This window comes from Hyperoodon ampullatus (assembly GCF_949752795.1).
Source record: "Hyperoodon ampullatus genome assembly, chromosome: 15".
NCBI classification, from domain to species: domain Eukaryota; kingdom Metazoa; phylum Chordata; class Mammalia; order Artiodactyla; family Ziphiidae; genus Hyperoodon; species Hyperoodon ampullatus.
Window position 1 is genome coordinate 24,314,656 of NC_136928.1, and position 121,146 is coordinate 24,435,801.

At 48.0% G+C, this 121,146-nt stretch overlaps 1 protein-coding gene across 5 annotated transcripts; it reads left to right on the forward strand.

Moving 5' to 3' along the window:
- Window positions 1–13,238: 13,238 nt before the first annotated feature.
- LIMS1 (LIM zinc finger domain containing 1) lies at window positions 13,239–111,639 on the forward strand (the record flags this gene model as incomplete). 5 transcript variants are annotated; one of them, XM_079721177.1, is made up of 10 exons in its annotated part: window positions 13,239–13,270; window positions 96,916–97,075; window positions 103,831–103,897; window positions 104,549–104,669; window positions 105,028–105,177; window positions 106,441–106,591; window positions 107,028–107,120; window positions 107,922–107,970; window positions 109,070–109,145; window positions 111,525–111,639. In XM_079721177.1, the coding sequence occupies 10 exons, from the start codon at window positions 13,239–13,241 to the stop codon at window positions 111,637–111,639; spliced, it is 1,014 nt and encodes a 337-aa protein (XP_079577303.1). The 5 variants fall into 5 exon arrangements, with proteins under 5 accessions (XP_079577303.1, XP_079577302.1, XP_079577301.1 ...); XM_079721176.1 differs by lacking the exon at window positions 111,525–111,639 and adding an exon at window positions 109,326–109,473; XM_079721175.1 differs by lacking the exon at window positions 13,239–13,270 and adding an exon at window positions 69,630–69,736.
- Between the last annotated feature and the right edge of the window lie 9,507 nt (window positions 111,640–121,146).

The following is a 121,146-nucleotide window of genomic DNA, read 5'->3' on the forward strand; positions in this document are numbered from 1 at the left end:
GTACCAGCTGGGATTCAGGCTTTTAAAATAATGTTTGAAGACCATTTATCGCAAGGTCAGACTTGCAGATAGATTGTTATTAGTGACAAATGATGAGAGAAAATTTGTGAGTTAGAGAGTGAAGGAAAACGCTTTATCAGTAACGCTGACGTCTTTATTATGGGAATGTAAAGTGAATGTGCTGACATTCGTTACGAGACTAAGTTAAAATGTGATTCATTTCGTTACTTCCTTTCAAATGAGCTGTTCTTTTTTCTCTGAAGTGTATTACCTCAAAACCTGTTCCGGGGTCAGATCATAAGCCCTTGGTTGCCACGTTCCCGCGGGGGTTGGGGTGGGGCCGGGGCCCTGCCCAGGCTCCTGCTGTGCTTCAGCTGCTTCCACGCCAGGAGTCTGGCGGGACCCGGGCCGCCTCCCCAGATGACCGTTCACCGGGGCGCCGGCTTGCGGCTCCGCGTGCTCCCGGCCCCAGCGAACAGGTTGCTGCGTGCTGCATGGGGCCCTGGGAGGTCGCACAGCCCCGAGAGAAGCTCTAGGTGCGGGTCACCTGCCTGGGTGCCTCTGAATATTCCATGGAGCCCATCAAACACGTGTCCTTAAATCATAAACGTGAGAATGCTAGTTGCAGTATTTCTTTGTGGAAAAATCGCCTCACAGTAGCTCTGGGGAGCTCTCTTAGCTTCCAGTTCATACGCCGATCTTCAGTCTCAGCTGGTGAACGGACTTTGTACTTTGGTGACTGGGAACTTTGGTTTCCAATTGAATTTAACTGAAATTTGCTGCTGACATGTTGAGTTTGTTCTTTAAACAAAAATCTCAATGTCTGTCTTTCCTCCTGTTTTAGAAGAACAGACCTACTAGTGAATGTATTAATGAAATGCATCTATTTCAGAGCTGGCTTTAAAAGTTTAAGTTTAGTTTTTTCCTTTATAAGCTGTGAATATGAGTATGCCAGCAGTATGCGCTATAACTGTCACAGTATTTAAATAAATTTCACTGTCTCTGCAAGTCCAGGCCTCTTTGAAGTTTATAAAAACTTGTTTTGAAATATATTCTCTACCTATGGACATAATAACAAAAATGCCTTTTAGCAAGATAAAAAATGTATTACTTTGATTACAAAAGGGGTATCCTTCCCTGGTTTCAGCAATGAGAGGAAATGTAATGATTATTTTAATATTTCTATTAAACGTGTTGCATTGTTACGCCTGCTCATCTTCAATTAACCGAGGTCTCCTGGGCATTTTGAGTTGCTTTATGAAATGAACCTTGGGTTCCTTCTCTGCTGTCTTTACCAGTTGGGACCTCGGACCCTGGGTGCTTGGAGGAATGCAGGTCGCCCTTTGGGTCCGTGGTGCCTGCCGCATCTGACACCCAGCTGAAACTCAGGCCACCTTGGCCTTTCCGTGGGCACCTCTCAAGTTCTGGCCTCTGTGGTGTGAGGGTTTCTTGTACAGCTAACTCTGCTTATGCTGCAGTCAGCGTAAGTGGAGAATTACATTCCTTTAGGCAGAAGTGGACTACTCACTAGCAGTGCCGTGTCCTTTACCCCCATCAGCCAATGATGAATCTAGTAGTTCCCATGAAGATACAGCAACGTTGCTGTTTGGTAAACAGAGCACACGAACGCTCACGTTTGATTAAATAGGAACGTGGTGGTGGCACTTGGTGCAAGACTGTTGTGGTTTGTTTTTTGGTTTTTGTTTTTTTTTTTTTTGCAGTACATGGGCCTCTCACTGTTGTGGCCTCTCCCGTTGCGGAGCACAGGCTCCGGACGCACAGGCCCAGCGGCCATGGCTCACGGGCCCAGCCACTCCGCGGCACGTGGGATCTTCCCGGACCGGGGCACGAACCCGTGTCCCCTGCATCGGCAGGCGGACTCTCAACCACTGTGCCACCAGGGAAGCCCGACTGTTGTGTTTTGATTTGGTGTCTGAAAATCAACTGTGGCTTCGGCATAAGCCCAGGAGGACAACCTGTTACAACTTTGTGGTGTCTTTGGGCTGATTTTCACCCATGAGTGTTAAAAAGCGTTTGGTTGTTTATGTATTTGGTTATATAGAGAAGGGAAATGTTTTTCACCTGCATTCAAAATATGATTACGTGGGAAAAGAATCAAGTTCTGACATTCAAGTTGTTACCGTTTAAAAAAATAGAAAGGCTCCTGTGAGTTGAATGCTGAATATGGTGAGGAAATGTGATTTCAGGTTCAGTAATGCAGGTGACCACCTGGTTTCCTTGGAGGATGGGCCCACTCCCACCCACCTCTCCAGAGTCTGCCCTCACCCCTGCTCTCTGAGGACGGTCACTGCCCCTTCCCCACACACACCATACAGATGCAGGGAGGCCCAGCCATAGTCACCTGGACCAGGTGCAGGGCCCTACCCGAGCCAGACCACCTAGATTCTCTCAGGGTGAGGACTTGGGACGGAGAGTCAAGTCAGCATGTCTGTGCGCCCGGAATCGAGACGTGTAAACGCAGGGGCTCCGGATGCCCAGAAGGAGTGGGGAAAGCCCAGCGCAAAGAAGTCCAAGCTGATGCTCAGGGATCACGGAAACCTGGGGCAAGAGTTCCAGGGCCTTCAACTAACAATATGGAATGAGCTCGTGATATTAAAGTTCAAACAGAAAAAAAAAAAATTGAACAAAAAGAAGCAGACATTCTAATCTAGGAAGCTCAGAATTTAATGGTCTCTGGTCTCTGAAAATAAAAGAAATAGAAAATTTCAAAGAAATATTGCAAGAAAGCTTTGCGCAACTAAAAGAGAAGTTCAAAATAAAGGGCTGATCAAAGATCCAGTAGAGACAGTCCTGACTTCCGACAGGTCGACTTAAGATTTTTTGACTTTTTGATGGTGTGAAAGCGATACCTATTCAGTAGAAACCGTACTTGGAATTTTGAATTTGGCTCTTTTCCCCCAGGCTGGCGATACGTGGTCCGGCCCCTGCCGTGCTGCTGGGCAGTGGAGCCGTGACTCCGAGTCACCCCGCGACCAGAGGGTGAACAGTCGGTACACTGACAACCATTCTGCTTTCACTTTCAGTAGAGAATTCAACAAGTTACATGAGATAGTAAACACTCTGTTATAAAACAGGCTTCGTGTTAGATGATTTTGCCCAACTGCAGGCTATCGTAAGTGTTCTGAGCACGTTTAAGGCGGGCTGGGCTACAACACTTATGGAGTCAGGTGTACTAGATGCATTTTCCACTTTCAGTGGGTTTAGTGGAACATAGCCCCATGGTAAGTGGAGAAAGATCTGTACATGACTGAAACAGGAATATCGATGTAAATTTTAGGAGAAAAAGAGGCTCCTAAAAGGTTTCCAAAGAGAAAAAAAACAAGTCACATACGCAGGACACAGGAGGGAAATGGGAGCCGCATCAGACCTCTCGACAGCAGCACTGCGCACCTCAAGGCACTGGAGAAATTCCTTCAAAATTCTGAGGAAACATGATTTCCAGCCTGGAATTCTGTAAACACAAGCTCTCAGTTAAATGGAAAGAGAAAGACATTTTCAGATCCTTAAGCACTGAAAAAAAAAAAAAAATTACTTCCCATGTCCTTTCTAAGGAACCTTTAAGAGAACCTGCTCCAGAGGGAGAAGAACACGTAAAACAGCAGCCACCGAGCAGAGACTCGACATGGGAGAGCACTGAGCCGGGTCCCTGGATGGTGGCTGGGCAGCGGCCAAGAGGCTGAGGATGAATAAACAAGGTTCCAAATGCGGGTTCTCTTAGGAAAAAAAAAAGTGGAACTAATAGATTATTTGATGTAGCTAATGTGTAAAGTTTTTTTGAAAGATGTTGGAACTAATAAGGACCTATCGTATAGCGCAGGGAACTCTTACTCAATACTCTGTAATGGCCTGTATGGGAAAAGAATCTAAAAAAGAGTAGATATATGTGTATGTATAACTGAGTCACTTTGCTGTACAGCAGAAACTAACGCAACATTGTAAATCAGCTATGCTCCAATTTAAAAAAAAAAACAGTTTGGGCTTCCCTGGTGGCGCAGTGGTGGAGAGTCCGCCTGCCGATGCAGGGGACACGGGTTCGTGCCCCGGTCTGGGAGGATCCCACATGCCGCAGAGCGGCTGGGCCTGTGAGCCATGGCCGCTGAGCCTGCGCGTCTGGAGCCTGTGCTCCACAATGGGAGAGGCCACAACAGTGAGAGGCCCGCGTACCGAAAAAAAAACCAAAAACACACAAACAAAAAACAGTTTTACTGAAAAAAAAAAAAAGGTGTTAGAAATGGAAACGTGAACACTGACAACATATTTGATATTAAGGAAATATTTTTAGCTTTTTTAGTTTTGATACTGTTTAGGTTTAAAAAGAATTCTTTTAAAAACATGCTGAAATATTTATTGAAGTCACATTTGATCTAAATTAATATGGGACGAGGGAAAAGTGGGTGAGAGTGTAAATGAAAGAGGATCAACAATAAATTCATGGTTTTCTCATGACAAACATGTTCATTTTATGCATTCTTTTCCCACCTGAAGCACACAGTTTTCTCTTTTTTACATAATTTGTACATTGTGTTTTTTAAAAATATTGAGATATAATTTACCTACCATAAAACTCACTGTGTAGAGTGTACAGCTGAATGGCTTCAGTGTAGTCACAGGATTGTGAAACCATCCCCAATTTTCATCATTCCAGAAAGAAACTCCCTACCCGTTGTTAGCCTCTCCCCCACTAACCCATCCCACCCTTGGCAACCACAAATCTGCCTTCTGTCTGTAGATTTGCCAATTTGTATAATTCCTGTTGCATTGCAACTAACTCATTCCTAATTGCCCAATAAAAGTAATAACCTCATGAGATTAAATGAAATGATGCAATCAGAGGCTGACTCAGCACAGTGTCTGGGACATAGGACACACACAATAAATGTTAGATGTTTTTATTTTCCACTTTCAATGTAGAATTACAGACTAGTTTCAGCACACTCTTGTCACTGTCATTACCAAGAAGATTAGCATTAATGTTATCCAGAGAAACCATTGTTTGTGGCTATAAATCTTTTCTGAGGGATGTACTAAATTCTAAATACAAAAATTAAATATTTTTAAAATTAGTATCAATGACATTTAGGTCATTTCTGTTACTGCTTTCCTAATTAGCAAAAGCAATTTAAAATGTAGTTTATCCAAGATATTGCGATTTCTGCTAGCTGTGTTTCTTGTATCTTTTTTGGTAACTTAGAAGAAAGCAGGTGTTTGGGTTTTGTTTGGCTTTTGATCAACTTTAAATGTTATGCTGTTTCTTAACTTGTTGCTGGCTAGACACAGGGTACGCTTTCCTAGGGGGGGCCCTTGAGGACTGGCCATGCCTTCTTGCTCCTTTTCTTACCCCAGTAGATTACCAGAAGGCCACACTCCCTGGAGAACACTTCTGTTTTAACTTCAGTCTTTACTCTTAGTAACTTCCCCAAGGAAATGGAACTGTGCGTGAAGCCTGGTCTGCCTGGCTTCAGAGTACCTACATTATCCCGTGATGTATTTTCCAGTTGCTTTGTCTGAGCATAGGTATAAATGTGACTCACTGCACGGGGTGGGAGGGGTAGTGGTGCATTAAGTCTAGTGGCGCAAAGATGGAAGAAAACCGAGGACACCACAGACTTTCAGTGAAAGGGATTCTTTTTAAAATTAAGAAAATTTATAAACATGAAAAACAATCAGTAAACAGACCTTGTGCCCATACTGTACCAGGTTCCAAAAAGAGTCACCCTTTGCTAAGAGCACTGCTTGTTATTCACAATTGATTTCTTTCGATATCTTGTTTGTGCACAAAAGCATGATTTTTATTACTTATAACCAAAGTAGAGGCTAGAATTCAGACCTGTTCTGAGCAATGTAACAGATAGTTTATATTATTTATTTTAGTGCAGTTTAAGATGATTAGATACAGTTCCCAAAGAGTGAAATGCCATTTTTCACAAAGTATGGATCTGAAGCGTCTAGAACAGCGTATCAGTATACCTGTTACACTAAGCATGATTAGGAACTCTACATTTTATGGTATAGAGTGATCTCATTGTAAGCTGAAAACTCCTGTTAACCACCGGACGTTGTCCAGTGTTTAATTCTTATGATTCATTCTGAGTTTCTGACTGAGATCAGTCTCTCTGGCCTTGTGCGTTTCTCCTGGGACCCATAAAATATGCAGCTAACTTAATTTCATGACTGCACTATTTCTGCCTCCTTTCCTGGAAAAGGAGGAACCATTCAGATCAGCTTTCAAACTGCCTTATGTATGACAACTTTGAAATATTTTAGAATGAACTCCTTTGTTCTAGAACTTCTGTGTCTAATACAGTAGCCACTATTCACATGTGGATATTGAAAGACGGAAATGTAGTTATTCCAGACTGAGATATACTGTAAGTATAAAATACACATGAGATTTTAAAGGCATATGAAAAATAACTTGGTTCTTTGAGAAAAGTAGTAAAATAGACACAACTCTGGCAGGATTGACCAAGAGAAGCAGAGAGATGACACAAGTAACTTTATTAATAAACAGGGGACACATAATAGATAAAGTCGAATTTTAAAAGATATGAGAATAATATAAATAACTGTTAACATTGTGAAACTTTAGAAATGAAATAAAACAATTTCTTTAAAATTTAAATTTACTCTGTATTACTGTGTATGATGATTGTGTAGAATTTAAAAGCTTGAAAAACCCTATACCTACAATAGAAATTGAAATGGTGTTTAAAATCTTCTCAAGAAGAAAACACAAAGTCCAAGTGGATTTGCAGTCATGTCCCACCAAATTTTCAATTAACATCTGACCCAATTTCATACAGATTTATTAAGACAATAAAAAGGAAATATTCTCCAACTTACTCTATAAGGCCAGCATAAACCCTGATACCACAGATAAGATATAATTGGAAAGGAACATTGCAAACCATTTCATAGTGAATATAGCTACAAAACTTCTAAACAAAATTTGATTAACAAATCGAATCCAACTATGTGTAAAAGAAGATAATACCTCATGACTAAGTTGGGTGGATCCTCAGTATCCTCAGCCCGTGAGCCACAACTACTGAGCCTGCGCGTCTGGAGCCTGTGCTCCGCAACAAGAGAGGCCACGATAGTGAGAGGCCCGCGCACCGCGATGAAGAGTGCCACAACTGGAGAAAGCCCTCACGCAGAAATGACCCAACACAGCCAAAAAATAAATAAATAATAATTAAAAATGAATTATCTGCTTATTAAAAAAAAAAGAAAAATGCAAATTGTTTAAAAAAAGTTCTAATAGATCTTATATAGTGTATTCTCTGTATAAAGTTAAACCAAACTAAAATTTTAGTTGCTTGTTTGCAGATATGTGAGTGTATGTTCAAGAATTCATATAGATTCAATAAAACTATATAAAAAGAAAAGGAGACGGTAAACAAGGAATTCAGGATGAGAGCCACCTTGGATGGAGCGAGGGAAGAGGATGGTTCCAGTGGGTAACCATGTATTTATGTAAATTATTATGAAGGACCTAGCTTTTCTTTAAGTGGTATTTTCATGGGTTCTTACTACATTATTAAAAATAATCAACTGTGTAACAAAACGATGAACTGAAAGTGAGCCATTAATGGACCAAGGATGAAAGTGTGTCAGGAACAAAGTGTTATGATCAACCAGTTCCATGTCCCTAAAGTTTAAAACTTGAAAAATACAAGCAGTGTAAAGATCACCCCGAGGAAGCCGTTATTAACATTGTGGTTCATTCTTTGCCGTGTTTTCCTCCATGAGTGATCACACACACACACACCCATCGCCCTCCTGACCAGCCCCTCCCCGGCCGTGACACTGTGGGACGTACGTCACCAGGCGACACACGAAGCCAGACTAGCTTCTGCTGTGACTGCACTGACCTCGTGGCGGCGGATAACGCCGAGGGGGAGGGTAAGGGGCTGGTCCCTGTGTAGCTCAAGGGAGCAGAGTTTTAGGAACCTGTATGAAAGCTGAGCCTCCTTCACCTTTCAGCATCCTGTGCAATGTCCCCTGGCCCCGGGCTCTTTCTTATCCACGTGAAGTGGGGCGTTTTCAGGAGGCCGTAGGCTCAAGCCCGGGAGTCTTCGTCTAAGCATCCACCCTGGTAGCAGGGAGTGGGGAGGCAAACTGGTGTCCACCTGTAGGCGGCGTGGAGGTGGATCTGCAGAGCTACAGTAGCGCCTGAAATAGAGGCTCGTGTGCAGGTGGTGCTTCAACACAGGGCAGAGCAAGAGACAGCGATACCCACAGCCAAACACCCCTCACATAATGTAACGTGGACATTTACAAACCACCATACATATTCTCCAACAACATAAGCAAAAGAAAGGACGTATACCAAAACTGTGAGAATCCTTCCTTAGAGTTGGGAGCAGTGGGGAGGGAGGGCATGAGTGTGAAGGGAAAAAATAGGAGAAAGAAATTATGAAAGAAAATTTAAGTTAAATTGAAAAACAAGAATGGAAAGGATGTGAGAAGGGCCTTGCATTAATTACTAACAATAGTGGAATGATTAACAAGTCTTTCCTCCCTGGGGTTAAAACCAATTAGGGCTCTATTTTTTCATGTGCCTGTTCTTGCTTGCAGATCTGATCATTTCATTCCCTTTGCTCAGTGGTTCTCAAGGTGTGCTCCCCAGACGGCAGCCACAGCATCTCCAGGGAGCTGGTTAGAAATGCAAGTCTCAGCCCCACCCAGACCCTCTGCATCAGAACCACAGGCCAGAGGCCCAGCAGGCAGGGTTTAACATGCATGCTGTGTGGTTCTAGTCCACACTCAAGTTTGGGAACCACCGGTCCGTGGGACTTAGCAACAAGGATCCACTGGAGCCTGCAGAGAGCTGAGGTCAGATTAGAAAAGAAATTGGTGTGAGGACAGGGAGAGGAAACAAGTTACATGTATATATATATTTTTTTTCGATTCTTTTCTATTATAGGTTATTACAAGATACTGAATGTAGTTCCCTGTGCTATACGGTAAATCCTTGCTGTTTATCTACTTTATATACGGTAGCATGTGTCTGTTAATCCCAGGGGCATTGGCAGTTTTTAAAAACTTCTCAGGTAATTCTAACAGCCAGGGTCGAGATCCATTGATCTATAAATAAATGGAATATACAGTGCAGCTGTTAAAAAGAATGAACTAGAGATATCCGTATTGAAGTAGAAGACTATCCAGGATATATATTTTTAAAATATTAAGATGCAGGGCCTCCCTGGTGGCGCAGTGGTTGGGAGTCCGCCTGCCGATGCAGGGGATGCGGGTTCGTGCCCCGGTCTGGGAGGATCCCATATGCCGCGGAGCGGCTCGGCCCGTGAGCCATGGCTGCTGAGCCTGCGCGTCCGGAGCCTGTGCTCCGCAACGGGAGAGGCCGCAGCGGTGAGAGGCCCGCGTACCACAAAAAAAAAAAAAAAAAAAAAAAAAATATTAAGATGCAAAATAGTATATATAGTGCCATTTAAGAAAACATACACAGTTGCTAAACATATAGAAAACATCTGGGAAAACAGACACCAAACTGTTTTCAATTACTATCTCTGCAACATGAGATCACAGGTATTACAATATGCTGTCTCTTGATAAGTTACATGTTTATGTAATGTTTGAATTCCTGAATAGTAAAGAGTATTGACAATTGTTATGCTTCTATGTAACTGGCATTGTTCTCAGTGCTTCTATTGTGTCTTTTTTTCCCCTACTGATTCCCCAGTGCCTGGCACCAATATTTGTTGAAAGGTGAATCTTATTTAATCCTCTAACTAACTTTTGAAGTAGGCCCCGTTATTATTTCCTTTTTGAGGAGGAGTCTGAAGCAGGGAGAAGGTAAACCACTCAGCAGGTGGCTGGGAGGGTTTGAACCGGAATGTGCCTGAGCCCCACACCCTTCCCTCTCAACCAGGACACATCAGGTATAAGCAGAGCTTTTCTGCTATGGAGCCAGAAGAGAGATCAGTATATATCGCCTGAGGATGCAGGAAAAAGCTGTCTAACTAACCCACCATTTCTGGACAGATAAACGCTGTTTTCCCTGTCCTCCTAGTATGTACTTGTCTATTGGAGATTCATGGAGGATGAAAAGAAGAAAAGCCACATTAAATAAGTGTTTATTCTGAATACAACCTCTAAACTATTTCCAATCAGATGCCTTTTGTGTGTAAATGTGTATCCACATACGTATAACACATAAACTTACAAATACCAAATTTCATTTTTAAAAGCTGAGTAATGAGAGTCAAAACAAAAATGAATGAAGCAGTCTTGGAGACATTGTGGTTTCATCCTGAGAGACTCCAAGGAAATATGAAAAATAAGAAATACACTTTAACATTTAAGACCAAGAGACAATATTTTTTTCCGTCTTTGTGACAGACATTGGTCAACCACAGAAGCAGCTCACCCAGATAACCATCCACAGACAGGATAACTATAATGAAATGCACTACTGCTTTAAAACCACCATTAGAGACCCAGAGGTAGCCAGTTTTTAGCCAAGTGTCCTGACGTGACAACAAGATTAATAGATCACAAACTACAGCATGTTGGAAGCAAGCTACCATGAAAAGAAACCTGCTTTATAAAATATAACCACAACAACAATTAAGCAAAACAATTGATATGAAATTAATCTCTTACTTTTGGGAACATTTGGAATATATATGCAAAACAACCCCAACTCTTTATTCGAAAAGAAGTGGGAGATGAAATTTGTTGGGAGATGAGATATCAAGACAAGTACAAGTCTCTAAATATTTTGATTTTTTCTTTAAAAATTAATACATATTCTTTTCTAGAAAACAAAGAAATATAGGAAAACATCACATAGATTGTTCTCCAAACAAATCAGAACTACTGTTGATATTTAAGCATTTTTAACCAGTTGTAAATCACACACTGTATATAAAAATTTTAACTTATCCCATACAATTAACCACACTGCATATTTTCTCAAATTACTACTCTTATAACTAGAATTTTTAATGAATTTATAATACTCCATTAAGGAAATGTATTTTGTGTGCATGTTCTAATCCTTTCTAATCCCTAGACCCTCTACAGATTCAACTGTTACTAGTTTCTTGCATATCTTATATTTCCAGATATTTCTTAATATACAAGTGGTGAGTGTGTGTGTGTGTGTGTGTGTGCGCGCGCGCCTGTGGGTGGTGTCTCCCTTTTCTCTTCCCTCGAACGGCAGCATACTAAACAAACTTTTCTCCTTTTCATTATTTCCTTACTTAAAATATATTGCAGAGGTCATTCTTTATTACTACAAATCATCTGCCTTATTTTTTTTAAACTGTTGTAAAATATACATAACATAAAATTGACCTTAAACATTTTTAAGTGTGCAGTTCAGTAGCGTCAAGTATATTCACATTGTTGTACAACCAACCTCCAGAGCTTTTTCATCTTTTTTTTTTTTAATTAATTTATTTGTTTTTGGCTGCGTTGGGTCTTTGTTGCTGCGCTCTGGCTTTCTCTAGTTGTGGCAAGCGAGGGCTACTCTTGGTTGCAGTGCGCGGGCTTCTCATTGCAGTGGCTTCTCTTCGTTGTGGAGCATGGGCTCTAGGGGTGCAGGCTTCAGTAGTTGCAGCGTGTGGGCTCAGTAGTTGTGGCGCACCGGCTTAGTTGCTCCACGGCAGGCGGGATCTTCCAGGACCAGGGCTCTAACCCGTGTCCCCTGCATTGGCAGGTGGATCCTTAACCACTGCACCACCAGGGAAGTCCCAGAGCTTTTTCATCTTGCAAAACTGAAAATGTACCTGTTAATCAAAACTCCTTACTTCCACCTCCCCCAGCCTCTGGCCGCCACCATCTACTTTCTGTCTCTATGAGTGTGACTCCTCTGGGGACCTCATATAAGTGGAATCAGATAGTATTTGTCCTTTTTTGTCTGACTTATTTCACTCAGCACAATGTCCTCAAGTTTCATCCGTGTTGTAGCGTACGTCAGAATTTCCTTCCTTTTTAAGGCTGAATAATATTACATTGTATGGATGGACCACATTTTGTTTATCCATTTCTCCATCCATGGACCTGTTTCCACCTTTGGCATTTGTGAATAATGCTGGTAATGAACTTGGGTGTACAAATATCTCCTCTAGCCCCTGCTTTCAACTCTTTTGGATGAATACCCAGAAGTGGGATTGCTGGATCATGTGGCAACTCTCTTTTTAGTTTTCTGAGGACCCTCGGTACTGTTCTCCACACTGGCTGCACCAGTGTACATTTCCACCCGCAATGCACCAGGGCCCCAGTTTCTCAACCAACACAACACCCTGCGTGTGAGGTCGGTTCGATTTGCGTTTTCCTGATGACAAGTGATGTTGAGCATCTTTTCATGTGCTTGTTGGTTATTCTTATTTTTTTAACATCTGTGTAGTATTATGTGTAGAAACCGTGATTTATTTCATTAATGTCCTGGTTAAACAAACCTCCTCAGTTACTCTTAAAAACAAACTGCATTGGCCCTGCCTGTACAGGCGTGTGACCAGTTCTGTTCCGCTGCCGCACGCCGTCCACCCCCACTGCAGTCCTCCGTAAGGGGCAGCCGCCACCCCTCGGGGCTCACCGGGTTCCCCGGAACGCTCCGCGAGAACCGTCCGTAAACGGGGTCTTCAGCGCTGCTGCAGCTCCGGGAGCGGCCCCACAGCGCGCACCGGGTCAGAGCGGAGCTGATTTCACATCAGCACCGACACCGCCCACCTTCCCCGCCCGCGGGATTCAGGTGCGGGCACAGCGGAGCAGGACGGCGGAGGGCGACCCGGCCCGCACCCCGACCGGGCCGGGACCCCAGGCCCCGGGACAGAGTCCTACTCCGCTAGGGCGGGGCCTCGGCGCGCGGGGCGGGGCGGCCTGAAGGCGAGGGCAGAGCCAAGGCGGGGCGGGGCCGACATGGGGCGGTCCAGGGGCGAGGCCTATCTGGAGGCGGGGTCGACCTCCGAGACCCCGGTTTCGGGGACCCGGGCTGGAGGCTGGGCAGTTCCGGGAGCTGGGCCGACGCGGGCGGGGCCTAGCTGGAGGCGGGGCCGACATCCGGGCGGGCGGTTCCGGGGGTGGGGGGTGGGTGGGGCTGGCTGGGCGGGGCCGAGCCTAGGTGGGCGCGGCCTCCGCCCCCGCCCCGCCCCTTCCTGCCAGTCCGCGCGGCGAGGAGGATCGGCGGCAGTGGCGGGAGCGGCGGGAGCGGCGCGGGTACGCGGTGCGGGTTCGCGTGGCCGCCGGAGATGCTGGGCGTGGCGGCAGGAATGACCAACAGGTAAGGCCGCGGCGGCCGTGAACCCGCAGCCGGAGCCGGAGCCACGTCGGCGGCGCTGCCGGCCCCTCCCCGTGCGCTGGCGGACGGGCCTGCAGAGCCGGCGGCCCGAGTGGACCGCGTCCCGGCCCGGCGCTCCCCACGCCCGGCGCTCGCAGCCCGGCTCGGGTTGCGAGAGGCGTCCGTGAGGGCGGGGACGTCTCAGGGCTCGAGATTTACCGAATTAGAAACGAAACTGAGACTTTAAAGAACATTGACTCATTCATTAAACGTAAAATAAGTCTGTGATCTCAACATACATAACGCATGCTTTATGAAAATAGCATTTTCCTAACGCATGCTTTATGAAAATAGCATTTTCCTGAACAAAAAATTAGTGTGACGAGAGCCCTGCTCTTACATTTTGCATATCTCCTAAATGTCTGCATTTTCCTGCCTGCTCTGCTTTCAGTCCATTGCGGTCCGTTTTGGTTGAAGTCTGAAGAAAATCTGCTCCTAACCAGACGTGTGGTTGGAAAAGGGAGCAGTAGTACTTTAATAGCTTTTCACGTAGTTGCGGTATTTTTCGTTATTACTCCAAAACTAGACAAGCTTAATGTTTCTTAAAGATTAGTTTGATGTGGAGTCTGAAGCCTTACAAGGAGGTTTTCACTCTCCATGACATTAAAATTCACCGTCTGCCCTGCAGTTGGAAGGGGCTTGTGCCCCGTTGTAACATCACCCTCATTTGGAAAATGTTGATTCACTGAGTTAGGCAGCTCTTCCAAATGTTGACACATCTCTTTATACAGCAACACTAAATAACATTTCTTAATATCACCGCTGATCTCCTTAGAAACTCTCTAAGTTTGAGAAGCTGTCAAGCTCCAGGTGGTGGATACAAGTTTTCCAACATTCTAATTTTCAGTTGAAAGCTTGATTTTTATTATAGATGGGAAACTCTTGTCAATTGTTTTCTTCAAAGTAACAGACTCACTTTGTTTAGTTTCAAGAAATGTCTGCCAAGTGCAAGTGTAAAAACCGTAGTTTGTTATTCTTTCTGGTAAAAGTGGTAGACCATGAAAAAAAGCATCTAATTCAGCCGGCACTGGATCACACTCGTGCTTTCCCTGCAGACAATCCTCTTACTGTGGTATGCAGCCCAAGTGCTTTGTTCATCACAAGAAACAGAATACGAGGTCAAAGTTCGAGATTTAATAACAGTAATTTGTATTGCTTCATCAAGGACATTCTTTTTGTTTTTAAAAAAATTTATTGAGGGCTTCCCTGGTGGCGCAGTGGTTGAGAGTCAGTCCGCCTGCCGCTGCAGGGGACACGGGTTCGTGCCCCGGTCTGGGAAGATCCCACATGCCACGGAGCGGCTGGGCCCGTGAGCCATGGCCGCTGAGCCTGTGCATCCGGAGCCAGTGCTCCGCAACGGGAGAGACCACAACAGTGAGAGGCTCGCATACCGCAAAAAAAAAAAAAAAAAATTATTGAAAATTCAATCAATACAAAATTTAAAATATATGTATGATATAAAGAATAACAATACAGTGTATACAGTATGAATTAAGAGTAGAACCAAAAAAAAAAACAGAGAGTACAACCCTTTCCTTTTAAGAGCCTTGGTCATCTCCTGATCCCATCCCATTCCCATCCTGAATTTTCCCTTCACAATGCCTTACTTTTCTGTGTGGTATTAAGCACGTTCATAATGTTGTGTGGCCATCGCTGGCATCTGTCCATCTCCAGAACTCTTTTTTCTTGCAAAACTGAAACTGTCCATTAAACACCTTCCCATTCCCCTCTCCCTCCAGCCCCTGGTCACCCCTGTTGTATTTTCTGTCTCTGATTTAGACTATTCCAGGTTCCTCATATAAGTAGAATCATCCAGTCTTTGTCTTTTTGTGACTGGCTTATTTCACTCAATATAGTGTCCTCAGGATTCATCCATGTTGTAGCCTGTGTTAGGATTTCCTTTCTTTTTAAGGCTGAATAATATATTTTTATTATTTATTCGTTTATTCGTTCATCCTTCAATGGACATTTGGGTTGTTTCCACCTTTTGGCTATTGTGAATAACGCTGCTATGAACATGGATGTACTTTTTGTTTGTTTGTTTTTGGTTTTTTTGGGGTACGCAGGCCTCTAACTGTTGTGGTCTCTCCCGTTGTGGAGCACAGGCTCCGGACGCGCAGGCCCAGCGGCCATGGCTCACGGGCCCAGCCGCTCCGCGGCATGTGGGATCCTCCCGGACCGGGGCACGAACCTGCGTCCCCTGCATCGGCAGGCAGACTCTCAACCACTGCACCACCAGGGAAGCCTGGGTGTACGTTTTTTAATAGAAACTTTTATTGAGAGAATTGTAGATTCACATGCAGTTGTAAGAAATAGTATAGAAAGATCCAGTGTATCCTTTACCCAGTTTCCCCCATTGATAACATTTTGCAAAATTGTAGTGCACAGTCTCAACCACAGTACTGATGGTCATACAATCCATTAATCTTATTCAGATTTCCCCAGTTTTACCTGTAGTCATGTGTGTGTTGTGTAATTTTATCACGAGTGTGGGTGTGTGTATCCACCGAGGTCCAGATAGAGGACAGTTAGTGCCCTCACCCCAAGGGTCCCTCCTATTCCATTTTCCTCTGTGTTCTCCTCCGCCTGCTCTTTAAACCACGCATCCATTCAGCATCTCTAAAGTTTTGTTATTTCAGAAATACTGTATGAGTGGAATCATACCGTTCTTAACCTTTGGGATTGCATTTTAAACAAGTCAGCTTAATTCCCTGGAGACTCGTCCAGGCTGTTGTGTGTATTGTAGTTTCTCCTTTTATGGCTTAGTAGTCCTCCTCAGGGTGGGTGTATATAGGACAGCTTAACTGTCAAATGAGGGACATATGAAGGACATTTGGGCTGTTTCCGGTTTTGGCTATTAATAATAAGGACATATGGATGTTTGTGGACAGGTTTTTGGTGTCACCATAAGCGTCCCTTTCTCTGGAATAATTGTCCAAGAGAGCAGTGGCCGGGTGCGTGGCGACTCCATGTTTAGCTTTCTCAGGAGCATAGACTTTCCCAGAGTGGCTGGGGCAACACCGCTTTCATCAGGGACACTGAGAAGGGAAAGGGGTGTTCTTTCCCTGCAGGTGCCTGTGGGTGAGGCGCTGGGTCCCATCACCGCTGCCCCTGCCTTGATTGGTGCTGGGGGCTGGCATTGGGCCCACGGCTGCCTTTGCACCATCAGTGAGAGTGCCAGCACCATGCGGGGTGCTCAGCATCTTTCCGGGGCTTCTTAGCATTATTATGAAAACAGTTTTCATCCCCAGGCTTCTTGAAAAGGTCTGGGGACCCTCCAGGGTTTCGAGATCACCCTTTGAGAGCCACTGTTAACATAACCTGAAATCATGAGGGAAATGCAGATATTTGGAATATTTAAAAAGGGAAATCTACAAAGAGTTTTCTTAGAAATGTGTGGCAAATGCTTGTTGTAGTGAGTGCTTTCTAGTTGGAGGCAGTTTTAGTGGGACTTGAAGAACCACTAGGGGAAAAGCAACTTTTGCCCTGAAGGATTTTTCTGGGCACGATGCCAGCGTGTTATGAAAAGGGAAGGTGTCCTGACAGTGAGGGTCTTCGTAGGTCTTCAGTGCTCTCTGCCTGTTTGTGTGCTGAGGAAATTGAGCACTTAGTTTAAGGAAACTAATGAAAACTTGGTAGTAGGAAAGATGCCTCAGTTCTGGTTGCCGTGTGCCCTGCAGGCCTAGGACTGTCAGGACTGCTGTCTTGACTATTCATCGTCCCCCCTTTCCTTTGGGGTGACCCTGAACCACTCCTGGACGCTCTTTCTCCTGCTGGATGTGGGTGCAGTGAGTGGCCTTCCCTTTCCTCCCCGAGGGGACCTTCCTGCCCTCCTCAGGGTCCGGGGGCCTGCAGTGGGGAAGGCAGATCTAGGTCGGTGATGGAAGCACAGAGCTTTACCCCAGGAGCCTCTGTTTTCAGTAATCTTGTGTCTGTTCCTCAGAAGATCATGTAAATGAACCTCAGCGTAGGTCACGTTCTCAACTAGGGCTGCACTTAAATAGAAGGAAAAGCATCTCAAACTGCTGGCCGATTTTACATTTCTCGTTAATTGTGCTTTAAGCTGTGGTTTCCTGCCTACAGAAATGACATCTACATTACACGCTGGCCCGTGGCCAGGTTGTCTTCCAAAAACTTTAATTTTAAGATACTAGAGAAGCGAGAGCTGGGGTGCCCATTGCCACGTTCTGTGGACCCTCCAGCAGCTGTGGTTTTACCCCTTGTGCGACAACCACTCATCTCTCGTTTCATCTCGTCAGACGTTCGCACACAGGGGCTCACGGGACAGGGGGTCACGTTCCTGCATCCTTTTCACGTCGGAGCATACTTTTTGCCTTGATGAGTCCACAGTGACACTCTGTGTGTGGGTTGGAAGGTGCAGACACAGCTGGCCGTGGCCAGTGCATCCTGTGGAAGGGGAGGGGCGCCGAGGGTGGAGGGTGGGCTTGGGCTGGGACACGCAGGAGCGACGTAGCTCACCTGAGGTCACGTAGGGCCCCATTCAGCAGTAGGAAAGAATTCAGAAAGATCCAGTGTATCCTTTACCCCGTTTCCCCATGGCTAACATTTTGCAAAATGGTGGTGCGCGATCCAAGCCACAGTATCAACGGTCATGCAGTCCCTCGATCTCACTCGGATTTCCCCGGTTTTACCTGCGGTCCTGACCCTGGGACATCCCCATAGGCTGCAGACGCCCAGGTGAGACCTTGTCTGGTGTATCTGAGCCCCATAAACATGGTAATTCTGGAAACGTCTGGATGAAGTATTAGATGTTGCCCCAGAGCTAGTGTATCACAAAGGTCCCGGATGTCAACCTCTTTGAAGTGGATTCCTTTTGTGAAGCGCATCCTTGGGGACTTGGGGTTCTGAGGCCCTCATGCTGGTGATGGTGGCTCTTCGTCCCCGGAGGCCTGGGTCTCCTCTCCACCCCGTGCGCTGTCCCCACAGGGCCAGCCCGAGAGGCCTTCCTGTTGGTGGGCTCCTCTGCTGGTGCATCTGTTAGGAGACAAGTCTGACCATCTGTTTAGACAGACCGTGAGGTATTTCTCACGGGGAGAGTGGTAGTCCTTGTGTCGTGTTCTTGTGTCTGTTTCGACTCCTGAGGCCGGCGCGTTGCCAAGCAGCACAGGGCCCGCCTGGGGGGGCGTGTGGGCACAGCTGGTGGTGGCACTGGGCCGTTGGTGGATCCTTCTCCTTCTCGACATGGTGGATGGATGCGGCATGTGGTTCTCAGGTGCCAGGTGGGTGTGGCTGCGGAGATTCCCAGGCGGATGGGACGTGGTCCCAGCTCATGAGAATCTTTCAGTTTGTTGTCATTCATGTCGGTTCCAGATTCTCCTAAAGCATCACGTGGGTCATGTCCCCCCTCTTTTCAGAATGTTGAGAAGACTCCCGATTGCCTGTCAAATAAGGGCCAAACTCCCGCGCCTGGAGTTCAGACTGTTTGTCACCTTCCAGCCTGTCACAGGCCCCTTGGTTCTGAAAACATCCGGTGCTCTCCCATCGCAGGGCCTCTGTCCACGCGGCTCTCTTGGGCTGGAAAACCTTCCTCTCCTGTGTCTTGTTTGCAGTCGGGGCAGGGTTGCCTCTGGCCCCTGGATACTGAGTTCCTGCAATGTGGACTGAGGTTGTGTGCTGGGGGCTCAGGACTCAGAGCTTGTGTCTTTCCTCCCAAAGCACTTTGGCTTCTTTTCGGGTAGTTATCAACTTCTGTTTTATGTTATAGTTACTCGTATAGATATCTAATCTTTTCTGCCAAATTGTAGGCTCTGGAAGTAAAGGAACATCTTCATCATGTTTGTTAGATGTCCAAGAAAAAACAAACGGGATTGAAATGAGCTTTATTTCTCCTTTTATTCCTTCATTCATTAGTGAATTGAGGAGTCCAGAGCCAGCTCTTCTGAGTGTCTGTGACAGTGCTTGAATAAACTCGCAGAACGTGGGCTAAGACGAGATGGCCTTCACATGTGGTTTAACTTAAATCTGCAGGCAGAGGCCCAGCATCCACGGACCACTGGGAAGAAGTTCAAATGATGTCATCCCTGTTTAGATTATTTCATTTCATGGCTAGGCCCCTCTTTTGGAAACTTTCTTAGTAATAACCATCTTTTATTAATGACCTGCGATGACACAAGTACTTTAAAGGAGTTAAACATCTGTTTCACAAATCTGACACGACTGCACTTTGAGGCAGGATTTTTATGCCCATTTTACAGATGAGGAAACAGCACAGGAGGTTGGGAAGTCCCCGCGTCACAGGGACAGGGTGAGATGAGCCGAGGTTGATGCTGAGCTGTGCCCCCTCCCCGTGTCCCCTCCTGTTCAGGCGAGGCTGTGGCTCCCACTTCTCCTCGCTTTCAAGGCGTCCTCTTTGTGTGGTTAATAGTTGCTCCCCGAGCATGGCAGCCGCGAGGGAGCTACATCATCTCACTGCCGGACGGTCCTTCTTTCTGAACTTGGAGGGTCCTGGATCTCACTCTGGAGGCCCAGCCGAGAACGTATCAGGTGAGATCACGTTCTTCACTTACATTTGGTGTCTGTGTGTGTGTGTGCGTGTGTTTGTTTTCATTTTGAGCTCCTGGCTGTGCTGCGCATGTGGTGGTGACCTTGACAAATCTGGGGACCGACGTTCCAGTTCAGTGCAGGTCTGTCCTGTGCGCTGTCCGGTGCTGTCAGCTGGGGGGGTGTGTGGTTACGATGCAGTGTGGAGCTCGTTGTCTGTCTTGTGTGGGGGTTATTTGTGTCCAGGTACCAGAGGAGAAGTTAAAAAAGTCTTTGCGAAATTAAAGGAGGAACTGATCATTTGTCACCAGTTATTATAGCTTTGCTGTCATTTATGTAAGACATGGGCCCCAGGCAGTGTCTCTTGAGCCCCTCAGGAGGTAGGGACATGCCAGCCTTCAATCGGGAGCCCGGTTTACTTGGCACGTCACGGGGGAGAGTCAGGAACCGGGTAGAGCCACTCCTGAAACGTGGGCTGCAGAGCTCCCCGCACGGGAGTCGTGCCAGTGCAGATTGGCCAGCCTTATCCCCTGCTTCTGGGGAAGAATGTCATGAAGTCTGTACTTTTAAACTTGTTTTATTTTTAATTAAAAAAATTTTTTTAATGTTTTGGCTGTGCTGTGCAGCATGCGGGATCTTAGTTCCCGGACTAGGGATCGAACCAGTGCCCCCTGCAGTGGCAGCGAGGAGTCTTAACCACTGGACCGCCAGGGAAACCCCTAAACTTTTTTTAATGGAGAGTTCAGACATAAACACAAAAAGTAGAATAATGTGTCCCCATGTCCTACCTTAGCTTTAGTCCTCACTGCTTGGCATGACCTCACCTGTGACCGAGGCCCAGTCCTGTCCCTCTGCTCTGCCCTGTGTCGTATCCTAGAGATTTTATTTATTTAATTTTATTTTTTGGCCTCGCAGCATGTGGGATCTTAGTTCCCCGACCGGGGATCAATCCCGCACCCCCAGCAGTGGAAGCAAGGATTCTTAACCACTGGACCGCCAGAGAAGTCCCTAGAGATTTTAATAGGTATCCTAAGATGGTAAGGACTCTTCTAGAAAAGATTTTTAAACATAACTACAACATCATTATCACACCTGAAAAAGATTAGTACTATTTCCTGTATATCATCAACTACCCAGTTAGTGTTCAATTCTCGTTTTATCTCAGACATTCACTTTATAGTTTTTTCTGAATTGGGATCTAAATAAGGTTCATACCTTTTGAGAGCTTGATAAGTCTTTCAGTTTCTTTTAACATATAGGTACCCCTTCCATCTTTTTTTCCCCCCCTTCCTGTTCTTGTGATTTTTTTTGTTGAAGAAACAGGTTCCTTGTTTTGAAGAATTTCCTACAGTCTGGATTTAGCAGGTCACATCCTCTGGGCATAGTTTAACTTCTTTGTTTCCTATAAAGTGTATAAATTGATTGTTGGATCTAAAAAAGCAGTTCTCAAACTTCTTGGCCTCACCACCACTTTCCACTCTTAAAAATTATTGAGGATCCTGAAGAGCTTCTTGATATTTGCTGTATTTGAAATTTAATCAACCTTTTGTATGTTAACATAAATATTTTGTGATTATTTTCCAAAGAAACAAAATAGTGAAGAGTGGAGTGGCTTTAAAATACTTTAGACGTATAGAGAAGAATGGCTTTAAAAATACTTTTTGGGCAGATCTCGTCAATGTCTTAATGGAAGACAGCTGGCTTTTCATCTTTTGTAATACTTCATGTCATGTAGCTTCTGGAAGACTTCACAGTGACCCGTGAGAGGAGAGTGACAGAGGCAGTTGCTGTCTTAGTGTTGGTGTGAACGTGGCCTCGACCTGCACGTCTTCTTGGAAGCTGCGGCCCAGAAGCCTGACTGGGCTCCCACACCCGTGTCTGCGTGAGGGAAGGCAGTGGGTCCTCCCGTCAGGAGGCGATGATGTTGGCAGCTGTGGATGATCAGGGCCCTCCATCAGGCCTTTTCTCTAAAGGGCCACGTGGTAGATACTGTCACCTCGGCTCAGCTGTGCTGTTGTAGCGTGAAAGCCGCTGTAGACAGCATGTAAGTAAATGGGCACAGCTGCATTCCAGTGACCTTTTAACTACAGACACTGAAATTTGAATTTCATAGAATTTTCACATGTCGCAAAGTATTAACCTTTAGATTTTTTCCCAGCATTCAAACTGTTAAGAACCTGGGAAGTATGGATCAGGTGGACATTTTCCTATTCCTCCCACTAAGCACAATAAGCGCTGGACATTATGTATAAAACAAGCATAAGACTCTGAAATGTGGGGAATTCCCTGGTAGTCCAGTGGTTAAGACTTGGTGCTTTCAATGCCGTGGGCCTGGGTTTGATCCCTGGTCGGGGAACTAAGATCCCACAAGCTGCATGACACGGCCAAAAAAAAAGTTCTGAAATGTGGTCTCTCCACAGAAGGCAAGCTGGCAGGGACCATGGGGTCTATGAACAATGGGGTGATGAGTCGTCTGGGTTTTCTTTTTACCTTCTTATCCCCGTCTTATCCCAGACTCTGGCCATCTAGAAATGCCAGCAGGTACAGACCCAAAACATGTCACAATGAAGACTGTTCTCTGTTAGACCAGGAAAGACAGTCTAACAAGAAGAAAAATGTGTAGACAGTAAATGCTCAACTTCAGCCAAACACCCAGAAACAACTGTGGCCTCACCCGCACTCACGGCAGAGAAAATAGACTGGGGAACAGAGCAAAGCCTTGGGGACCTGTGGGACCTTGGAATTCTGAAAGCAGAGGAGGAAGAGCGTGGGGTGGAAAAGGCCCAGAGGAAATAATGGCTAAAGATTTCCCCAAATTGGCAAGAAACGTAAACCTACAGATCCAAGAGGCTGCACACACCACAAATAGGATAAACCCAAGAAATTTCAGGCCAAGACATATCATAATTAAGCTTCTAAAAACTAAAGACATTATAAAAAAAAAAAACAAAAAAAAACCTTGAAAGGGACTTCCCTGGTGGTCCAGTGGCTAAGAGTCTGCGCTCCCAGTGCAGGGGACCTGAGTTCAATCCTTGGTCAGGGAACTAGATCCCACATGCCGCAACTAAGAGTTCGCATGCCACAGCTAAAGATCTCGCGTGCCGCAACTAAGACCCGGTGTAGCCAAATAAATAAAGAGGTAAATATTAAAGCAACAACAACAAAAACCAACCTTGAAAGCAGCCAGAGCAAATTGACACCATTCGTTTATGGGAAGGAATTGGAAAGACAACAGGTTTTCATCAGAGACTATGGAGGTTGGAGGGAAGCGGCACAGTGTTTTTGGTGTTGGACTCTTACATCTCCCCCAGAAGTGGGGGACTGAAAGGTCTTTATAAGGACCCTGCAGATCTCAGCTTCCTCTAAGCTACTGTTAGAAACACAGGCTGGCTTCTCCAGATGCAGACCGTCTGGCTGAGAACTGCAGTTGTTTGGATTTGAATTTTTGCATGGAAAGGGTGGGAAGGTATGAAGCCCCTCGGTGCCTCTGGAGCAGAGCTCAGGACAGGCCTTGGAGCCTGTGTCTGCGCTTGTCCAGGCCGTGTGTGTGCTAGCCTCACGTCACAGGGGAATGTTGACCATTGGTGATGACTTGGGCCTTAGTAACGATTGTCCTGAACCTCGTCTGTGTGTGCAGAGCTTTGGGATTTATGAAACCTTTTGTGTCATCCCCCAGTCCCTACCTTTACAGCCCCATTTGTGATTCATCCGCCCCTCCCTTCCCCCAGTTCCCCAGAAGAAATGTGTTCTGAGAACTGTTTGAAATTAGGACACACCTTTTTCCTTTGTGTCTTCAGGTTTTTACATATCCTGTTTCCCAACATTTTGTGCCTTGTGAGGTGTTCCCAGTCCTCTGGGTTCGTTTCTGGAGTGATCTTTTCCGTGCTGCCTTGGCAGTCCAGCCCTGTGGCTCCCCCTCCTCCCTCCCCAGCCCCGCTGCTGGCCCCGGGCACCATGACCCCAATGGTATCAAACCTGCCACGTCGCTTGTGAGGGGTGATTCCCCAGAGCTCCACCCTATACCCCACTCCCTTCAGAGGTGGTTTTTCTCAGTTCAGCCTGTGTCCCAGGATCTAGCGACAATGCCTGGCACCTCTTAGATGCTCAGTAAGTAGGTGAATGACTAATAAGAATAAATACGAACATCCTTACTTTCGCATGAAGAATCGGAGATTTGGGAATTTGAAAGATGCGGTCAGGATAGGAAGCTGACCCAGGAAGGAGCTGGAGCTTGAATTCTGGTGACCTGATTCCAGGGATGTTGGTTTTTCCAGCTGGAGCACCGGCCCATTGGCGCTCCTGTACCCCTGCCAGCTCCATGTTACAGGGATGAAAAGAGCTGTGCGATCAGATGTTACCATGGGAAAGAGCCTGTGCTCAGACCCCAGCTTTGCGCTCACCCGCTGGGGGTGGCCCGGCTCGCCTCTGCCTCGGGTGCGGAGCAAAGGGAATAGCGCTGGTCTCACGTGCTGGTCACGGAGTTAGACCAGTTTCCACGTGTGAGACATCCAGAACGAACGGGGCCCCGCACATCACGCACCCTCCATGCTGGTTGTCAGGAAAGAGGGAGGAGAGGAGGTTTCCTGAACACGGGTGAACACGTGAGAACTCTGAGCTCACAGGCCTGGGGGCCGCGTTTTGCGTACTTCCCACCCAGATGGTTAACTCCTTAGGGTTCGGCTGATGTCGTGATGCTGCAGTTGAAGGCATTTCCTGTCTTAGCTGCCGCGCTTTTGAGAAGAGAAGCTTCCTCTTCCTCCGTGACGACTTGGTAACCCAGTGTAACCAGGTGACAGATGGTGCGCGCTGTCAGGTGGCTCGGTCCAGGCCCCTGTCCATGGCTGCTGCTGCCCCACACTCGCCCCCTGAGCCTCGTGCTGCACGGGAGCCCTGCACTCGGACGAGCACGTGGTTGTGGTGCCCGATCGTCGTGCTCCTGTTCCAAGAGGGCTCGGTTGGGGCCGAGACCCGTGCTCTGAGCCGTGCGCCTTCCCTCGGTGGGGGTGGGTCTCCTCCAGTAGCTCATGAGCCCCTGAGCCTGCCCAGGAGGTTGACCCCGGCCAGGTCCAGGTCCAGGCGGTGGCCCTGCGGGCGGGGCTTCTGTGGGAATTGCTGGCGTCCTGCCGTCTCCACCGGAGGACAGCCGGGGAGGGGCGGGATGTGGTGACGTCAGTCGAGGATGTCTTTCTCGAATCTTTGGAACGTGATGGGGAGATCAGCAGCCGCTGCCTCGAGTGCCTGGACGCCCTCTAGGGCAGTCGTGCTGTCAGTACTGGGCTCACAGAGGCCGATGCGGAAACGTAAAAACGACCCCTGCTAATCAGTAATGAGCCCATAATTAAAGACGGGACCTCTGGCGTCTGGCTTATGCCTTCCTTGCAGCTTGGATTTATTCTTCAGAGGTTTGAATATAGGTTAAAATTGAGCCTGACTCCTCAGGCTTGAGCTGAATGCCTCTTTCTGATATTCTAATGGGAAATTTTACAACAAAATAAATATTCATTCACTACTTTCAAATTTTCTCTTTCGGAGAGTGTGTGGTAAAATGGTGTCCAAAACATCACAGTTTAAGGTCATTGCCCGCATTAGAATACCCCAATTCCCTTGGGTCCTAATGGATTGCTGTCAGAACTGTTCTTTCTGTGAAGCACAGTGTAGATTTTGTCACCGTGAGACATGTGTCAGGGATGAGAGAGTAGTCTTCATTAGAATCTGGAGGTGGAGTAATTCATCCACCAAACGAGCAGCCGTTGTTTTTGGAGTGTGGGTAGTGATGTTTTTGTAGAAGCCAAGGATCCTTGGCTTTACAGGGAACATGCTGAGACTAGTTTTCTGTTTTCAAAAATGAGTCTACTTCCCTGGTAGCGCAGTGGTTAGGAGTCCGCCTGCCAATGCTGGGGACACGGGTTCGAGCCCTGGTCCGGTAAGATCATGCTGCAGAGCAACTAAGCCCGTGCGCCACAACAAGAGAAGCTACTGCACTGAAAAGGCCGCGCAACGCAACAAAGAGTAGCTCCCGCTCGCCGCAACTAGAGAAAGCCTGCGTGCAACAACGAAGACCCAACGCAGCCAAGAATAAATAAATTTAAAAAAAAAAAATGAGTCTAAGATAGTAGGGAGCTTCAGCTCCGACTAGAATCTGGAAAGTTCTGTTAGCACTTAGCCGGTTTCGGGTGATTGAGTATATTTACATGATTAAGGATGATGATGAAAAAAATATGTTTAAAAAAATTTTAAAGATATATGTATAGGACACTAGGTTATCTGTTTTATAAGACCGACCAGAATTACAATGATGTAACTTTGAAGTGGGTGCCAGGCTAATGTCTGAGATAATTTAATGGTGGTTCTGGACTTAATGTCCTTTTTTTTTTTAAATGCTGGCTTCCTCACATCAGGAAATGAGAGCACTTTTTGTCTCTTGGGCATTTGCCAGATTTGCACAAAGCAGAAGGCATCTGCAGATGTCTGTTTAAGGCAGTTTCTTTGTGCTTTTAACAGAATGTGTTAGCGTGGGTACTTATGCGTATGTAAGCTATGTGATTTCTGCTTCCCTGTGTTAGAACTGGGCTTTCCAGCCTTTGTCAGGTGCTTTCCCCTCTCTCGTGTTACTGGTGATGACAAAGGACATCGGTGAAGTTTAGAAAGCGGTGCTTAATTTTATTATATAGCTGTCTATTGAATTTGACAACAGACAAAAAAGTCCCAGCGATTCCTCAAAATTTTAGAGGTCTGTTTTTTCCCACAAAGGTCATTTGAGGACCGTGAGACCAGACTTAAAAAGAAGCGTTTTCCCAGCTTGAGCCCTTTTGATTTTTAAAATAAAGAAACACCCACATCTCTTTCTGATAATACATTTGGTCATTTAGATGCTTTCTATGAAGGAAGTTGTGGTGATAGTTTCTGGAACGTGAAGGCTGCAGCAGACAGATTAAGTGAGTGATGGGAAAGCCAAGGATACAGGGCTTGGGAACTTTTTAGAAATGAAGCTTTGTTTTGCGCAGTCTTGGTTAATCATGCCTCCCAGGAGGAAGCATTGCTAGAGATTAGCTAAACAAATGGGATGAAAGTCAAAATTTGAGGTTGGATTTGTTAGATAAATTTTGATTAAAGGGCTTAAGTTGTAAGAATGCAACATTGTCCCACAAAAAGCTGCTGATGCTTTTTGGGATACCTGTGTATCCCACGCCCAAGTGACAATGCAGAGCACACAGGAGGCACTCAGTAAGTGCTTGTCAAAGGAATAAATAATGGTGTCATATGTTTTATTTGGTATGTATGGGGTTTGGCTTAGTGAGGTAGAGCTCTTTAAATGTTGCCGTATAACATTAACAATGTTAATGTTATAACAATAACACGTGAGGAAATGCTAATAAAGATGCCTTCAGTCAGCATTAAAATAGATTTGAAGGCTTATTTCAACTCCATGTAATTTCAGTAATTCTGTGCAGCATTTCAGTATTTCTTCTCTCCCTCGGGATTAGTGCAGGAACAGTTCTCGGACATGGGAAGATGCCGTTCTGCGCCAGTGAGGCTTCCAGGTGAATGGGTGAAATCTTCTGGATCAAACATGAACATTTTTTCTTGTGAACTTCTTCAGTTTTCCATATTAATATATAGCTTCAATACCATTAATCAAAATTCCAGGTGGGAGCCATCTGGTAAAATTGATAGAATTATCCTGACGTTTCTTTCTTTGGAGGAATAAAGGGGCAAGAATAACAGAAAGCTGGTTACTGCAGGGAAGAATGTGGTGGGGGGGGACATGAGCCGTGTTGGCTGTTTACACATCATAGGTCATCACACAAGCTCTGTGATAATGAGTTTTTCAGGGGGAAAGAGGCAAATTATTCAATTAGTGTCCCACAAATGGTGAGATCATTTGTTAGCAGTTAGGGGGGGAAAACCAGTTTATAGCTTTATAGCCTTATATTACATCAGAAGAAATTCCAGATGGATAATATTTAATAGTTACTTATAAAATTCAGCCAGATAAATGCTAAAATATAATAGAAATGTTTATTAACTTTCTCAGAATGAGAAGTACTTTTTAATTTATAAATTAAATTTATAAAATAATATTAAATTAAATTTATAAAATAATTTATAAAATAAATTAATTTATTTTTGGCTGCGTTGGGTCTTCGTTGCTGCGCGTGGGCTTTTCTCTAATTGAGGAGAGCGGGGTCTGCTCTTCGTTGCAGTGCGCGGGCTTCTCATTGCGGTGGCTTCTCTTGTCGGGGAGCACGGGCTCCAGGTGTGCGGGCTTCAGTAGTTGTGGCACGCGGGCTCTAGAGCACAGGCTCAGTAGTTGTGGCGCATGGGCTTAGTTGCTCTGTGGCATGTGGGATCTTCCCAGACCAGGGCTCGAACCCATGTCTCCTGCATTGGCAGGCGGACTCTTAACCACTGCTCCACCAGGGAAGCTCCAGCAGGCGGATTCTAATCAGGAAAGTCCTAGAATGAGAAGTACTTTTTAAATTTAGAAGTTTTAGGAACAAATTACAAAAGGAAAGACATTTGAATAAGAATAAATTAAATTTCTGAAAATTACAAACAAAAAACAGACTGGGAAAAACACTTGCAACAAAAGCAACATAGAAAATATTAGTATTATGCGTTGATCAGAATATGAAAACCCTAGTACATGTGTAGGGGAAAGAACATGAACAGAGATACTATAACAAAAGAGAAACAAAAGAGGATATATAATTAATGTACAAAAGTACAAAAAATGTCCCAGCGTGATTAGTGATTCATCAAAGAAATAAAATAGACATTATCAGTTGCCTCCAATATTAGCAGATCTTATTAAAAACATAATTATCTTATATCACTGGTATGAGAGTATATTTGTAAAATTTATTAGGAAAATATCGGCAGTATGTATCAAGTCTGAAATGATTTATAACTTGTAATCCAGAAAATCCACTTCTGTAAATCAAACCCAAGAAAGTAATTGTAAATGTGAAGAGAATTTGATGTGAAAAGATTTTGGCAGCATTATCTATACTACAGTTTGTCCTACATTTTAATTCAATTCTGACACTATCCACCTGGAGTGTAAAATTAACCATTTTTGAGAGCACCGTTCGGTGGTATTAAATACATTCATAATGTCCCCACCATCCGTCTCCAGAACTTTCATCTTGTAAAACTGAACCTCTGTCCCCACTAAGCATCAGCTCCCCGTCCCCTCCCCCAGCCCCTGCCCCACCATCGACTTTCTGTCTCAGTGGATATCACACAGGATTTGTCCCTTTGTGTCTGGCTTATTTCACTCGGCACAGTGTCCTCAAGGTTCATCCATTTTGTAGCCTGTGTCGGAATTTCTTTCCTTTTTAAGGCTCAGTAATAATCCACTGTATGTGTAGACCCACCAGTACAAGGATGACTAGAAGTGGCTTCCTTGTCTTGTTTCTGATCTTTTGGAGAAAGCATTCATCTTTTGACCATTAAGTATATCTCTTTTATTCCTAGTTTTTGGAGTGTTTTTTATCATGAAAGGCTGCTGAAATCCTTTTTCTACGCCCGTTGATAGAATCGGGGATTTTGGTTTTTGTCCTTTAGGCTGTAAATATGGTATATTACATTGATTGATTTTTGGATATTAAACCAAACTTGCATTCCTAGGGTAAATTCCACTTGATCACGGTGTAAAACCCTTTTTAGATGTTTGCAATGTTTTATTTTTTAGGTTTCCTTAGGTTTTCGTTTTTTTGTTTTTGGGGTTTTTTTTTTTTTTGAGGATTTTTGAGTCTGAGTTCATAATCGCTGTGTTCTATAGTTTTCTTATTTTGTGTCTGGTTTTTGGTGTCAGGGTAGCACTGGCCTCATGCGGTGAGTTAGGATGTGATCAATGCCCATTATGTCCACTGACCATGAATTCACAGCTCCTGGCGCGTTCTTCTTGGTATGGTTCTTGGGAAGGGTGCGTCTCTGGTCTTAGGGGAACCCGGGTATCTTTTTCTGTGGCTTGCTTCTTTCTCTGGTCATTTTCCTTTGCACGTTTGAGGAAGACAGTTCCGTTTCTAGAGTGTGTGAGGTGAGCCCTCGTGGCAGGACTTGTGCCTTGTTTGTAGCTGTGTCAGCCGTGTAGTGTGGACCCTTCCAGTTTGGGGCTTTCCTTTGGGAAAGTACCGTTCGTTGATGTCTGAAGTGCCCTCTTTGTTGGCCATAAAACACAGAAGGAATCGCTCCATGTTTGCAAAGGGGCACAGAGTACATGTGCTGATGGACCCCGTCCCCTTGTCAGGTGAAGGGCTCTGGGTCGTCTCTGAAGCTGAGTGACCCGTCCTGCCCTGCAGGGAAGTGCGTGGTTCTCCGCAGTCATTCTGTCTGTCCACTGGGCTCTTGCGGTTACAGACAACAGAAAGCAGCTCTGGCTAACCTAAGTCAAGAAAGGGGGTTATGGGCTTCCCTGGTGGCGCAGTGGTTGAGAGTCCGCCTGCCGATGCAGGGGACACAGGTTCGTGCCCCAGTCCGGGAAGATACCACATGCCGCGGAGCGGCTGGGCCCGTGAGCCATGGCCGCTGAGCCTGAGCGTCCGGAGCCTGTGCCCCGCAACGGGAGAGGCCACAACAGTGAGAGGCCCGCGTACCGCAAGAAAAAAAAAAAAAAAAAAAAAAGAAAGGGGGTTATTGGAAAGGTTGTGAAATTGTAGATAAGAGGAAAACTAATTATTCATGTCTCGGAAAGAACCGGGGTATTAGTCACCCTGTCTTCAGATTGCCTTTCTTGGGATGAGTCCTTTCTGGCTTTTTTACCCGCTGTGTCATTGGGCTCAGGATCCCGGTGTCGGGAGCAGCGGGTCGGCCTGGCCTCAGTGGGCAGGTGTCCACCCGGGGGAGCAGGGCTTCCTCACTTGGTCTCACAGAAGGAGAACCGAGGCGTCAGCACTAGAAACGGGGGTGGATCAGGGAAAACATGTTTTCTGCCTGGTTGTGGTCCATCCTTTTAAAAACAAAGGTGATTCAGGCGCTGTTAATCTGAGCACCAGGTGCCCAGTGGGGTCTGCAGACACAGCTGAGACTTATTCCTTTTGAAGGATTTTCCTGTACGTTAAAGAGAGAGACCCAGAGAGACAGGAGAGCAAAGTCTGCAGCCTGGGACCGAGTAGAGGTGCAGCAGGATGCCAGAGAAGGGGGCGGGGGGGCCTTCAGCGGCCTGAACCTTGGGAGGGACTAGTTCATACAGTAAACAGTATTTGAAGGAACAGTTCTCACTAAGAAATGTTTCCAAGCCACAGACTCCAGGGGGTGCTGGGTTGATATGGTGTTGATGTCTTTCGCTCGGGGCGGCTCTGGTATCTGCGTTAGGGCTGGAGTTTATGGTTGATTTGTCACCATTGTGTGTTTTGTGCAGCCGAGGGAGAGCTGCATGGTGAGCTCCCAAGCCCCCCGGCAGCCAGCCTGACAGATACAAGACGAGGCTGTCAGATGCTGGGGGGGCGGGCAGCAGCCTCAGCATCACCTATGACCTAACCCCGCCCTGACCCACTGAATGAGATCCTTGGGGGATTCATGGACCTATAAAAGTTTGAGACACTGCAGAGTGGGCATTGTTGCTTGCCTAGCAGCGTCCATTCCCTGTGTTTTTCTTTTTTTGTTTGTTTTTTGTTTTTTCAGTGCCCTTTGTAATAATGGTAGTAATGAATCTGCAGATGATTAAATGGTAGTCCTCATTCCCCCCTGGCAGCCATCCTGCGACCATGAAGGGATCGGCCTTGAGACAAATCTGGCACGAAGCTGTCAGAACTGAGGATGGAAGGAACCTGGATTTGTGAGCTTCTGATCTGTCCTGGGCCTGGGTCTCTCCCAACCCTGATCTCCCAATTATGTGCGATAAATTTCTCATAGTGTACACCAGTTTGACTTTGGGTGTTTTTGTTCCTTGCAGCTGAAAACGTCCTAATGCATCCAGACGTGGAAATGGGTGCTGGACACACAAGGTGTTGTATGTGCCGATCCTCTGTAAAATACCTACTTTTGCAGATGGTCACAGGTTTTTCTCTTAGTCTTATGAATAATGCTTTTACCCCCGGATGATCATTAAATTGTTCAGTTGAAGGTTGGTGGAGGGAGGGGGAGCAAGAAGAACGGGAAGGCTGTCCAGAGAGGGGGCGAGCGCTGGGCTGCAGAGCCCGCGGGCTGGGGAGCTGACCCGTGCTGTGCCCTGATGTGGTGTTTGGACCTCAGGTTTTCATTTGTAAAATGGAAAGAAGAATAATGAAATGGTGGAGGTGAAAACGCTTTGAAAACTGGACTCCTTTTTTTCCCCAGTTTAGTTCTCATTTCTAATTGCTTTTGTTTTTTCCTTATGGTGCTAAAACATACATAATGTAAAATTTACCATTTAACCACTTTGAAGTGTACAGTTCAGAACTGTTAAGTTCGTCAGATTTTTTCAGCAGAAACCTTACAGGCCAGAAGGGAGTGGCTTGACGTATTTGAAGTGATGAAAGGAAAGACCTTCCAAGCAAGAATTCTTTACTCAGCTCGGTTATCATTTGGATTTGTGGGAGAGATAAAGAGTTTTCCAGACGCAAGAGCTGAAGGAGTTCATCAGCACTACACTGACCTTGTAGGAAATGTTAAAGGGACTTCTTTAAGCTGAGAAGAAAGGGCACCAACAACCTAAGTGTCCATCGACAGATGAATGGATAAAGAAGTTGTGGTGTGTATGCAGTGGAATATTACTCAGCCATAAAAAAGAATGAAATAATGTCATTTGCAGCAACAAGGATGGATCTAGATGGTATCATGACCTTGTAGGAAATGTTAAAGGGACTTCTTTAAGCTGAGAAGAAAGGGCACCAACAACCTAAGTCTCCATCGACGGATGAATGGATAAAGAAGATATGGTATGTATGCAGTGGAATATTACTCAGCCATAAAAAGAATGAAATAATGTCATTTGCAGCAACAAGGATGGATCTGGAGGGTGTCATGCTAAGTGAAATAAGTCACACAGAAAGACAAATGATCTCACTTAACGTGGAATCTGAAAACAACAACAAACAAACCATCAAACAAAACGAAACTCACGGATACAGAGAACAGATTGGTGGTTGCCAGAAGTGGGGAGGGGGGTGGGCAATGTGGGTGAAGGGGGTCAAAAGGTACAGACTTGCACGTAGGAAATACATACGTCCGGGGGATGTCATGCACAGCATGGTGACTATAGTTAATAATGGTGTTCTGTGTATTTGAACGCTGCTAAGAGAGTCGATCTTGAAAGTCCTCATCACAAGAAAGAAAACTTTGTAACTTTGTATGGTGATGGATGGTAACTAGATTTATCGTGGAGATCAATTCTCAGTGTAGACGAATGTCAAACCGTTATGTTGTAAACCTGAATCGAAAATAATGTTATATGTCAACTATACTACAACTAAAAAAACCCCCAAACGTGTGCAGCCATCACCACTATTTCCAGAACTTTTTATCATCCCAAACAAACCCTGTCCCTGTTAAATGCTAACTCCTGTGCCCCTGCCTCTCGCCACTGGGAGCTCTGTCCTACTTTCTGTCTGTACGAATCTGATGACTCTGGAGAACTCGTGTAAGTGGAGTCCCACAGGATCTGTCTTTTAGTGTCTGGCTTATGTCACTGAGCACAATGTCCTCCAGGCTCGTCAGGTCGTAGCAGGTGTCAGGATTTCCTTCCTTCTATAGCTGAACTACATTCCATTGTATGTATGGATCTCATTTTGTTTATCCATTTACCTGTTTTGGACACGTGGGTTGCTTCCACTTTTTGGCTTTTGTGAGTAATGCTGCTGTGAACATGGGTGTGCAAATGTCTGTTTGAGTCCCTGCTTTGAATTCTTTTGACTATATACTTAGGAGCGGAATTGCTGGGTCATATGGTAATTCTGTGTGTAACTTTTTGAGGAATCGCCAAAGTGTTAAAAACTTGAGTCTTTTTAAAAATGAGTTGTTGTGACTTCCCTGGTGGCGCAGTGGTTAAGAATCCACCTGCCAATGCAGGGGACAAGGGTTCGAGCCCTGGTCCGGGAAGATCCCACAGGCCGCGGAGCAACTAAGCCCATGTGCCACAACTACTGAGCCTGCGCTTTGGAGCCCACAAGCCACAGCTACTGAGCCCGTGTGCTGCAGCTACTGAAGCCCATACGCCTAGAGCCCGTGCTCCGCAACAAGAGAAGCCACAGCAATGAGAAGCCCACGCACCGCAACAAAGACCCAAGGCAGCCAAAAATATAATATAAATAAATAAATAAATTTATTTTTTAAAATGAGTTATTTATATTTAGAAACAGATTACAAGGTGAACCTATGCCTTTCTTCTTGGGACCATATTTTTTCGTTGATTGCAAGGACTTAACAGTTTTAACACGGGACTCATGAACTGACTTTTTTATAACACGCTGGACATACTGTCAGATTCGTATATATTAACCTCTTTAATCAAAATGAGAGAATAGGCAGTTTCTGTAAGTTAAAGTTTCAAAGTTTGAAGTGTAAAATGCTTCATGAGATTTTCGATGTCAAGGTACCCAACTTTGTGTGTGTGTTTGAGAAAGAATTGATTTATTTCTTCCAGTAAACACGGCATCTTTATGATGCAGGAAAAACAAAGGGCTGAATGTCTAATGAAATAAAGACGTAAAATACAAGATCTTACTGCTCTATTAACACTTTCCAGCAAAGAGAGATGACCTTGGACCGTTAGATGTTAACACTTTCCAGCAAAGAGAGATGACCTTGGACCGTTAGATGTTAACGCTTTCCAGCAAAGAGAAATGACCTTGGAGTGTTAGATGTTAACGCTTTCCAGCAAAGAGAAATGACCTTGGAGTGTTAGACACCTGAGACATTGCAGGTTCAGGAGCAAGAGGAAGGTCATTGTGGGCATTCTTGCTGCAGCGTCCCTGATGTCTCCTGGCAGGTAATCACAGATGTACAAGTGTTTACCCTTCCCTTCCTTGGATTGTAGGCTCCGTTCTAACAGCCCAGCAGAGCTTGCTCATGTTTTTATAATGCTCAATGCCTCTGTTGTTCTGGCATTTCTCTCTCTTTCTTTTAATGTGACTTAGTCAAATTGGCTTAGTCTGCAGAATGTATTGGAGGCAAACATCCTTTGACATCAGCTGTGAGAAAACTTTTAAGAACACGTTGAACGGTCAGAAAGCAGCAGCGCAGCGGCCCCGCCAGGGTGCGTGACGCAGCACTTGGGTCCCACCCTCGGGGGCGGTTGAGCTCACATCTCCTCCTAGAAGCTGTTCTGTGTGGATTGACGTCCACACCCATGCAGACCAGCCTCGGCTCAGAGCCTGCAGGTGACAGCTGTCCAGAGGCTGCGCAGGTGGAGACCTGTGATGCTCCCAGCTGTTCCGGATGCCCGTCTGGACAACGTGGGCATTGATCCTGAGAGTTTCTAAATGTCCTTAGCAGTGTTAAAGTGTCTGAAAAGAACCAAAGTGTGTTGTCCTCAGGTAGCTTGCTGCATGGCATCGAAGAAGCTTCTTTTGGTTTCTTAGTCTGTAAATATGAGTTGATTCTAATTGGCTGTGTTTGAGTAAGAAAATAAAACTTTCTAATTGTCATCTTATGATCGACTATTAATAACTTCCCAAACCGTTACTTTTATTTTGCAGCACAGTATTGGTTTGTATTCCATTAGAAATGACTGCGGGATTATGAAGGGGTGTGGTGACACTCTAACCTCTGAAGAGGTATCCCAGTCTGCACACTTAAAATAATTTTGTCTTGACCTTTTAAAACAGCCTATTACCCTCCACCCTCAAATACAACCTCTGTGGAGTGGAACTTACTCTGTGGTACGGTTGGTGGGAGATCTGGAGTCCCCTTCAGCAACCGCTTGTGAGCTGTGTGTGTTACGATGTTTTCAGTGAGTTGGTCAACGTTTAAACAAACAGGCAAACATTTATAACTGGTTTGGCACTAAATCAGCCTTGAGAGCCATTATCTGCAGGTCGTTTATTCTGCACACCTTTATCCCAGGGCCCGCCCTAGGCTCTGGGGATCCCGCAGTGAGTGATGGAGCCCCTCCCTCCCCTCCCCCAGTGCCGTGGGCTTCCCACCTGGACGGTCCTGGCCTCTTCACTCCCTGCCCCAGCAGGAGGTGGGCGTTCGGGTTCACGGCGGGAATAAATGAGGGGGTCTGATGAGGTCGCAGTCACCTCGCACCTGGCCTGTGGGAGCCGACCCCTGACTGTCCCCTTCCTCCTCCTGGCTCCCCGCCTGTCTGCTCAGACAGCAGCCAGAGCGATCTCGGTAAACCCTGAGCGCCTTCCTGGCCTCTGGCTCAGAGGCCTCCCTGGGTGCCCCCTGGCCGTAGAGCAGCCCTGGTCTTCGCAGTGGCTGACAGCCGCCGGTGCCCCGCCTGCGTTCCTGTGGCTCACCAGCCAGGCCCCCGCCCAGAAGCTTTCATCAGCCGCCACTCTGTCCACAGCTGGCTGCAGGGCCCACTCCATCGCCCTGAGGGGCGTTCTCCGGGGCGTTGCCTCCCTGTCAATGGCTGTGACCTCCTGTCCCTGACCCCCGACCTCCTTCCCAGGAGGAGGCGTGGGTGACAGTGCATCCGGTCTGTCCGAGGGCTGCTGTTGCTGGGTCTCAGGAAGGGAGGGGCGGAGCTTCAGGAGGTGTGTGCAGGGCTGGGGCGTTGAGCTCTCTCCAGCCTGATCTGTCTACGCCCAGGGCTGCTCCACACTGGACTGACCTCTGAAATGCTCCTTCCAGCTCAGCCTGGGTGTTAACCGGCTCTTTTCCATCTTAGTTGGGGAAAGAAGTAAGAAAGTACATTGATTTAACCATGGGAATTCCCTGGCGGTGCAGTGGTTTGGACTCGGTGCTCACACCGCCCCCAAGTTCAGTCCCGGGTTGGGGAGCTAAGCTCCCGAAAGCCGCATGGTGCAGCCAAAAAAATAAAATAAAATAAACTGCATCATGAGGTGGAGTTAAAACTGCCTTGAAATGAGTGTCTGCGGGGGGCCTGACCTTGTGTAAAGGTAGGCCTGAGATTAGATGGCCTTTCAACCAATGTTCGGAAACGTAGTTTGTAAATGGAAAAGGTATCTTCTTTAATCCTGTCTGATCATTTAACTGACCTTTGGGACACTGTCCTTATGGCCTGTTTCCCATGTTAGGCCCCTTTTGTTTCCACGCTGTCACTTTTATTCTCTCACTGCCAGCTCCGTCTCCTGTCTGTGAAGGAAAGTGAGTGTTTTAGGGTTTGTCGGGGCTCCGTCACTTACTTTGGGGCTGGGGCAGGTCAGGCCCCAAAGTAAGTGCTTCACTTTCCTCTTCGGCAAAGTGGGGATTACAGTCCTGCCGACTTTCCTTCCTGTGAGGGTTGGATGTGGATTCCTGGCGAATCTCCCAGAGCGAGCCTTTCCTTGGGGGGTGGAGGCTGCCTTGATGGTGTGATGCAGGGGTGCAGTCCCGGAGGTACGATCACCGCGCATGTCTTCTGTGTCAGCCGTTCTTCTCTAAGCTTCAGATCAGCGTCTTAGGATATATATTATTTATATCCTCATTTATAGAGATGAGGAGGCTGGCACTCAGACAGCAGCTTGCCTCGGGCCACCCAGTGAGTGCAGGGCTGACGGGACGCAAACGTGGGTCTGTAACGCTCTGACTCGTGCTGTTTCAAATATGTCGTGGGTTTTCTAAAATTGCGATAAAAACATGTAAAATTTACTATCGTACCCATTTTTTAAGTGTACAGTTCAGTAGTGTTAAGTATATTTACGTTGTTGTGAATCAGATCTCCAGTTCCACATTTTCATCCCGTGGAACTGAAACTGTACCCACTAAACAGCACCTCCCGTTTCCCTCACCCCCCAGTCCCTGGCAGTCCTGCTTCTGCTTTCTCTGTCTATGGATCTCACTACTTTAGCACTACTATACCTCACGTAAGCAAAATCATACAGTATTTGTCCTTTGGTGACAGACTTATTTCACTGAGCATAGTGTCCTCAGAATTCATCCATTTTGAAGCACGTGTCAGAGTTTCCTTCCTTTGTAAGGCTGCTGGTGTTCCCTGAAGGGATAGGCGACATTTTATTTATCCATCATCTGTCCATAGATGTTTGTGTTGCTTTCACCTCTTGGCTATTGTGAATAATGCTGCTGTGAACATGGGACGTCAAATATCCCTTTGAGACCCTGCTTTCAGTTCTCCTGGATACACACCTAGAAGTGGGATTGCTGGATCATTTGGTAGTTCTGTTTTTTAATTTTTTGAGGAACTGCTGTACATTTTTCCATAGCAGTTGCACATTTTACAATCCCACCAACAGCGCACAAGGCTGCCAGCTTCTGTACATCCCCACCAACGCTTGTCATTTTCTGTTTTGTTTTGTTTTGTAGTAGCCATCCTAGTGGCTGTGAAGTGGTACTTCATGATGGTTCTGATTTGCATTTCCCTGATGATTAGAGATGTTGAACATCTTTTCATGTGCCTGTTGGCCATTTGTATGTCTTTTTTTGGAGAAGTGTCTATTCTAAGTCCTTTGCCTAGTTTTTAGTTGGATTATGTAATTTTTTGTTGTTGTTAAGTTGTAGTTCTTTATATATTCTGATTAGCCCTTTATCACATATGTGATTTGCAAATATATTCTCCCGTTCCATAGGTTGACTTTTAAACCCTGTTGATTGTATCCTTTGATGCACAGAAGTTTTTAAGTTTGATATAGTCAAATTTGTCTATTTTTGCTTTTCTTGCCTGTGCTTTTGGTGTCATATTTGAGGAATCCTTGTCCAATCTAGCATCATGCAGCTTTTCTCCTATGTTTTCTTCTAGGAGTTCCATAGTTTTGGGTTTTACTTTTAGGTCTTTAATTCACTTTGAGTTAATATTTGTATATAGTTCAAGTTAAGGGTCTGACTTCCTCCTTTTGCATATAGAGGTCCAGTTTTCCCAGCATTATGTGTTGGAGAGATTCTTTTCCCATCGTGCTGTTCTTTAAGGGTAGGAGAGAGAGAGTGATAAGTGGGGGAGATAGTTATTTGGGGAAAAAATAAAGCTCAAGTATTTTTTAGCTCGATTACTGCTGCATTCATGGAGAAAGGCATGTGTAAATCTTTGCCTGTGTGACATCTTTACAAGAGTTATGGAGAAGTTGCTTCCTCAACTTAGACAGAGTTCAACTGTTGTTTATATTTGTTTGTGTGGAGAGAAGTAAGTCAAGACATGACAATAATACTATATTCTCTCTGGCCCTGAAGAGTTCCACTTTCCAGAAACCCAGGGTTTCTGGAAGCCAGAAGTGCTGGCAGGTTGGTGGAGGGGGCAGGAGACCTTTTTATTGGCAAAGTCATAAGGCCCTGCACTTGCAAGAGAGAAACAGAGCCCATGCCTCCACCGAATTGTGTCCCTGTTCTGCACCGGCCTGGCTTGGAGCGTGAGCATCTCGGGGTGGTGACCGTCCTGGAGGGCCTGGGCGCAGACCCTGAGGAAAGGGGACCCCCTGAGGCACCCAGCTGTGTGGCCCCGGCGGGGGTTGGGGGCACAGAGCCACTCCTCCTGCAGCTGAAGCGCTGGCCTCAGGCTGCCCAGAGACACGGGCTCCAGGAGAACTGGTCCACGGGGACTCTGCGCCGCTAACTGGGGGACAGGTATATCCCTCTCATTTGTGTCATATATGTAAATATATGGTTTTTTTACTAATGTGCTAACATTTCTCTAAGTTGCTAAACATTTCAAATGTCTGATTCTCTTGCTAAAATCTCTGGGCTATAAATAGGCTTATGGAAACCGTATTAGTGTTTTTACCCCTTTCATTTCTGCAGTAAGTGTTAAGTGTATGTGTGTATTATTATTATTATTATTATTATTATTATTATTATTTGCTGTACACGGGCCTCTCACTGCTGTGGCCTCTCCTGTTGCGGAGCACAGGCTCCAGACGCGCAGGCTCAGCGGCCATGGCTCACGGGCCCAGCCGCTCCGCGGCATGTGGGATCTTCCTGGACCGGGGCACGAACCCGTGTCCCCTGCATCGGCAGGCAGACTCTCAACCACTGCGCCAACAGGGAAGCCCTGTGTGTATTATTTATTGTGAGGGATTTAAATGTCAGGCATCCTCCCCTCAGGTCACAGTGCGGTACAGAAGACAAGATGTTTATAAGTAACAGTAATAACAATGAGAAGACAGAAGGTGGTCTTTTTAGATATTCTTTGGAAGTTATCTGCAGGAAGAGAGAGGTCTTTTAAGGCTGGGGTGAAATATTATGTAGTTTATGGGTCTAGGTCCTCGACCACATTGCGTCTTGTGTGGAAGTAGCAGGACTTCTGTGGGTCCCATCGGGGCGGATGGTAACTGAGAAATGTTTTGAGCCACGTTTCATCCCTGTTCCACTATTCTGGATGTTCTCTTGGAGCTGTTTGCAAACACTGTGGATACCCCCGAAAATAGACATGGACGGATGTAGTCGCTCATCCCCACACGACTGACGCCAGGTGGGCAGTGCAGTCCCATGGAGACGCTGTGATACCTTCCTCTGGGGTCGCATTCAGAAGGGACCAAAGCAGCCTCACGTGACATTCTGTAAACGCTCACCAGCCGGTGGTAAAAGAGAGTGATAAGTGTTTTAGACAGTGAACCTCAAACATTTCATCTGCTCTTTCTTGGAAGGCTTTCGCTCTTTAGTTTTTGCGCATTTAGCACATAATCCTGTATGATAAGAAGGTACACACAGAGAGGCGTGGGCTCAAGTCCTCATTTGGGGGAGCTGCTCCGGGGGTGGAGGGGCAGGCAGCCCAGAGACAGTCCTGCAAGTGGCCGACGGGGAAGGTCTCCCTCAGAGTCATGTGTCCTTCGGGAGCTCGGCCAGATCCGACCAACAGCCTGCCTGTAGGTTAAGGACCACTGACCCTTACCTGTTAGAAAAGGTGGGTAAAGGGTGAAGTTCTCCCGGACAGTGTGAATTTAGTGCAGCGGTTGCAAAACCGTGATGAGACACAGACACACGAGCAGTGAGTGCGCTGCAGCTCATGTCTGCGCGCTGGCGGTGCTGCGCGTGGCCCGTCAGAGCTCCTGGGGACGGAGGACTTGAGGAACTGCAGCCTGTTCATCCTGACCTGACTTCATATCCATCTTCCGTGCCTTATGTCTCTCCTTCGCCTTACAGGAATTTCCCTGTACTGGGCTGTAACTGGCGCACGTAAGCTGCGTACTGAGCTTCACACTGTCAGTTTTTCCTCGTGACGTCATCTCTGCCAACAGGATGGTTCCGTGCAGCCCATCAGCCCCAAGGCCCCTCGTGCTCCTTTGTCATCCTCTCCCCCTGGGCCTCTGATTCCTTTGCCACTGCAGTCATAGGAGAATCTGAGAACATCGTCTTAGGGAATTCTCTTATGTTCTGGAACCAGCCTGGACCCCCGAGGCAGCTCCTGGCCGAGCCTACGTCTCCGCCCGCCCCTCGTCTATCCTCTCTTGACCTAGAACCCGGCCCGATCTGCAGTTCCGCACATGCAGTGCAAGAGAGCTTTGCTGGTTCTCTGCTGCTTCCTAGGCCCCGGCAGGTGTGCGTGACCAGTGCTCCCCAGACTGTAGTGAAGAGTGAGGCTTTTCTTTAAAAAAAAAAAAAAAAATTCCGGTCCATTGTTGACCGATGCTTCTGTAAAAGACAATAAAAATGGGTTACTAGAAAAATGAAGTGAAAATAAATCATATGAGTACAAATCTCAATTTTTTTCTTTTTAGATTCGGAAGATGTAAAATTTCTCTGTCAAGTTAGTAACTTTATACCTGTTCTCAACTTCTGCGCTGATCTCATTGTAGGTTGAAAAGAAAATCTCATAGTCACAGGTACACTGAGTAGTACTGTGATAGACAACTCTGCTTTTCCTGTTTGTTTTACTGGGTAGAGTGATCTTTTGACCATGCTTTTAGAGTTTACCACTTGGAGTGTTCAGCAGCTGTTGGCCAATTATCTTGACTTGGGAACTGAAAGGAAACTAACAATAGTTGAGTACTTACTGTGTGCCGGTCAGTGTGCAAAACATTTTTATTTTTTATGATGTTAGCTATGGGATTGTCATGTACAGCCTTTATTATGTTGAGGTATGTTCCCTCCGTACCCACTTTGTTGAGAGGTTTTTTTTCATGAATAGATGCTGAATTTTCTCAAAGGCTTTCCCTGCATCTATTGAGATGGTCATATGATTTTTACTCTTCATTTTGTTAATATGCTGTATCACATTGATTGATTTCCTGATATTGAACCATCCTTACATCTCTGGAATAAAATTCTGCTTGATCACAGTGTATGATTCTCAGCAGAGGGGTGAATTAATTCACTTGAATTCACATATTCAGTTAAATATGTCTGAAACCTCACTCTGGGCCGGATATGTCCCAGTCTCTGGGGATACAGCAGGAAGTAGAGCAGATGAAACTCCCCACACTCAGGGGGCTTATGTCTTTGTTGTGGGGAGAGATCATAACCAAACAAATGAGACGCATTAGATGGTGATAAGTGATGGGTAGAGACGTAAGTTAGAGGAAGGTCTGGGGTGGGAGGTTGGGGAAGGTCTCACCGCCATGACCTCTGAGCAAAGATACGAAGGGGCAGAGGAGAGGACCCCCCGCCCCGCCATCCCCACCATCAAAGCCAGCAGTGATGGTGAGGCTCCCGGAGGGTTTTGAGGAGCTCAGTGAAGTTAAAGACCTTCCTCCCAGGTAGTAGATGGCTGATCTGGGTTTGAACTCAAATTTGGCTTTTTTTTTAATCATGCTTTAAAGTCTTTATTCAGTCTCCATGCTCCTGGTTTAAAAGGCGCCTGAATCCAAATACAGTGGAAATCCATTTGGGAGTGCAGTTTATGTGTGTCAAGGAATTAGGTTGAAAGTCTGCTCTCTTTGTGGACTTTGCTTTTGATTAGGTCTGGATATTTTCCAAGGCTTTGAATATCTTTTTCCTAAGGGTAGAAAATACATGAATTTTGTGGTTGAATTTCCATTTTTAAGTGGATGAAATTTCTCTAGGGGCCATAGAAAGCTAGATAACATCAGGGAAAGACTTTTCACAGGAGAACAGATGATTAAAGCTCTGGAAACCTTTTGCTGTTGCCCTTGCGTGAGCACTTGGCAGTGCAGGGCTGTGTAAGGCGCTCCCTGCTCACCACGACCCGTACTTAGCAGATGCCTCTCCTCTGCGTTGACAGGCGCCCTGGCTGGGGGCTCTTTTCCCTCTGGCCCGTCTTCCACTGCCCAGGACCCCCTTTCCACACCGACCCTGTACCCGTGGTCCAGGCTGCTGAACCTTGGACTCCCCTCTGCCTGTCACTCGGCCCCAGATTGGGTTCGGGGGGGTTGTCCCTCATGACTGTCGGGTGTAACTTTCTCACTTGAACTTGAACACCACATGAAATTCCCATGGCGGGTATTCCCATACCTGTTTTACAGACGAGGAGTGTGACGTAATTTGTCCGAGGTGATCATCCCTGGATTGCTGCTATGCCGTCTCCCTTTTCAGCTACAGTTTGGACTTGAGCAAGCTTTTGTGGGTTGGTCATGATTTTATTAATGAAATTTATTATATGGCTCCTGTGGAAATTGCAAAACTGTAAACAGAATTGGCTTCAAATTTTTGATGCTTGAGTTGGGGACTACTTGAGTATCATTCGGTTTTTACAGCCTTGCTAATTTTTCTTAAAGACTTTATTTTTTAGTGTAGTTTTAGGGTCACAGCAAAGTTGAGGGGCAGGTGCAGAGATTTCCCATACACCCCCTGCCCCCCCGCCCAGCCTCCCCCATTATCAACATCCCCCCCAGATGGTGCATTTATTATAATTGATGAACCTACATTGACAGATCATAGTCCCTAGTTTACGTTAGGGTTCACTCTTGGTGTTGTCCATTCTGTGGGTTTTGAGAAATGTGTGATGACGTGCATCCACCGCTATGGTCTCGTGCAGTGTTTTTATTGCCCCCAGATCCTCTGGGCTTTGCCGCCTCATTCCTCCCCCACCCACCCCCATGCCCCCCCCCCTTTTTTTTAATACATTTGCAAACATAGGATATGCTTAAAAATGGGAACTAACCTTTCTTCAAACAGTGGGCAACAGAAGGCAGCAAGCTTGGCCCCGATGCCTGTGAGGCCAGGCCTGGCTCCCCACTCATGCCCACCCAGCATGGCTCCCTCTCCGTTCCCGGCCTTGTAGCCATCCCGATGTCCTCAGCTCTCCCCTTCTCTCCGGGAAGTTTGTCGGGGCCTTTGTTCCGCTGCGGCCTCATGGTCCTGCCATCGTGGGGCTGAGGGTCTGGACAGGATGCTGACCTGTGGGCGGGGCGGGGCAGTGCAGCTGCACCCTCCTGTGCTCCCTTTTCCTCTTAGGCCCTCTTTCCTCTAAAGAATTGTATGTTTTGATCTGTAATGACTGTCCAGAAGTCAATCTGAGTCACCAGGTTGTTTAGTCTTTCCTGAGAGTCAGGGGGGCTACTTGGATAATGTGGGATACAACATTCTTGAATCTGTAGCCAAACCCAGCCCCAAAGAGGTGCCAACAGGACAGGAGAAATTGCAGGGTAACACTGAAAGGACATCTGCCTCAGGAGACAGAGGGACTGAACCGAGGCCAGTGTGACGTTTGTCTGCACTCGGTGGGGGAGGAGCAGGCAGAGCAGGGGGCTTGGTGGGGAGGGGAGGCCTGCGACAGAGGGTCCCTCAGATACTCAATCAGCGCTTTTGCCGTTAGGTAGCTTGATGGCCTCAGAAATCCTCCGGGTCAGTAGTTCTCAGTGGGGCTAGAGCTGTCCCCTAAGGAGCCACTGGGAACTTGTGGGCATTTTTTGTTACCTTGATGGTTTGGGGCATGTAGATATGGAGTTGGCTAGGGCCAGGGTTGCTGGATGGGATTGGGGATGCTGGATGGGGCCGGGGATGCAGGATAAGGTCAGGGATGCTGGATGTCACACAGTTCGCATCCACAGGACTGTGGTTCAAGTTAAAACAAAAAGGGGAAAAACGTTTTTATAATTCTCTGAGCATAGCACATACTTTTATCTTAGAATGATCACAGAGTACTTTTACACAGTTTTAATTAACACTAAGTTTTCTGGGAATGCCCTGAGATTTGTAAATTGAGTGAAGCACAAAGTTTGCTTGGGATTTTACTTTAGTCTTTACTCTCATAAGTGGTATTAATTTCTTTTTTATCCTATTTAGGAGCTCAAAGCCTTTAAGACATTGATTACAATCTACTGGAAAGGTTTTTGTTTTGTTCTGTTTTGTTTGTTTTTAAATGAGAGATGGCTTGTAAAGTAAACTGATATTTTTTCCAGTGAAATAGAGCAGAGACCTCAGGGAAAGCTTATATATAGGGATGAATATGACAAATTTGGGGGGTTATAAATGTGTTTCATAGTCAGGATTAAGAAGAGTATTTAAAGATGGAGCAGTTCAGTAGCACTTGATAGACTGAGTAAAACAAGTTGGGTGAAATTACTCCAGAGTTTTTAAAAGGCAGAGAGGGAAAGACATGCAAGGACATGGAACGCGTTATAAACCAGATCCATGTGCACTCAGGGGGTACCCCATGGAAGGCATTTAACCTGACTGCTTTCTGTCCGTGTGAGGCCTGCGAGGGAAAACAGAAGCTTGGCCGCAGACGGACAGAGAAGACGGGTCCCGTTACCAGGCACCCAGCCTGAGGCAGGGGTGACACGGAGCAGAAGCTCCACCTGGTGGAGGATGCTGGGCCTCGGCTGGGCCTCCCTGCTCGCTGTCCACCTGCGGGTGTACCAGGCACCACTTGCGCGCAGCCCCTGTCCAGCTCCAGGGCGACAGCCCCGTCCCCCCTCTGAGAGGCGTCCTGTTCTTGAGAACCAGGCTTTCACGTGGCGGCTGTGCTCTGACCTCCGCGGCTGTCTTCTGATGCTTCTCCCTGGGGGCCGTAAGGAGTCTGGAACCTCCGCCTGCACCACCGTCCTCATCCGAGAGGTTCAAACCGCCACCCCTCCTACAGGCTCGGTTTCGTTGAACTTTGCCAAGTGCCCAGTGTGTGCCAGGCATGGGCCCGGGGCCTGGACGGGCGGGAGTACAGCTCCACGGAGCGCAGGAAAGGAAGCCGTGCAGCAGAAACACGAGGGTCGGGGTCCTGCAAACCCGGTGCCCCCTCCGTGTGCAGGGATGTTGGTGAGGGCACGTGAGGAGGGTCTTCCGGGCCGAGAGGCCAGTGTGCGCTGCAGCTCCCCGCACTGTGTGCCTGTGTGTGTCTGTGCGTGTGCACGCGTGTGCGTGTGTGAGCGCACGTGTGTGAGCATGTGTGCGCACGCGTGTGCAGCTGCCGGGCTGCACTGCCTGAGTGGCGGGAGTGTCCAGAGAAGAGGACGGGGACGGGGTGGGTCGGGGGCTGCAGGTGAGCTTCCGCGCTGAGCGGAGCCGGTTGGTTAGGGACCTTCTCCCTGGGACAGTCCTTGCTGGCCGGGTCTCTGGGGGTTGATCACGGGCACTGGCCAGGCACCCGGGGACCGCAGGCCAGGCGGGCAGCAGGGGCCTGGGCTGGGCTGGGCTCCAACAACGGTGAGGTGGGAGAGAAGAAATGGGAAAACTGCTCAGGAGCCAGACTGAGCAGAAGCGGGGAGTCTGAGGACAGGAAGGCATGGGTGGCCGGGAGCTCACCGGCTAGTGGCTGGAGCGCATGGCCGGGCCACAGGAGGCTCGCCCAGAGGGTGCAGGTGCCGCGCGGGCAGTTTCATTTAATCCTTGAGTTGCTGGTGAGGATGTCCCGTAGAAGTAGCCCGCAGACAGTTTGGTGCCTGACCGTGAAGTTGGGGGGGTCTGGCTGGCGTTGCTGGCACAGAGGAGGTGGTGGAGCCGTGAGGAGGAGGGTCATGGGGAAACAGTGGAGCCAGGATGGAGGCTTCTCCCTCCTAAAGGCAGGAGCGGAAGGGGTCCTGCAGGAGACAGTGACAGGTGACCCTGATGCGGGCGGGGCTGTCTGGAGGCTGAGGGAATTGAGTTGGGAACTTGCTGGAGAGCCTAGTTTATAAAGTCAAACATGAGGGAAGGATTGAGAACAGCCTCCTGGTTTTATCTTTTAAAAGGTGACTGGGACCTTAATAAGAGGTATTTCCGACGGCAGAGAGTTGGAGAACGACTGGGCTGCCCTTAGAGAACCATCTAGAAAGGAGGAGGGGCTCCAGGTGGCCGTCTGGACACCCTGCCCACACACCCTGTGGGTGTCCTCTGCGGTGCCCGTGATCAGTCAAGAATGGGGCCAAGATGTCAGCATTCCCCTCTTGGGTGTTAACTGCAGTGGCATAAGCTACATTCTTAGGGAGAATTCCACATCCCGGGGCTGCAGCTCCTGAGACTTCATTCTGTTCTCCTTCTCCTGAGAGAGATCGTGGCTGCTTCCCAGGGTTTGTGTCTGGGGCAGGAATTGGGGGTGAGGGCCTGTTTCTCCCCACAGACCGGCCTGCACTGCCCGCTTCCTGAAAGGGAGTAAAAATCAAGGCCAGAGGAAGATTCTCCCTTTTTTTTTTTTTTTTAAGATTTATTTATTTATTTATTTATTTTATATTTTATTTTTGGCTGCGTTGGGTCTTCGTTGCTGCTCACGGGCTTTCTCTACTTGCGGCGAGCGGGGACTACTCTTGGTTGCGGTGCATGGCATCTTCCAGGACCAGGGCTTGCACCCGTGTCCCCTGTATTGGCAGGCGGATTCTTAACCACTGCGCCACCAGGGAAGCCCTCAGAGGAAGATTCTTGCTGAAAGTTTACTGTGCGTGTATCGTGTGAGAAATCTCCACCAGTCCTGAGGGTCAGGGTGAAGCTCAGGGCTGAGCCCCGAATCTAAGAACTTTCTCTGCCCTGACTTGCCTACTAGGCGCCAGACCCCCTGAGGTCAGATGCCCTGCGAGGGGCCTGCCATGCTGGAGGACAAGCAGAGGCCATGGGTTGTTTTCTTGTTTTCAAAGATTAGCCTCAGGGCCTGTAACCCAGGAATCTGCTCTGTAGTAAAGGAGGCGGTTAAGGACCGGCCTTGTGTTCTCGGTGAATCCGGGTGGGGAAGCCGTGTTCTTGCAGAAATGTTGACCTAGTGGCTCCCGAGTTCTTCCTGCATCTCCAGCAAAGACCCCTTTATTCTTCTGTGGAAACTTGGCATGAGGCGGCCCTGACTGTGAGTCAGCCAGGACAGAAGGAGCTGTTTCCACCGCTCGGCCTCACAGAGGGCGGCCGCCCGGCTCTGGGTTGGGCCACGTCACCGAGAAGATGAATAAAGACCAGCTGCTTGACCTGATGTGCCAGAGAAGGCTTTAGAGATGCTTGGTCAGTTCACATGTGAAGGTGTCGTCAAGACCCAAAGGGGTTCAGCTCCTTGCGTGCTGACCAGTTATTATTTATTTTCCTCAGTATTTTCCTGCATATTACAAGTGCTTTCAGTAAGTTTGTGGATGAACTTCTTGACTTAGTAAAGTATGTAAAACAAGCCAACAGGATGTGAGTTGTGACATTGAGGGTGTTGTCTTGCTTCAGGGCTGCGGGGTTATCGTGTAACACTGTCACATGGCTCAACTGCGTGCAGGAAGAACCCTCTATGTGGCTTCATCAGCTTAAATATAGTTCGGGGCAACAGACACAGAGTTGAGATGAGGAAGTTCTATGCAGTGTAGGAAACAGGAGCTTTAAAGATAACTCGCTGTGATGGGAACCCAGCTTCCAGAGCCCTGATAAATGAAGGGAGTAAGGGCAGACGCACAGAGAGGAGTCCCCCATTCCTGAGTCTGGAGGCAGCAGGTAAGGACCTCTTTGCAGAGGTGTGGCCATGCATGTGCAGGGGAGAAGATGGGCAGTGGCCTCCAGAGAAGTGGAGGTGACCGCCCAGAGCAGCCAGTCACGGGCTTCTGTTGTGTTTCTGGGTTTGTTTCCCTCCTGACCTGTCCTTCTCAGTCATTTGAAAGCAAACCTCAAAGACATTGGTCTAAACTTGCAAGTACAGTAGCAGAATGGTCTCCTAGTAGCCTTTGGCCATGCTAATGTCTGCTTCTTGCTGCAAAGGGCAGCGATGTGGTCGTTACTTCCTGTGGGTGTGTATTGTCGAATGTGTGTAAAGGCAGCTGTATGTTTTATGGGTTTCACAGCAAGGGTGGGTGAGAAAGGGAGGTTATACTCTATGTTTGCAGAGAAAATATTAACAACCTTGATAACGTTCAGTGCCATAGACTTTATGGTCCTGCAGAGACTTTTTCTATCAAAGACCTCAGGGATGCTTTTTGGCATTTTATTACATGAAATATATATATATATTTTTGCGGTACGCGGGCCTCTCACTGTTGTGGCCTCTCCCGCTGCGGAGCACAGGCTCCGGGCGTGCAGCCTCAGCGGCCATGGCTCACGGGCCCAGCCGCTCCGCGGCATGTGGGATCTTCCCAGAATGGGGCACGAACCCGTGTCCCCTGCATCGGCAAGCGGACTCTCAACCACTGCGCCACCAGGGAAGCCCTACATGAAATATTTTTAACTCAAATTCTGTCTAGGGTCTGTTTAACACTGTGGTTAGTGAACTTTGGTCTTACCGTGTTGAGAAAAAAGCAGCATAACTAGCGGGGGAGCTGCTCTTACTCATTAACCGGCAGCTGTTTAAAAACTGGGAGGACGTTTTAGAGAAAACTTAATGCGCCAAGTCTGCATTTGTAAAACGTTTATCAGGAGGAGATTATTCACCCCAAAAGGATCTCATGCCTTACACATGATTTGCCCTATGCAGTGAATTTCCTGAGAGACTTAAATGTATTTATGAAAACATTTATTTTACAGCTAATCTTCAGGAACATGATAACCTTGAGAGTAGTCCTGTGGTACAGGGTGGGGTGTATTTATGTATCTGTATCTATATATAATACAAGCATACATAATCATGAAATATGGAATAGTTATAGTGATCAGGAGAAGAGAATTATCTTTTTCAGGGACAAGAAAGGAAAACTTAAAAAGAGGGTGATGACTGATCACTTCCATTTGGCCTTTCAGTTAATAAAAAGGGTGCATACTTTAGTTTGCAGCCAGAGGCACTGTGCATGGCTGATAGGATAAAAACACTCTGGATGAACACACACACTTGGTGTAAAAACGCAGCAGAGAACAAACACAATCAGACCGTCACGAGTGTGGTTACGTCGGGGGTGAGAGGGGGAGCGCTGATCCTCGGGAGTGGCGCTGGGCGGCGGGTGATGGGCTGTGGAGAATGAGTGTGTTTCACACTCACAGGCAGTGGGAAGGGGGCTCTTCAAGGGGGCCTGGCGGGACAGCAGGAGGAAGGTTTGCAGGTCAGGTTGGCTTCTCTGTTCAGAACCCTCCATTGCCTCCCTCTCCCAGAGTGACAGCTGGTTCACGAGGGCATGTTTGCTCTGTGCCCTGTCCTGGGCCCCCTCTGCCCTGGGGCAGACTGGGAGGTGGTGGCACATGAAACATGGTGTCACCGATTCCGTCATCCAGGTGACAGTGACTCATCTGCTCCATGCTGAGCGCTGCGCTAGGTCCTGGGGACACTAAGATGACGGAGAAATGGTGCAGCTGGTGGGGCCAGGTGTGTGGACATCCTCAAGTGAGGGCTCCGTGATGGGGTGGGAACCCGGGTCTCCTTGGGGGTTGGGGGGAGGGGAAGGAGTCTTAAGTTTCACTAACGACTTTTTTTTTTTTACATCCTTATTGGAGTATAATTGCTTTACAATGGTGTGTTAGTTTCTGCTTTATAACAAAGTGAATCAGTTATACATATACATCTGTTCCCATATCCCTTCCCTCTTGCGTCTCCCTCCCTCCCTACGGGAGAGGCCACGACAGTGAGAGGCCCGCGTACTGCAAAAAAAAAAAAAAAAGAAAAGAAAAAAGAAAGAAAATGGCATCATCGAAGCAGGAAATTCAGTCTTCAAGGCTGCCAGCCCAGCACGTTGCTAGCAACAGCTGCAAGGAAATCATAAAAGTGGCTTTTCCACAAACCAGCCAGAAATAAAGCCCAGACTGCCAAGTCAGGATATCTTAGTCAGGGTGCTTTTCATTCCTTGTAATCCTGATTGGCCTGGCCAGTAATTGAAAGTCCGTGTTGAGTCTGACTTTACTTATTTCTCAGGCCACTGTAAAGGTCTTCATTTGTGGTGCATCTGATCAGACCCTGTGGTAAATAAAGGACGTATCCATGCGTCTTAGGAGGCTGCAGGCGTGGGCAGGAAATAGCTACAGTTATGGCAGAGCTACACTTAAATGAGGGCGGTAGCAGCCAGTTATTAATAACGGTCCTAAGGAGAACATGAGCCGCCGCCAGAATTTTGGAGTTAATTGTACTGATTTGTGAATTCATGGACCAGCGCGAGGAGGTGGGAGAAGTTGACGGAGGACTGGAGCCAGCAGTGCAGCTGTGGGAGGGGATGCGTTCGCCCGGAAGGCTTTGCACACGCCCTGCCCTGTGAGGCTGAATTCCATGGACGTGATTGGAGTGGAGAGGAAGGAAAAAAGAGACTCGAGATCAGGCTCTCTGACTAACCCTGGGGTGACTGAATCAGCCATTGAGCATGTCCACAGGATTTCTAAGACCTTAAAAGAAAGGGCAGCACCCTTACTGAGAACACGCTTCCCCGTGCTACTGTGGAAGTGCTTTCCTTCGGTTCTAGTCCTCTGCAACCCCCAAGAGAGCTTCATGTGCGTGCATTACGGGCGGAGTCGAACCTGCCCCAGCTGATGAGGGTAGGGGTCCCAGCCCAGGCTGCCCTCCCAGCCCCACCCCGGGCTGCACGGTTACAGTGAAAGGAATCAAAGGCTCCTGTTACCCTGAGTTTGGACGGGGTCGCCTGAGTTTTCAGTGCCTTGGCCTCAGGATGATTTCTGGGCCACATTTCTTGATTCCGTAAACGGGGCCTGTGACCTTATCTAGAACCGCCTGTCCAATAACATGTCACGTGAGCCACGGCCACTGTGTAGTTTAACGTTTCCTAGCAGCCACGTGCAGAAAGGAACAGGTGAAACTAACTTGAATACTATATTAGGTTTAACTCAAAATGCCAAACTATTATTATGTCCAAACTATATACATCCTGTGGTCACATTAACAATTACTGAGATGCTTTACACTTTGAGGAACTAAATCTTTGGAATCCCGAGTGTATTTTACACTTAGAGCATGCCTCGATTTGGACTCGCCTCACCTCAGTTGCTGTGTGTGGCTGGTAGCTACCAAGCTGCACAGCGTAGGCCTAAGGAGAAGTCACTGAGACTCATCCAAACATAGAGGCTCTGTTTGAAGCCCTCGGGAGGGATTCTGGGTGGGCAGGAAGCAGCTTCGCCTGAGACAGAAAGGTCCCACTTACGGACGGCAGAACGTCACCGCACGTGTGAGCACGTTCCTGACTGAGGGGCCGTTCGTAGACAGCAGTGAAGTCATGCAGCCTCAGTGTCCACGGCCAGCAGTGACCACAGGAAAACTGTGAGACCTTGACTGCCAGACGCTGAAGCATACTTGGGCGGGATGACTTGTCTTGGCAAATCTACGGGCCATTAAGAATGGAAACCACAGCCTTCAATGTATATATGGATGCTGTTGCCAAAGAAGCTTTTCCTCCAAATGCCTAATGCCTTGCTCAGATGAGGAGCTGTAGCGTCTGCCTGCGGAAACAGGCATGAGCAGGCATCCTTATATGGGAATTTCCACAGATCTCAGCTCCACTGCGGGCAAGATCAGCCACGGTGCACACTTCTCTTCCGGCAAAGCAGAAATTATTTTCAAATGTTCTTGGAATTTCCCCTTCCTCCTTTTTCTTCCTGTGGTTCTGCCTCCTTTGTCCTCTTTGCCCCACTTAACTTCTGTCTTCCACTCTCTTCCCCTCTATACCCGCTTAATCTGGTTGGTTTCTGTTGTTGAGTTGTGTGAGTTTTTTATAGATTCTAGATATGAACTCCTTATCAGATACATGATTTTCAAATATTTTCTCCCATTCTGTAGGTGGCCTTTTCACTCTGTTGATTGTGTCCTTTGATGCACAGAAGTTTGTAATGATGGTGTAGTTTCCATTGTCTGTTTTTACTTTTGTTGCCTGTGCTTTTGGTGTCATATCCAATAAATCATAACCAAAGCTAATGTCATGAACTTTTTCTCCTATATTTTCTTCTAAGAGTTTTATTTGGGCTATTTGGAGTTAATTTCTGTTTATAGTATGAGATTAAGAGTCCAGCTTCAGTCTTTTGCATGTGGATATACATTTTTCCCAACACCATTTGTTGAAAAGACTGCACTTTCCCCATTGAGTGGCCTTGGCACCCTTGTTGAAAAATTATTTGACCATATTTGTGAGGGTTTATTCCCAGGCCCTCCGTTCTCTTCCATTGGTCTGTGTGTCTGTCCTTATGCCAGCACTGCACTATTTAGATTACTGGAACTTTGTAGTAAGTTTTGAAATCAGGAAGTGTGAGACCTCCAACTTCATCTTTTTCAAAATTGTTTTGGCTTTTTGGGGTTCCTTGAAGTTCCTATGAATTTTAGGATGGATTTTTCTATTCCTGCAAGAGACATCACTTTGTTAGGGTTTAGAGCCTCATTTTTTTCCCATTCATAAATGAGTTATTGAGGATACTCTGTGATAAGAAAAAAGGGCAAAAAAAAATTTATTATTCAATGTTAGTCTTCAATATATACCTCAAATATAGCTTTAAAAATAGTTATTTATTTTGGCAATTCTCTGCAAAGATGAGGATTTTCAATACAACTTACTTTCCCTCTTTTCGTAAAATACTTTTTAACGATGTGCAGCCTTTAAGGGATAGCGATTGTACATCATTAAGCATCCTCTCTATCCAGGACACCAAAAATTATTTGTTCTAATTAAGGTTAACAGAGCCCAGTGGCCAGAGCAGAGTCCCCTCACTTTAGGTATTTTTGCTTGTTTGGGGGGGCAGTTAATCTTACTGAACCTCAATTCCGAAGTCCAGAAAATGATCCTTAAACTCAGCCTTTTTAATCCACCCCACAGGGTCATATTCTAGAATGTGGGTTCACAGTTGAAATTTGCTGGAGAGGCTGAGGGGCCCCCATCACTCTGGCTTTGTCAGCCACTTCTCTCAGCCTTGAGATGTCACAGCGATAGGCTGGCCAGACCAGTTGGAAAGACGCGCGCAGTTTTCTCAGTTGCACAGCTGAGAAGATGAGAGTTTTAGGTTAGGTTAGGTTAGGTGGTCGCGTCGGTGGTAACGCCCCCTGGAGGTGACGGTGCACGTGATGACGGCGTTGTGCAGACGGGGTGGGGACGTGGCCGCCCCTTCAGGAAGCTTAGCTTAGTGTAAAATGATTACATAACACGTGGGTGGGTTTGGTCTCCTGTCCTGCATCCCTGGTAGGGGTGCGCACAACGAGGGCGTGGAGAAGAGAGGCCGGAGGTGCTTGGAGCAGTTGGATGGGTCGTTACAGGCTTAGCTGGACTTACTGGTCCAGACCACTCTGAGGCGCTGAGGCTTACAGACCTTCACAGAAAAATGCACAGAAGCACGTACACGAAAATTTTCTTATAACGTCAGGGGATTCGTGCTCCCAGCCTCTACCACAACACACGATTGTAATGGTGACTGCATTTCTGAAGTTTTTTTAGAAGCCTTGGATTAAATAGGACAGTTAAAATATTGTGAATTCTTGATAACTGAATAAGCTGCAAATTCACTAGCACAGAGCGGTCTGGTACTTTCCGGCAGGTGCCTGTGTATGTGTGTGTTTGCCTGTGTGAGAGACAGGGACACACACAGGCTCTGTCTTTCCACTTCCACAACCAGAAGAATTTCTTTGCGCACATTTCCTTTTTCTTCCTTTTCCATAATGCAAACAGAAATGCTGTTCTTTTAAAGCCTTCTCCGACATGTTCTACACATTAAATTCTAAGCTCTTTCTTAGACGTCCTGTTTATGGTGATAACTGCCAGTTGCGGGTACCTACCCCGTGTGGGGCTGTGCAAGTCACCTCTGACCCCTGCCTCAGCCCTGCAGGGCACGCGTGTTAGAATCAGGACCTGATGTGTAAGAAGCTGGCTCAAGACCCTCCAACTAGTCAATTTTCCAGTATATCAGATTCACAATGAACCAAAATAAATATATACTTTTGCCAAATTTATTACTTTACAAGTGGATTTTTTCACCAGGTGGGTCTTAGATGTGATCTGAGGGGCAAAGAAAGCTTTCTGCTGAAAAATACCTCCCACTGTGGGTGGTATTTCCATGTTGTTGGTCAGAATAATGAAGGTAACTGTCAAGTAAAAATGTTCTGGGGAATTATAGTTTCAATCCTTGACATTTTAGTTTAAAGTAGTTTACCAGATTTTTTTTTCTTATCACAGCTTTAATAGAATTGAAGGAAACTTATGGCTTCTTATAAGCTGGGAGAAAGGAAAAGTTGATTAGTACTATGCTTAGAAGGAGAGATTGAAGACGGAGCAGCTGGGTGGTGGGCATCTCGGTGCAGGTCAGTGATGCTAAAACACCCAGTTTGGAATTTTGCGTGGGATGGAGTCCTGATTGTTGTACACTAGCAGTTTGGGGAGAGGAAGGTGTGTCTGCCCCCTGAGCACAGCAGTCCCCGTTCTTCCCCGACTCCGCAGCTGTCATCTTCCTCTCTGCACAGGTCGTCCCGTGGGGAGTGAGGCCCCGGCCAGGCGGGTGTGCGCGGGTCAGACCCCGTGTTGACGCTGTCATGTGTGCAGGCGCAGTGGAAGCTGGGAGTCTCTTTTTCTCTTGTTGTAATTCTGCCCTCGTCCTTGTGAAGGCTGTGATTGTGGTTCTTTGGGGCATTCGTTTTGGGAAAGCGGGGTCGGATATTTTGCTTGAGGAGTTAACATAAAGAAAAATCTGTTTTCTCACGGCTCTCCAGTAAATGGTGCTTTGAGTGAGTTTGCCAGATATGGTTCAGTCTGCAGGCTAATAAATCTAGCCCACAGCCTGTGAGCAAAGAATGGTTTTGATGTTTTTAAATGGTTGAAAAAAATGAAAAGAAGATGTGAAAATTACACGAAACTCAAACATCAGTGTTGGGAGGCAGCCCAGCATTTGTCTCCTGTCGTCCGGGGCCACCTCTGAGCCACAGGATCAGGTGAAAAGTCATGACAGAGGCCGTGTGGCCCTCGGAGCCTGAAATAGTCTCACTCTGACCTTTATAGAAACAGTCTGCTGGCCCTGCTGCGGAGGAGGTTAGCAATCGTGAAGACACTGTTTAACGTTGTCAGGTTTTAGACATCACTGCATTCAGATCCTCGCAAGTTAAATCCAGTTCTGTGGAAATGACTAGATAGTGACATACTTTAACTACATCAAAACAAGTCTTCACTTGGTCACCATCCTCACGAGTGGATTTCTTGTAACCAGCATGAACTAGCTTCCTTCCTTCCTGTCCTGGAAGAAAACTGGAGACTCATCAGGGCCGCCTGCCCTCTGCTCCTTGGAGCCAACCAAGGACCAGGGGGCTGGGGGCTGGGGTGTCTGTAGAGCTGCAGGGCCGGCCCCGAATCTCGCCAGCACGTGGCAGTCAGACATTGAACCTCTACCAGGTAAGAACAGTTCCCCTGGGGGGAGGTTTGTGTTTGTTTTTGTTTGGGGGGGGTTAATTTATATCATTCCTTTTTAATGGAATCCCACTGTTTGTCGATTTCCCCATCTGATGAGTCTCCACGGGATGCTGAGTCCTGCTCCCACTCGAGGCGCTGAGCCCCCGCCCCGGCCTCGCCAGCCCCGGGTGCAGCTGAGACCCAGGCGTGACTGCCGGCTGTCGGGTTCAGAGGTGCAGGCAGGGATGCCCGCCATCATTCCTAGAGGGCGTGGCTGCAGCGGGGCTGGGCTGGGGGGCCAGACGCCCCTGCGGTGCTGTCTGCGCCTGGGGAAGATCTGTGACTGGCGGGCAGGAGGCTCTCTTTGCTGTTATGAGCTCAGTGCCTTGTTGATCCCGGAGATTCTGTGAACAGCCCAACATCCTTTTTTAAGTACCTCTTCTGTTGAAATTAACCTGAGGTGGTTTATATTGCCTGCATCCTAGAAAACCTGCGTGTGTTGAGCTGAAAGTGCCCATTCAAAATGTCAAATATTTTGTATTAAAATTTTTTTTTTCTTTTTGAAACTTGTATTTATTCTTCTTGATATCCTATGTTATCCACCTTTTCCTCTATATCCACAGTTATCTACTGTGTACCTGCCACCTGCCAGGCGTGTGGTTAAATGTCAGCAGAGGAACGTTTCACGTTGGGCTGTAGTGATGCCTCACTTAGGGGATGTTGTGAAGGATGGTCCCAACCTCGGTCCCCAGGTTCTCTGTGCCCATGTCAACTCGGGGACAGCAGTGAGGAGCCCAAGAGCAGTTTAGGAAGGAAGGAGGTCAGACTTTGAAATCAGTACAGGACAGAGACCTGTAGTCACCTTGAAGGACGGAATGACTGAATGTAGAAAGAAACAGAAGGAAATAGGTGAGGCCTGAGCACCAGGTTCCCCCGCAGCAAACCTGGTAGCTCGTGTGATGCCTCGGGACGCCCACCAGACAAACCTTCTGACGGTGATCTGACTTCTCACCTGGTCTACACCCGGGAGGGGACGGGCTGGTCGTGCAAACTGAGTGTGTTAGTTAGCCTGGTGGTTACAGCCTGGCTTCCTGGTTTTCACATCCTCTCTACACGTGTTAATCACAACTGCTGAGACACGTCCACTTTGGATAAACTGACAAAACGGGGTTGCCAGCCTTCAGAAACTGAAGGTCAAGCTTTCAAGCTTTTGAAAATTCACCAAGGAGAGTCTCTTTATGGGAAGCTGCTCACCTTCCCAGCACCCAGCCAACTGTCCCCATGAATCACGTACCTCTTTGGGGTTAACTCCAGTTACGGTCGTGTATACGTTAGTAAGAAAAAGTATCACAATTTTGTGAGACACTTAAAAAAAATCGATCAACATTCTTGTGTTTCTGTGAAGTTTCCAAATGTCAGTCATTCAGCAGGCTTTTCTGTGGACCCACTGTGTGCTGCCTCCGAGCATCACAGTGTGGCAAGTGCCGTGGGGAGGATTTGTCTGCAGGAGCCCCTCCGGGAGCTCTGCGAGTCCCCACAGAGTGGAACCTTGTGGGGATCCGGATCTGCTACCGGCCTAGTGGGGCAGGGGTGTCTGGCAGCTCATCACGGAGGAAGACGCAGAGCGTGTGGACTCCGGGAGGGAGAAGTGGCAGGAAATGAGGCCGCAGGCAAGGAGGTGGTGAAGGTTTATGTCTCCTGCGACACCAGGGTCTCTGGACTTCGCCCCCTGGAAAATAGACATCGTCTTCCGAACTGAAACATAATATGCTCAGATTCGCATTTAAAAAAAAATACAGCTTTGACAGCAGTGAGGAAAAGGCGAAGTATTGATGATGATGTGATACTTGTTTTTCATCGAGCACTCCCAGTGTGCTTAGTACTCCATGTATCCACGTCCTTTTCACAGTAGCTCCGTGGGGCATGGGTATAACCATCCCTTAGGAAGAAAAACTCTCCAGTAAGCCCCTGCCCAGGCTGGGATCTGAGTTCAAGGCTGACCGACCACGCCTGGCCTAGCGCAGAATGGCGGGCCTCGGAACCGGGGGACAGCGGGGTGTGCGGTGGTGGCGTGGGGGCCTGGGGGTGCGTGCATATGAAGGGAGGGGCGACGTGACCTTTCTCACAGTGGCTGGGCTGGTGAGAAGGAGGCTGCTGAGGGCGACTGGGGGTTTGGGGGCAGCGGAGTGCGAGGGGCAGCCTGATCAGGATGAGGGGTCGGGCGAGCGCCGCTGTACGCCCTCCCCACCAGGGATGAATGGACCGCAGTTAAGCCAGTTGTCTGCCCCCTCCACCAAATAAGTGCACGTGTGCAAATAATCTCACACGAGGATGTGTTTCCACATGTCTAGTTAAGACCACCGTGTATAAGCTTTAGGTTTGCTTCTCTCCAACCTTGGTGTTGGTGCTGATCTCAGGTAAAGTGTGCTATTAAAAGTAGTACGTTCTTTACGTCAGCGTCCATACTGTGGACAGGTTTCTTTTTACTGTGCTCTTCCTGCTTCTTTACTTCTGGGTTTGGAGTAGAGGTCTTCATTCACGTACCAGGTAGTTGTGTCTGGAAGCCGGCCCGCTCACCTGGTTTTGCTGGCCTTATGACTCATTTAACCCTCTTATCTCTGATGTAGTCTACATGCATCCTTTTTTTCCTACAGTTTATGTCCAATAACTTTCTCATTATCTTTGGGCTTCATAGCATAATGTTTCAAAAAATTTTTTCTTTTTCCCGCTTTACTGAGATGTAATTGACGTGTACCATTGTGTAATTTTAAGGTGTGTAATGTGATGATTTGAGATGTGTGTATAGTTTTGCAAGATGCTTACTACAGTAAGGTTATTAACCCACCCGTGACCTCACATAGTTACCATTTTGTTGTGCTGGTGAGAACATAAAAACTGTTCTCATGACTTCCAAGTATACAGTATTGTTAATGGTCGTCACCATGGTGGACATCACATCCCCAGAACGTATTCCTCTCGTAACTGGAACTCTGTGCCCTTTGACCAGCATCTCCCCATTTCTGCCCCACCACTCCCCAGCCCCTGGCACCTCCCTTCTACTCTGTTTCTGTGGGTGCTTTTAGATTGCACATGTAAGAGAGATCGTATAGTATTTGTCTCTCTCTGATTTATTGCACTTAGTGTAATGCCCTAAAGACCATCCATGTTGTTGCAAGTGGCAGGATGTCCTTCATTTTTATGGCTAACACTCTGTGTGTGTGTGTGTGTGTGTGTGTGTGGTTTTCTTTATCTGTTCATCCAGCGATGGACACTTAGGTGGTTTCCATGTCTTGGTCATTGTGGATAATGCTGCAGTGAACAAGGGGACACAGATATTTCTTTGAGATCATGATTATATTTCCTTCAGATATATTGATCCGGAAGTGGAATTGCTGGGTCACATGACAGTTCTATTTTTAGTTTGTTGAGGACCCTCCATACTCTTTTCCATCATGGCTGCACCAATTGACGTTCCCACCAACAATGCAGGAGGGTTCCCTTTTTTTCCACATCCTTGCCAACATTTGTTATTTCTTGTCTTTTTTTAAAAAATATTTATTTATTTGGTTGCACTGGGTCTTAGTTGCGGCAGGCGGGCTCCTTAGTTGTGGCATGCGAACTCTTAGCTGCAGCATGAATGTGGGATCTAGTTCCCTGACTAGGGATCGAACCCGGGCCCCCTGCATTGGGGGCACGGAGTAGTCTTAACTACTTTGCCACCAGGGAAGTCCCTTCTTGTCTTTTTGATAATAGCATTTCTGATAGGTGTGAGGTGATAGCTTATTGTGGTTTGATTTGCATTTTCCTGATGATTAGTGATGTTGAGCATTTTTTGTGTACCTGTTGGTCATCTGTATGTCTTTGGAAAAATGTGTGTTCAAGGACTTCCTGGCGTTAAGACAGCGCTTCCCATGCAGGGGGCATGGGTTTGATCCCTGGTCAGGGAACTAAGATCCCACATGCTGCATGGCCAAAAAGAAAGAAAGAAAGAAAGAAAAATGGCTTGTTCGGGTCTGGTGCCCTTTTTTTTTTCTTTTTTGCTGCGTCCCACGACTTGTGGGATCTTAGTTCCCCGACCAGGGATGGAACCCAGGTCCACGGAAGTGAAAGCACCGAGTCCTAAACCACTGGACTGCCAGGGAATTCCCTCATGCCCATTTTCATTTATTTATTTATTCATTCATTCATTCATTCATTCACTCATTCATTCATTCATGGATGGCTGTGTTGGGTCTTCATTGCTGTGTGCCGGCTTTCTCTAGTTGCGGCGGGGGTATAACAACAATTAACAATACTGTTGACAGACACTGGGGAGGCTGTCAGACCAGGAGGGACGGCAGACCGGGAGCTAGGGACGTGGGCCCCCGTCAGGCTACTCTTCATTGCAGTGCACAGGCTTCTCATTGCGGTGGCTTCTCTTGTTGTGGAACACGGGCTCTAGGCGCGCGGGCTTCAGTAGTTGTGGCCTGCAGCTTCAGTAGTTGTGGCACATGGAACTCAGGCTCAGTAGTTGTGGCACACGGGCTTAGGTGCTCTGTGGCATGTGGGATCTTCCCGGACCAGGGATGGAACCCATGTCCCCTGCACTGGCAGGCGGATTCCTAACCACTGTGCCACCAGGGAAGCCCTCGTGCCCATTTTTAAATCAGATTCTTTTTTTTTTTTTTTTTGGTGTTGAGCTGTATGCATTCTTTATACATTTTGGATATTAACCCCTTATCTGATATGTGACTTGAAAATATCTTCTCCCATTCTGTAGGTTGCCTTTTTATTTTTTTATTGTTTCTTTTGCTGGACAGAAGCTTTTCAGTTTGATGTAGTCCCACCTGTTGATTTTTGCTTTTGTTGCTTGTGCTTTTGGTGTCATATACAAAAAAATCGTTGCCAAGACAGATGTCAAGTTGCTTTTCCTTTATGTTTCCTTCTAGGAGTTTATAATTTCAGGTCTTACATGTAATCCTTAATCCATTTTTTTTTTTTTTTTTTTTTTTTGCGGTACGCGGGCCTCTCACTGTTGTGGCCTCTCCCATTGTGGAGCACAGGCTCCGGACGCACAGGCTCAGCAGCCATGGCTCACGGGCCCAGCCGCTCCGCGGCATGTGGGATCCTCCCGGACCGGGGCTCGAACCCGTATCCCCTGCATCGGCAGGCGGACTCTCAAGCACTGCGCCACCGGGGGAGCCCTTAATCCATTTTGAGTTAATTTTTGTGCATGGTGTAAGATAGGGGTCCAGTTTCATTCTTTTGCACCTAGCGTGATGCTTTCTGTCTTCTGTGTTATTAAGCATCATTCAGAAGTGGTAAGAAAGGCTTTTAGTGTTGGTTACGTATGGAGTGGTGGACATTCAGGCTCTCGCAGTGGGTTACATTCCTGTGACTTTGCACCTGAGAATTAACAATGCCCTTTTTTAGCCTTTCATTTTCCGAAAATCGTGTGCATGCAATACCCTGAGAAGCCACATGGTGGCAGAAGTGGTGCTTTGAAACTTGTGGGTTTACAAACCTGCTCTAAGAGAACGTCTGCTCTGCATCTTCATCCTTTTTTTTTTTTTTTTTTTAAATGAAGGTGTAGAATTTGTAGAGCCTCCAAATACCCATCACCTACCTTAAATAAAACATTACAAGTACAGTTGAGCTTTTGGTACACTTCCCGGTCTGATGATTTTCCCTCCCGCTTTTCCTCTGGGAGGGAACCACTCTCCTGTTCATCCTTTTATTACACACTGTGTATTCTTAGCACTCATGGGGTTGTTTATTTTGTTTTAGATTTTAAATAGTGTGTGCTCTTTGTGATACTGTGCAAGCTGTGCTTTTTCACTCTCTCTCTTCTTGGGTAGGTTTATCCATGTGGATTTGTGCAGCTTTAGTGAATTATTTTTCTTCTATAGCTGTGTGGTATTCCAGGAAGGGGTCATGACTTGTTACATGCACTTTCCTGTTGACAGACACTGGGGAGGCTGTCAGACCAGGAGGGACGGCAGACCGGGAGCTGGGGACGTGGGCCCCCATCAGGTCCCCTGTTGCTGTCCAACAACACACTTGGTCTCAAGAACACCCTTTTTCATTAGAATCTTTGCCTCTTTCCCCGAACGCTTGGCCTGAGTCATCACACGTACCCTGAAGGGAGACAGCCTCCAAGGGGTCCAGGAATTCAGCGACATCAAGGCTCAAGTCTGACGCCATCCATTGGCTTCTGCCCCCGGAGCTATAGGAGGAAGGTCTGTGTCAGTGACCTCGGCCTCCTTCCCAGCCCTCGGCGGCCCGACCACCGCGTGGACCCAGGTGCAGCTGGGCTCCTGCCTCATTTCTGGGAGAGAAAGTGGGCAGGCGGGGGGACCGTGGTTTAGTCTGTCTCCAGCGTGTGTTTAGTCTGGGGTTGTCCCCAGGGCCTCTGTGCCCACAGTGGGGAGGGGACACCTCCCCTGCCCCCTGGAGTTCTCATTGCTGAACTAATAGGAAAACTGGTGCAAGACATGAACAGGAGAAGAAGAAACAAGTTTCAATTCCTGCGTACGGAGGTCTCGCAGAAATGGGACCTAAGATGTGGCCAAAGCAGGTGGCTTTTTTAGACAAAGAAACAATGAATCTGTGAGGAATTGACAGGACTAAGAAATGTAGGCTTTGGATGCTCAGTTAGTGAAGGATCTGAACGGTTTGGCCCTGGGGTTAGTCACCGAAAGAGGTCGCGGGTTTGTTTGTGCGGGCTGCCCTGTCTCTGGCCATTAGGGTGTCCTTCTCCCTCCTTCACATGGAGACTTATCTCCTGCTTCAGGGAGACAGGAGGGGGTCAGAGTGTCCCTCTTACATCGGCCGTTTCTTAAGCAGCTTTAATTCAGAATAATCCATGTGCTGTTGAGGGACGTTTGGGGGCAGCTCACCCTGGACCCCAACACTGCCCTGCTCCTGTGTGTCCCCGAACCTTCCTGGGTTGGGCTTGTCTGCATTCAGACCTGGGTGCGGATCCACAGTCTCCCTCGTTGGCTGTGTTGCCCGTCAGGACCTTGTGCTGCTTGGAGACTCGGTTACCTCAAATGCATAGTGGGGACAATAATGATCCACGGCTGGTGGGACGGAGGTGAACATGGGAGCGTGTTCCTCAGCTGTCAGTAGCACTTACATCAGCTCCGCGTACGCACGGCACGGCGTGGGCATTTTTGTGCCCCAGCCCTTGCTTTTGTAAGTACTCTTTGAAAACGGTCTTCTTAGGTTCAATCAGTTTAAAATGCTGGCTTTCTGCGGGCAGGACTAAGGCAGCACGAGTGCAGCGCGGGCTCCGCGTCTGGCCTGCCACCGGTTCCTCTCCCTAAGACTCTCTCCCGCCCACTCCCCACCCTCCCATCCCAGCCGCCACCCCTGTCTCTGCCCTGACAGCTCGGTCTCCCCCCACCCCAGGCCTGGGAAAGGGGTCTTTGGACCGGAGAGACACCCCTGACTGGCTCTCTCGCCTCACCCCCCTAGCCCCTCCCTGCAGCCTCCGGGCCTTTGCACGAGCTAAGCTGCTCTCTCCCCAAGCCTCCCCTCCCTCCGGCTCTGGGGGATCAGACCCGAGGTTTCTGTCTTGGGAGGCATTCCCTGCGTCCCTGCCGTCCTCATAGCAACCTTGTCTCCTGTGACTTGACACATTTTCAGCTGCATATTTATTTGTGGGTTAGATGGTTGGCAAGGTGTCCCCCCAGACAGAAAGCTTCAAGATGAGACTTTACACAGAACCCGGGGATGTTTTGATGCCCTGGTGAAATGGTTTGGAGGTGGAAGTTGACAGTAGTAACTGTGGCACTGAAACCAGGCTGGGGCCGCGCAGGTGCTGTGGTCATGCTCACGACACCCTGGAGTTCCGGGGAGAAGAGCCACGGCCTCAGAAGCTCAGAACTGCTGCCGGTAACTCTGCCGTCCGGGGATTCTTGCTCCAGGACCTTCACCTGTTGGTTTTGTCACAGGAATGTTTAGTGTGGAAATGTGCTCAGCAGGTCCATGCCTGCTGCGGGGTGGATGGGTGGAATGGGTGGAAACAGTGTGTGTAGCAACTTTATACAGAAGGTGATAACAAAACACATTTTAAGTCAAATCATGTGAAAATCTGGATTTTCAGCAAAGCTCTCTGTTGTGAACATATGACCACTAGAATTCCTTCAGAGAATTAAAAATTATCCTATTTACAGAAGTTTAGCTTGACGTGCAGTCTTCTGAAACCGTGTTGACAGTGTCACATGGGGTTGCACTTGCCCGTGGATGGAGTCCGGGGCCCCGCTGACTCTGCCCTGTCTCTCCCCGTGGCCTCGGCGTCTCCGCGGCTCGTGTGTCAGGCGGGTGGTCAGGGTCCCTTCCTGGGGTTTTATGTGCATCTCGGCTCTTGGCTGTGGAGCAGGTGGCCGGGGAGAGGGCCGAGGCGGGGGTCAGGCCGGGGGTCGGGGGCACGGCCTGCCAAGCGTGTGTAGCCAGCCTCAGGCCCCATTTGGGTCCGGGGTGGGAGCCTGACCTGCGGGGAGGGGTGAGCGTGCCGGGAGCCTGCCAGCCTCGGGCCCTCCCCTGCTGTGGACCCTTGCTGAAATTTTAATCTGCAGAAAAGACCGTTCAGATCATCGGATTCGACCGCTCTATTTCCGAAGGGAAAGATTGAGGCCTTCGGGAGTGATGTGACTCGTGTGCCTGCCTGCCTGCCGGCCGCAGCCGGGACGTTGCCCATGTGGACCCACCAGCCGGGTGACCCCGGGTTCCCTCTGCACCCTCGCACCAGCTTTCCCCCCCCTCGGCCCCGTAGAAAGGCTGGGGGTGGGAGGGTGACCGAGAGTTTTGTTTTAAATCCTTTTGAAGGATGCAGGAAAGCTTGCTTGTTGCGGCGTGGCTTTGGGAATGTTCTGTGATTGTCTCGCAGAAGACGGTGGGTGACCCGTGTAGATTCTCTGTTTCTTACGGCTGACCTATGGGGTCTCAGACTTCGGCCGAGGCTCCCCCGCCTGCTCGGCGAGAGGAGGGTCGAGGGGATGTTCAGAGGGGCTCGCAGACGGGCCAGGGACCGTGTCTTTGGTGGTATTTTCTGACGCTTTTGGACGGTGGATTCTGCCCTCTCACACTCTGCTCTGGTTGACTTGAACTTGAACGTGCCCCCGAGAATCGCCGAGGTCTGAGCCCTCGTGTGACACCCGGGACACGCCTGGGGGCCCGTGTGGATTTGGAGACGGGAGCTCGGAAGGAGGGAGGATGGTGCTCTGCTTTATCAGAGAAGCTTTACTTCCCCTGCAGGGGATTATTCATAGGATAAAAGTTAAACTAAAAAGGATTCATTTCCATTAAGTTCAGAGTGGTTGCAAAACAAAATTCTTCTCTTACTGCGTGTGTACAAGGAAATTAATGGCCTGGAAACTTACAGCTGCTATCTGCAGGCCTGAGGCCCCTGGTCTGGAGGGTCTGCTGACGGGGCCAGCCGCCAGCTGGGCCCCGAAGCCAGGGTGCAAGCCCTCAGTTCTGCCGAGAAGGAGCCGTCAGCGCAGGAACGCTGGGGACGGGTCTTAGGGGCTTGATGCCTAATTAGGTTTCTTTACCCCCCAGAGCCTGAAGGGGGTACTGGGACCAAGTACACTGAGAACTGGACTGAGTCAAGTAGAGGGTGGTTTTTTAGTTCTTATCCCCAATGGAAAGTGTTCATACTGGTGGAAGGTGTTGCTCAACTCTACAAATGTGCAGCATCTGAGTTTTTGCAATCTCACAGGAAAGTACAGTTTTCCAAAACTGTGGAATGGATATGCCTTTTAAGAATCTCATTTAGGTAATGTCGAGGGTTAAATGTACAAACAAAACAAAACCAGTTTCAAAGCTCTGGAGCATTCATCTGAAACGCAGCATCATCATAAAGTGGCGAGGCTCTCAAAATCAGTTGGTGGAACAACTAAACCAGAGAACTTACTGAGCAAACGCACACTCTACCATGTACCTGGCCTTGTAAGACGCAGCGATACAGTAGCTACACGGCTGCCCTGGGAGGGCTGTTATCTGGGGGGGATGGGGGGATGGAGACCCTGGTGATAGTGAGTGAAGGGTCTCCAAAGCCCTCCTGTGAGAGGGACCCCTGCGCTGAGTCCAGAGGCAGGACTCGGGGCCAGGACGCCCCATCTGTCCTGGGACCGCGCTCAGCACGGGGAGCAGCCATCGGGTCACCGCAGGGTCTTCCAGGACCTGCGAGTGACCGGTTTACATTTGGAAAGAACTCCTGGAAATTTGGAGGATAGAGTAGAGGCGGGTGAGGCCAGAGGCAGAGAGATGACTGGGAGGTGGAGAGAAATGGGGGGGTACAACAGGGGCTCTTCTGAACCAGCGTCTGGCCCGCAGTTGAGGTCAGTGTCCCGCCCTGGAGCAGGGACGTCTGTGCAGGTCGGAAGGTGAGTCCACCTGCCAGTGCCCTGAGACGGGGGCAGTGTTGTGCTCGCGTGCATTTCTGAGACTCACTGACCTTCCTCCGATTCACAGAAGGTCCGTGACCACCTCCCCCCTCCACTTGGAAAGGTGGAGGATGGGGTCAGAGGTCAGCCTGCAGAGCGAGGCCCGGTGTGATGCTCCCTGGGCCTTCCTGTTTAGTCATTTCAACCAAGAGCACAAACCTATTGCAGTAGAAAGTACCCTCTGAGCTGATGTCGCATTTCGCTGCGAGTCGGAGCTCAGGTCCCAGGAGAGCCCGGCGGTCGGGGGGAGCAGTGGGCAGGTTCACAGAGTCGCCACCCCGCGGTGGGAGCGGGCCGGGGTGCCCCCTCCACAGGTTCTGTGAACCTTTGCTCGTGGACAGCCGCTGGGCTCTAAGGGCGGCAGCGCGGCCCTTCAGAGTCCGTTTACGCCGCGAAATGGACATCCCTGTGTGGACACCCACGTGGGCCTCCCTCAAATGCTAAGACAGTCGTTTGAAATTCAGAACTCATTTAAAATAGGCCTGATCTACAATCCAGGCTCAACTGATAACTTTCTATGGGAGGGCGTGAAAGGAGGGAACCACGGGGACGGCGATGGGGACATGGGGCCTCTCCTGGCGTCACATCACCTGCCGCGTCCCAGGGCTGTGCCCTCTGTCCCTCTCTCCCCCCACGCAGATGCACAGAAACCTTTGTTCGGGGGTGTCATCTGGCTGCAGCCTGAGCCATTGTGTGGTAGGGGGTTGTTCCCTCCCAGAAATGGGCGCCCCTCCCTGGCTGCGTGTGGCGGGGAGGGAAGGGTACCACTGTCTCCCGCTGTCTGTGTTGTCAGTGAAATGGCAGTGGTTAAAGACCTTTGCCCAAAGCCCCAGGATTTAATTTTATGCAGTTGTGACAAGCATGGATCTACTGAAGTTTGTATGTGTCAGCACAGCCATTTTAAAAGTCTGCAGGCAAGAATTGTTTCAGTTTGTTTTACATAACTTTTCTTACCCCTGTTCACATCCTTTTAACTTTAGACTCATCAAATACAGGATTCGTCCTACACGGTAGTGTTTCCTGTCTTGTCAACTTTACTAGTTTACAAGCCTTTTCCCTTGTCAGCGGGCTGCATTACTCTTTCTCAAGTTCTCTTTAAAAATCAAGCTCTCTTATGTTCATTTTCCTATAGAAACAAGTCCTGTTCAACGTTGAGGCTTCTGTGTTTGCAGTGGCTACAATTAGTTTGTATTTTATTCCTCAGGCATTTATTCTGTTTTGATGCCTACAGTTAAAAAAAAAAAAAGATTGGTGCTTGTTTCTCTGCGTTTTTCACCTGTCATGACAAAAATGTAAGAATTAGGCACTTTAAGGAATCCTAATTTTATGTTTCTATTACTGTAAACTTCAAACTTTTCTGTGTTTTATGTCTCAGTAGGATCCTAGAGCTTTGTACAAAAGGTATATGTAAAACTTCTAAATTTTTTTTATTTATTTTTGAATGTGCAGGGTATTCCAAGTCCAGCAGGTAAAGAGCAGTGGTTACAGAGAAGCTGTCTTATGCTGCTCTGCCCATCCCCCAGGCACCCGATGTTACCAGTTTCCTCTGTATCCTTCCAGAGAGAGGAAGAGATACATTTGTCCCTCGATTTTTTTTGGTAATGTTTTGTCACTAGTTATATCTAGTGTGGTAACAAAATTACTAATTTTCCCCCTGCATTTTCTTTAAAAACGTATGTTACACTTTGATGGTGACTGTAAAAAGTTGTGTTTCCACTGGGGCGGGCGTGGGCGGGTGGGGACCAGGGCTGCAGCCCTAAAGGAGCCGGAGCCCCACAGTTCCGAGTGAAGGGGTGAGATGCAGAGCCCCCTTCCTTGGGGTCCTGAATATTTGAATTTATAATACCGATCCTTCTAGAGAGGGGAACGTATTAACTCTTTAACTATTGGTGTGAAAAGAACTTTCAGACCCATTTCTCTGCGCTCTCGTCCTGGAGGGGCTTCTGGGAGGAAAGATGCTGACACGCAGACAAACTGCCGGCACCGCGAAGCCAAGCTGTTGGCTGAGAGCAGGCCCGCGCTCGCGCCGGCGGGGAGTCCTTCTGAGAGGGGCTGAGTCAGACTCGCCTGCTGCCGCGCGGGCGTCCCGCGGGGCCCGGGGACAAGGACGTGCCCCTATGATCTGCCCCCCACACTGCAGACACCCACCCCCCACCCCGGGAACCAGACCCTCCCTCCTGACGCGGGGGCCGCTGTAGGCGGACAGCGTGCGCATCTCCCGCGAGGGGACCCGTCCCGGGGGGCGGCTTTGGGTGTAGAGAATCGCGGGATGGCGGGTGGCAGAAGAAACCACCTCCCTTTCAGTTATGAATTTTTGAGTAACACTTAATGGGGGAGAAAAAAGACACTTCCTTCCTTTCTGAAGAGGATTTAGAGCACCGTGGAGAGCGCGGAGCGGCGTGCTGCCCTTCGGAACTGTGCTTTTCCGTTTGAAGGAAAATGTCCCAACGAGCTCGTGATGACCAGGCACTTCTTGAAACCGACGGCTGCGCGTGAAGTGTTGGTGGATTTCCTGGTCCAGAGAACAGGGCAGGACCCTTCTTGAGTCACGACCTTTCTGGAGCGTTTTAGCCCGGTTTTGATGCACAGCGATGCTGGAACGGTCCACGCAGGAGCCGGCGCGATCGCTCAGGGTGGCCGGGCTCTGCTTGGCGGGAGCACGTGAGCACCAGGCCCTCCCAGGTGCGGGCGCGGAGACACGGCCGCCCGCGGGAGGGTGTGTACCCGACAAGCAGGAAGCGCGGCCGCCGGCGCCGCAGACCGCTCCCCGGGCCAGGTGTGCGCGGGGCGGTCTCCAGCCCTGGCGGCCGCCCGCCCTCCGGTGCCGGTGCCGGTGCCGGGCTCCGAGGGTCGCGGGCCGGGAGCATGACGGCCTTACAGCTCAAAGAGCTCTCGCAGTCGGGGCTCTACCGCCGGAGGAGGGACCGGCCGGACAGCCTGCGGCTCCTGGGGCCGCAGGAGCAGGCGCTCAGGTGAGTGGAGCCCGGCGGGGGCGGGGTGGGGGGGGTGGCAGCCTGAGCCCCGGCCCGGCCGGACGGTGAGCGGCGAGGGGCGACGGGCTGAGCCCCTGGCGTCAGCTTCCCAGCCCTGCAGCCTCGCTCCACCCCCAGGGCCGAGGATCGCAGAGGGAGGGTTTGACCTGCCCGCCGCTGTCAGAAGGCACATCGCTTGGGCTTCTTAGGGCGCGTTTCAGAGGAATTTTTCTCTGCGTTTTGACGGTGAGGGTCGCGGGTGATGTCTTGGGTGGGCATCAGGGTGTTGTTCTTCGGTGTCGACGTGGGTTTCACAAAGGAAGGCAGGGCAAGTTTTGAACGTAACCTGGGAGGGAGGGAGACCTTTCTAACTGAAAAGGTTAGGGGTTTTCTGTTTCCACCGTTAATTGGCCTAAAACAACACGGTGTTAGTTTTTCTTACCGCTATTGAATTCTTTTTAGGTTACAGGTTCTGAACAGCCCCTGCGCATTAAGCTGTTGCTTAAACTGCTGTGTTTGCCGCGAGGGGTGGGGACTCTGAGCTGACAGCAGGGACCCTTCTCCCCGCACGCGTGCTGGGTGGCACCTCAGTGCCTTTGTGGACACTTGATCCACGCACTTGAATGTTCCACCCAGATGGTGAGAGGAATAGATACGTTTTATATATATATATAAGTAGTATATAATAGTTATAACCTCTCTCTCTATATTTCGCCTATAAATTCGCTTTTAGAGTTTATTTTAAACTTAACAGGAAAAAATTGACAAGGAAGCTCTTTAAACTTATATTAAAGTTGTCTACAAATTTACTACAGGAAGTGTACTTTGGGAGGGATATGTTTATTTGAAAATGTTTGACTCTGGCTGGTACTGATACTTACACTATTAGAATTTATTCCCTACCACGTCGGGTGTCTCTTAGCTACAATTAGTGTATCAACTTTGAATTGACTGGATTAAACAGAATTTTAAAGCTTCAGAGTTTGACTTGTAAATTTTCACTACAAGGTTAGTGAGAATTCTGAGCCCCCTCTTGCTCGACCAGATGGGCACGGGTGGACGTGAGCCCTGAAACTGCCATCCAATCTGCTCTTGATCCAAGAGTGAAAACTTACCCAAAGTAGTTTTAATTTCAGATTCGGGGTCCTAAGGAATTTACTTCAAAAGAAATAAGATATGTAAAATGACATTCAAGACCAGCCAACTTTCACTTATTTTCAGACAGTGGCAGAAGTACCCATGAATGAGATTACCTGTTATGTCTGAGGGGGTGGTTATGTATATAAGTCATAATGGCCTTTGAAACAACTAGGTTGTTTTGTTTTCTCTCGAGTTTAAATTACAGAAGGAAGAATCATTCTTAAGGTGTATTACTTGTTGCCTTGGGGTGAGGAGACATTTTCCCACTTTTTCTGCTGTATTGTCCCCTGGTGATTAGAAGGGGCTTAGGCTTCTGCCATGTCTCTGTCCCCGGGTTCAGAGAAGTGACCGTTTACTTATTTTAGGACTTCGAGCTCAGCCAGGAAAAGAGCCTTTTATCGATTTAGAGAGGCAGGGTTTTCGCCTAGTTTTATAGGAAGCCTGTTTTTAGTATGAAATCGGGTTCCTCCGGTAATAGGAGCTTGAAGGGTGACTTTGAGGTTAGACACGCCCAGTTCAGGCCGCTGGGTCAGGCAGATAACCTTGATGGACTCAGGTGGCTTCTCTTTAAAAGGAGGATAAAAACCATTGCAGCTATTCAGTGTCGTTTATTATCTCATAAAACCCTCGCCACCAGCTTGATGGCAGGCGTTGTCATCCGGTGAAGGGTACCTCGTGCATTACTCACTCGGCTACCGTTCATCCATCTCCTGCTGTGTGCCCCATCGAGGCTGGGCCGCATTAGACTCAGGGCCGCCCCAGGGACACCAGCATCTGGGCCCTGGAGGGTCACCTGCAGGTGTTTCTCCCAGGAGCTGTCGCTGGACTGAGCACGTGTGACATTGGGCACCTCAAAGTAGCACAGACCCACTCCCACTCTGACCCCCTCACTCACACACTGTTTTCTCAGCACGTTTATGGATTCTGGCAGAAAAGCCATCAGAGACTAACAGGGCTGTGCTCACTGCCAGAAAACATGTTTAAGTTTAAATTGAAGACTGTGCTCTGAAACAGAACACAAGTGTTTAAAGAGCACATAAAAGTCAGTGAAGGACTTCTCTGGTGGCGCAGTGGTTAAGAATCCACCTGCCAATGCAGGGGACACGGGTTCAAGCCCTGGTCCGGGAAGATCCCACATGCCATGGAGCAATTAAGCCCATGTGCCACAGCTACTGAGCCTGCGCTCTAGAGCCCGCGAGCCACAACTACTGAGCCCGCGTGCCACAACTGCTGAAGCCTGGGCGCCTAGAGCCCGTGCTCCGCAAAAGAGAAGCCACAGCAATGAGAAGCCCACGCACCGCAATGAAGAGTAGCCCCCACTCACCGCAATGAGAGAAGGCCCGCACACAGCAACAAAGACCCAACGCAGCCAAAAAAAAAAAAAAAATTAAAGAGCTGGTGAAACTGCTTCCGGCTTCAAACTCCAAACTGTTTAGAACAGAACGCTGCCTGTATTGATTTTTATTTTAAAGTATCCAGTACAGCCTGAAACGTGCTCTCCTTGCTTTGTACAGCAGACCGTCAGCCTCCACACCTGAGCGCTGAGTCACGGCAGGCGGTTCATCTCGTTTAGACTTTGTCACAACAGGAAAAAGTTGTGTGATGGGAGCCTCTTAGTTCTAGAACATGTCCTTAAGTGTGGCTGGAACCTGACGTGCCTGAGAGACCCCTGGACGTCACCTTCCTCCATGGAGGTGGACCTGAGGACTCTGCATGCAGGTAGCGTTGGTGCCACCCCCTCATTCAGGGACAGGACTTCTGACCTCCTGCTCTGCCCGTGGGTTCATTCAGTGGAACTCTTCTCCCGCCCCCTGGGCTCAGAAGCTGTTCCTCGTACCTTCCCAGGCAGGGACCCTCTTCCTAAAGTGCCTGATGCCTGAAAATACCGTCCAAGACATCCCCTTGTGTGTGTGTGTGTGTGTGTGTGTGTGTGTGTGTGTGTGTGTGTGTGTGTGTGTGTGTGTATTTACTCCTTAGCTATTTATTCTCCCTCTTAAATTGTGCTGCACCCAAACACAGTTTTTTTTTGAGGAAACCTGAATGAAAAACACACCTGTGCGATCCACAACCCCCCACCCCCGTTAAAAATTCTCAGAGTCACCTTGGCTCTGCCTCAGACACATGGGGTCTATAACTAACTGGGGACATCTCAGAATCAAGCCTTTGCCAGCCGGCTCAGAAAGGAAGTTTAATGCAGGACCGGGGCTGGCAAATTATGACCCTTAGGCCTGATCTTCCTGTTTCTCTGTGGCCCATGAGCTCAGGATGGATTTTATATTTTTCAAATGGTTGAATAAAATGAAAAGAATATTTCACGACATAGGAAAATTACATGAAACTCAGTGTCCACAAATAAAGTTTTATTGACACACAGCAGACGTATTTGTACACGTGGTCTCTGGTGGGTTCTTGCCGTGGTGCCCGAGCTGAGCTGTGGCCACAAAGACGGGTCTGGCCTCCGGCTCTTTGCAGTCGCCCCCTGGTCTCGAGCTCAGATCAAGGACCCTTAGGTCCTCCCCTCTTGTTCCTTTAGTTTTGCCCCCTCCTCCCCTCCGCCTGCATGAAGCAAAGGTGGATCAGAAGAGGCGGCTGACGTTTGTGCCCCTCTGTGAAGTCCACTGGGGAGGACTCGCTTGTGCTGTGCTTTCCTACGCTATTCCTGGTGGAGCTGGGGCACCAGGACCAGAAAGGGGGTGCAGAGAGAAGTAACCTTTACTTTATGGTGGTTAAGTAAGGCTTTGGATCTCCTGTCCTTCTAGATCTGGGATGGCGTCGTTTTCCAGCAGCAGGATGCCTTTGCTTGGTTAAGAGTAGGAAACACGGATCAGGCCCCCATGCTGACTGAGCCCTTGCTGGGGGCCAGGCGCTGTGGTGAGAACTTCCGTGGTTCTGTTCTTTTTTTTTTTTTGCGGTATGGACCCAGCTGCTCTGCGGCATGTGGGATCTTCCCGGACCGGGGCACGAACCCATGTCCCCTGCACTGGCAGGCGGACTCTCAACCAGTGCGCCACCAGGGAAGGCCCGTGGTTCTGTTCTTAACTCAGTCCCGAAAGGGGGAGAAGGACCCAGGCCGTGAAGGGGCCCAGCTCCCGGCCTTGGTTCAGCATCCTGTCGGGTGGGAACTGGGCCATCCCAGTGCCTGGGGTGGGCTGGGGGAGCGTTTCCTTCAAACCTGTCTGCTGTTTGCTGATCATCTGGGGGACCCATCTTTTGACTGAAAAACCAGCGTTTGTATTTTAGTTTTAGAAACATAATCTGTTCGGCAGAGGGATGAAACTGCAGCTTGGCCATTTTGTCTGTCCCCATTTCACGGTTCAGCAAGAACACATTTAATCTTCCCAACAGTGAGCTCAACTGATAACAAGTATTTCTTCTCTTTGGTCCAGGGAGGTGTCAGCCGGCCCATGTTGGTTTTTGAAAGGTAGTAGTGCCTTCTCGTATGTGTTTAAGGGTGTAATACACACACACACACACACACACACGAAAACATACACGCGTGTGCACGCGCACTGGAGTACTATTCAGCCGCGAGAAAGAAGGAAATCCTGCCAGTCCTGACAGCAAGGATGGGCTCTGACAGTGCCAAGTGAATGAGGTGGACAGGGAAAGACAGACAGCGTGTTCTCTGTCTTAAATGCAGAATCTAAAACCAGAGTGGAATGGGGGTCCAGGGGCAGGGAGTGGAGGCCTGGGGAGGGGCGGTTTAAGGCACAGACTTGCAACTAGAGGATGAACGAACTCTGGAGGGAGGCCTGCCACACGGCACGGTGACGGCATTCAGCAGGGCTGTGCCATGTGGCGTGACGGAGGTGTCACTGATGCTCTGGGGTGATTATACAGCAACACTAAGCATGTCAAACCAGCAGCCGTGCACCTCAGACTCGCACGTTTACGTGTCCGATATTATCTCACTTTAAAAAATGTGTAACACACAAGTGTTCCTGTTGGAATAACAGGTTTTGCAGTCACCCCTTCCTCACCCTTCTCACCACCCCCCCTAAATTGAGTCCAAGCCACAGGCCCCACCGTCCACCCCGGGGCCTGGTAGCCATCCCTGCCCAGGGTCTGCTGCTCCCTGAAGGAATGAAAGCACACTGGCTTCGAGGTGCCTCTTTTATTCCAGGTTAAACCCCTTTGACTCTGAGAGAGTAAGTTAAATTGATGTCCATCCCTCTGATGTCCCACACAGAGGAGTGTATCTACCAAAGGATGGACCGTGACCTTCCGGTTTTCCTTCTTCAGTGGTTTTGGGAGGCTTATTTTCTGAAGGGTAATGTTTTCCTCTCGGTCACCTAAAGTATTTCCATAGAGTTGAGGGGGTATATGCTGAAAGTAAAAATAGTATTAATGCTTAAAGTTAGTGTGTGTTAAAGGGACAGTTGAAGGGTTGAAGGTCCTGTTCTGTGTCTCTGTGCTGCTCTGAGACCCTTGGGAGAGAACCTCGGCCTCAGCAGAGTCAATTTGTAAATTTGCTGTCACTCACATAAAGTTTTCTAAATGATTTACTATGACAATTAAGTGCCAATATTTTAATCATTATAAATTGCTTTTCTGTTGGTTAAAAGAAAAAAAAACTTGATGTATCAGTTATAAATCACTTATAAAAACAAAAAAAATACAATTGGCTAAAACGTGTGCTTTATATTACTTTGGAGAGATGCTATTAAAATGAAACAGTGCTATTTATTTTATATGTATTTACATATCTTGGAAACACAGCCACTTAATTGTGTATCTGTGCGACCCAGTGGCTATTCTGTGATTAAAACAGACTTTAGACAAATATTCTCCTACATAAAATCTACTTTTAGAAACAATCATTAAATAAGAATTAATATGAATTGTGAAATTAATATGAATTATGAATTAATATGAAACAGTGGTTGCATTAGCTTCTTAGAGCTGCTGTAACAAGTACCACACCCTGGGAGGCTTCAGACGGCAGAGATGTCTGGTCTCTCAGTTCTGGAGACTCGGGGTCAGAAATCAGCATGGCAGGGCTTCCCTGGTGGTGCAGTGGTTGAGAGTCTGCCTGCCGATGCAGGAGACACGGGTTCGTGCCCCGGTCCGGGAAGATCCCACATGCCGCGGAGCGGCTGGGCCCGTGAGCCATGACCGCTGAGCCTGCGCGTCCGGAGCCTGTGCTCCACAACGGGAGAGGCTGCAACAGTGAGAGGCCCGTGTACCGCAAAAAAAAAAAAAAAAAAAAAAAAAAAAAAAGAAATCAGCATGGCAGCTCTCCTCGTGCCTCTGATGTCAGCTGCAGGGCTGTGTGTGCAGCTTGTGGGGCATCACCCCACCCTGGCCTCTCTCATCACGTGGCTCTGTCTCCACATGGCGTCCTCCTCTGTGTATGTATCTCCTCTTGTAAGGACACCAGTCATATGGGAGTTGGGCCCACCTACTCCAGTGTGACCTCAGCTTGTGCCTTAATTACATCTGCAGAGACTCCACTTCCAATAAGGTCATGTTCACAGGTACCAGGGTCAGGACTTCAACATGCCTTTTGCAGTAGGAGCCCTAACAATGGTGTCTGCATGATACACTGCAGCTTTCTTATTTAAAAAAAAATTTTTTTTAATTTACTTATTTATTTTATTTTTTGGCTGCACTGGGTCTTGGTTGCTGCGCACAGGCTTTCTCTAGGTGCAGCGAGCGGGGGCTATTCTTCGTTTCAGTGCACGGGCTTCTCATTGCGGTGGCTTCTCGTTGCGGAGCACGGGCTCTAGGCGTGTGGGCTTCCGTAGTTGCAGTATGCGGCCTCAGTAGTTGTGGCACGTGGGCTCAGTAGTTGTGGCTCGTGGTCTCTAGAGTGCAGGCTCAGTAGTTGTGGCACACGGGCTTAGTTGCTCCGTGGCATGTGGAATCTTCCTGGACCAGGGCTCGAACCCTTGTCCCCTGCATTGGCAGGCGGATTCTTAACCTCTGCGCCACCAGGCAAGTCCCTCAACACGTCTTTTTAGGGGACAGAATCCCACCCACAGCAGTGGTTTTTTTGAAGGTTAAAGATCATTCCAGTGTGCAGTTTTTTAGAAACAGCTTTATTGAGGTGAAACGAATGGGCCTCAGTAGATGCACAGTTTAATGTGCAGCTTGGTCAGTGTTGACACGTACACAAAGTCAAAGTCACGCACGTCCTCCTCCTCATCAAGTCCCTGCCTGCATTTGTAGCCCTCCCACATCCCTAGGCAGCTGGTGGCTCAGGATGCTCTTGCATTTTCTGGAGTCGTGTATAAATAGAACCATTCGGTCACGTACCCTTTGTTTTCTTTAGGCTCCTTTAACTCAGCATCGTTATTTTAAGACTCGTCCGTGGTGCAGGAGTCAGTATCATTCATTTTACTGCTGAGTCACCTTCCGCTTATGGATTTACTGCGTTTGTTGGTTGCCAGTTGAGTGGTGCCCAGCTCTTGGCCGTTTCAGATGAAGCTGCATGAACATTCGCACACAAGTCCTGTGCTTTCATTTCTCTTGGGTGGAATGGTGGGGTTGTTTGGTGGGCACACACTTAATATCTGGAGAAATGGCTAAACGGTTTTCCAAAGAGGCTGTACCATTTTGTGTTCCCACCAGCAGTGTTTGAGGTTCCATTTTCTCCACATCCTCAGCCACACTTGGCACGGTTGATATTTTCCAGTTTTAGCCTTTCGGGGGAGTGTACTGCTATCTCCTTGTGGTTTTATTTGCATTTCCCTAATGACTCACGAAGCTGAGTATCATTTCTTGTGCTTATTTGCAGTTCCTGTATCTTTTTGGCAAATTTACCATTCAGGTTTTTGCCCAACTTTTTTACTGGGTTATTTCTTATAGTATTTAGTTGAAACAGTGCTTCATATGTTCTAGATACAAGCTCTTTGTCAGCTACATATTTTGCAAGTATCTCCTCCCAGTCTGCAGTTTGTGTTCTCATTTTTATAAATGTCTGTTGACAAGCAAAAGTGGTTTTTTTGATAGTTGATTGATCTTTTTCTTTATATAAAGTTTGTGCTTTTTGTGTCCTATTTAGGAAATCTTTCCCAAACCCACAGTGAATAAGGTTATTAATAAATATGTTCCATATAAATGTAAAATCATTAATTATTTCTTTACACCAGCTTGGCCTCTCTTGCCCTTCACTGCTTTTCTGGCTGTGCTGAGTCCTCATCCTCACAGGGATACTGTGCAGTTCACAAGAAAGGAAAAGGGCCCTGGAGACCCATGGTTGGTAATTCAGGAGTCGAGCCGGGGCTGTTCCCCGTGTGTCTTATGCTCTTAACTACACACTTAAGCCTCACTTAGGTTTTAGGGTAAGGTTTCTTACCTGGAAGGTCTGAATACACTTGATCGTATCTTAAAAGTTAAAAATTTACCAAGGGTGACCTCCTGTGATGCCCGTTGAAACAAAAATGGAATTTTTCTGCCTCGTAGATAATTCATACATGTTTGCCAGAGAAACTATCTAGGTTAAGAAAGCTAAAACTATTCTATTTTTGTGTCATAATGAATATATTACTTAAAATTAAAATTAAGCACTATAAGAATGTCCAGCCTTTTATCTTACGTAAAACATTTGTCCTCCTGCCCTGGCATCAGGATGTGGGGGAACGGACAGTGTAGGAATTGACCAGGCATCAGGGCACAGAGGATGTTTGCTTATGTCTGAGCGTGTCTGCTGTCAACTTTATTTCTCAGTTCTAACAGACAGACAAAACTGGGACAAAACAGAAATTCTTCAGTGGTTTGGAAAATTTTGTTTCTTTCTTTTTTTGCCGCACCTTGCAGCATGCGGGATCTTAGTTTAGTTCCCCAACCGAGGATGGAACCCGAGCCCTCGGCAGTGAAAGCGCAGAGTGCTAACCACTGGACCGCCGGGAGTGATTAGGGTTCCGCGCTTTCACTGCCGAGAGCCGGGTTCCATCCCTGGTCGGGGAACAAAAAAAAAAAAAGCCTTTCTGGAAAATTTCAATAACATTTCCAGGTGCAAGGAAATACGTTCTTTGTTTCATGGTAAAAGCTAATGTCAGTCATCTTGGCAGTATTGGAGATAAACTGATGTTATGGGTATTTTAAACAACGAGGTTTTATAAAAGTGTAGCCAATTTAAAAGATCGAAAATTTTCCTGGATATGGAATCATTCTTTGTGTGGCAGTCAACAAATGCCTTTAAAAATGGATTCAACTGGAAATATCAGCTATTCAACACAAATTGCAGTTTTGGCTCTTCTTGATTTAATGTCGTGCTTTATTTAAAGGATATATTGTCAGGTTATGGGTTTTCTGCATTAGGCGTTTGTGGTTCAGTCTGCATTTGCTAAGGTCCTGTCATGTGCCAGGGATGTGAGGCTGGTTGAAACATTCATTATCTGCTAACATAGAAGTTCTTGTGTGTGGACAACAGACAACAGAGAGATGCTTAAAGACCCCGCATTGCTGGAGGGAGGCCCATAGCACTGCAGGAGCAAGTGCGTTAATCCTCTATTGTGAGAAACAGATTACCCAGCACTTAGCGGCAGTGGGAGTTGGCAGACTTTCTATAAAGGGCCAGATAATAAATGTTTCAGGCTTTTGTAGGCCTTCTGTCAGTGCCACAACTGCTCGGCCTGTGGTTGTAGTGTGAACACGGGCCGTGGAACATGTGGGTGAATGTGTTGCTAAACTTAAAAGCAGCCAGGACCCAGATCTGACCTGTGGGCACGGATTTGCTGACGGCAGGCCTGTAATCACCATCGTTGGTTGTCTCCCGCTTGCTGAGGGTCAGGAATCCGGGTTCAGCTCAGGCCAGTGCCTCTGGCTGAGGGTCTCTGAGTCAGGGCTGCCTCTTTTCGAGGCTGGAATGGGGTGAGTGGCCCCAGAGCGTTTTGTAGCCTAATTCCAGAAATGACTGCCAGCCACCTCTACTGAATTGTTTTGGTCAGGAGCCCTTCAGCGAGTCCAGCCCACACCGGGGAGGGCGCCGTTACACACAGGTGCGAACACTGTCAAAGACAAAATACTCATGACACCTGGTAGAGAACAGGAAGGACCATCAGGATGGATGTAGGGACCCCTGCAGTGGGGCAGAGAGAAGGGGCTCAACTCCGAATCCACCAAGGAAAACGGGATTTACAGCGAAGGAGCAGGCGGGGGTCAGCGGATGGAAAGTTACTGAGAGGGAACATCTGGGTGAAGGGATTCTGGCTAAACTGACCTTCCAGGATTCCTGCTGAAGACAGGCCAGGGCATCAGACATCGCCTGGGGGAGGGGTGGAGGCCGAGGAACCGGTCAGATACAGAGGGCCATCTGATCTGCAGGTAGGGGGTTCTGGCCCAGCTGACAGAGCAGGATTCCTGTGAAACTGGACACTGAGAAGTCACGGCCGTCAGAAAGCTCAGCAGGGAGTCTTGGTGGGTGCCTGGAGGTGGCCTCCCCAGGGCTGCCGCAGGGGGTCCCAGAGGAGAGGCAGTGGGTGCGGTGCAGGGAGATGAGACCCGCATGCCCACTGGCTCTGCTGTCAAGTCAGCCTGGGCTCCTGGTCCAGCGTCAGTGCCTGTGTCTCTGTTGTTGTCACGGTGCCTCAGCCTCCCGGCAGCATCGTTTCCCTCCATCCTGCTCCTCTGGTCCCTGACTTCTAGTTCCATTTATTACTTCACAGCCGGGCTCAGGTAAACACTTGCTGAATGAAAGCGAAGGAGATCCAGGAAAGAAGCGGACATCTGCAGACGGGATGCCACAAAGTCGCGGCCGTTCTCCCACGTCCATTGTTGACCCCTCCTTCGCCCGGTTGGTGTGGGGGCACTGGGGTGGGGACAGTGGGCGCTGGGGCTCGCGGGCGCTGGGGCTCACGGCCGCCCCGCCCACATGCCCTCATGCTCCCGGGAGCCCCTGTCACTGTCCCCGCCAGGCGGGCGGGCGTCCCGGCTCTGCTGACGTGCGAGAGGTGCGGGGACCAGGTTTTCCATCACGGTGGCTTCTTGCTAATAGACACTCAGCACAGGGTTGCTGAGTTGCAGGAATAAATGAAGGTCCTGGTACCTTGCTGTTGGCTTCGTGGTTCCTCGTGTCCCCTGACAGCAACACGGCCCTGCGGGGCCCATCACACGTCCTGATGCAGAGCCACCCTGTCGAGAAGCTTCCCCGCTGTGACAGCAGCCTCGATCCGCTAGGCCTTCCAGACCTCTGGCCCCAACACCCTCTGCCCTGGCCAGTCTGCCAGCCTCCTCAGGCCATTTAATGCCCTACACACCTCATGGCCACCTTCCCGGGCCAGTTATTCCCTGGACCGATTCCCAATTCACGTAACTCCTAGACTCTGATTGCTGGGTGAACAAGTGATATAAGACAGATTTCTGTCCTACAGCCTCACCTTCTTCCTGGTTACTGCTGGGCAGTCTTCTTCTTTTACTGATTTTTCTATCACCCTCGTTATTATAACTATTTGAAACCTCCCCCGTCATTGGTTTTGTTCACCGCACCTGCTTTCCTGAAACCACCGATGCTCAATGGTATAAGATTTCTCTCTCTGTCCCCCTCGTATTTGTGCAGATAAACTTCACGTGGGGACACGTTCAGGTTTGCAGGGATGTTATGCAGCCAGTGCGCGGTTCCTCCCTTGTGTTTGTGTAACTGCTTCCCGCTCCCCGTGGGTCTTGCCCGGCCCCTCAAGGGCCCTCCTCCCCGAGCCTCTTTGACATTTCCCCCTGCCCTCGGTGATAGACGGTCCCACAAATGCTGTGACTCTGGTCTTTTTTCAGCCGAGCCCTCGCAGCCCAGACAGAGTTTGACCTCCGCCCCGTCACTGGCCCACGTCACCTCATCAGCCTTGGTTCTGGTAGGGGGCAGTGACAGTAGCAGGCTCTGGCTGGCTGAGGCAGGAAAGAATCTTACTGGAAAGAGTTCAGGCTGCTCACAGAATTGACAGAAATGGGCAGATGGAAGAGCCGGGCTCAGGGCCGGGCGGGAGGCTGGGAGACCCCCTGGCAGGCGCCCTGGCCGAGGTCCTGGAGCTGGACCGAGGCGTCCCGGCTGGAGCTCGGTGCTGCTGCCTAAGCTGCGTCTGTCCCTAAAGACACCTCGTCGGTGGTGAGGTGCTGGAGCCAGGGTCTTGGGCCTGCAGGACCAGGAGGAAGCCCCAGGGGCTCAGGGTCCATGGTTCTGGACAGTCTGCTCCTGCACGGGCAGGGCCCGACCTCAGGGCGCAGGATGAGGGGAAGGAAGGGTGGTCAGGCTGCAGCAAAGCCTGTGGCCTCCTCCTCAGCTGTGAGGACGTCAGGGGAACGCGGGTGGTACAGAGAAACCGAGTCAGGCTGAAAAGGAGCTTCCAGAGCTGTGCATGAGCCCAGGTGCATGAGCGCAGGTAGGTGCGTGAGCCCGGATGCAGCCTCGGGCCTCAAGACCAGCGCTCAAGCATCCAAGTCCATGGGGAACGTCAGACGGGGGAGGGGAGGTAACCTGGCTCGTGCAGGTCTCCCGTGAGTAAGCAGTTCACCTCGGCACCGTCTACACCTGCGAGTGTACAGGCTGCCTTCTGGATGAGGAAACGTGGACGTCGGCCCCTGGGCCTTCAAGCTGTGGTCTTCCGGCCTGTGCCCCGGTGGTGACCGCACAGGCAACGCCCCGTCCCCGCCCCACTCCGTGCTGAAGGTGCTCAGCCATGTGTCCGACTCAGTGTTTTTACCATGATGGCAACGTAAGGTGTGGATTTTGTCCTTGTGAGCTGTTCTTGTTTTTCTATCCCTTCACTTTTGCCAGCATCTTAACCTTAGTAATTGATTTGGTGGGTTTTTAAAATTTATCCTTTGAATACAGAATTCTTTTCTGTATCTGAAAGGAGAAAACCGTCCCTTGAAATAACCCTGGTCATTTGTCTCCATGGTTTAGAGTATTCTCACCTGTGGAGTGCTCTTAATAGAACTAAGTCCACTTGTGGTGCAGCCTCGCAGCCTCATCACTGGAGGGCTAGCCGCTCTTACTGTTACTCAGTCCACGTGGTTCTGTTCGTTTGTTTGCACTGTTCTCAGTATTCGTCTTTTGATGGACTTTCTTAGTAGACTGAGCTCTTTGTTTTTTTGTTTTTGTTTTTTTTTTTTTTGTGCGGTACACGGGCCTCTCACTGTTGTGGCCTCTCCCGTTGCGAAGCACAGGCTCCGGACGCTCAGGCTCAGCGGCCATGGCTCACGGGCCCAGCCGCTCCGCGGCATGTGGGATCTTCCCAGACCGGGGCACGAACCCGTGTCCCCTGCATCGGCAGGCGGACTCTCAACCACTGCGCCACCAGGGAAGCCCAGACTGGGCTCTTTGAAAACTCGGTTATTTTGTTCTTTCTGTTGTCCCAGCTTAGTCATGTGACCTGGGCCAGGCTAGTTCTGATGGCATTTTTGCTGTCCTTTATGCCATGACAAGAGATTGTTCTGGTTTGCGCTTTGCTGTGCTTGGTGTGGACCCGGGATGGGGCAGGTGCCACGTGGCCTCCTGCACGGAAACCGCGCCCTCCACCCCCATCAGCTCCATTTACGACAGAATTGGAGCCCCGCAGTCAGGAAGGCTTAAGGCTGCTTTTATATCATTTAAGTACTTAAATGTGAAAGACGCAGCGCAGGCGCTGCCCTGAGCTCCGGAGCTTCCCCTGGACAGACCTTTCCTTCCACACCTTCCTGGGAGGTTTGTGGCTGAGGCGGGAGGGAGGGGGGCAGGACAGACACGGCGCGGGATGGGAGAGGAGGGCACGGGTGGGAGCTGACCTGGACTCCCAGCGATTTTATCACGTGACCCGCCACCCTGCCCAGTTTCATGTGTAGGTGTGGGTGTTTCCAGCTGCTGAGTGAGCCCCGTGCCTGTTACTGGATCCGGGCCCTGGGGTCTGAGCATGGCCTCGTGCCTCGATCTGGGTCCAATCAGGAGGGGAAACCCACACAGTGATTAGAAGGAGGAAGGTCCACTGCAACGATGAAGTTCCTAACTCTAACGGGCTTGGGAAGAGGGGCTGCAGGGAGGGAGCCCACTGGGCGCGGGGCTGGGGGCCCAGGGCCAGGAAGAAGGGGCAGGATCTGAGCCCGCAGAGGGAGCCGGGAGCCGGCTGGTGGGATGTCGCCTGGCCCAGCGCCCGGACCGGGTCGTAGCAGAGACCCGAGTGATGCTGCCGAGGAGCCGGCGGGCCTGCCTGAGGTCGGGTCGGGTCGGGTCGGGCGTGACCACCGCTCCTGCAGATACGCAGACCCCCCCGCCCCTGAGAAAAGCCAGGGGACTGGCCGAGAGCTTTCTCCCTCAGCCTGCGGAATGGCCTTCAGAAACCCAGTTCACCCAGTGTGGGGAGGGGTGCCGGGCGGACCAGAAGAGGGGGACACGGGGGGCACACGTGGACCCATGGAGAGACGCCGGCCGGTGCCGGACACCACTGTTCGGGCCCCTCACGCCCTCCGACGGTCCCGCGGGGGCATCTAAGGCTCGGCAGCTGAAACACGTCCGGCCTTGCTGTGCACACCTCGTGAAAGTTGAAGTGAATGAAAGAAAAGAAAGCTTTTTAAAGTTATCAAAAAAACACAGATTTTTCAGTTCCCCCACTTTATCTTGTCCGATATTTTTCAAATGTTGCTTAATGTGCTAAAACATACATGAAAACATGTTCTTTGTTTAAAAGAAAAGCAGTGAGACAGGTAGATTAAAATTTGAAAGGGTTGTTTTCACTTGAATGAAATGTTTCTTTCTGTCCTTTGTCCTGAAATTCTCACGGTTTTTTTTCCTTGAGGAGGGCAGACGTCACAATTAGCTCGGTCACGGTCACAAGATAACTGGGCTGGCTTCCTCCCCCGAAGGTCTGCTGAAGGTCAGCTTTCAGGGAGCCTTCCCGGCTGAGTCAGAACTAAAATAAGGACCTAACGGAGAGCCAGAAAGCAAGTGGCACCGGTGGCCACCATGGCCGTAAAAGGGCTCGTGGACACACTGCAGGGTTTTCCTCGTAAACCGGGCTTTCTCTGGAGTCCACACTCTTGCTAAAAATGCTGCCCTTTTGTATTTGAAATACGAGACCCTCTCAAGTTTGTCTCTTTTGGTCAGGACACAATAGATCCCTTAAAAAGGATGTTTCGGGGTGAGATGGTGTGTTTGTGGATCACAGTATGAGTGCCAGGCAGAAGTGACCTGAGAGTGGAGGGCTGCTCCAGGGGCGTTTTCCCATGGAGACGGCTAAACACGCAGAGAAAACGGCCCAGCCTGTAAGAGGCATTCTGAGCATGTTCTTCAAGCTGACCTAACCCTGCTTGTTTGAGTGACTGTGGGGACCCAGTGGGAGGGAACCTGGGAGCCCAGTTCCAGATTCCAGCCGTGATGACAGTTCGGGGGGTGGGGGCAGTTTCTTTACTGAGGGGATGAAACCAGGCTGAGGTGGTGAGTGAGACCCTTCGATGGAGTCATGCAGTCCCGGGGGAGGGCGGCAGTCTGCCCACCAGCTGGCCCATCCCGTCCGCTGCGACTTCACACAGGGCTGGTCCAACTGTTGGGAGATGGGGGAGCGTGATGGGGCTGGTGGCAGAGTGTGTCTGCGGCGCTGGTCCCTCTGCAGGGTGGAGCAGGGTTAGATCTTCCCAAATCCCATGGCTCCTGGGCCGCCGGTCAGCACAGGCGGAATGTCAGAGGAGCTTCACAGGAGGATCTGAGCGCCGGGCGGGCCTCAGAGGGCTGGAAGCTCTGGGAAAGCTCTGGAGAAAGGGCCTGGAGTGTCCCTGTCCTCTTGGATGGTGTCCTCAGTGCTGGCAGTATTTGATCGTCACCAGTAAAGGCGATTGTAAACAACCACGTGACAACAGCCCTCTCGAGTGTGTGTGGATTTTCACAAGAAAAGGGATCGGGTATTATTAGGCTGTCTCCACACACGGAGGTCTGGGGACGTCCCTCTGGCTTATACACGAGTTAACTCAAATTTTACGCCTGTTTGTGGCCTATCAGGCATACGCCGTACACCTGTTTTAATTATTAAAGAAAAGTGCACACTGACCAGAAGTAAAGTCCTTCTTCATATAAAGATATAAAGACTTCCCCAGACCTCTGTGTGTGGCAGGAATATAGTGAGTCTTCTCTGCCTTTTGTACACTTTCTGTAACAAGCTGCACCGTGTTTGGGCCGACGGGGTCGGGGAGTCTAGCTCACCCCACAAAACTGTGCATTCTGGGCCTCCTGTCCCGGTGCCCCGTGTCCCTGCACGCGGGGCTGCCCACTGCACACATCATTCGCCAGTTTCCTGCTATTAAAGATTTTGCCTTTTGCTCCTGTTGATGGAAATAATCAATAAACAGTCTAGAATAGGAATAGAAAAGAGTTTGGGGCATTTGTCTGAGCCAAACTGAGAGGACTCTAGCCCGGAAGACAGCCTCTCAGGTAACCTGAGGAACTGCTCTGGAGAAGCAGGGTTTTCAGCACAGTTTTATGTCTCTCAGAACAAAGAACATTAAACAAGCCAGGGATGCATTCCTTCAAGGTTTAAAAACAACAGACCAGGGCTTCCCTGGTGGCGCAGTGGTTGAGAGTCCGCCTGCCGATGCAGGGGACATGGGTTTGTGCCCCGGTCCAGGAAGATCCCACATGCCACAGAGCGGCTGGGCCCGTGAGCCATGGCTGCTGAGCCTGCGCATCCGGAGCCTGTGCTCCGCAACGGGAGAGGCCACAACAGTGAGAGGCCCGAGTACAGCAAAAAAAAAAAAAACAGACCAGCACACACGCAGTGAGTCAGCGTGGCCTTGGCACCTGGGGAGGGAGGCTTATCATCCAAGGAGGACCAGCACTGGCGTCCCGGGAAGGGGGGCATTTCACTTTTATACTAACAAGGACGTTCTTTACTTCTGGTCACTGTGCACTTTTCTTTAATAATGAAAGCAGACGTACGGCGTATGCTTGATAGGCCACACACGGGCATAAAGTTTGAGTTAACTTGTGTGTAAGCCAGAGTGACTTCCCCAAACCTCCGTGTGTGAAGACGCCTCCCACGCTTCCCCGTCCCTCTGCTGCCCGGGCTGGGCCTGCACAGCAGGTGACAGGTGTGCAGCTCCCTCATTTCCACTTGGTTGGAGGAGGTGTGCAGCCTAGTCTCTTCACTCTGGCCCGTCGCGGTGGATGATTTCCTTCTTTGCAGCCAGGAGCTGGGAACAGTTTAACGGACAGGGCAGACATCATGGTAGCAGCAGTACCCTGTCCCTCCCGTCCGTTGGAGGGAACGGGGCATTTGTGCTGGACGGGGATATGAGAAGGACCTTTCCAGCACCAGTATCTTTACTGCGTGTCACGACTGTTTTGTTTTAATAGGAGAGGAAAATCAGAGTAGGTTTTCCATTTGAGTGAAATAGAGAAACAGTGAAAATAGTTGGTTTGCCATCCCCACACTCCAAACACCCCGGGTTCCTGTGGGTAGAGGTTGGAGAAGCTCCTGCCAGGTGCTGGGGTCACATCCACACAGCGACTCTGCCTGTGTGACAGGGGCAGCATTAACAGCACATTTCCTATGTCAGGGCCCACTCTTTACAGTCAACATGTTCAGCCACGTAGATGAGGACCTGCTGTAGAGCACAGCAAACTCTACTCAGTACTTTGTAATGATCTATGCGGGAAAAGAATCTAAAAAACAGTGGATCTATGTATATGTATAACTGATTCACTTTGCTGTACCCCTGAAACTAACACAACGTTGTAAATCAGTGATACTCCAATAAAAATTTTTTTAAAAACGTAGATGAAATATTTGGTAGTGATGCATGTAATTCGGTTGTTGCTATTTGAGGGAATTTGAATTTAAAAGGTACCAGTTATTAAAAAGTTGCGTTTTTGACTTTGCCAACCATGCTCAGGCTTACACTCAGTGTTTGAGCTGGTGGAAATAGCTGCCCTTTCTTGGTCTGTCGCCTCTGAGCAGTTTATTTGTCTTGGGCAGGGTGTTTCCTCAGGGGCGGAATTTGTTCTGGCTGAAATCATGGCGTTAGCTGGGTTGATGGACCTGAAGCCTTCTGTGCAGGACACGGGAGTGGTCAGCTCAACAGCAGATGTGCTGCGTGTGGTTTAGCATCTAACACGCAGTCAGGCACACTCAGCCAGGGTCCCAGATCCTGCCTGCTCTGGTCTGAATGTTTGCGCAGCCACTCAATTCATGTACAGAAGTCCTAACCCACGATGTGGTGTTAAGAGGGGATGAGGTCAGGGGGCGGGGTGAAGGTCTTGTGAACGGGATGCACAGAGCCCCTGCCCCTGCACTGTGTGTGGGCTCAGCGAGGAGGTGCCGGCCAGGACCCAGGGGAACAGGAGAGTCCTCACCCCACACGGCCGCGCTGGTGCCTTGGTCTCGGGCTTCCAGCCACCAGGACCGTGAGACATGAATTTCTGTTGTGTAGAAGCCACCTGGTCGGTGGTGTTTGGTTACAGTGACCCTAAAGGACTGAGCCGCTGCCCAGCATACAATAAGTCTCTCCACTCTGGATGGATGTCTGGGGTCCAGGCCTGTCCTGGGGGATCCCCCGGAGATCCAGGTCAGCCTTGGTGAGGAGGAGGCCTGAGCCGGTGATGGAAACTCTCGGGAAGAACCTTTGGGAACCCAGGACCCAGGAAACCACCTTACAGGCCCACTGTTCAGAAAAAAATGGCTTTGGGATATTTTATAAAACAGCTTCTCACCTGCTTCAGGGGCTGTTCTGCTGTGCTGTATGGCCCGTAGTGATTTCAGTCAAGGGAGTTCAGATAAATGTTTTTCTCATGGTTACGATCACAGTCTAAAAGGATTGTTTGCATTTCTAAGAGTGACATTATTAAGTGCCAAAAATGGGTTAAAAGTAACAAAATGCCTGGCTATGAAAATTGAGCGATGGTGTTTATTTGGCCTCAGATTACCCTTTGCCCTCTTGGATAAATTACACTCATCTTTTTTTTTTTTTTTTTTGCGGTACGCGGGCCTCCCACTGCTGTGGCCTCTCCCATTGCGGAGCACAGGCTCCGGACGCGCAGGCTCAGCGGCCATGGCTCACAGGCCCAGCCGCTCCACGGCATGTGGGATCTTCCCGGACCGGGGCACGAACCCGTGTCCCCTGCATCGGCAGGCGGACTCTCAACCACTGCGCCACCAGGGAAGCCCTTACACGCGTCTTTGAGGCCCACCCCGCATGGCTGGATGGGGACGCGAGGGACCATGCGACTGTCCTGTGCAGCCCTTTGGGCGTGTGGTGCCCTGACCAGTGGATGCCACGTAGTCACGGCTCTGCCCTCGGCTCCAGGGCCCGGGGAGAAAGGCGCTCGTCACCTGCATAAGCAGTGGAGGGCACACGTGCATCCCCGGGCAGCTCCTGCCACACGCGGACGCGCCTGTGTGCTGAGCGGGCGCCTCTTACGTACCGGTTAGGTGTGTAGAATGGTGAGCACGTAGCAGAAGTTCCGTATGTTCAGATGTGACATGTGTGATGTAAGGAAGTTACTTGAGCAGTTACTTTTTAAGAAGCTGAGACCCCAGCCTAAGGGCTGCCGAGGCCGGGCACCCCGCCGCCCCCCTGGGACGCCCTTGGGGCCGAGGCGACCATCCGTCCAGCCCTCCCCGTCAGCCGGCGGCTCTGCAGCCTCACCTCTCGCTCCCATGTCGTTTGAGCATGAGGGGTGTGTGGAAGGCACAGGGACTCTCCTCTGCCCTGAGAGCTTCTCTGCGAGAACCAGCTCCTGGGACGGGGCCGGTAGGGGGAGATGTGTGATGAAGGGCCCACGGCTCTTCCATGTCCTCCCTTCCAACCTCAGCCTGCCCTCGACCCAGCTCCCAGTCAGGCTACACCTCGGTGATGAAAAAAATGAAAGGAGGAAAGAATGAGAGGCAGCAGAAGTGTAAGCAGACGGAGCCTCGTCTACCCCTCGGCATCGGCTGCGGTGCCCTTGTGCTGATGGGCAGAGGGCACCTGGGGCTTGGACTCCGGTGGCAGGTCAGTCTCTCTGGGGCGACTGTGCGCCCTCGTCAGCACAGTTCCAGCTGGAAGGAGAGGAAACCGGGAAAAAAGAGGGTCTCCTCCTGCTTCACCTTCACACAGTGTTCCCGAAACAGCAGAGCTTCAAGAGCGGAGGGACTCTTTACTAAGTTTGCAGCACAGTCTGAGAAGAAGGACCTTGTGGAGGGTGTGGAACAGTTAGTAGCTGGTGGGGAGGAGGGTTGGGACGTGTTTCCTGTCCAGGCACAGGCTCTGGCGGCTCTGTCCGTGGAGAGATTGGCGAGCCTGGCTGCATTCAGGGCGCCAGGGAAACAAAACACACAACAGACCAGATTTGCCCTAATCGCAACCTCAACTCTCTGCCTTGGTGATCAAGAATCAAGTCATTCTTTAGTGAGCGCTTTAGTTCATCAAAGGCACAGTTGAGATTCGTAGGACAAACACAAAGTAAATAGTATGACACCTTACTGTTCATTCTATACATCTCTGTAGCGTTTGAATTTTTTCCCCAAATAACATGTATTACTCTTTTTCCCTTCTGTCAGTACGATTGTGTGGTGGAGTGACATTTCTGACTTCCTTTTTGTACTTATCTGCATATATGTGAACTTAATACATGTGCATAATAAAATCGGGACTGCACACCTATTAGAACAGCTAAAATAAATAAAGATAACACCAAATGCTGGCGAGGGTGTGGAGGAATTGAATCTCTCATGCTTTGCTGGTGGCATGTACAATGGTACAGCCACTCTAGAAAACAGCTTGGCAGCTTCTCAAAAAACTAAACGTACCCTTCTCATACAACTCAGCAATCTCGCCCTGGAACATTTATCCCAGAGAAATTAAACCTTATATTCACCCAGAAACTTACCCACAGCTGGATTCAGAACAGCCCCAAACCGGAAGCTACTGAAGTGTCCTCCAGTGGGTGATGGTTAAACAAGCTGTGTGGTGTGTGCACACCACAGAATACTACTCAGCAGTGAAAAGAACAGGCAATCCACATATGTGGCAACTTGGTGGGTCTCACAGGCATTTGCTGAATGGAAAAGGCCAGCCTCAGACGGTCACAGGCTGCGTGATTCCCTCTACGCAGCTGTCTTAGTCGGCTCGGGCTGCTGTAACAAAAATGCCATAGCTGCATGGCTTAAGGAAGGGTTTGTTTCTCAAGGTTCTGGGGCCTGGGAAACTCAAGATCAAGGCTCCAGCGGATCCTGTCTGCTGAGGGCCCACGTCCTGGCTGGTGGGCGGCTGTCTCTAGCTGTCTTCTCGCCTGGGTGTCTCGGACCCCATCCTGGGGGATTAACGCCCCTCCCTCATGACCTCATTCGACCCTGCTGACACCCCACAGGGCCATCTCCAGATCCCGTTGCCTTGGGATTAGGCTGTCAGTATGAATTCTGGGGACACAGAGATTCAGTCCACAGCAAAAACATTCTCTAACTTACAGTTATGTGGATGGAAAACAGACTAGTGTGTTGCTGGAGGGTGGGTGTGACCATCAGAGGGCACGTGAGAGAGGTCTTTGTGGGGATGGAAAAGCCCCAGGTCTGGATGGAGGTGGCGGTTACACGAATCTACAAGGCGTGACAAGGTGACACAGACCTGTACACACATCGCGCTGGCATCAGAGTCCTGGTTTGGATTGTACGTAAGATGTAGTCATTGGGAAGCTGTGTGAAGGGTACAAAGGTCTTCTCTGTACAATCTTTGTAACTTCCTGTGACTATAATTATGTCAAAATAAAAAGTTTAAAGTGTGATTGCAGGTCCTTCACATTATCTTTAATTCCTTGCTGGATGAGAGACTTCATTGCGTCGTGTGTTCAGGAACCATCAGCTTCTCCGCAGTCCTGCTTTCCTGTCTCGTAGAGATGGGACTAGTCGTTGTGGAGGGAATGAGATAATTGGTTACGTTTTTAGATGTGCCAACAGCAACTGATTTTCATGGTTTTCCAGACCAGGTAGATGGATGATTAGCCCCTTTCACTCACCAACAAGTACCTGTCACGCATCTTTGTGTCTGCGTGTGTCTGTGTGTCAGTGTGTGTCTGCGTGTCTATGTGTGTCTGTGTGTCAGTGTGTCTGTGTGTCAATGTGTGTCTGAGTGTGTGTCAGTGTGTGTCTGAGTGTGTGTCTCTCCACACCAGCCGTCTCCTTCCCTCTCTATTCCACATGGTCACTGTAAACAAACATTTTTTAACCATGAGGCTGTTTCTTTCCTGTTTAACGATGGCGAACCTCTTGCTCCATCCCCTGCAGGCTCTGGGCCGGGGCCATTCTGACCTGTACCCTGAGATCCTTAGGGTTCAGAGTGGGGAGAGCATGTCTCATTTTCTGCCTCCTGCCCCATTTGTTATGCACTCCCCAGCCTTTCTAGATAACCTGTCTTGCTCCCCAGTAATTACGTGGAACCGTTTTCCCACAGAGTTAGCATCTCATCTCTGGGATCAGACCACCTGGGTTTAAATCTCGACTCCACCACCTACTTACTGGTTATCCAGCCTCTTTGTGCCCCGGTTTCCCCACCTGTACCTCCTGGGAACACGGCAGTGAGCACCTAGGAACGCCGTTTACAGTTCTGGCCGTCATGCTGCGGACGTCTCAGACGTGTTTTGTCTGTTGGCTGATGATTTCATGGCCCTTCTGTCTCGTGTGATCTGCTCTGTCACATGTGACCTGCTCTGTCGTGTGACCTGCTCTGTCAGTCAGTGTGCCTTTCACCTGCTCCCTAGGTTTTCTTTTTTTCTTTTTGCTTGATTAGAGCACTAAATTTTTTTTTTGAAAAAAACCCACTAAATATAATTTCAGCATCTTATATAACCATGTAGGTTTAAATTTTTTTTAATTTTTAAAAAATTATTTTATTTTCTTGATGTTTTAAAATTGAAGTATAGTTGTACAATATTGTTTAAGTTACAGGTGTACAATATAGTGAGTCACCATTTTTAAAGGTTATACTCCATTTATAGTTATTAGAAGACATTGGCTGTATTCCCTGTGCTGTGCAGTATAGCCTTGTAGCTTATTTGTTTTATACGTAGTAGTCTGTGTCTCTTAACCCCCTGCCCCTGCCTCCCCCTCCCCGCTTCCCTCTCCCCACTGGAAACCACTGGTCTGTTCTCTGCATCTGTGAGTCTGCTTCCTTTTTGTTGTGTTCACTAGTCTGTTGTATTTGTTAGATTCCCACCTGTTCCCCTTGGTCTGGTGGGAGGCACAGGGGTGCCGGGAGGTCGGTTTGGAGAGACTGGGCCCCTCTCACTGCCCCGGGGCACCGTGTCCTCATCACTTCACTGCTGACCCTGGTGCACTGGAGCCTACAGTGGTGTGCAAGGAGCACAGCGAGCCTGCAGCGCAGCATCCTTTATCCTTTATCTTTTATCCGTGATAAAGACCCAGAAGGACTGGCTGCCTTGGTTACAGGCTCAGCTGGGGCCAAACGGAAGGAGTTGTAACTGGACGCCGGCTCTTCCCCTGCTGAGCCTGGGACTGAGCTGTCACTGCGCCAGAGTCACGGAGCAGGGTTCATGCCTGCACCCCCTGCACAGCTGTTCCATCCCCCCTGAGGGCGGCCGGGCTGCGCACAGCTGGTCGCGTATGTGCCGGGAAAGTTCCTGGAGCTTCCAGACCCTAAGCGAATCCACACCGTCTCGGGCACAACTGCCTTGCCCGGAGCTCTTAATGTGAAGGGGCCGGTGCGACCCTGGAGCCGCTGAAGTGTGGGAGCGGAGAGGGGAGTGACCGGGACGCCGCCTGGGTGTTGTGCCTCCGTCCAGACCCCTCCAGTCCCCCGTTCTGCTCCGTGATGGCACTCCCGGGCCCGGGCCCCGCTGCCATCCCGGAGGGCGAGGAGGTCCCCCCAGCGGCCTGTAACGGGGAACACCGGGCGCCCTGCGGCCAGGATGAGAGGGCCGTGTCCAGGCTGCAGCGCAGGCACAGCGACGTCAGGGTCTACAAGGAGTTTTGTGACTTCTACATCAAATTGTGAGTGCCGCTCCCAGCCCTCTCCTGGGGCTCGAGTTCCCTGCCTTGGGCTTTGACATCACCCCACCTTCAGTGGGGCCTCCCGGGGTGGAGGGGGCGTCCAGGACGAAATGCAGGAAAGGAGGAGGAGAGCTCTGTTTAATACTTGGTAAATACTTGGTAAACTGTCAAGACGCTTTTAGGGTTTACATTTCTGCACTTTAATGCTCGAGGTTTTGTTTCGCATGCTTTGATAAACGAGGCACTTGAACAAGGGAAAGCTCGAGGTCGGCAGGTTTTCTGTGTGCAGCTGATGTGTGGAAGCAGGTCGGCCAAAGCAATTCTGACCCGACAGTTACGAAGGCTTTTCTGTTCCCCGAGGTGTACGTTTCCCGACGTGGAAATCCTTTTCTGAAAAATTAGCCTATTGATTATAACTAACCAAGTGACAGCTCTATCATCCCTGACTTTTAATAAGTAGCTTCTATCATTGTGTTAACTGTGACAGTCACTGTGGAAAGAATGTGTGTGTCAGTTTCCCATCCAGGGGATGTTGGCCATCGGGGACACTGTGCCTGCAGGGTCGGGGATGTATGGGAATTCTCTGTATCTTCCACTCAGTTTTGCTGTAAACCTAAAACAGCTCTAAATACAGCCTATTAAAAACAAACAAACAAACAAACAAACAAAAAACAGTGCCAGAGGGTCGGAGACAAGAGAGGAAGGGAAATAATGTAAACAGTTGAGTAGGTGGGTGAGACTATTGGTTGGTTGGTTGTTTTCCTGGAAGTCTCCTGTAATGTTCTGTTTCTTTTCTTTTCCTGCTTGTTATTAAGATGAGTACTTCTTCAAAAATACATATTACTTTATCTCTAAAACTACTTTATTTTTCCTGTGTGTGGGGAAAACTTGTTTGTATAATGTGTCTATCTGTTTTCTAACTATTTGAGTATTTGAACTTGAATGTAAACGGTCTATAGTGTAATGAGTATAAATAGGTCAATGATAAACATTTTGATCTTGGGACCCGTTTACATTCTTAAAACAATATTGAGGTCTCCAAAGAGCTTTTGTTTTATCAGCATTTACTGTATTAGAAAATAAAACTGAGAAAAAATTTAAGTATTTATTGGTTCATTTAAAACAACAATAAGCTTATCACACATTAATAATATTAATACATATTAATATTAATTAAGTTTTTATAAAAAATGTTTCCAAAATGAGAAAACTTGGGGGGAAGAGTGGCATTGTATTACGTTTTTGCAAATCTCATTAACGTCTGTCTTGATAAAACTGTTTCACCTGCATTCATCCTGCTGCAATATGTTGTTTCACATGAAATTTATAAAGAAAATGTGGCCTCCCACAGAGATGTGGGAAAAGAGAGGACATTTCCACCCCGAGAGGGTCACTGATCTAGGAAATCATGAGTCAGGATGTTCCAGGATTTCTTCTTTTGTAGCTCTCTTGGGGTTCTACTAAAATCATTGAGAATTTGGTGACTCTTTTGAGAAAGTTTTAAAGTAATAATAATGCTTCGTATTTGAGTAGCATCTTCTGGTTTCCAAAGTGGTTTTATATACTTTTTCTTATTTCATCCTCAGAATGGTCCTAGGCCCATGGGGGCAGCTGTGGGCTGAGCACACTTTGTCGAGGGACGCCTGTGGATGCTGGCCCCCCCTTTGGAGAAGGGGGGGCAACAAGCCTTTCCAGAGTTTTGATAAAACTACCGCCGTTCATCTGGCTTATGGCAAAGCCAGGTGACGAAGGGAGTTGATGGGTTTTTCTCCCTGATCCACAGTAATTTTGCAGTGACAAAGTAGAAAATTCAATTTGGTATGAGACTCAGGTCAGGTTTGCCACAAGCAGTGAGACTGCCTCCCTTCCTTCCTTTTCTGGTGGCGTTTTAATTGAGTTTTGCTTGGTGTGGGGTTGTGAACATGGCACTTCTGGTGGAGTGTGAATACCACAGGGCAGGATACTGCTGGGTGAGAGCTTTGGGGGAGGAGGGCGGGGTTGTCTTCCGCTGGGGTAGGCGGGGGTGAAGCATGCGCCGTGCCAACCTTGCTAAGGAAGCAGCGAGATGTAGGCTGTGATGGGACGGGGCAGCCCGTCTGCCTGCGGGATGGACCCCCGCCCACCTGCCGCTTGGGGGGCTGGGAAGGTTCGGAGGACGTCGGCGATGACTTCCCCAGGTGGGCTGACTGGGTGTCTGGGTGGACAGAAGCTGCCCCGGGGCCGGCCACAGAGCAGAGCGTGTGCTCTGAGTGGGGTCTGGATATCTGAAAATAAACTTGCAAACCACGAAGCTGGCTGGGCCAGTGCCTGCTCTGCCTGGGGACCTTCCCACCTGGAGGCCGTTCCTTTATGTGAGATTCAGAGTAAGCAGTGGTCTGGTCACGGGCTTGATTGGATGCTTTTCCTCCAGGCTGCACAGGGTTGGGTGGGATGTGGGCCTTTACTGCAAGCACCTGCGTGTGCTGGGGTTCAGGGGGACCCCGGCCCGGACTCACCAGCCGGGGTCTCGTAGAGGGTCCTCTCACGTCCTCTCGAGCATTTGACGTGACACCATCATCTGGTTGTGACTCGTGGGCGGGGGACCTGGATTCTGGGCCTGTGTCTCCCGTGAGCTGGACAGCTTTGCAAGGTTGGGCTCGTTCGTCTCTGAACCTGCACTTCACCATCTGTAAAATGATCTTCAGAGTGGAAAATTCTGTGCTTTTAAGACACGTTTTGTAATATTAGTGTTCAACATTTGTCTTCCCAATTGGATTATAGGGCTGAGGCGTCTGGCGGGTTGTAGAACTACTGAAGCTGCTTTCGGCAGCCCTCACAGCAGTTGCGAGGGGGCCTGTGTCTGGCCGGGCCTTCAGCGTGTCCGGACCCACGTGAGGGGGACTTAGTGAGGCCGCTTGTCAGGCTGTCAGCTCAGCCCTTGAGGCGGCTCTCGGTGCCCCCTGCATCCCTGCCTCCTGGAAGGCGGTGTGGGTGCGCTCGTGGGCATTTGGCAGGGGATGCAGGAATGTCCGTGAACCAGAGGGTCTGCACCCCGGACGCTGGGTGGGGTTGAGACCTTGGGTCGCAAGCCGGAAACGGGCTTTATGGACAAGATATGATTGTTGTGGCCTCAGACTGAGCTCCCGGGAAGGGCCGCCGTCCTTGACCTGTGTTCCTTGTGTGTTGCAGCAACATGGCCAACGCCCTGGCCAACGCCAGCTGTGAGCGCTGCCGGGGAGGCTTCGCGCCCGCCGAGAAGATCGTCAACAGCAACGGCGAGCTGTACCACGAGCAGTGCTTCGTGTGCGCCCAGTGCTTCCAGCAGTTCCCCGAGGGCCTCTTCTACGAGGTGTGTGCGGGGTGGGGGGGGCAGCTACAGGCGGTGCCCGAGGGCGGGGGTGGCCCTGGGCAGTGACGCTGGCGGGTCCCTGGGGCTCGCCCACCGGCCCTGCAGGTGCCCCCCGCCCCGCCCCAGCACGGCCCGCTTCCTCTTGCCCCACGACTCCCAGCACCTGTGTCCTAAAGGGGCTCTTGTTTGGGGGGGAAGGGGGCACCCGCTCCGTATCCAGCTCTTCTCTGTGTCTCCTCTTCTTCCCCAACACTTGTTCTCCCTGATCCTGTGGTGTCACCACGTGGCCCGCGCTCGCTTGTGTTCATTCCGACCAGTCCTGGAACCCCCTTCTCACGTCTGCTTTCGGGGGGCTGGTCTAGGGGTGACCCCGAGCTGTGAGCGAGGACGACAGAGTGTGTGTGCGTGCGCGCGTGTGTGATCACCTCCTTACGCATTTGCATGTGTCTCTCTATGTGATGATACGTATACGTAGAGTTATGTGATATCCAGAGATGGCCACTGTTTGATTTCTCCTTCTCCTTCTACCAAGCAGATTTTAAACTTTTTCTGTTTTACAGGCCATTCCTGAGGAAGGAACGGTGGTTTTTAAAGGTCATTAGTAAGTCAATTGTTGGCCAACTCGACAGCATTTTCCCATAGAAACAGTGCCCCTGGGAGGGAGGCTCCCGGCCAGCCCGCGGCACAGCGTGTCGGGACACAGCTCAGGGAACACCATGTTATTCACTCAAACGCATTTTTCCAGCTCCTGCTGTGTCCCAGAAACACACGTTCCCTACGACAGAAACCCGTGCAATTGGAACGAGAATCTCTCTTTCCGTGAAGGGCGATGGCTTTCGGGCTGGGAACGGCAGGGGACAGTTTGGGGGGCTGAGTGGAAGAGGGGACCCAGTGACCCACAGCCGGAGGGTGGGGCTGCCCTGGGTGCCGAGGAGGGTGAGGGGAGCAGGGGGAGAGGGGGTGGGGTGGGGGCTGAGGTCGCATGAGGCTCTCTGGCGCCTAAGCCGGAGCAGGGCGGTCAGACCCAGAGCACATGTACGGGGCTCCAGGGAGCCTGCCCCCAAGCAGAATTGGTCTCCACACCCTGGAAAGCCTTTTCTTCCTTGAGGCCCAGAGAGGCTGAAATGCTCTTGCTGACAGCAGATTAGTGACATAAATGGGATTAGAACCTAGTTTGGTCCTCTACTATCCGATATGGTGTTCTTTCCCTGACATACTCTTTTCAAATCTAAGATCTTTTTATTGAAACGAGTAATTATGACAAAGGGCTTAGGAGAGAGATTCCAGGGGAGCAACAGAGAAGAAAGGCAGGCTCTGTTTCCCAAACATTTTTCTTATTCCCATGGCCCGCTGTTCCCTCTCTGTCGCTTTCTCTTTCCCATGCTGGGCGTCTGCCGGCCACATTGGGCAGCAGCACCGGGTGATGAGCGTGACGCAGGCGGCACGCGCAGTGCCCGTCGGTTAGCCAGCCCCGGACGCGCTCCAAGCAGCGTCCCCGTCCTCTCACTGCTGGCCCTCTGTGCTGGATGGCGCTTTGCTGTGGGGCGTTCCGTGTGTCGTAGGGTGTTAGAAACGTCCCTAGTCTCTCCCCTCACATACCCACTTGTGACAACCGGAGGTACCTACACACATTGCTGGCTTTCCCCTGGGGAGCACAGCCACCCTCAGCCGAGGACTGCTGCACTAACACCTCTTCCCATAGGTAATAAACTTCCCTGTGCTGGCAGCAGGTTGGCTCTAAATGGCTCATTCCCCAGGCCGTGTACGCAGAGCCCCGCACAGAACAAGACCTCCTTGTGGTCTGTCTCTAAGAATCCGACTGCGGTCAGAGTGCATTCTTGTGCCATAAAATGTACTTAGAAAGTGTTTCTAGAAAGAACTCACTTAAGAAAGACCCTAAAGAAAGCATACACCTTCTTGTGTAAATTGGCACAGGGAGATAAGTACAGGCAGACCTCGGATAGTGTGGGTTTAGGTGCAGACCACCCAAGAAAGGGAGTATTGCAATAAAGCGAGTCGCACGAATTTTTTGGTTTCCCAGAACATAGGAAAGTTATATTTATACTATATGTAGTCTGTTAAGTTGCAGTAGCATAATGGCTAAAAAACAACATACACACCTTAATCAAAAATAATGCTGTTGGGGCTTCCCTGGTGGCGCAGTGGTTAAGAATCTGCCTGCCAATGCAGGGGACACAGGTTCGAGCCCTGGTCCGGGAAGATCCCACATGCCGCGGAGCAACTAAGCCCGTGCGTCACAACTACTGAGCCTGCGCTCTAGAGCCCGCGAGCCAAAACTACTGAGCCCAGGTGCCTAGAGCCCATGCTCTGCAACAAGAGAAGCCACCGCAATGAGAAGCCCGCACACTGCAACAAAGAGTAGCCCCCACTCACCGCAACAAGAGAAAGCCCACACGCAGCAACGAGGACCCAACGCAGCCAAATATATAAAATAAATTTGTAAAAAAAAAAAAAAAAAAAAAATGCTGTTGGAAAAATGGCGCCGACAGGCTCTCGGGAAGCAGGGTTGCCACAAACCTTCAGTGTGTAGAAAACACGCTATCTGCGAAGTGCAATTAAATGAGATGTGCTTGTACACATCCTTGGGCAGCTCGTCACTCAGCTGTAACGAAAATATCGTCGTCATTCACCAGAAGCCAAGACACACTTTCTGTGTAGTAACTAGAACCAGCTCCCCAAACTGAAATTCAGTTTTCTCTTTTCAAAGATTCTACTTCTACATGTTAATTTTAAATAACTTTTAATTACTAATGGTTATGAAAGTTATCCATCTTTTTTTTAATATAAATTTATTTATTTATTTTGGCTGCGTTGGGTCTTTGTTGCTGCACACGGGCTTTCTCTAGTTGCGGCGAGCAGGGGCTACTCTTTGTTGCAGTGCGCGGGCTTCTCATTGCGGTGGCTTCTCTTGTTGCGGAGCACGGGCTCTAGGCGCGTGGGCTTCAGTACTTGTGGCTCGAGGGCTCTAGAGCGCAGCCTCAGTAGTTGTGGCACACGGGCTTAGTTGCTCCGCGGCATGTGGGATCTTCCTGGACCAGGGCTTGAACCTGTGTCCCCTGCATTGGCAGGCGGATTCTTAACCACTGCGCCACCAGGCAAGTCCCCGAAAGTTATCCATCTTTTAACTTTATCCATATCGGAAGACAGTGATCAAATAAGAATAAAACACTGCGTGTGATTCGTGATCCTTACTTTGGTGTTGCGGTTAAATCTCGAGAGGGAAGCCTGTCTTCGTGGGCTGTCAGTGTTGCCCATCATTCTCCAATAACGTGGAGAAGTGTTTGTAAAATGGCCAAGTCATAGGCGGTTGATTAAATGCCATTTCCAGGGGGAAACACCCATTTGGCCCCCAGGCCCTGACACTGTGTGTGGCCATGACACCACTTCCTAAATCTCATTTTGTGACATCAGGATTTCCTCCAAAGGGATTATCTTAATTTTTCCCCAAAGGAAATGGTTTGTGAAATAAAGTGGAACCAACAGTTCCAGAGTGACGTGATTCCAGAAAAGTTACCGACAGGATGGAGCGGGGGAGGCCAGGCAGCCTGCCCAGCTCCGCTCAGGACACCTCACCTTTCTCTCTCCTTAGTGTGAATTCCCCCAATGTGACCCTCACCCCCCCATCACAAATGCATAACAGGAAAGTCCAATTTGTGGTGAGTGATTTAGTGGGAAGACTTTACAAAGAGGTTACTTCCCTCGTTTCCTCTAATAAGGAAGGAATCATGATTCCTCAGGAAGCTGGACCCTGGGGGCAAGGCTGGTGGGCAGGAAACCTGGGAAGACTTCTCACATCTGCATGTGGCTGGAGGTGAGACCATCAGCACAGTTTCAAATTCTGAGCTTTCTTTAAAGCGGCAGCATTCTTCTTTTCCCCCAAAGAGAGTCTTCACGGAACTCCAAACCAAACTTAGAACCATTAAAAGCAGGGCTTTTCTTGGCCAGGGTCCCCTCCCCATCCTGGCGGGTCCCAGGCTTTGGCATTTTGTTAAACGCTGCGAATTTGGAGCATTAATTTTTCTTATTCTACAAACTTGTTCTATGATAAACCAGTTCTGGGTTGTACCTAGAAAGACAGTATTCATGGAAGTTTGATTCTTCCAACTTGATGCGTTCTGACTTTTCTTCATTTCACACCCTAGAGTTTTACTTTGGATCAGCCTCCGGCCTTTCTCCTGCGGTCAGAAATCGAGCCAGAGTATGTCTGATCATTTCTACATGCTTAGAAAAGAGGCAGCTCGTTCTAGCAAAAGAAGCTCTCCCTTTTCAGAAGTCTTCATTTGGGGGAGCACACCCCAGGCATGCAGGAGGGTTGCCATAGGGATGGCTTCAAGGGCCCATTTCTGGACCCTCAGATTCCGGTCTCAGGGACTGTTCATCCTAAAATCGATTTGCCTGATGATATTTTTGTATTCCCGATAGCGCTTAGTCCTCGCCCTTGACGAAAGGAAGGGATGTGAAATCCTACTCTGACAAATTGCTCTAGGACCCCAATCAGAAGAGATTTTTGGGGGTCCCTAAACCCACAGGGCTACCCACCTTTCCCGGCCTTATGTATTCTCTTGCTAAGGATGCAGCCCAGCTGAGGAACCGTTGTATTGGGTGTTCTGTATGCAGAAAGATGGCAGGTTTGGGAATGTGGGAAGTCGTTGTGACAACTGTCTTTTAGGACTTTGCCCTAATTTCAAAAGGACTCATCGTTTTAAGGCAGAGAGAGGTGTGCAGAGAGCCTGCGGAAGGGCGGGCGTGGTGGGAGCCGAGCAGAGCAGGCGTGACGCTCACGGGGCCCCGAGCAGGTCACGGTCCAGCTGGGCTGCGTCCACGGCAGGCAGGGTCCTTAAGCCCCACCGTGTCCTGCCCGCCTGAATCACAGCTTTGAAGACTTACTCCAACCACAACCAGCCCTAAGCTTTTCAGTCTTCTACTAACAGATACAGCATATATGCCAACTGCTGGCCTCCTGTTGCTTTGTTTTTTTAAGCAATATGTGTCTTTCTCTTTTCATTAAATGCAGTCATTGCTGATCATTTCTTTTATTTTTCTCCTTACACTTGATTTTAATGGGTCTCAAAAGTCTGACAGATCTTTGATCGAGTTATTTCCATAGAAAATTCTGATTTTCTGATAAACTGATAAATCAAAACTGCCACTCGCGCGTGCACACAAGCCACAAAACACTATCCTTCTGAAGCGTTTACGACGACTTGTTACCATTACCCAGCCTTTCACTAGTAAACTTAAGTGTCAAATTGAGACAGTTTGAGTCTCCTTCCTCCACTGAACAAGACGGGGTGGCAGATAAAAAGTCGATCATTTCTATGTACAGTTATTTCTGCATTTTTATATTATGTTTGTTTAAAAAATTACTGCTAAAAGCTCAATATCAGATTTCTATGAATGTACACAATATACACTCAGTAAAGGAACATATCTCACTTATAAATAACTTCTGCTTTGGGCTACACGTTACAATGCACTGTGACGGAATATTGAGTAATAGTGTATTGAGTTAATATCTTCTGTTTGTAACTTTAAAAAATAGACTCATTAAATGTATCAGAGCTCATTCATTTGAGTTTAAAAAAGAAGTAAGAGTTTTTCTGGCACAAGATAAATGTGCTTTGCCCGGAATGCCAGTTAAGCTGTAGGGGATATGGTCAATAAATTGAATGAGCTAAATCTGCAGCTAATTTCCATAATTGAGGAGATTGAGTTGACAACTGGAACGTCATTAAGCATGGATTTTGATAATCAAACAATATGTGATTTTGACAAATAACTTGTAAGGAGCTCAGAGATTCAAAGGGACGCATTATATAATTCCCACGACTTATTTACGTGAAAAGGGTACAAGCAGCCCCCAAAATAGAAAATAAATCTAGAATTAATGTTGAACCCTGAGTCTTCCAGTGGTCAGTCATCTTTATCCATGGAAGCATGAAATAATGGTGAGGGTAAAGAGTGGCCCTGCTCATCTCATTAGGGTTTGCTTCTCATGTAAATAATTAAATAGTGAATAAAATGTAACATTTGTAACATACTTATGTTTTCATCATTTGTATACCAATAATCATTGTAATGATAACTTAATCCAGAAGAAAAAGAATGTTAACCTTTAGGGCCTATGGATTTGGAAAGTAAAACAAATTTTAAAGTTTCACAATACATTTTAATTGCAGAGAAATACGGTAGGATGATCAGTTAAAGACCTTGGTGGAAAAAGTATTGTAGCATAAAACTTTTGGGGGGAAATGAAAGGAAAACAGGTCAAGGAGAGAAATGAAGGATAAATTTTCCACCTGTAGGAAAAGAATATTTTTTAAAACGGGTTTTGGCCCCATTTAAAAATGTTTATATTTTTTAAAAAAATATGCTAACATATTTACTGTTCGTAAGTACGTATTCTCAATGTGGGGGGAGGTTTGTACGTCTGTGCACATTTTCCGGGGGGGTGTCTGTGGCTCTTGTCTGAACCCTCCAGGTGGAGCCAGTGTGGAGGAGCTCACCCTTCTCTGGGGGCAGAGGATCAGTTCTGGCCTCAGCGGGTCTTTCCTGTGCCCATGCTAGGTGCTGGGAAGGTACCAAAGTGTATCTGCCTTTACGTATCTCAGGAGGGTTACAGATTCTGGGCAGAGCTCTAGTCCAGAAACCTCTTTCCTACAGTCTCCGCAGAAAAATTCCATTCATCCCGGGATTGCTTCCTATTTACAAGTCGCTGGTACTTTCTGTTTCAGTTTGAAGGAAGGAAGTACTGTGAACATGACTTTCAGATGCTCTTTGCACCCTGCTGTCACCAGTGTGGTAAGTTTCACTGCCCAGTGCATGTGAAAAGTAAGTTTCCTTCAGAACGACCTCATAGCACGTGCTCGTAGGAACAAAAGCGTGCAGGCGCGGTGCTTTGTCAGCCCTCTTCCCGTCAGTAATGTTAGTGACGCTTCTCAGGGCCTGTAGGGTGAAGGTAAGCCCAGGACTCACCGGACTTCTGTTCGATGCCCCGTAGGATTCCTTTCTTCCCTCTCAGTGCAGCCCGGGCGGCCTCAGCGGGAACCTTGAGACGTGCAGGGGTGGCCTGCGTGTCACACAGCAGGAGAGACTGGGGACACCGAGTAGCATGCTGACAAGGTTGAATGAAGGAAGCAATTAAGTATGTGGTACAAGAAAACATGCGGTGGATTTCTGTTTTCCGTGTCTATGACCAGAAAAAACCAAAAAGACCTTAGGGAGAGAGAGAGCCCGGTACCTCCTCTGGAAAAGCAGATTCAGAGATGTGATAGACAGCCTGAAAGCGTGGCAGCTACAGAACCCAAAACAAGGACTCAGATGACACGGAAGCACTTTTCTAACGTAGCGCTTTGTGCGGGAGCCGCACACGTGGGGAAAGGGGCAGGTGTTTTGCCAGCGGCGGCTGAAGGCGGCGAAGCCGCGCTGCAGCCCGTGCGCTCCTCTCTGCAGGGGAATTCATCATCGGCCGAGTGATCAAGGCCATGAACAACAGCTGGCACCCCGAGTGTTTCCGCTGTGACCTCTGCCAGGGGGTCCTGGCAGACATCGGGTTTGTCAAGAGCGCCGGGAGGTAGGAGCAGGGCACCCTGTCACCTGTCGGGCACGGGTGGGCAGTGGCGCTCCGCGGTAGCGCGTGCTCCCTGGGGCCTCGGACACGGAGGTGGGGTGTGGGGCCCGGCGTCTGCGGGAGAGGCTACCGCAGGGAGTTTCTCAGCCATCAGTCTGGTCCTCTGGGAGGGATAAATAACTTTCCGTGTGAAAAGTCGGGGCTCGGTTCTGCTCTTTTAAGCCCAGCGGTGATGTTTAAAGAAATGGTTTCTTTAATTTCTTTTCATAGATATGGGAATCTTTTTTCTTTTTTAATTATTAGGAAGAACCTTAGATTTTAAATTTAAGTTTCTAAAACAGTTTTGGCTCTGTCTGTTTAGACATCTGTGTCGCCCCTGCCATAACCGAGAGAAAGCCCGAGGCCTCGGGAAATACATCTGCCAGAAGTGTCATGCCATCATTGACGAGCAGCCTCTGATATTCAAGAACGACCCCTACCATCCAGACCACTTCAACTGTGCCAACTGCGGGTATTGCAGTGTCTTCCTTCTCGTTGTACACATAGAGGGAACCAGTGATCACACTGATCTAGAGTCTTTCTGTTACTCTGGCACCCAAATCGGTTTCCTTCAACTTTTAATCTGGAAAACGTTAAACCTGTAGAAGAGTCAGGAGACTAACACATAGAGAACTGCCATACCCTTCGTTCAGTTTCACCAGGCAACATGTTGCCACATTTGTGTGTGTGCGTGTACACATGAATGTATACACATACCTTTAAATAGTCAGCTCATATGAAAATATCCCTAATGATTCCCACAACTGTTTTTCATCACTGTGTTCTTCCGATACAGGATCCCCCCCACAAACAAAAAACTTAAAAAGGTCTTATCTTCGTACGTGCATAACAGGGTGTGACAATTAGAGTGTTATCTTAAATTACATTTGTTACTTTTGCTGTATTTACACCTAAAGGGAGTTTTTTTTTTTCCCCTCAAAAGCTCATGATAAATTGTTAGGCTATGAGCTTCGGAATCTGCCATCTAATATAAGAACTTAATGGAAAAGATACTTTACTGTAGTCAGCATGACCATCAGTGCTAAGTTTATGGTAGGGAGTGGAGAGCTGAGGTGAAGGCTGACAAACAGCTTCTTTCGGGAGTTCAGTTTCTACCTTATCTCGTTCTCTTGCCTGTCCTCCCTCGGTTCATTTTTCATGAGCACTTCTAAAGAATCTTTTAAAACCGATGAAATTCATCTTGATTTGGGGCCATCTCTGTTTATTGACTCAGGAGGCTGACAATAGTAGTGAACTTAAGCATTTGGAAGAGGAACAGTCTGAGCATTTCGTCTGTGTATTTTCTATTAACCTAAAACTACTCTTAGCAGCTTGCTAGTGAGTGTCAGTAAGTAGAACTAGTCTCCAAACTCCTCGGTTATTTTGGGAAGATAATATCGGCGGGTCTGTCCTCACGACTGGGATCCCCCTCCCCAGCTTTTTAAGGAAGATGAGGGACTCTAAAGTGACAGCAGACAGGGGACGGTAACTGTGGCCGGCGTGGTGGTGTGTGTCCGGCTTATCAACAGTGAATGATGTTGATGTTTGGATACGAATCTGAAGCCTGTTCAAGCCTCTTGCTCAGACTACTATGACCACCTCCAAGGGGGAGAAAAGCAGCTACAGGGGTTGTTGTGGGTTCTCTTCGGAAACCTTCTCGGAGGCACATGGGCCGCACCGGTTGCCTGCCTTCCTTGCGGTGGTGCTGCTCAGCTGGTCCCTTTCTCGTGGGCAGGAAGGAGCTGACCGCCGACGCCCGGGAGCTGAAGGGGGAGCTGTACTGCTTGCCGTGCCACGACAAGATGGGGGTCCCCATCTGTGGCGCCTGCCGCCGGCCCATCGAAGGGCGTGTGGTGAATGCCATGGGCAAGCAGTGGCACGTGGAGGTGAGTTCCCTGCGGAGGGGTGACCGGGTCCCTTGCACGCCCGAGGCTCAGGTGCGCTGGCGAGGCTGGGAGATGCTGAGGGGTGAATGTGGACCTCGTGGAAGACGAAGAACATAGACTCTGCACGGCTCTGTGACCTCCAAGTGACGAGGCGAGCAGTGCTCTTGGTTCCTAGATCCTTGAGGCAGGAGGTGTCCTGGTCCAGCCCAGAGATGTGTCCCCACGTTCACCTCTGTTCTCACTCTGTGCTGTCGCGTCTACGCCTCCGGATGCCTGGACGAAGGCTGGATGCACTACAGGGTCACCTGTGGCCCAAATGACATAAGCACCCCAGGCTGTCATGGATCTCCTCTGAGCTACTTCAGCTTTGGGGTTTTGCTTCACTGTGTAAATAAAACACAGCAACCCAAGTATGACCTAACGCAATTTCTTTCAGCATTTTGTTTGTGCCAAGTGTGAGAAACCGTTTCTCGGACATCGCCATTATGAGAGGAAGGGCCTGGCGTACTGTGAAACCCACTACAACCAGGTAGTGACGGGGCTCGTGGAATACTACACACACATGTATGAGCTTGAGCTTCTCAATGCTTAAGTACAAGGAGAGCTCTGGGAAAATGTACGTTGGGCTATAGCGATTGCTTTTTAACATTTTATTTGGAAAATCATTTCAGGCTCGCAGAAAGGTTGTAAAATAAAAATATACAAAGAAAATACCTACCTGTCTTACTCAGGTTTACTACCTGCTTCAGCATGTGTGTGTCCTGCCCTATCTATGAAGATGACACTTACGTGAATGCACGTTTCCTTATATACAAATTTATGTACACATATAAACACATGCGTGTTTTTTCAGAAGCATTTGATGATGAGTTCCCCATGGTCCTTTACCCCTAAGTACTTCAGTGTACATTTCCCAAGAATACGGGAATCTCTTCTGTAACCATGGTTATCTGTACTGATTACTTCAATCTGTCCATTCCAGTGCTGTCACTTGACCCAATAAAGTCCTTCTGGCCTTTTTCCACTCCAGTACCAGACCCAGTGTAGGGTTTTCATGCTCCTTTAGCTTCCTGAAATCCAGAACATTTCCAGAGCCTTTGTTTGTTTTTGATCATGATGAAGAATAAATTCTTTTCATTGTAGGAAGTAAAAACTAGTCAGTGAACTTTTACTGATTCTCTCTCTAGTAATGGCAAATTCTGGGTTTAGGTAGCCAGCTGTGTGTTTTTAAGTTGTACAAAGAACTGAAATTATTTATATGAAGTGTTTGGTGTTCTGATACTTAGTTGTAACACATCTTTACTTTTTTTTTTTTTCTTTTCATTTTCAGCTATTTGGTGATGTTTGTTTCCACTGCAACCGTGTTATAGAAGGTGATGGTAAGTACCTGCAGGGATTTTAACCTGTAGGGCACCGTTTTGACACAAAAACCCTTGGGTCACGTGAAGATTGAAAAAGGTTGTTTGGAATGTGATCGTTATCAGTTACTTTTCCTCTTTCTTTGCATATTTCCCAAGTATTCTCTAGCAGGGAGATGCTAACTCCTAAGAGGTGGGCTTGTTGCTCGTTCATGGTGATGCTCTAAGCCAGTGCCTTAGGGGTCCGGTCGTTACCATAGGAGCGGCTGACCCCAAGGCCTCTTCTCCGTGCAGTCCCTCCTTCTGGAAGCTGCAGGGCATGTTTCTTGGGAGCACTTAGGAAGGGTCCCCTGCACCCTGGCAGTCATATCTAGGTGTTTCCAGGGCCCGCCCCCTCGTCCCTGATTGATGTGGACAGGAAGGAAGCAGCTGTGTTTGCCAACAGGCGCAGCAAGTTCTGCCAGAAGCTTCCTGGCGAAGTCGCAAACATTCCTGCTTCAGCCTCTGAGCAGAGAGCCTAACTCGGCAAATGCTTTCTGAAACACTGCCCGTGTGCCCTTCACGAAGGGGTGGGTTCAGGAAAGTGATCTCTAGCGCCTTTGGGAATAAATCTTACCCCCGCCCACGGGAGGCAGCTGCCAGGGGAGGGAAGCTCTTGCCTTAGTGTTGGCTTGGAAGACAGGCTCCTGCAGGCCAGTGAGTCAGTGTCTGGACTTCGTTTTAATTACCTGCTGTGCTAGGAAAGCTGGGCCGCACCGTCACAGCTTGGCAGTTGGGGCGGGGCTGGGGGGTGTGGGCGTGAAGACCTGGTACCTGCCGGTTCGGATGCCTCACGGGAGAAGAAAACATGAACCACCAACACGGGTTGAAAAGGCAATGGTGATCTTCCCTAAGGGGAAGCCTACAGTCGTGGGAGACAAATGCAGAGCTGGGGTTGTGTGTTCTGACAACGGGATGAGATAAATTAATGAATAACGTCGACTGGTCCTGTGAGCGTCAGTTAATGGCACTGAGATTTTTAGTGCTGTGTGTGGCTCTTTGGTGAGAAAAGCCCTTGAGGAGGGCACCCACCCCGGGAAGGGTGGGTGCGGCGAGTGACGGTCCCCCTCCTGTCCCCTAGTGGTCTCCGCCCTCAACAAGGCCTGGTGCGTGCACTGCTTTGCCTGTTCCACCTGCAGCGCCAAGTTAACGCTCAAGTAAGTCTGCCCTCGGCTCCCGCGAGCCCTGCGACGAACGCTTGGGGGACGTTGTTAACAGAGTTTAAAAAGAATGATCTGATGCCTTATTTCTTCTTTCTGTTCAGGCCTTCTAAGAGCAAAGCTTCTTCCTTTAATTGTTCCCTGTTTTCTCCTGTTCCTTCTCTGTCCTGCGCAAAGGGATAAGTTTGTTGAAATTGATCTAAAACCAGTCTGCAAACACTGTTACGAGAAAATGCCAGAAGAATTTAAGAGGCGACTTGCCAAACGGGAGAGAGAAGCAAAGGATAAGGACAAGCAGAAAAAGAAAAAGCCAGTCTGTTTGTAAACTTTTCTATCCCTGTGTCATCATTTTCACTGCTTTCTCCTTTGGTTAGTCCTTTAGAATATGTTTTCATTCTGTTTTTTGTCTTTTGCTTTTTTCGTTACTTTCGGGCATGTATCTGTAGCCACGAGAGATTGAAATAGAAGCATTTGTCCCATGTAGAGCTGGTCCTTTTGCCTAATTATTAAAGTTACACACCTTGAGAAGGGTTCACACTTAACACTGGCTTGTACTTCACTTTTGTCTCTGAACCTGTAGACTCTCTCAGCTCGTTTTTTAAATCACAATATGGTATAGATTTCTTTTTTCTTTTTCCAGTGGATTCAAAGGGAAGAATTCTAATCTCCTAATAGATACTGGAAAAGTTTCAAAGTATTCTTGTCTGATAATTGCAGCTTTTAAAATCCTGGTTTTGGGTTTCTTTGCCTAAAATAATATAATTTGATCAATTCCAGTGTTGCATGTTCTAAGTTCTATATTAAACTGAATCCTCTCAGCATGTTTCCTGTCTAAGCAGAGACCTTCTAAGGTACATAATAAGATACGGCATCTCTGGTGTGTGTATATGTGCTTTCATTCACTGCCCACATGCTGCTGGTTATGAACTCATTTTCTTGATGTTTTCAAACTCAGTTGTATTCCTGATTTTTATGGGAAATATTTCAATCTTCTGAATTCTCTTGAATTGCTAGCATGATTGTCCCAGTTCCTTCATAGTACCATTGTGTTCTGAGCTCTAAAATTTTTTTATTGTTTAAAGTGAAAGAGGAATTAAAATTCAGATATAAGATTAAAACAACATAAGGTTTGTTTAGCATTATCTCTGGGAGCAGGGATAATTTATTTCTTTCATCAAAAACATGGTGGTTTTAATAGCTTTTGTTCTAAGAAGACTTTGGGAGAACTTTTAACTCAATGGTACTATTTAAATCAAATTGCCAGTTGAGATGTAACATCATTTGAATAACTGTCAGCATTAGGATCTCTGAAAAACAGTAGAAAATAATTCCCATGTGGTGCTTTAAAAGATTTTTCCCTTTAAATGTGTGGTCAGGAATTAACTTTGTCATTAATGTTGTTCTTTAAAATTATATCAGCAGATATAATAATTTGTCACAGCTGACAGTGTATCACTGGACCTGTCCCACAAATGCTTCCTAAACGTAATTTCACAGAAAATGAGCAAGTTGTAAAATTCTGCATTTGCTCCATTCACAATTAAGGACCCATGATTTCAACGGTGATAAGCCCTCATAACTGTCAGCTGGAGATGTATCACCCATAGCTAGGAGGCCATCTCAACACCTGTCCACAATTGTTTTACAAGTGAATTGAGAGTGTGTATTGCCCTGGCTTTTAAAAAAGAGTTGAGTTCTCCGTATATACGCCGTTCACAGATGTGACCACAGACCACAGGTCACAGATGTGACCACCTAGTCCACTTGTGCTCTTGAAAAGTGATTTAAAGCTTTCTGTCAGACAGCCAACCAAAATAACCTATATATTATGTTAGATTTTTTTCAAGATGCTTCTTCTTGTTGTTGTGGGGATGGGAGGCCAGGAAAGATGAAACCTCACAGCTACATGATATAAAATACTAATAAGTAAGATGATTTTGCCTTCAGTAAAGAGAGGATCGTTCAAATTACAGAAATATAGTTCTTTGCTTTGAATGACTGTTCTTTAAAAGTGCTCTCATGGTACTTTAAAATGTGATTGACTTTAATTATCTGAATTTTATTTACATTATATTCCCTATATACTTAGCACAGACTAAAATGGATCGATAATATCCATTCTGTATTAGATAGATGTACAAGATCAATTTACAAGGGCAACTTCCTTCAAATGATATTGTGAATTTTTTATGTTTACCATAATGATTAGAATTGAGATTAGAATTATAGTTTTTTGCTAATACGAATATAGATGTAATATGCATAGTGTCTTCATTTACTTCAGTAAAGTTACTGCACATTATTTGTCTGTCTATATACAAATGTTGACTACATTTCCACTAATTTCTTTTTCATTATTATTGTTGTTATCTTTAGGAATAAGTTTGTGGAGTTTGACATGAAGCCAGTCTGTAAGAAGTGCTATGAGAAATTCCCGTTGGAGCTGAAAAAAAGACTTAAGAAGCTAGCTGAGACCTTAGGAAGGAAATAACTTCATTTTATTTTTTCTCTTCTATGCAAAGATAAGAGATTACAACATTGGTTGACCTGATACACCCTTACTTAAAGCTGTATCGCAAAATAGTTGAGAGTGAAGAGGACCTATTGAATGGTTTTCTTCATCTCCTTTTTCTCATTAAAAAAAGTTTGTGTAATCATATTTAAAACATGGATGAGATCAAAATTTGCCTTTGTTAGTAACCCTTATCAATTTGAAATGTCAACTATACTTAATAGCAAAAGAAACATGGTTAAATGTTAAATTTTAATTGAGGTCCAAAAAGTTAAGTATAACTTTTAAAAATGAAAGTAAGGAGTCAGCTTTTACATGACTCAGATAAAAAATATAAACACTATTTTACTTTGTATTCAAAAGCAAATTAATTGCAACTGCAGTTTGGGGGAGGATATAAGAAAGAAAAACAACCAACCAAGAAAAACAGACCTTACAGAATCTTAGTACATTTATCAAACTAGTGGCTGTGAAATGAATATACACATTACTAAGATAAGAAGCAAGTACATTCAGAAGTACGTGATTTGGGGGTTTTTGCTGTTAGGGTTATAAATGCCGTAATGACTGTGCTTAGTTTTATATTTTGTTCTCCTTGTGAACTTCTTCATACAGTTACTTATCATAGTAGTTATAGTTAGCTGATAGTATTCCTTTTTAAATTTTGTACAAAAAAATTTATACTAGGTATTTGAAAATACAGTATACTTTATAATATTGGGGAAATGAAGTATTTTTTAATGTATTACATCAATTATGCTTCTAAGGTTAAGGTCAAAGATGTAGTCTTAGAATAGGACATGAAATTAAATGTTATGTAGTTTGGAATGTATCACTTTAAAAAAAAGTGAATGTATATGTATTGCTCATATTGCCTTTATAACCAGCTAATATCTGTGCTTTATACATAAATGAACTTGCCTTGCCTTAGAAAAATACATACATTAATCAGGAATTCTAGCTGTTTCACACCTTACAAACTAAAAGCAAGTGCACTGACTGAGATTTGTAAACTCAAATTCATTTACCACAGCTATGATTATATGTTAAACTTTTTTTCACTTTTTGGGGAAACACATTGAAATTAATTTCTGTAATCTTACTAGAAGAGAAGGATGTTGATGTGTGTTTCAAATTTTTCATTACAAATCTCATAATTAGATTTTATTTACTATAAGTAGGAGGCATAAATGACACTTTTAAATTGGAAGAGGAATGTTTAAGTATCAATTTTAGGTCAAAAGTAGTGAATTACTTTACTTTGTAAAAAGTTTTATCCTGAAGTTTCTGGACCAGTCTTTCCTGATAAACCTGTATGCAAAGCAAATTTTGTGAACATTTTTTAAATGTTGCTGCTGCTATGTTATCATGTAAAAGAAAATTGCCAAGATGGACTTAGGGGAAAATTATTGGTTTTTCCAAAAATTGCTGAAATACTGTTTTACCATTAAAAAAAAAAAAATCTCAGGATGCTACCAGTCTGCCATTAAAATATTTGTATGCATGTATTTTTTAAACATTTGTGCATGCACTTTACAGAGTAAGCTGTATTTCAGTTAATTTATAACCAATTGCTTTATTTTTTAGTGTTCTTTTAGAGTTCAAAGAATTATCAGTGATTGAAGATAATCAATATATAGTTTAAGACTGTGCTTAGAAGTCTGAAACTGTCTTTGCATTTGACAGCAAGAATCAGAATCCCTTCAGCGTGCCTTTGTCAGCTAATATATGACCAGCAACAAAAATCTTCAAAGTATTTATTAAATACTATACTGTGGATACAGGCAGAATAGTGCAGGGTTTTCAGTCTGGGGTCTCGATGCTCAATTCCTAAATGCTCTCACACCAGAAATTTGGAGCAGAAGGCGCCCATTTGCCTGTGTTTCTGATCACTGGGAAGAGGCATGGGCTGAACTGCTGCTCGGTTCGCGTCTCTCCTGTAGCAGAGGTCCCACCGCTCACCCCTCTCATAAAATACGAGTTCGTATTTCCTGCAAGTCAGCCTCATTAAACCTCCAGGGCTGTGGGGTGTTTTATCCAGACACATACCTTCTCTGCTGTAGGGGACACAGAGCCCTCACTCGTGGGGAGAGGAAGAGCTGAACAGTTGTCAGTGGACGAGAGGACGGACTTGCTTACTTTACGGTGTTTTGCACGGCTTCCTCTGGCCCGAGAGAAACTCCGGCTAGTGAGCAAATCTTGGCTTAAAATCCTACAAGGCAGTTTGAAATAATTCACTGTTTACCACTTCTAGGTGGTCTTTTTCTTACCAAGCCTAAGATAATTGGGAAAACGTTTGGGTACAAGTCAAACGTTCTTTGGATCATGTTCAAAGCCTTATTAACATTGTAACTGATGGTAGATCATTTTGCCTCACTTATTTGCCAAAATAGCAATTTCTAAATTAAGGAAATTTAGAGGTCGGCTTACAGCATTGTTATTGTATTTCATTTTAGATTGTAAGCTCAATGGCAGGGACACTATGTCAATAATTGTGTTTTTACATAGCAACCAGTGCAGTATACCCTTGGTGCTTAATAAATGTTCATACTTGTTAAAAATAACTGTTGTGTTTTGCTTAACTTGAATGGCTTTGAGACATGGAACCATGAGAATATAGGACTAGTGCTTAAGAAAACTGTTTTGGAAACAACCTAAGTGTCCATCGACGGATGAATGAATGAAAAACTGTGGTCTATATATCAATGGAATATCATTCAGCTAGACATAAGCCAGGAATCTTGCCATTTATGACAACATGGATAGGACACTATGCTAAGTGAAATAAGTCAGAGAAAGACAAATACTGTATGATCTCACTTATATGTGGAATCATTAAAAAAAAACCCAATAATCATAAAGCAAAAATCATAAAAAAAAAAAAAAACAAGAACAGATAGGTGGTTGTCAGAGGCGGGGTGGGAGGGTGGAGGTGGGCAAAATGGGTGAAGAGGGTCAAGAGATACAAACTTCCAGTTATAAAATAAACAATTCATAGGGATATCATGTACAGCATGGTGACTATAGTTATTAATACTGAGTTGCACGTTTGAAAGTTGCTAAAAGAATAGATCTTAAAAGTTCTCATCATAAGAAAAAAATGTTAAAACTGCATGGTGGGGACTTCCCTGGTGGCGCAGTGGTTAAGAATCCACCTGCCAATGCAGGGGACACCGGTTCGAGCCCTGGTCCGGGAAGATCCCACATGCCACGGAGCAACTAAGCCCGTGCGCCACAGCTACTGAGCCTGCACTCTGGAGCCCGTGAGCCACAACTACTGAGGCCGCGTGCTGCAACTACGGAAGCCCGCACACCTAGAGTCTGCAACAAGAGAAGCCACCGCAATGAGAGGCCCGCTCGCCGCAACTAGAGAAAACCTGCGCACAGCAACGAAGACCCAATGCAGCCAAAAATAAATTAAATTAATTAATTTAAAAAAAATTCCAGGGGAAAAAAACTGCATGGTGATGGATGTTAACTAGACATTGTGATCATTTTGCAATGTGTACAAATATGGAATCATTATATTGTACACCTGAAACTAACTTGATGTTATAGGTCAGTTACACTTCAATTTTAAAAAGAGTTCTACATTTTTTTTTAAAGCCATTTTAAACTTTTACTTGTATGTAGTTTTTTTCTGGAAAACAGTTTAAGTGGTACTATATCTAAAACCATGTAAAAATGTCAAACAGCCTCTGTGCATTCACAGGGCAGCTACCTTGTAGGTAACACGGTGTTACTTAATCCTGACAATCATCCAGGGCTGTGAAGTCAAGGAGGCCCTTTGAGTTTGCACGGCAAGACGTAGCGTGTCCAGAACCTGAACACAGGTGGTTCCTGTGCTTCCGAGCTTGTGCACATTTCTACCCTGTTACTTGGTGGATGTCTGTGTGTGTGAAAAATTCAAGTCTTCTTGAGTATATCACGGAAACATTCATGTATACGAATAAAAGCAAATGGGCTGATTGCTGTATATAAGGCAAATCTTAGAACCATGTAGGCTGGTGGTGGAGTCTTCCCACGGTTCACTGTGAATTCTGACCTGCTTCAGTTCTTTATCTTCACACCCTTCAGCTGCCCCGTGCTCTTGGGGCTCCATCGTGCCCGGGCTCCTCCTCCCCTCCTCAAATGTCCGACCTGAGTCCTGCACGCCTTGTCCTCCCCTGGGCAGGTGCAGGCCTTGGCTTCCTCCTGGCCAAGAAAGAGAGATGGGCGATTACAGCACAGCATGGGAGGAAGCATAAGGTTTTGCAAGATCACACGGGCAGCACCCCGCAGGTGGCGGGGGAGGGTCTCCTGGAGCTGGATCTTGAAAGGAGAATAAATACCCACTAGCCCGGCCTGGGAGCAGGGGCCCTGGCCCTCTTCCAGTTCCCATTTCCTCCATTTTCCCACTGCCCTTAGTGGCATCACCATCTCTCCAGGCTCCCAGGCTAAGGTCGAGTTGCCTTCTGTTCTCCCCTCCCCCACCCCTCCCATCCCCACAGCTAAGGACTCCAAAGTCCAGCCCTTCAGCTGCAGAAGGTCCCAGAGCCCTTCTTCCTCCCACCTGACGCCCTGGCTGGCTCCACGCTGTCCTCACTCTGCTCTGACCTCCAAGCAGCCATCACTCGACTCCCCTTGCTTAGCAGCCTCATTAGGCTCACCGAACAAGCAGGTCCCAACCTATTGCTGAGTCTGTTTTCTCCCAATGGCCATGCCCATCACGCAGGACTATCTTTCCCAGACCTTCACCTGCCCTCCTGAGATCCATGTACCCTCCTCACTTTTGAGACTCACATCAAATTCAACCCATTTTTTAAACCTTTCCTGACTTCCTCAAGCAGAACTAGTCACTCTCCTCTGCTCCCCGGACCCTCTGCTCACACCTCTGATTCAGCAGTGGTTTTGAGCACTTGTACGTATTGGTCTGTGTTCCTGCCAGAAGGATGGCTCCCAGCGGAGGGACTCGTTTTGTCCTCATACCCCTGCCGCCCACAGGAGGAGCTCGGCGATTGCTGGATACTTGGCAGAGCACATTCCACCCTGAGCACAGTTTCCAGCATTCCACAGAGCTATCAGAACTTCTAGAGCTCAGAAGCAGCAGCGCCCACGGCCCCCAGCTGGCCCTGGGACACGTACGTGCCACGACAGACCATGTTGCCTCTTCATTTTCATTCATCTCAAGGTGTTTTCTAAGTTCCCTTGTGATGTAGTGACTCACTGGTTATTTACAAGTATGCTGTTAATTTGCACATATCTGTAAATTTCTCAAATTCTGCTCTGTAGCTGAATGCTAATTTCATTCCATTGTTGTGGGAAAACATACTTCGTATGTATAATTTCAATTCTTTTGCACTTATTGAGGTTTATCTTATGCCTTAGCATATGGTCTATGCTGGAGGATGTTCCATGTGCACTTGAGAGGCACGTGTATTCTGCTGTTTTTGGGTGGAGTTGTCAATAGATGTCATTTAGGTCTAGTTTGTTTAGGGTATTGTTAAAGTCTTCTCTTTCCTTGGTGATCTCTGTCTAGTGGATCTGTCCTCTATTTTTAAAATATATTTGATGACAAAGGAAAAATTATAACACTGTTCAGTGGCATTTACAGTTCATGTACATGTAAGATAAGACATCTACAACATAAAGGGGGGAAGGTAAAGCTATCTATATGGCCATAAAGTTTCTACATTCTACTTGAAATGGTGAAGTATTCGTTCTGAGTACTCTGTGAATAATTATCTATATTGGAAGCCCTAGAGCCACCATTTAAAAAACAACTATAGGGCTTCCCTGGTGGCGCAGTGGTTGAGAGTCCGCCTGCTGATGCAGGGGACGCGGGTTCGTGCCCCGGTCCGGGAAGATCCCACATGCCGCAGAGCGGCTGGGCCCGTGAGCCATGGCCGCTGAGCCTGCGTGTCCAGAGCCTGTGCTCCGCAACGGGAGAGGCCACAACAGTGAGAGGCCCGCGTACCGCAAAAACTAACAAACAAACAAACAAAAAAAAACCGTCAGCAAACCAGGAATAAAAGGAAATTTCCTTAACTTGATAAAGGCATCTACAAAAAACCTATAGCTAACATTGTACTTATTGGTGAAAGTCTTTCTCCTTAAGATTGGAAACAAGGAAAAATGTCCTCTCTCACCTGTCTCATTCAAAATTGTACTAAAATTCCTAGACCATGATGTAAGGTGAGAGAAAGAAATAAAAGGCATACAGATTGGATAACATGATTGTCTATGTGTAAAATCCCAAGTAACCTACAAAAAAATGTTAAAAAACTCCTTGAATTAATAGGTGAGTTTTAACAATGTCACAGGATACAAGGTCAACAGACAAAAACCAATTGTATTTCTCTATATGAGCAATGTACAATTGTAAGCTGATATCTAAAAAATAACATTTACAACAGCTCTATGAAAAATGAAATAGCTATAACCTAACAAACATGTCAGGATGTGTATACTTAAAACCACAAAACACTGATGAAACTGAAGACTGGAAGACATGGTAGAGATGGTGATTCTCTCTGCCCTAATCTACAGATTAAACAAGTCTACAATCAAGTTCCTACAGAATATTTTATAGATACAGAAAATGTGATTGTAGAATAGATGTGGAAAGGCAAAGGAACTAGAATATAACAATTCTGACAGAGAAGTGTAAAGTTGGAAGGATCACACTACTTGATTTTAAAACATATATAAAGCTGCAGCAATCAAGACAGTGAAGTATCTGTAAAAAGTTAGATGCATAAATCACTGAAACAAAAGGGAGAGTCCAGATACAGATGCTAACATAGTCATTTGATTTCTATAAAGGGGCCATAGCAATTTAATGGAAAAGGATACTGCTATAGCAATTAGACATCCATAGGCAAAAAGGTTCTTGACAAAAACCTTCCACTTAGTGAAAAAAGTAACTCAAAGTGGGTCATACATCTAAATATAAAGTGTAAGACAGAAGAAAACCTTCATGACCAGGGGTCATAAGTCCTTAGATGTGACAGCAAAAGCATGATTCAGGAAACAAAATAATTGATTAGCTGCACTTTATCAAAATCAAAAAATGTCTGCCTTGTGGAAGACACTGTTGAGAGAATGAAATAACAAACTATAGACTTGGAGAAAATGTTTCCCAGTTACATGTCTGACAGAGGACTTGCAGTCAGAATACCTAAAGTCCACTCAAAACTCAACAGTGAGACAACTGTTGATGAAAATGCAATTAACAATCAAGGTAAGAAGAAAAAAAAGGAATTTTATTCGAGCCAAACTGAGGATTATAACCTGGGAAGCCGACTCTCAGAAGATCTGAGAACTGTTCTACCTGTTGTTAGATGTCGAAGGCACAGTCATAAACCGTTTTCAAGACAAAGGATCGTAAATCAAAATGACTTACTGATATTTTGCATAAAGTTCACCAAGGATACATAGCCCAGGTGAGCAAGTCACCATGACCCCATGCAGAGCTGGGAAAGAGCACGATTCTTTTAAGAAGTCACATTGCTAGCTCAGAAGAAAGGAAAAAGGAAAGCTCTTTACCTTCGAGCAGGCACTCCCATCTTTGAGGAGGTCTGGTTAATGTGTAATGCAGATGCGCACTGCTCATTAGGGAGGGAGGGGGAAAGCCCAGGGGACACAGAGAGAGAGAACTTGATGTTTAAATTTTCTTGTCCTGCCTTAAAATGTAGATTTTATTTCATCACAACAAACAACCTGATTAAAATATGGGCAACAAGTAAAACACAGAGTTTACTAAACAAGATATATGGATGGCAAATATGCCTATGAAAAAATGTCCAGCAATATTACCTGTGAGGGGCTAAAACAGAACCATGACAAATTCTGCTACACACTTTTTAGAATGGCTTAAATTAAAAAATGCTGACAATACCAAGTGATGACAAGGATGCCGAGCAACCAGATCTTTCACATACTTCTGATGGGAATGCAAAATTGAGGTGGCCACTCTGTCAGCTTGGCAGTTTCTTATAAAGCTATACATAACACCCACTATACGATCTAACCATCCCACTTCTGAGTCTTTTCTTTTTTTTTTTAATCCACTGGAAGTTTTATTTCTTTAGGATTTTATCCCAACTAGTTGTTTAAAAACCAAGTAACACAGACCTGGGGGGTAGGGACTGGGGACTGCACCTCCCTCCTCCTCACCATGGATGGCAGTGGGAAAGAGGGAGGAGACGGGACAGGTGGCTGCAGCAAGACAGCAGCAGCAGTAATGGGGGCAGCTACCCCCCAGAGCCAGCTCCCTCCTCTCCTAGGCCCTGGCTAGAGCCCCTATGGCTTGGGGTGGGCAGTGGGTAGAACCCTCCCCAGGCCCTCCCCCATCCCTCCTCAGATAGCCTCCTTGGGGCTCAACCCATTTCTTCCGGCAGGAGACTGAGGCACACAGAGAGGAGGGCGTGGGAGAGGTGGATGCTGGAAAGGCAGGGAGGTGGCACGAATGAGGTGAGAGGCGTGGGCGAGACTCTGGCTTGGAGGCCTGAGTCTTTCTTTAGAGGACTTATAAGCAAAGTTTTCCTTAAAGGGCCAGAGAGTAAATATTTTAGGCTTATAGGACATAGGTCTCAGTCACAACTAACTACTCAACTCTGTCACAGCGCAAAACAGCCGTAAGACACCACATAAACGAACGGGCACGGTCGTGTTGCAGAAAAATTTTATTTGCAAAAACAGGCAGCCAAGGACTTCCCTGGTGGCGCAGTGGTTGAGAATCTGCCTGCCAATGCAGGGGACATGGGTTCGAGCCCTGATCCGGGAAGATCCCACATGCCGCGGAGCAACTAAGCCCGTGCGCCACAACTACTGAGCCTGCGCTCTAGAGCCCGTGAGGCACAACTACTGAGCCCACGTGCCACAACTACTGAAGCCCGTGCGCCTAGAGCCCATGCTCTGCAACAGGAGAAGCCACCTCAATGAGAAGCCCACGCACTGCAATGAAGAGTAGCCCCCACTCACCACAACGAGAGAAAGCCAGCACGCAGCAACGAAGACCCAACGCAGCCAAAAACAAATAAATTAATTTATTAAAAAAAAAAAACAGGCAGCCAGTCCACACAGAGGCCATAGTTTGCAAACCCTTGCCCTAGAGAAATGAAAACTTGTGTTCATTGAAGAAAAAACTGGTAAAAAAATGTTTACAGCAGCTCTCTTCACGACCACCAGAAACTGGCAACAACCCAAATGCCCTACAACTGGTCAATGGATAACCCTGTGGTCCGTTCACCTGTGGAATGTTACTCAGCAATGAAAAAGAATGAACTATTGAGGATGCAAAAACTTGGATGAATTTCAAAGGCATTATGCTGAGTGAACAAAGCTAGTGTGAAAACACACTGTATGATTCCATCCATAAGACATTCTTGAGAAGACAAAACTATAGTGTGGGGAGTGATCAGTGCCAGGAGGGTGTGATTCTAAAGCAGTCGTGTGAATCAGTTTGGGGAAGGATAGAGTTGTTCTGTATCCCGACTGTGGTAG